The sequence below is a fragment of the Nerophis ophidion genome, linkage group LG22 (genome assembly GCF_033978795.1).
Source record: "Nerophis ophidion isolate RoL-2023_Sa linkage group LG22, RoL_Noph_v1.0, whole genome shotgun sequence".
NCBI lineage: Eukaryota > Metazoa > Chordata > Actinopteri > Syngnathiformes > Syngnathidae > Nerophis > Nerophis ophidion.
The window spans coordinates 18545911-18690089 of NC_084632.1; the positions used below are offsets into that span (position 1 = coordinate 18545911).

Sequence of the window (144179 nt, forward strand, 5' to 3'; positions counted from 1 at the left end):
AGGTACAACACTTTACCTTACTAGCCTATATAAATCAACCATTTATAAATAGTTAAATGTTGTTACCCACATACAAAAAACGAGCAGCACACTTTGAAACAGTATGTGGGCATACTTTTATTTTGAAGTGTCTTGTTTGGTCTATCGACGGATGTAAGGAAGCTACTTCCGGGTATGAGTACACATTTTTTTGATGCAATGAGAAGGGAGAAAGAGAGCGTCTGATCGTAACAAAGACTAAAAAGTGTCACAAGGACTTTAAGCGTTTGGGCTATATGAGCCAGAAGATAACAATTTCTTCCGAAAAGAAGCATGCAAGCCAACGAGGTATTTGTTTGTCATTTGTTGGTATTTTACTTGGTAAAATGTTTGATCCACATGCAGTGCATGTTATTATTTTTACATTTGTAACGTGCTCTATTTATTAGTTTCCACAGTGAATTTGAAGGGAAAGGAAGCCTTCAAATAAATCAGTTCAAGAAAGCCATTGTGTCTGTTTTTTTTAGGAGGGAGTTACACTTTTTAACCTCACTAATACCTTGACTCGTCTATATTTGATATATAACAACGGGCGGGTGGCGGGCGGTTGTGGTTTTGATAAAATGTTGGTCCAGGTGCATGGCGGGTGGAATACGACTTTCGTGATGCGGTTGCGGATGAAATAATTGCCTATCTGCGCATCTCTAGTTACAACTCCCTGACACAACACATTATTCAACACTTATTCTTCTGTCTTTTGGATACATTAGATTTGGCCGGTACGACAAATTTGGGTATCAATCCAATACCAAGTAGTTACAAGAGGCGTATTGGTCATATCATTGCTGATACTTTATGTATTCAAGATCATTTAGTGATTCCATTTTTGACCCCAATTATGATCCGACAAAACACAGGATGGCATAAAAAAATGTAAATCCTACTGCTGGTTTGGATTTAAAGCCTTCAGGTTTTTCCCTAAAGTCCCCCTGTGTCAAACAATTTATTTACTGAGTTTGAAACAATAACAACAAAAAATAATTCTAACCACTAATGTATCGATCATATAATGACACTATACTTGGTATCTTAACTTCTGTTTACATTCATGAGTTCGAGCTTAATGGTTAGCCTATCCTCATATTGTGTGTAGTGTAGTATGTTTAGCTATTCCTCGTCCTGCATTGATAGTGATATTTGTAAAAGTGTAGTTTATTTGCCGCCATGGAGGAGAGGATTGCTGACTTGCTGCTTCGCACTGTGGAGGGACATTAGCCACTAGCGAGAATGCAACCCTGCGTTAAGGATTGCAATTGTTCGCTTGTCACTGTCAAATTCAATATCAATATCAAGCTCTGCTTCTTCCTACTCCTTTTACGAACATGTTGAAAAGACAAACTGGAAATTGTGATTTATCATGTTGTATGCTTGCATGTTGGAAATAAACTCAAACTCAAATTTGTGGGACACAGCAAGTATAAGTCATCAACAAGCATTATCACAATATAACAAAAAGTATAATAACGTCTTTGATCGGCCAAATAAATATAATTTATATCATATATCATCTATATAGTCTTGAGAAGCAGGATGTTATCGGTATCGGCTTGAAAAATATGTATGTATGCATGTATGTATGTATGTATGTATACACATACATTGAGCACTGTATTCCCAAGTATGATGGCAATTTTTAAATAATTATGTAGATTATTTTTCATATTATTGTTGTGTTTAAAATAAAACACATGAAATTAAAAAGCAAAAATAAAGTCAATACCTTCCAGCATCTTTGGAGACAGACACTGCAACTCCCAGTCCAGAGGAAGTCACTCTCTTGCAGACTGATTCCATGTCAATAACAGAGTCAATACAGTCTGGACCCCCCACAATGCAACACTGTGAATCAGGACAGAATCTGCTGTTGTCCAGGCCCTTGTAGCCATGGTTTCGGCCACACTTCTCTAATGTGACAGTGGTGGCCATGCCCGACACTCCAACATGAACAACCAACTAAAAAAAGAGAAAAAGCACAAGAGTACAAGTCAGAATTGTGTAAAATTGACAAATCCAAATGATGCCTTTTACTTAAAATCCAGGACACAGAAGCTCTACCTTCCCAAAATGGCTAGGTAAGCAAAAAATAATGTATAGTTGTTTTTTTAATCTAGGCTTTTAAAAACAATTGCATGAACACACAAGAGACAATGTTGTAGTTTTAAATGGAGCAGACTGTAAACTATACAAGTCACAGCAATGCTCCCAAGAAGCGGCCTTAAGCAGTCAAACAAATGTAATTTCTATCTTATTTTCTTCTGAACGCTGCAGAAGAAGAATGATGTGCTAACTTTTACACTCTAACCTAATTGGACTTAATCTTAAAGCTCTTCAGTGACATGATAGCTGCCCTGAACATGAAGAATGCACTTAAATGTCTGAAAGAGTGAGAAAATGCAGGCGGGATGGTGCCAAGACGCCGTGTACACACTTTTCCTGGATAACAATATCAAGTAGGGCTGGGCAATATATCGATATACTCAATATATCGCAGGTTTGTCTCTGTGCGATATACAAAATGAGTAAATCGTGATATTCGAGTGTACGTTCTCACGCAGTTGCCTTTAGCTGCGGGCATTACACTGCATGCGTCTCCCACTCTTTCTTGTCTCTCCTTCTCACAGACTTAAAACAAATGAAGGAAGAACTAATTCCCAAGAAAAACCCAGCACAGGGTCCAGTGTCTGGCGGTGATTTGGCTTCAAGCGGGAAGATGTTGAACAATTATGCGGCAAAAGCGTTGCTACAAAAAGTAGCAGCACTGCTAATGTAGCATCATTTGATAAGTCACCCGCTAGAGAATAAGGAGTGCTTGAAACTCTGCATGTCAACAACTCTGTTCGGTGCCACACCAACAAAATGCCGAAGCCAATATTTCCAGATCAACACCGTTTGAAAAAAAATAGTCAACAACAGAAGATAACGTCCGCAGGAAGCTACCACATAGCGAAGGAGATTTCCTATTATGGCGCTCATTTTTATTTGACACTTATTGAAATATCTTCTGTGACATCATGCACAAATGATAAATGATAAATGGATTGTACTTGTATAGCGCTTTTCTACCTTCAAGGTACTCAAAGCGCTTTGACACTACTTCCACATTTACCCATTCACACACACATTCACACACTGATGGAGGGAGCTGCCATGCAAGGCGCTAACCACCACCCATCAGGAGCAAGGGTGAAGTGTCTTGCTCAGGACACAACGGACGTGACGAGGTTGGTACTAGGTGGGGATTGAACCAGGGACCCTCGGGTTGCGCACGGCCACTCTATCACCGCGCCAAGCCGTCCCAAACGTGCACTTTATTTGTTTGTAACTATTGTAGTGGTGTTCTGTACAAAAAGTGCACTTTACTTGAGTGTTGTTTTGATATGTCATCTTAGTGACATCATGCACAAAAGTGCACTAATCGCTTGTTTTAAAATGTCTCTGACAATCTTGCACTTTTTGTTTTGGAAATGAGACGAATGTTTGTGCCACTGCTTAATAACTGTTTAATAAATACAGTTTTGGTCAATTGACTTAGTTTCCCTCTCTGCATGAAAGTTTAAAATGAGCATATATTAATGCGGTATGAAGAAGAATGTTTTAATGTAGACACATAGAATCATTATACTTCTGTGATTATATGCATCAAGTGTTCACTCAAGACTAAGGCAAACTATCGAGATACATATCGTGTATCGTAACACGGCCTTAAAATATTGAAATATTATAAAAAAGACCATATCGGTCAGCCCTAATATCAAGTCTAGAATTTGAACCATAGCAGTCAGTGATAATGTAATTCAAAAAAAGGCATGAAAAATTACATTTGAACACAAAGGACTGTCAGACCTAAGTGTATGCATCTTGCAGGCTGGAAGTCATTCCCATGCAAGAAATGCAGAGAGGGGATGACATGGTAAAAATCAGGGAGGCAAAATATTATCGGCGGCTGACAGCTATCGACTGATAATGGCAATTATGAAATGGCATCGGTCCGAAAAGGAAGCTTCAACCAATAAAATGAGCCTGTTATAATAAAGGCTTATTGTCTCCGTGTTTGTCGATTTCCGCTTGGCGCTTCAGCCACTCCCCTCCAATGTGGTCGCATATTTGTGATGTCATGATACTGTATGCGCGGCCTGTTGTGCCCAGAGAAAAGCATCATGCCGCAGCAGTCACCAGTGTGGACTTTCTTTAGCATGTCAGAAGATTTCACTCGTAGTTTGCATAACATGCTCTGCAGAAATTAAAAAGGGAGGGTTAAAGACGAGCTTCAACACAATAAAGTATGATAAGTCACTTTAAAATGCACTAAGATTTATGGAAGCAGTACAGAGCTGCCTGTGCTGCTAGCTAACATTCTTAGCGGCGACCGCAGCAAACGTAAAGCCACAGGACTGATGAGAAAGTGTTTGATTAGAGGCAACAATTTGAAAGAAAAAATCTTAGGTTAAAAAAACTTGAGAAAAAAATTAATAATGTATTATGTTTAACTTGATACGTCACGTGGAGGCACAGGCTTTAGTTAATTATGATTTCTTTGTGGAAAAAATGCACCTTTTCATTTGAACTCTGATTTTTTAATGTTCTATGATTGAATGTTGCCTTTCTAAGGGGCAAGCATGTACACCACTATTTTACGACTTTATTACTGTAAGGGAATATTGTTTATTAGATTTTCGTCAATCAACAAGAGATGTGACTCCACTTGTTTTGTGTTGCTGCAAACAATAATGCGAAATCACAAAGGTTGAGTTCTATTGGCCATGTTTATGTATGTTGTGTTGGGCAGATTGTTTCCTTTTTTTCTCTCATTTTACGAAATCCTATTCAGGATGTTTGAGTTGCTTGCTGTCTCTCAATGAAATAATTGAAACTTTGAAATGTCAATAAATTTTAACTTTTTCTTTGCCCACGCAATGTTTCTAAATGTTTGCATGGGTCAGAATTATAGAAGGAAGTGTATAAAAACTAGGGCTAATTAAGTAAAGAAATATCAGGTGATATTATCCTTATCCCTACAATCGATTTGTATAATTGTTGAAGTGCTTACTTTTCGGGCAAAAGTGTGAAATGTAAAATTATTTTCTTCTCACAAAATCTTGTGTACATATTAGGGATGTTCAATTTATGCTGCCTATTCTAGTACCAATCATCCAGGTGTCAGATCGCCTGATACTAATACCGATCACGTGTATTCACTGTAAATGTTTTGATTTATTTTAGGTGTGTGCTATTGGCAGTTGAAAAAAATCCACACAATATTGAAACTATTTCTTTTTTATTACATACAATTTTTTGAGTAAATAGTACACAATAACTAGACAAAATCAGTGTGGACGGAGGTGTGGCCAGCGCGCCTTGAGGAGCAAAGGTCACCGCCTCTGTCTATGGTGCTGAGGACGAGCACCATCGGATAGGGGCGGGGCATGTGCTGACGGCGAGACACAGCTGGCAGGTGATTAGATTTCACAGGTGGTACGTGTTAATCTAATCATCTGTTGTCTTTAACAGTAAGCGGCCGGGAGCAGGAAGAGGAGAGGCATGACACAGAGGAGGACTGAAAAGCAGAGTGTCAAGTGAATATATTGTGGAAAAATAAAACCTTTTGTCAAACCAGAACAACGGTCTCCAGCTGACATGTGTGATTCACCCAACTGCTAGGAGGAACCTTCCACAATCAGAAACTGCTATTTTGCCTTTTAAGTCTTACTGTGTCCAATGTAATGGGGCTTTTTATTACTAAATTAGGGGAGTGTCACCACACTGTGTATAGACACACACAGTTCGCTGCTAACTAGTCCACCAGGGTACTCAAAATAAATACATTATTAGCCAGAGGGGATCTGCGTTTGTGATCGGCATTGAAAGGCATCAATCGGCAATGGCGATCACATACTGTGCTTTTTCATGAAAATTAAAGGATAATGATTGGTGGCCAATCAAAACGGACATTCCCAGTACATATATGAGAATATACACATCAATATCGGTTGTAATGGGGCGGCATAGCTCGGTTGGTAGAGCGGCCGTGCCAGCAACTTGAGGGTTGCAGGTTCGATTCCCGCTTCCGCCATCCTAGTCACTGCCGTTGTGTCCTTGGGCAAGACACTTTACCCCCCTGCTCCCAGTGCCACCCACACTGGTTTAAATGTAACTTAGATATTGGGTTTCACTATGTAAAGCGCTTTGAGTCACTAGAGAAAAGCGCTATATAAATATAATTCACTTCACTTCACTTGTAAAAGTCTGTAAATGATTGGTTATTATATCGGTTTAAATTTTTCATGACCGTGCATCCCTAATATCCTGTGATGCGGTGGCGACTTGTCCAGGGTGTATCCCGCCTTCCGTCCGAATGCAGCTGAGATAGACTCCAGCACCCCCCGCGACCCCAAAAGGGACAAGCGGTAGAATATGGATGGATGGATGGGCGGGATATTACAGATTTACCATTCATATTGTGAGATACAAACATCGCTCTTACCATTGGGTGATACTTTTTCCATAGTGACGGAACTAAACTCTGCACTGTCTGGTACTCTACAGGAACCTCGTAGACATGCAAGTCCACTTCAGTGCCAAGTCCGAGCTTCTTCAGCTCCTTTGAAGACACAAAAATACATTCAGGTTGAGGTGCTCTGCCCAAAGGCAAATTGTGTCATCAATGCTACTTAGTATAGTTAAATATAGGCTAGACTAATGTTCACATTTTACTCATTCAATCCAAAAAAGATTACACTATAATAAACCAAATCAATATGTGAAAACGACATCACAATCAATGTTTAAAATGAAAAAGCAATCAAGCAAAAATAAGATAAATGCATGTCAAATTCACAGCCAAAGGGCCAACTCCTCCCCCCCGTCTACTTGCAGGACCAACAGCCCTGGACACTGACCCCCACTGTCACTGAAAGAAGCCTTGTTTGACCATGTCTTTGACCCCGACACAAAGCTGCCTTTTGTTTGCCTTTAATATCCTTATCAAGTTTGTCTAGACACCCTGACAACCAACGCGGTCGTCCCTCTGGTAATGTAGTGTCCTGAGCAGCAGCCTGAGACCCCCGCAGCATATTGGGAAGCAGGCAGCGTGCAGGAAAACATTTAACAACTGAATATTACGCTGACAAAAGCCGTGAAGTTTAATGATTAAAAATGAGAAACTGTAAATTTCGGACTATAGGCCGCTACTTTTTTTCCCTACGCTTTGAACCATGCGGCTTATAAAATAGTGCGGCTAAATTTGTCTTCGGTAACGGTCACAATGCAAATGATTTTTCAAAAATACAAGCACAAGATACTGAAAAAGTGGGTTATTGTTTGTGCTATGGGACCATTTTTTGGACGAGATTGCTTACTGCAGGTTCTGCGGGATGAACGCCTGCAGTATTTCCTTCTGTTTAGTCCTTTGAACCGGAAGTACAAATGCTGTTCCGTCTTCGAGTAGTCCATAGCGCTCCTACTCGTTTGGTTCCTTAATTCATCACTTCTAGCAACATTTGTATGTTTTGCAATATAACCAAACAATTCATATTCACTCAACCATCCCATGTGTGATGTCTGTATGACTGTTTTAAAGCATATTTGTATGTGCTATTGCCATATAATCAGGCAAGCGTCGTTAGCATTACCTAACACATTTACGTGTGTGCGTGTGTTAGTATTATTAACTTACAATGGCATTATTTTAGTATTTTCCAAGTTTAACAATTTCCTGGAATTCACCTAAACGTCACTGTGGAGTTATTGAGTCTGTTTAGGTGATTAAGAGCTAGCTTCCGGAGCTAGTGGGTCCATGACGAGGACTTCTGTTTTGTTTGATCATCCATTTTACTGCCGCGCTACAGGCACTGTTTGGAAACAATTAGGTTACTTAAATAAACATTTAAAATGTTTTCTGTGTAACTAACTCATTTCACAACATATACATATATACATATACATATACATATATATATATATATATATATATATATATATATATATATATATATATATATATATATATATATATATATATATATATATATATATATATATATATATGTTTGCGGCTTATAGTCCGGTGTGGCTAATACCGTATTTTCAGGACTCTACAGCGCATCGCAATGTAAGCCAAACCCACAAAATTTTACATTAAAAAATAATTTATCAACACTTTGGACAATAAGGCGCAGATAACTATGTTACATTCTGTAAATGATTATTTAAATACTTTAAAACAGCTGATCAAATAAAACAGGAGTCATTGGCATGGACCCACAAGCTGCAAAAGCTAGCTCTCCAATTAGCTAAACAGACTCAATAACTCCACAGTGACACTTTGGTGACTTTATTGGGGAATTTGTGAGACTGAAATAAAACAAAAGGAATGTGGTTGTAAGTCAATAATACTAACACAGACACTCGTAAACGTGTAAGCGTCCAAACGCTAGCATCAGTGCATCACCATGAATTGATTAACGTGGACCCCGAATTAAACAAGTTGAAAAACTTATTTGAGTGTTACCATTTAGTGGTCAATTGTACGGAATATGTACTGAACTGTGCAATCTACTAATAAAAGTTTCAATCACATACATATAGTCATGAAAACACTCCTACTGACTTGAGACAGTTTAGTAAGAATAAACAGTTTTACTTACAATGTAAAACTTAACAAACGTTGCTTGGAGTGATGAAAGGAGAATCCATACGAGTAAAAACGCTATGGAAGGCTAATAGAGTGAACAGCACTCATGTTAAAAGAAAATTGCACTGCCAAACGTGTCTGAAAGATAGCACCAGAGCACAAACAATACAACACCCTGTCAGTGTTTTTGCTTGGTTATTATTATTTTTTGTTTTATCGTTATCCCTGCCTGGGGAGAAAAATCCATGAACTAGCAGTTTATAGTCTTTAATATAAGGTTAATAGAAAAATGTTTTGTCTTCTAAAATTTAACAGGTTTGGTTTATTTACCCGTGCGCTCTATAGTCCAGATAATTCGATAATTAAGTTATCACCTATGACAGTGGTTCTCAAATGGGGGTACGCGTACCCCTGGGGGTACTTGAAGGTATGCCAAGAGGTACGTGAGATTTTTTCTAAATATTCTAAAAATAGAAACAATTCAAAAATCCTTTATAAATATATTTATTGAACAATACTTCAACAAAATATGAATGTAAGTTCATAAACTGTGAAAAGAAATGCAACAATGCAATATTCAGTGTTGACAGCTAGATTTTTTGTGGACATGTTCCATAAATATTGATGTTAAGGATTTATTTTTTTGTGATGAAATGTTTAGAATTAAGTTCGTAAATCCAGATGGATCTCTATTACAATCCCTAAAGAGGGCACTTTAAGTTGATGATTACTTCTATGTGTAGAAATATTTATTTATAATTGAATCACTTGTTTATTTTTTAACAAGTTTTTAGTTGTCGTTTTTTTTTTATCTTTATTTCCAAATATTTCAAGAAAGACCACTAAAAATAAGCACTATTTTGAACTGTTATACAATTTAATAAATCAGAAACTGATGACATAGTGCTGTATATTACTTCTTTATCTCTTTTTTTCAACCAAAAATGCTTTGATCTGATTAGGGGGTACTTGAATTAAAAAAAATTCACAGGGGGTACATCACTGAAAAAAGGTTGAAAAACACTGACTTTTGAGCTCGTACGAATGTATGCATTACTGTACATTTTATAAGCATGCATCATCATCAACAAATCGGTGGTAAAACTCACCTGAACTGCAACCCAGCTGGCATTGACTGTGTGCTCTCCAAACGGCCCAAAACCTGCAAAACATCATTTCACGTGAATACGCAAACGCAAAATATCTCCTGCCTAAATAGAGTCACAGTTATCGTTTGACTTATTTTGCGTTTCAAGTGGTCTCTTTAAAAAGACCGAATAAGTGTGAATCAACAAAATAGAATCAATTATGAAGACGAAACAATCCCTCCCTGCATTAAATCCATATGACCTGCAAAACTGGCAGCGGAAGCAGACGACAGCTATTCCCTCACACTGCCTTGTTTATATTGGGATCTATAGTCGCGCCCCCTGCGCCATCACTCCAAGGGTCAGTGGGTCCCTGGGGGTTGGGCGGAGGGAGGATCAGTCTGTCTGACAGGCTGCTGAATAGGAGCAGAGTGAGGGGTCGCTAGTTGCCAGCCGGCATGCTATTGTGAGCAAGCCGTTCCCAGGCAGCCTACACATCTACCATCAGCTGGAACTCCTGCACGCCTTTGTGTCTGGAAAAAAAAAACAACCGAGCAGTTTTAGCCTGTGCTACTTCTCTCCACATTTGCTTGGAAATGTAATTCTCTACACAATATCAACTGTACTACCCGGTGGAACAATGCTTTATATGTCCAATAATTGCGATCTAACTATTTCTATAAGAATTGCAAAGAAGTCACTCAGCACTAAAACATGGATCTGGAGCCTAAACCTAATGCAATTGTCATTTACTAACGTATAAACCAAAGACAAGCACTAACTCAAATAAGGGCACCAACTAATACTGATTCACCATCAGTGTTAGTTTTTATTTTTTTAATTTAATTAATTTAAATTTTCCTGAAGGAATCAATAAAGTACTATCTATCTATGTGTCTGTCTGTCTATCTATCTATCTAGTACAGAGGATAGTATTGTGCTGTAATGAGTGTGGGTGACAGTTTTTACCGGGGTAGGGAACCTATGGCTCTAGAGACAGATGTGGCTCTTTTGATGACTGCATCTGGCTCTCAGATAAATCTTTGCTGACATTGCTTAACACGATAAGTGTTAAGCTGGTAATCACAGTGTTAAAAATACATTCAAATGATAAAACATTCTCATGCAATTTTAATCCAACCATCCGTTTTCTATCGCACCTGTTCAAGATGTCACATTAATGGTAAGAAGTATTATATTTATTATTGGTTAACTTTAGAATAACAATGTTATCAAACAGAATAAGAGACGTATTATACTCTAAAAAGGTTGGTCTTACTTAAAAATGCACGCATTTAGTTGTATTCAGTGTTAAAAAATATTATATGGCTCTCATGGTAATATATTTTGAAATATTTGGCTTTCATGGCTCTTTCAGCCAAAACGGTTCTCGACCCTGCCTAGTGGTTAGAATGCCCGCCCTGAGATTGGTAGGTCGTGAGTTCAAATCCCGGCCGAGTCATAACCAAAGACTATAAAAATGGGACCCATTACCTCTCTGCTTGGCACTCAGCATTAAGGGTTGGAATTGGGGGTTAAATCACCATAAACGATTCCCGGGTGTGGCACCGCTGCTGCCCACTGCTCCCCTCACCTCCCAGGGGGGGATAAAGGATGATGGGTCAAATGCAGAGAATAATTTCGCCACATCTAGTATGTGTGACAATCATTGGTACTTTAACTTTAAATGTTGTAAATAGTGAAAGTACCACTGATAGTCACACACACGCTAGGTGTGGTGAAATTAACCTCTGCATTTGACCCTTCCCTGGTTCCACCCCCTGGGAGGTGAGGGGAGCAGTGAGCAGCAGCGGAGGCCGCGCTCGGGAATCATTTTGGTGATTTAACCCCCAATTCCAACCCTTGATGCTGAGTGCCAACAATGCAAGATTAGCCTGCCAGGTCATTAATAAATATAAAGACAACCTTTTGGTTTTCCAAAGACATGCACCGGGGGATAGGTTGATGGGCAACACTAAATTGGCCCTAGTGTGTGAATGTGAGTGTGAATGTTGTCTGTCCATCTGTGTTGGCCCTGCGATGAAGTGGCGACTTTTCCAGGGTGTATCCCGCCTTCCACCCAATTGTAGCTGAGATAGGCACCAGCGTCCCCCGCGACCCCAAAGGGAATAAGCGGTAGTAAAAGGATGGATGGATGGGTTTTGCATGCAGTGGGAAAAGTTGCATCATCCTGAAAACCTAAAAATTAATTACATATAATTAGGTATATTAGCATAACAGTTTGTTGCTGTTTCATACCAATAGGTAATTCCTTCGACCTGCAAACTGACGTTATTATTTGAAAAAAAAAAAAAAAAAAGACCTTTAGTTCCACAATAAGTTGCTGGAAATATAGGTGTTGAGTGGCTAGTTGCCGGAGCTCCAAGGGCCGCCGAGTGGAGCACAAACAAGCTGACGCCATTAGCCTTCGAGCAGCTGTCATCAACACAACTTTTCTACTACTTCAACCCATGCATGGCAGGGAGACTCAACAAAAAGGCAACAAATCAAACACAGACCTGTGACGACCACAGTCCGTTTACTGTTGTCCATTTCCCGTCGCGACACGTCGACTGTTTCGGTGCTTTATTGGGTCTTTGTTGTGCAGGAGGACCATAAAGTCGCCCTGTTGTCCCCTCAGCTGCAGGCGCCCTTCTGCTTAGCTGCAGCCAGGCAGCGAGCGTCCGGACGCCAAACGTCCGCGACGTCATGACGTCACGCGTGACGCAACGGCGTCCCGAGTTGGGAAAACGTAAAGGAAAATATCACAGCGCGGGGAGTATATTTTAAACCTGAAAACGATGATGCTGTGTTCCAAATTTAAGTTATTTACTGAAATTGAGTGGGCCTATGGAGGCCGGGCTCGGGACCTTTCTGTGTGGAGTTTGCATGTTCTCCCTGTGACTGCGTGGGTTCCCTCCGGGTACTCCAGCTTCCTCCCACTTTCAAAGACATGCACCTGGGGATAGGTTGATTGGCAACACTAAATTGGCCCTAGTGTGTGAATGTGAGTGTAAATGTTGTCTCTCTATCTGTGTTGGCCCTGTGATGAGGTGGCGACTTGTCCAGGGTGTACCCTGCCTTCCGCCCGATTGTAGCTGAGATAGGCGCCAGCGCCCCCCGCGACCCCGAAAGGCAATAAGCGGTAGAAAATGGATGGATGGATATATATATATATATATATATATTTTGTATTCTATTTTAGTTACTTTGAATTTACAACCCCCTGGCGCTGTTTTATTTTGTACTGTTTTGTACTGTTTTTGTACTTATTTTGATTATTGTTTCTCGCCTGTTTGTTTGTAAATGTTGAAATTTATAACTAAAAGTTTAGAAAAATAAATCAAATAAAATAAGATATATTTCAAACCAGGGGTGTCAAACTCAAATACAAAGTGGGCCAAATTTTAAAACTGAACAAAGCCGCAGGCCAAGGTTGAACAAATTAACCTTTTAATAGGGACCCAAACACAATTTGCATTGAAAATTGAACAAGCGAGGCTTATATAACTTTATACTGACATGCAAAATCGAGTTTTAAATAATAATAATAAAATTAGAAAATATCAATGGCATATCAAATAAAATTTAAATACAAATTGAATGCCTTTTTTCTATTTGCAGCCTTCCGAGGTAAATCAAAATAAACTTTTTTCCACAGGCTAATAAAAAATGTAAAAATAAAATAATAATCAATGCATCAAACATTCAATCCTTGAAGTAGCAAGAGAAAGTGCATGAATAAAACGTTAATTATTGCTCAGTTTGCTACACTAAGTTACTTTTACACTTAATATGGAAAAAGCAACGCTTATATAACTTAATAGTGCAAAATCAACTTTCAAAAAAGAAACGGAAAAACATCAATGGCATATTAAATCAAATTTAAATAAAAAACTGAATGCCTCTTTTCTATTTGCAACCTTCTGAGGTAAATATCAACATTAACTTTTTTCACATCCATCCATCCATCCATTTTCTACCGCTTGTCCCTTCTGGATCGCGGCCGGTAGGCGCTGGAGCCTATCTCAGCTACAATCGGGCGGAAGGCGGTGTACACCCTGGACAAGTCGCCAACTCATCACAGGGCCAACACAGATAGACAGACAACATTCACACTCACATTCACACACTAGGGCCATTTTAGTGTTGCCAATCAACCTATCCCCAGGTGCATGTCTTTGAAAGTGGGAGGAAGCTGGAGTACCCGCAGGGAACCCACGCAGTCACAGGGAGAACATGCAAACTCCACACAGAAAGGTCCCGAGCCCGGGATTGAACCCAGGACTACTCAGGACCTTCGTATTGTGAATCAGACGCACTAACCCCTCCCGTACCGTGCTGCCCTAAAATAAATAAATAAAATTAAATACAATTAAATAAATTAAATAAATAAAAATTGAAGATATGTATCTATATATATATGTATATATCCACACACATGCATATATCCATACATATGTATATATATACATATACACATATGACATTATTGAATATTATGGTCTGAAAAAAATCAAAAGACATGATACATGAGGACATGACGGACACATTGTGCTCACTCAGGCCTGTGTAATGCTACCATGGCTTTTGGGTAATGCTGCAAAATAATTATTCATTTGATTTTTGGTTTTGTTGCCATATATCAGCTACTGTGTGGAAGTGTGGGAGAACACATACAAGAGTAACATAAAGGCATTGTATCAATTACAGAAAAGAGCTATAAAGGTTTATTCATAAAGTAGATTACTTAGAACACACTAACATATTATTTATTAATTCTGGTTTATTGAAACTACAGGAGCAAGTAAAGCTACAGACATTGTGTGTCATGTTTAAAGCTAAAAGTAAAAGATTACCAGCAAATTTACAAAAAATGTTTGTCATCACTTCTGAGAATACAGAGCATAGAAGAAAAGGTCATTTCAAACATCTTTATTCAAGGACAACTTTAAAACACATGTGTACATCAGTGGTGGGGGTTCAACTATGGAATTCTCTTTACAATGAGATAAAAGAATGTAAAAATATATTTCAATTAAAAATATATATAAAGACAGAACAATAAGATCATATGGACAGCCATAGGTGTTTACATTTTGCTTTTTATTTATTATTTTACTTTTTTTTTGGTTTGGTTTTGTATTTATTTTGTATCATTCCGTGAGGTGTATATTATTACTTTTTTTTTTGGTTTGGTTGTACTTCATGAAGTTATGCAATTGTTGTGTTTTTCTTGTGTGATATTTGTTTGTTTTCATTAGATTTGGATGTATTTGTTGGTTTGTATCAGTGGTTCTCAACCTTTTCTCAGTGATGTGAACATGTTTTTAATTCGAGTACCCCCTAATCAGAGCAAATAATTTTTGGTTGAAAAATAGAGATAAAGAAATAAAATACAGCACTATGTCATCAGTTTCTGATTTATTAAATTGTATAACAGTGCAAAATATTGCTCATTTGTAGTGGTCTTTCTTGAACTATTTAGAAAAAAAGATATACAAATAACTAAAAACTCGTTGACAAATAAACAAGTGATTCAGTTATAAATAATGATTTCTACACATAGAAGTAATCATCAACTTAAAGTGCCCTCTTTGGGGATTGTAAAAGAGATCCATCTGGATTCATTAACTTAATTCCAAACATTTCTTTACAAAAAAATAATTCTTTAACATTAATATTTATGGAACATGTCCACAAAAAATAATATTGCATTGTTGCATTTCTTTTCATAGTTTATGAACTTACATTCATATTTTGTTAAAGTATTATTCAATAAATATATTTATAAAGAATTTTTGAATTGTTGCTATTTTTAGAATATTTAAAAAAAAAAATCTCACGTACCCCTTGGCATACCTTCAAGTACCCCCAGGGGTACGCGTACCCCCATTTGAGAACCACTGGTTTGTATGAAGTAAGACTACGTATTATGTTGAAAGTGACAGGAAAATATAAGATTTTTCTTCATCCTGCTCCTTCTCAGGCATTGGTGTGTAAATTTAAAATTGTAAAATTGAGGTATAATTGTCTATTGATCAAAGATGCACATCAATAAAGGAGATTAAAAAATAAATAAATAAATAAATAAAATTCTCAAGGGTGTTGTTTGATGAAAAAACTAACTTTTCCCTACATTTTAAATTAGGTATGTTTTTATTTTACTTCATTTTCAGCACAATAACTACTTTTAGTCAACTACAATATGTTAGTAGCATTATTTTTCCTCCTCTGTTGACAGCATGCTGGTGTCATACCTATGTTCACCTGTAGAGGGAAGCAGCTAACAACATTCGCCTGAACATTATTGCAAGAAGAAGAAAACGAAGGCAAGGCTTTCTAGCGTGCGCAGCCTCCTCCAAACAACATTGAAACAGTAAATATTATCCGCCAAAAATGGTAAGTAACATATCGTGTGTTTTCTTATTCATACTCTCGCTTTCGTTAAGATAAACATGTTTTTGATTAATACCCATGTTGGGTAGTTAACTGGAACGTGAGCTTTAGTAACAATGAAAACCGCACGGCGGTTAGCTCGGTAAGTTAGCTCTGAAACACAACATTTTGTAAACAAATACTTTTTGGTAGCGAGTTACTGAACTTCTGAACCATGTCTTGCTGTGTGAAAGCATTTAAAGCTATCTAAATACGTAATACTCGCCGTGACGCAATTATTTGACTTGTTTATCTGCACTATTTGTAAATATTCTCGGACAGAATATTGAAAGTTTGTCAATGTATTTCACAGCTTCCTTTGTCACTGCTGAAGACGGCCCAGAACCATCCAATGGTGAGGCGATGTTAATTCTTCTGGACAAGAGCAGTCATTCCCAACAGTTGGCATGACCGTACTAAAGGGGGAAAATCACTTTCTGGCGGAATTTTGCCTATCACTCACTATCCTTATATGAAACAAGAACACATATGTTTTTTTCCTTTTTAATGCATTCTAACTCGTAAATAAACTATAGCAAAAGTCAGCTAAATGAGAGCAGCTCTATTCCGCCTAAAAAGCGCTCTAAAAACCTATATCAACGTTTTATATATATGCTGTTACAAACCCCGTTTACATATGAGTTGGGAAATTGTGTTAGATGTAAATATAAACGGAATACAATGATTTGCGAATCCTTTTCAACCCATATTCAGTTGAATGCACTACAAAGACAAGATATTTGATGTTCAAACTCACAAACTTTATTTTGCAAATAATAATTAACTTAGAATTTCATGGCTGCAACACGTGCCAAAGTAGTTGGGAAAGGGCATGTTCACCACTGTGTTACATCACCTTTCCTTTTAACAACACTCAAATGTTTAGGAACTGAGGAAACTAATTGTTGAAGCTTTGAAAGTAGAATTGTTTCCCATTCTTGTTTTATGTAGAGCTTCAGTCGTTCAACAGTCCGTAGTCTCCGCTGTCGTATTTTACGCTTCATAATGCGCCACACATTTTGGTGGCATGGTGGAACAGGGGTTAGTGCATGTGCCTCATAATAAAAGGTCCTGAGTAGTCCTGACTTCAATCCTGGGCTCGGGATCTTTCTTTGTGGAGTTTGCACGTTCTCCCCGTGACTGCGTGGGTTCCCTCCGCGTACTCCGGCTTCCTCCCACCGCCAAAAACATGCACCTGGGGGATAGGTTGATTGGCAACACTAAATTGGCCCTAGAGTGTGAATGTTGTCTGTCTATTTGTGTTAGCCCTGTGATGAAGCTGCAACTTGTCCAGGGTGTACACCACCTTCCGCCCGAAATTCCCCCCGCAACCCTAAAAGAGACAACCGGAAGAAAATGGATGGATGGAATGGCATCCTAATGTTCGCTTTATCCTTCTTAAACAGTTACTACTAATCATGGCAGGCTTCATGAAAGCCAACGACTACTTCGGTACAAATAATAATCAAGAGCCTTATCTTTTTGAGCCTGAACATAAGGAGGATGAGCTACAAGTTTCCGAAGCGGAGTAATTAGATCCAGCAAGTAGCAGGATTGACGTGTTTTAAACAAGAAATGCGAACTATGAACATAATAAAACTATCACTGTACAATGTGAATTATATATTAAGCAATACTGCTGTCACTGGGATGCTGACTGATGGGATGTTTATATCTTTCCTTTTACGTGAAGAATTCATCATAATCCTCACGCAAGTAAAAATTGGCTGCAATTGAGTGTCTTTTTGTGTCTTTCTCGCCATCTCTGGGTATAAGTTGGATATCTCACGGTTTATGGCGACAACTTCGTACTATACAAGTGAGAGTTAATGATTTATAAGATCAAATTAACTTTTACCAACTCATAGGCGATGCAGCAGCTCAGTATGTCAATACAGTTGCTGCATAAGATAGTTTACCTCTCTGGGATCACGGCACCATAAGAGTATTTAATCTGCGTTAACGCTTATAATAACAATATTGCTAAAACTTTGTTAATATTCATGTCACAAGATGTAGTGGAAACCCTGGTAACACATTTGGAAAATTCCTAGCACAAACACCATCACTGATGAAGTGCAAAACAGCAGCAGGCGGCTCTCCCCTGCGGGCTGGTTTTAATACTAATCAAATATCATCCTGGGGGCCATAGATAATTCATTCACGGGCCAGATCTGGCCCTTGGGCCTTGACTTTGACACCCCTGCTCTCGGACAAAATTGAGTGTGAAAAAAATTATGTTCATCAGTGGGGAAATTGCAGCGATCGGACAAAGTTACCAGGTTACGGCCATTTACGATCATTGGTGGAATTTGCAAAAGTTGATGTGATCGCAACATTGCGGAATCTTGCAGGGTTAGTTTTGGTTAAGTGTGCCGTTTGTCATGTTTGTTGTTTTTTCCCCAACAGCTGGTGGAGCTGAAGAATGGGGAGACGTATAACGGCCACCTGGTCAGCTGCGACAACTGGATGAACATCAACTTGAGAGAAGTCATCTGTACCTCTCGGGTATGACTCAGCTTCTCCTTGAACTCGCCAAGCTCACTTCATTTCCTATCTTAATTAGTACAGAAACTTGTAGTCCTGATAATATGAAAATCTAAGCAATAGTAGCATCGTAGGTGGCTGATTGTGGTCATTCTAAAGCACAAAAAATGGGAGGGGTCATTGCGATCTTAATTTACAATAGATATGTACTGGTCCGTATTGGAAGATTTTTGTTTAAAAGTATGTGATTGGCCATTGCCAATTAATGTCTTTTAATACCAATCTCAAACACCAATCCTTACATTGCCATAATGGGGTACTACTGAGGTAATTTTGAGGTAAAAAATGTAGTTATACCAATTTGGAATGAGGCTGTAACATAAAAAATGTGGAAAAAGTGAAGCGATGTGAATACTTTCCGGATGCACTGTATGAATAAAGTATGGACCTCTTCACCCAAATGGACTCATGCAAAATGGGACGAAACAAGCAATAGGTGTGAATTGGCAGCAATCATTTTATTCATTCCACTTTAAAGAAGGGTTTTGGTCGGAATTTAGATGGGTGGCAAAAAATTGAAAATCAGGAGCACCCTTGAGGGGAGAAAATCTGAGTTAGAATGAGAGAAAAAGAATATACGTATGTCGCTAGTCGTCTATTTTGTGTCCTCTTCTACTGTTTTCCTGAAGATGCTTGAGGTAATGATGAAAACGCATAAGAAAACACAGGCTATTCTGTCTATGGTAGAGCAGGAAAGTGTGAAAATGGTCTTTCTTTTAGATAATTTTTTTGCTTATAATGTTTACCATATCAGTTTTGAAGTAATCATGGAACAGGGCGACAAAAATATGCAATTAAGTGATTAAAATTAGAGATGTCCGATAATGGCTTTTTTGCCGATATTGTCCAACTATTAATTACTGATTCCGATATCAACCTATAGTCGTAGAATTTACACATTATTATGTCTAATTTTGTTGTGATGCCCCGCTGAATGCATTAAACAATGTAACAAGGTTTTCCAAAAATAAATCAACTCAAGTTATGAAAAGAAATGCCAACATGGCACTGCCATATTTATTATTGAAGTCACAAAGTGCATTATTTTATTTAATATGCCTCAAAATAGCAGCTTGGAATTTGAGATGTGCTCTCCCTGAGAAAGCATAAGGAGGTTGAGGTGGGCGGGGTACGGGGTAGCGGGGGGTGTATATTGTAGCGTCCCGGAAGAGTTAGTGCTGCAAGGGGTACTAGGTATTTGTTCTGTTGTGTTACGGTGCGGATGTTCTCCCGAAATGTGTTTGTCCTTCTTGTTTGGTGTGGGTTCACAGTCTGGCGCATATTTGTAACAGTGTTAAAGTTGTTTATATGGCCACCTTTAATGTGACCTGTATGGCTGTTGACCAAGTATGCATGCATTCACTTGTGTGTGTGAAAAGCTGTAGATATTATGTGACTAAGCCGGCAGCACAGACAATTCCTTTAAGGTTTATTGGCGCTCTGTACTTCTCCCTCCGTCCGTAGGGAGAAGTACAAAGTAAAAAGTCATAAATTCTACTTTTTGAAACAGATACCGATATTTTTGAAACCCAAAATTTCCGATATTACATTTTAAAGCATTTACCAGCCGATAATATCGGCAGTCCGATATTATTGGACATCCCTAATTAAAATAATAGTTTTACATGCCTTTATTCACACAGTGTATGTCTAAAGAAGGCTTCAGTTCTGTAGATGACGTCAAACCAAGAAGGGGCGCCATAATGAGGCTGGCAATGGAAAAGGAGGTGTTCCAAATACAGTTAGTTAAAGAACAAATTTATCTTTTGGTAAAAGACTGCTAGAGAAAAAAAGCCATAAAGAGAACTTTTGTTCTAAATCTTGGTCATCTGTAGACTATTTGTCCTGCCCCATAATTGGTCCCAGAAAGGCTTTTTAGTGTTTGCATTGTGCTTGATGCCTCTATTCTCTCCCTTGCAGGATGGTGACAAGTTCTGGAGGATGCCCGAGTGCTACATCAGAGGAAGTACCATTAAGTATCTGCGAATCCCAGACGAGATCATTGACATGGTGAAGGAGGAGGTGGTTTCCAAGGGTCGAGGAAGGGGAGGCGCCCAGCAGAACAAACAGCAGGGCAAAGGAAGAGGAGCAGGAGGCCGTGGTGAGCTTTGCTTCTCATGCTTTTGCGTCAACTAGAATTAAAAACTGTGTTTTCCTTTGTCAACTGTCTCAAAACTAGGGGTGAGCGATTATGGCAAAAATAAGTTACAATTATTTTTGATTGATAGTGTATTATGATTAATTACAAGATTACTCAATAATTTGAAAACATTAATATTTATGTAACTAATAAACCACAAGTTACATATAATTAGCAATGACAATACATTTAAATAATAGCAATAGAAAAAAAACATAAAATACATTTTTTGTTTGAAAAACATTTTATTTGTTTTCTTTTTTTTTTACACTTATTTTACAACATAAGAGAAAATAGATGGATGGAGTGTATCCACGCTTTGTGCCAAATACAATCTTATTAAATATTTGTTAATCAAATGCAAAATCCTCCCATTGTTTGGTGCTAATCGTATTACAATGTGTACCAGTATTTTAGGTCAAAGCATAATAAATATGTAGATGTATAAATAAATGCTTTAAGTACATTATGCTTGTGCAAGGTACTTTTTTGAAACCTTTATTTTGTAAGTGCAGTCAGACTGGATGTGGCGTGCCGGGGTGTTATTGTGAAGGGGGGAAGTATGCTGTGCTGTTGTTCTCAGCTTGATGAGTAAAAAGAGGCTGTTAAAAAAAGAGACGGCCTCTCAAGTTGCGACCACTGTTCTGTTTGATCTTACATGGATGATGTCGTTCACTAAACACAAGCAGATGAGATGTGTTGTGGGTGTTTGGATTGTTCTTGCTCGCTTTAGTGTAATAGTTTATAAATTAGTGCTACCGGACACATTATTTTCCCGAACAAATGTTCCTTTTCCTCACAAAATCAACATTACACTTAAATGTATGTACATTTCCGTAACATTCTGCGTTTAATGCAAATTCTGTTTTATTGGCGAATTACGTGACCTGTTCGTGGCTACGTAAATGCAGAAATTATATGGCCTTCATTTTTTTGGGTGAGATTAGTGACTATTGATCATGCATAACAGCAATCCCAAACTTTTAGTAGACGTGCTCTTTTTTCACTCATTTGCTCCTTTTCTGATTTACTGTCGCAGGCTCCAGAATTTGCAGGCACGTTGCCTGGCCCATTAATTGTTTTCTTTTAAAATATATTTATTATATTTTGATAATCGCGAGAGGCTAAAATCGAAACCAAAATTTGATTAATTATCCAGCCCGAGTCAAGACCTTGATTAGTGTCTTTTTTTCCCTGTACTACTTCAGCCGGTTTATGCATCTAGATTTAGGCACCTGCATAGCCTACGCAAGCTCTCACCTCCTCATCCAAACCTATGCGTAGCATGACCTGGACCTCAAAAAAAATTGTAACCTCAGACAATTGTCAGGCTGCTTTTAGTATATGCTTGCTATATGCTGTGTGGATGACTCATTCAGATGGCGCAGAGCTTATCTTTATAAACTCCTCCGATTTCGGCTCTATATTTACAATAAAAGTGTCTGTTTCTTGCAAGCATTGATTACGGTACTTCCAGTTGCTATAACGACTCTTTCTCTAATCACCATTGTTCACTAGCGACAAAGGACGGCAACAGCTAAATAGTCAGCAAGTGTCATGTTTGCTCAGTTTTTAGTACATTACTTAAGCCTGTGTTATGTTTCTGCATTGAGGCACTTGTGTACCTGTAGCGCCTCCCCGTCAAAACCATTGCGTAGCTTGACGTGCACCTGCAAAAAAAACAAGCCCCGGACTATGAAGGGACGGCTTTTAGTACATGACTTCCGGTGTGCATAAGACTCGTTTAGATGGCGCACATACCTTCATGAAGTCCACCTCCGATTTTGGATTTGCGTTGATTACTTTTAGTTGCTGTGATCGCCATTGTTCACTTGAGATGAGGGACGCTAACGGCTAATAAGTCAATAAGTGTTGTGGTTTCTCGGTTTTTAGTACATTACTCCATTGTGTTTACGACTCATTCAGAAGGCACACTGCCCAATTTCAGTAGTACCTCCTCTGATTTCGGATCAACATTTGCGACAAATTTTGCTGTGATAACATTGTCTTTTAATTGCATTTGTTCTCTAGCAAGAAGGAGGCTTACAAGTAGAGATGTCCGATAATGGCTTTTTTGCCAATATTCGACATTCCGATATTGTCCAACTCTTAATTACCAATTCCAATATCAACCGATACCGATATATACAGTCGTGGTATTAACACATTATTATACATAATATTTTTGTGATGCCCCGCTGGATGCAGTAAACAATGTAACAAGGTTTTCCAAAATAAAAAAACTCAAGTTATGGAAAAAAAATGCCAACATGGCACTGCCATATTTATTATTGAAGTCACAAAGTGCATTATTTTTTTTTAAATGCCTCAAAACAGCAGCTTGGTATGTGGGACATGCTCTCCCTGAGAGAGCATGAGGAGGTTGAGGTGGGCAGGGTTTAGGTGGGGGCGGGGGTTTAGCAAGGGTATATATTGTAGTGTCTCGGAAGAGTTAGTGCTGCAAGGGTTTCTGGGTATTTGTTCTGTTGTGTATATGTTGTGTTACGGTGTGGATGTTCTCCCAAAATGTGTTTGTCATTCTTGTTTGGTGTGGGTTCACAGTGTGGCGCATATTTGTAACAGTGTTAAAGTTGTTTATACGACCACCCTCAGTGAGACCCGTAAGGCTGTTGACTAAGTATGCATTGCATTCCCTTGTGTGTGTGAAAAGCCGTAGGTACTATGTGACTGGGCCGGCACGCAGAGGTAGTGCCTCTAAAGTTTATTGGCGCTCTGTATTTCTCCTTACATCCGTGTACATAGCGGCATTTTAAAAAGTCATAGATTTTACTTTTCATTTCTGATATTACCTTTTAAAGCATTTATCGGCTGATAATATCGCCAGTCCGATATTTTCGGACATCTCTACTTAGAAGCCAAAGAGTCGACCCGTGCCATGGTTACTCATTGGTGGAAAAACGCCCCAGCATGGAATTGCACGGTAGGCACTCATCCCCGACGCAACATTTCAAAGGATGGTTATCAATTCAATTTAAACAACTTTATTAATCCCTTAAGGGTCAATTAATTTTGAGCAGCAGATTGTCTTGGTTCACAAAGCCTACACATGGCCCACAATAAATACATTAAAGGCCTACTGAAATTAGATTTTCTTATTTAAACGGGGAAAGCAAGTTAATTCTATGTGTCATACTTGATCCTTTTGTGATATTGCCATATTTTTGCTGAAAGGATTTAGTAGAGAACATCCACGATAAAGTTCGCAACTTTCGGTGCTAAGAGAAATGCCCTGCCTTTACCGGAAGCCGCAGACGATGACGTCACATGTTTGATGGCTCCTCACATATTCACATTGTTTTTAATGGGAGCATCCAACAAAAAGTGCTATTCGGACCGAGAAAACGACAATTTCCCCATTAATTTGAGCGAGAATGAAAGATTTGTGTTTAAGGATAACGATAGCGACGGACTAGAAAAAAAAAAACAACGCGATTGCATTGGAACGGATTCCGATGTTTTTAGAGACATTTACTAGAATAATTCTGGGAAATCCCTTATATTTCTATTGTGTTGCTAGTGTTTTAGTGAGTTAAATAGTACCTGATAGTCGGAGGTGTACGTCCACGGGTGTCTTGACGCCAATGTCTCAGTGGAGTCGAGGGCAGCTTTATGGACGGCACAAGCTCAGCTTTTCTCCGGTAAGAAGCGACTTTTTACCACAATTTTCTCACCGAAAACTGCTGGTTGACATTCCGTCGTGATTCATGTTTGCTTGACCGCGCTCTGATCCATAGTAAAGTTTCACCTCCAGGAATTTTAAACAAGGAATCACTGTGTGTTTGTGTGGCTAAAGGCTAAAGCTTCCCAACTCCATCTTTCTACTGTGACTTCTCCAATATTAATTGAACAAATTGCAAAAGATTCAGCAACACAGATGTCCAAAAAACTGTATAATTATGCCGTAAAGCAGACGACATTTAGCTGTGTGTGTGCGCAGCGCTCATACTCCCGAAAATCCTGTGACGTCTTGCGTAAACGTCATCATTACACAACGTTTCGAAGACGAAACTCCCGGGAAATTTAAAATTGTAATTTAGTAAACTAAAAAGGCCGTATTGGCGTGTGTTGCAATGTTAATATTTCATCATTGACATATAAACTATCAGACTGCGTGGTGGGTAGTAGTGGGCTTCAGTAGGCCTTTAACAATACAACACTTTGAAAAATGTAAAAGTTTCATAGTCTGAGTGCAAAGGGGACGAATGACTTGGAAAGCGATTTGTTTAACACAATGGAAGGGCATAATGTCGCCCTGAAGGCAACAAAGAGAATTCACCCGCAAGAGCATGGCTCAGAGGCTAAAATGCTTTTTGCTTTTCGGAGGATTTGTTGGCTGCAGGAGAAGTTTAAGTCTCTTAGTTTTACTCCGGTAAATTTTTCAAACTTTACCTGAAAGACAGTGAAACCAACAAATACAAAAAAACTCCACATAAGACTCAATAGATGTTATGATTACGCGTAAGCATCAATTAAGTTAAACCAGAATAGTTTTTTAAGATATTTTTTAAAAAGTGTTTGAACTAGTGTGTGCAGTCTGCGTGGGTATTGATCATCAGTACCCCAACACCTAGCCATTTGAGCTCTGCATTGACGATCAAAATACTTTTACAGTCACCTCAGCACATGAAGGAGTTACCAACTGACTTTCTTCCTGTCCGTAGGTGTGTTTGGGGGCCGCGGTCGAGGAATGAGCGGTGCCGGACGAGGTCAGCAGCAGCAGGAAAAGAAACCTGGCAAAGCACAGGGGATGAAGAACCAGCACTAACATGGTGAAATATTATCAAACCTACAAAGCAAGTTCCTCAGCACTCAAATAAGAACTGACACTCAAGTGGTTGAGGTGAAACATGTTGTGCTGATTTAGGACTGATTGCAGTGTACCATTTCCAGCTTGCAGGCAGACATGAATCAGAAATTTGTGTCGTGCGGTACACAGGAATTGGGTTTTCATTTCTGCATGTTCTCAACTTGTGTCTCTTGAGTGTACTTTTCATGGCACAAAGTCAGTTACATGTGCCCTACCTTAGTTTAATTAATCTTATTTTTCCAACTCTGCTCTTTATTATTCTGATATTTTGTGACATTTTGTGTTTATCATGAACACTTGAGTTAAAGCATTGTACAATTTGTGTATAAAAAAGGTTGTTCTTGTAAGGCTGCAAGCCCAACGTGTGTGTTGTGATCTTTTTTATGACAATAGATGCTGTAATGTATGTACACGAGCACATGGGAATAAAGGTTGTTTTGTTTAAAGTGCTGCATTCGTCTTTATAGTTCGCTCGTAAGATTTCCAAGAGCTGAAGGAATGAATTTGATCCAAAACAATTCTAACAAGATCAGTGGGTGAATGTAGAAATAGTGCAAAAGCGCTTTGAGTTTCTTAAAAAAAGGTAGAAAAGCGCTATGATAGTACAAACCCCTTTTCCATATGAGTTGGGAAGTTGTGTTAGATGTAAATATAAACGGAATACAATGATTTGCAAATCCTTTTCAACCCATATTCAATTGAATGCACTACAAAGACAACATATTTGATGTTCAAACTCATAAACTTTTTTTTTTTTTTGCAAATAATCATTAACTTTAGAATTTGATGCCAGCAACACGTGACAAAGAAGTTGGGAAAGGTGGCAATAAATACTGATACATTTGAGGAATGCTCATCAAACACTTATTTGGAACATCCCATAGGTGTGCAGGCTAATTGGGAACAGGTGGGTGCCATGATTGGGTATAAAAACAGCTTCCCAAAAAATGGTCAGTCTTTTACAAGAAAGGATGGGGCGAGGTACACCCCTTTGTCCACAACTGCGTGAGCAAATAGTCAAACAGTTTAAGAACAACATTTCTCAAAGTGCAATTGCAAGAAATTGAGGGATTTCAACGTCTACGGTCCATATCATCAAAAGGTTCAGAGAATCTGGAGAAATCCCTGTACGTAAGCGGCATGGCCAGAAACCAACATTGAATGACCGTGACCTTCCATCCCTCAGACGGCACTGTATCAAAAACCGACATCAATCTAAAGGTTATCACCACATGGCCTCAGGAACACTTCAGAAAACCACTGTCACTAAATACAGTTAGTCGCTACATCTGTAAGTCCAAGTTAAAGCTCTACTATGCAAAGGAAAAGCCATTTATCAACAAAATCCAGAAACGCCGCCGGCTTCTCTGGACCCGAGATCATCTAAGATGGACTGATGCAAAGTGGAAAAGTGTTCTGTGGTCTGACGAGTCCACATTTCAAGTTGTTTTTGGAAATATTTGATATCGTGTCATCCGGAACAAAAGGGAAGCGAACATCCAGGCTGTTATTGACGTAAAGTTCAAAAGCCAGCATCTGTGATGATATGGGGGTGCATTAGTGGCCAAGGCATGGGTAACTTACACATCTGTGAAGGCACCATTAATGCTGAATGGTACATACACGTTTTGGAACAACATATGCTGCCACCAAGCGCCGTCTTTTTCATGAACGCCCCTGCTTATTTCAGCAAGACAATGCCAAGCCACATTCAGCATGTGTTACAACAGCGTGGCTTTGTAAAAAAAGAGTGCGGGTTCTTTCCTAGCCCGCCTGCAGTCCAGACATGTCTCTCATCGAAAATGTGTGGCACATTATGAAGCGTAAAATACGACAGCGAAGAACCCGGACTGTTGAACAACTGAAGCTTTACATAAAACAAGAATGGGAAAGAATTCCACTTTCAAAGTTTCAACAATTAGTTCCCTCAGTTCCCAAACGTTTATTGAGTGTTGTTAAAAGAAAAGGTGATGTAACACAGTGGTGAACATGCCCTTTCCCAACTACTTTAGCACGTGTTGCAGCCATGAAATTCTAAGTTAATTATTATTTGCAAAAAAAAAAATAAGTTAATGAGTTTGAACATCAAATATGTTGTCTTTGTAGTGCATTCAATTGAATATGGGTTGAAAATGATTTAGAAAATCATTGTATTCTGTTTTTATTTACCTCTAACACAATTTCCCAAGTCATATGGAAACGGTGTTTGTACAACCCATTTACCAATTACCATAACAACACTATATTAACTGAAAAAGGGACGCAATATAGCTCTGCTTGTATGTCATTCTCCATATGTCCACCAGGTATCACTAGAGGGCTGTTTTCTTACTGTATTCATTCCTCAGCAAGAATAACTTTTTTTGTGGACTCTTATTACTGCTGACATTCAGCCTTCAGTTTGACCTTTTAAATGTTTTTTTATTGTAAACTACTTGTGGTACTTACACACACATTAATAATTAAATCAAATTACAGCATTTCATTTAATATAAAATTGTATACTGTACATAAATATGATTATATTTTTTGTTTTAAAATTATTCTTTAAAATTGCACAAATGTCATACCAATAGTCTCCGAAGTGGAGCCCAATTTTTTTTTAAATAAAATGAAAGTCCAAAAAATATAAATGGACGTGCCATCAGGTGGCTTAACCATGAGATGTTACAAAACGAAGTAATAAAATAAAATAAGTTTTAATATTTCTCTTTTGGTTTATGCTTTATATGTGATTTTGGTGTGGTTCCTGTATATTTTGATCATTTTCATGGTCAAAATCGCGGAATTTCCATGTTTCCTGATCAAAACAATGCAGCAGACGAGAAGTGAGGCAGATACAGGCAGTGCCTCCACGGCTACACACAGTGTGTATTGGGTATGTGCGTGCGAGGAGGCGCATGCTTGTTGCCATGTGGAAAAGGCAGGTCTTGAGGCAGCAAGTACCTCTGCCTCAAGGTAGGGGGCGATATATTGTCAACTTGCAGTTCAATGCCTCAGCAGTACTCTGACTCGCCAGACTGGGAGAAGTGGGGGCGCTCAATCTAGCACACACAGGTCTCTCCAGCAGAAGCCAGTCTTTTTTTCTTTTCTTTTTTTTAAAACTGTATTTATAACAAACATGGCATTTTTACTAGAGTAAGTCAGCGTTTGTGGGTGTTTTTTGTCAGATGCAAAAATATTGTTTAATTTCTTGGAATGAAATTGAAGTAAATGAATGTTTCTGCCAATATGGAGGATTATATACTGTATCCAAGATTAAATACTTCTCTTAATGCGATCATTCAAAGTACGTTTTCATGGAGGATAGCTATTGCTGCTTCAGATACAAATACAGAAAGGTAATATACGCTCACAATACATCATTTATTTTGTTAAAAGCAAATGGGACCAAAAAGTATTTAATGACAACTTTATCAAATAGTTTTTGGAACATTTATCATATATCATAATGATAACGTTTTTATGAAAGCGAATAACTCCCTTTTTTTCCTGTAACTAATGTGCAACCTATATCAACAATGACTAGAGCTGCACATATGAATTTAATTTTTTTGTAAAAAGAAGAAAAAAAAGTACGTATGCCTCACCTGGTGTTTAGTTCATCGCACGTCCCTGGTAAGTAAAAACATGTGATTTAAATGTGAAATGTCATCGTAAGAAAGCATGTCTTATGAATGACTTATCAGTGATATATGAAAAAGGGGGTATTGATTAATAAGCTATGCCTCTTCTTACTCCTTTTTGGACGCGTTGAATTTTGCAAATCACGTGATTTTCCTGAATGTAACCTATTCAGCATGTTAAATGATAAATGGGTTGTACTTGTATAGCGCTTTTCTACCTTCAAGGTACTCAAAGCGCTTTGACACTACTTCCACATTTACCCATTCACACACACGTTCAAACACTGATGGAGGGAGCTGCCATGCAAGGCGCCAACCAGCACCCATCAGGAGCAATAGTGAAGTGTCTTGCTCAGGACACAACGGACGTGACGAGGTTGGTACTAGGTGGGATTTGAACCAGGGACCCTCGGGTTGCGCACGGCCACTCTCCCACTGCGCCACAAAGAAGCCATGTTATGATTACAGTTAGGATGCAATGACAGTCACTGAATAGAAAACCAAATAGAATAGAAAGCAAAATGGTTGAACTCCAAGCATGTCAGATGGATGTAATGTGTGCATCTTCCGTCTTTGCCACACACACACACACACACACACACAGTTGAAAAACCAATCACCACCTCCCTGTCTTTCCCCTGCTCTTACCTGCGTCACTCTGCTCATGTTACCATGGTAACCCCTTGATGCCCCCCCCCCTCCTACTCACATTTGTCTCCCATCCTCTTCCAGAATGAGCATGAAGGCGACTAGCTGATACAGGCAGGCGGCACACCCCCTCACTTCCCTGCAGGAAGAAGGCATATTTGGATGCATAAACATATTTATAGAAATGCTTCTATTATCCCTTCCTTCCGGAACAATTCTACACTGCCATCTAATTATCCACGGTTTAAGACAACCTTTTTTGGAAGGTTTAATTTGCTTACTTCTACCCCATCCCTCCATATAAGCTGACTAATATGATTTATTTATTATTCTTTTTATTGTACTGCAAACCATGTTTCATCGCACTAAACCTCCCCAGCAGACTATACACGACACAAATGACGCTAAATTTTATTTCCGCCAGAGTCCAACAGAGACTTGACGTCACAAGCAGCATCATGTGATCCGCCCACACATTGCTCTGCAGTGGGATGGAGCCTACAGGCTGTGACGCACTAAAGTGTTCTGGGAACTCTTTAATGGCTAAAGACATCTTGATGAGTGAACTATTTTCTAAAAATAAAAAAATCCCAGTATTGTTAGTTTTAGCAAAAATAGGTTAGATTCTTTTTGCTCAACTAGAAAACTAGTATGCAATACAGAGGTCCGACATAGAAATAGTGGACTCATTTAAATACCTGGGGTGTGTTCACCTCAACAATAAACTGGACTGGACTCACAATTTGAACGCTGTGTATGCTTAAGGAGACTGAGGTCCTCTCGGGGTGTGTTGGTCACTGCTGCGCACTTTTTACAACACTGGGGTGGCTCATACGGTATTCTATACCGTAGTTTGTTGGGGTGGGGACAGCACGGCACGGTCAGAGACAGGAACAGACTTAATAAACTAATTGAGAGCTGACTCTGTCCTAGGCTGCCCACTAGACAGCATTGAGGAGGTGGTTGACAGAAGAATGCTGACCCAGTTGACATCCATAATGTTCAGTCCCTCTTACTCCACATACAGCATATACAGTGGGGCAAAAAAGTATTTAGTCAGCCACCGATTGTGCAAGTTCTCCCGCTTAAAATTATAGATAGATAGATAGATAGATAGATAGTACTTTATTGATTCCTTCAGGAGAGTTCCTTCAGGAAAATTAAAATTCCAGCAGCAGTGTACAGAGTTGAGATCAATTTAAAGAAAAAAGTAATAAGTAAATAATGGGGGTTTAAAAGGAAACAAAATAGAGAAATATTACAAAAAGAATAAAAACAATGGGAATAACAATATAACAGTAAAATAAGAATATAACAAGACAAAGTAGGCAGTTGTGACCATGTTATGAAAACGTATTGCACTGTTAATGTTTTGCATCCCCTGTCATCCTAATACCCCCCGTCCCCAGTCCCAGAGAGGAGTTGTACAGTCTAATGGTGTGTGGGACAAAGGAGTTCTTGAGTCTATTAGTCCTGCACTTGGGATGAAGCAGTCTAGCACTGAACAGGCTCCTCTGGCTACTGATAACGCTATGCAGAGGGTGACTGGCATCATCCAGGATGCTCACTAGTTTGTCCACAGTCTTCTTCTCTGCCACCGTCACCAGTGAGTCCAGTTTCATTCCGATTGTAGAACCGGCCCGCCTGATCAGTTTCTCAAGTCTGGAGCTGTCCTTCTTAGATGTACTGCCCCCCCAGCACACTACCATGTAGAACAGAACACTGGCAACCACAGACTGGTAGTACATCCACAGGAGTTTTCTACAAATGTTGAAGGAGTGCAGTCTCCTGAGGAAGTACAGCCTGCTCTGTCCTTTCTTGTACTGGTGGTCCGTGTTAACAGTCCAGTCCAGCTTATTGTCCAGATGACAGAGGTCTGTAATTTTCATCATAGGTACACTTCAACTGTGAGAGACAGAATGTGACCAAAAAAATACAGGAATTCACATTGTAGGAATTTTAAAGAATTTATTTGTAAATCATGGTGGAAAATAAGTATTTGGTCAACCATTCAAAGCTCTCACTGATGGAAGGAGGTTTTAGCTCAAAATCTCACGATACATGGCCCCATTCATTCTTTCCTTAACACGGATCAATCGTCCTGTCCCCCTTAGCAGAAAAACAGCCCCAAAGCATGATATTCCCACCCCCATGCTTTACAGTAGGTATGGTGTTCTTGGGATGCAACTCAGTATTCTTCTTCCTCCAAACACGACGAGTTGAGTTTATACCAAAAAGTTCTATTTTGGTTTCATCTGACCACATGACATTCTCCCAATCCTCTGCTGTATCATCCATGTATCCATGTTGGTGTAAACTCAACTCGTCGTGTTTGGAGGAAGAAGAATACTGAGTTGCATCCCAAGAACACCACACCTACTGTGAAGCATGGGGGTGGAAACATCATGCTTTGGGGCAGTTTTTCTGCTAAGGGGACAGGACGATTGATCCGTGTTAAGGAAAGAATGAATGGGGCCATATATCGTGAGATTTTGAGCCAAAACCTCCTTCCATCAGTGAGAACTTTGAATGGTTGACCAAATACTTATTTTCCACCATAATTTACAAATAAATTCTTTAAAATTCCTACAATGTGAATTCCTGGATTTTTTTTTCACATTCTGTTTAAAATATGCCCATAGGCAGAAAGTCGACCTTTCCAACGGTATAACATATGTGGGGGTTCGTTGGCCAGTTTGTCTTGTATTAGACCAAAGCACCGTACATAATCAATTGGCCCATTTTTTTATTTGTTCTTGAATAGCGCTGCTACGGTGACACAAAATGTTCCCAATTTAGATTTTTCCGCCATTGGCGCGAACGATACCTTTCCGACGGTATGACATATGTGGGGGTTCGTTGGCCGGTTCGTCTTGTATTAGACAAAACTGCCGTACATAATCAATTGGCCATTTTTTTGATTTGTTCTTGAATATCGTTGCCACGGTGACACGAAACGTTCCAAATTTAGATTTCCGCCATCGGTGTGAACAAGACCTTTCCGACGGTATTACATATGTGGGGGTTCGTTGGTCGGTTCATCTCGTATTAGACCAAAGGGCCATACATAATCAATTGGCCCATTTTTTGATTTGTTCGTGAATAGCATTGCCACGGTGACACAATATGTTCCCAATTTAGATTTCTGCCATTGGTGCGAACAAGACCTTTCCAACGGTATAACATATGTGTGGGTTCGTTGGCCGGTTCATCTCATTGTGGTGTTAAGAGAAACGTACGGAACAAGAAGTTTGAAGAATAATAATAAAGTTTGAAGTATTTTGAAGTATGAGCAATAATAATAACAATATTTAATTCACTGCTGCTAAGCAGCTGCAAACCACGTATAGAACTGGGTACTACTTGAAAATGAGAAATATAGTTATTTTTATGTTAAAAAAAAGATTAAGAATTTAATAAATTCTGATTTATTGTCTTCAGCAGTTTTCTAATGCTATGTATTTCCCAGCATTATTGTGTGAATGCTCTAAATCAGGGGTCACCAACCTTTTTGAAACCAAGAGCTACTTCTTGGGTACTGATTAATGCGAAGGGCTACCAGTTTGATACACACTTAAATAAATGTCCAGAAATAGCTAATTTGCTCGATTTACCTTTAATAAATAAATCTATATATATCAAAAAATGGGTATTTGTCTGTCATTCCGTCGTACATTTTTTTCCTTATACGGGAGGTTTTTTGTAGAGAATAAATTATCTAAAAAAAAAAAAACTTAATTGAACCGTTTAAAAGAGAAGAAAACAGGAAAAAAAACGAAAATTTAATTTTGAAACATAGTTTATCTTTAATTTCGACTCTTTAAAATTCAAAATTCAACCGAAAAAAAAGAAGAGAAAAACTAGCTAATTCGAATCTTTTTTAAAAAAATGTAAAAAAAGAATTTATGGAACATCATTAGTAATTTTTCCTGATTAATATTAATTTTAGAATTTTGATGACATGTTTTAAATAGGTTAAAATCCAATCTGCACTTTGTTAGAATATATAACAAATTGGACCAAGCTAACAAAGACAAATTCAAAAGACTTTGAAATAAGATTTAAATTTGATTCTAGATTTGCCAGAATATTTTTTGGGAATTTTAATCATAATAAATTTGAAGAAATATTTCACAAATATTCTTCGTCGAAAAAACAGAAGCTAAAATGAAGAATTAAATTCAAATGTATATATTATTCTTTACAAAAAAAACACAAAAAAAACGTAAATTTTCAGGAAAGAAGAGGAAGGAATTTAAAAGGTCAAAAGGTATATGTGTTTAAAAATCCTAAAATCATTTTTAAGGTTGTATTTTTTCTCTAAAATTGTCTTTCTGAAAGTTACAAGAAGCAAAGTAAAAAAATAAATTAATTTATTTAAACAAGTGAAGACTAAGTCTTTAAAATATTTTCTTGGATTTTTAAATTCTATTTGAGTTTTGTCTCTCTTAGAATTAAAAATGTCGAGCAAAGCGAGAACAGCTTGCTAGTAAATAAAAAAAAATAAAAAAAAATAGAAGAAGCTCACTGGTAAGTGCTGCTATTTGGGCTATTTTTAGAACAGGCCAGCGGGCTACTCATTTGGTCCTTACGGTTGGTGATCCCTGCTCTAAAGCATTTCACCAAAATTAATCTGCTGAAATGCAAGCGCACATATTATTATTTCTCATACTTCGACCCCAGCGGGGTAAGCGGTAGGAAATGGATGGATAGATAAACAAATGAATTTAGGAAATGAATAAAAAAGGTCAAATAAACTAATTAAAAAACAAAATACATTTTAAAACATGTATGAAAGAACAAAACAATAATGAAAAAAACAAAACACGGACAATTTATGAATAAATAATCAAAATACAAAATAATATAAAAATAGAAACACAGTAAATAAATACAACAACAAATATTTAACTAACCGGTGGCACAGGGGTTAGTGCAGTGGTTCTCAAACTGTTTTTGTCATCCCCCACTTTGGACAAGGGGGAGTTTTCAAGCCCCATATGCCCCCATCGCCCAAACAGAACCCTAATGCCAAGATTAACATTTTCAAATTTATTGAACATCAAGTAACATCAAGTTGTATACATTCAAACTCAGTAACATAAAATAACATCAAGTTCAATATTAAATTAAATAACTGTGCAGCTGTGGTGTAACTTGCATCAAGTTCAGTAATATATCAAATAACTTGCATCAAGTTCAATAATAAATCAAATAACTTGCATCAAGTTCAATAATAAATTAATTAAAAGTGCCACTTTTCTGTGTTTTGATAAAATTTACCGCGCTCACATTTGTTAAAACCTCATTGAGTTCAGGGCTGAGCTGCCTTGACGCGAGTGCTTCCCGGTGAATGACACAATGTGTCCAATGCGCATTTGGCGCAACCCTCTTCATTAGAGCCTGCAGCCCGTTTCTTGACCCTGCCATGGTCTGTGCGCCATCAGAGCAAAAGCCCGCACAGTTTTCCCATTTAAGGTCGTGTTCTTTGAGGAAAATGTCCATTATCTTGAACAGCTCATCAGCACTGGCTCTATTTTTTTTTTGTATTTGCAAAACAGCAAATCCTCGCACAGTGACTCGCCATTCACAAAGCGGACGTTTCACGTATGCGATGAACAGGCAGTCTTTATTGCCGTCAGTAGTTTCGTCCACTTGTAAAGCAAAACGACTTTCTTTTAATTTGTCTACGAGTTGTTCCTCAAGATCACTTGCAATGTCGCATATACGTCTCGCAGCTGTGTCGTTTGACAGTGATTTACAGTTTGTATAGAAAATGGGGTTGTAAAAAAAAAATCTAAGAATATAATAATAAAAAAATAAAATAAAATAAAAATTAAAGTTAAATTTCCTCCTATTTCTCGCGCCCCACCTGTCATGTCTCTATTCCCCACCAGTGGGGCCCGCCCCACACTTTGAGAAACGCTGGGTTAGTGCGTCTGTCTCACAATACGAAGGTCCTGAGTAGTCCTGAGTTCAATCCCTGGCCCGGGATCTTTCTGTATGGAGTTTGCATGTTCTCCCCGGGACAACGTGGGTTCCCTCCGGGTACTCCGGCTTCCTCCCACCTCCAAAAACATTTACCTGGGGATAGGTTGATTGGCAACACTAAATTAGCCCTAGTGTGTGAATGTGAGTGTGAATGTTGTCTGTCTATCTGTGTTGACCCTGCGATGAGGTGGCGACTTGTCCAGGGTGTACGCCGCCTTCCGCCCGAATGCAGCTGAGATAGGCTCCAGCACCCCCCGCGACCCCGAAAGGGACAAGCGGTAGGAAATGGATGGAAAACTTCAACTTTTATTATGAAACTGCTGCAATGCAAGCACCCCATTCACTGCTATGCAGCAGCTGTTGCTATGTTAAAAAAAGATCCCATGCTGAGCAGCAGTGAATGGGCTGCTTGCATTGCAGCCGTCCAAAAATAAAAGTTGAAGTATTCCATCCATCCATCCATTTTCTACCGCTTATTCCCTTTTGGGGTCACGGGGGACGCTGGCACCTATCTCAGCTACAATCGGGCGGAAGGCGGGGTACACCCTGGACAAGTCGCCACCTCATCGCAGGGCCAATACAGATAGACAACATTCACTGCCACATTCACACACTAGGGCTAATTTAGTGTTGCCAATCAACCTATCCCCAGGTGCATGTCTTTGGAAGTGGGAGGAAGCCGGAGTACCCGGAGGGAACCCACGCATTCACGGGGAGAACATGCAAACTCCACACAGAAAGATCCCGAGCCTGGATTTGAACCCAGGACTGCAGGACCTTCGTATTGTGAGGCAGACGCACTAACCCCTCTGCCACCGTGAAGCCCAAGTTGAAGTATTATCAATAATAATAATATGGGCTGCTTGCATTGCAGCAGATGAATTTTGGTGTGGAAAACCATACGTGTGAATGCTTTGGAGCATTCACACAATAATCCTGGGAAATACAGAGCATTAGAAAACTTCTGAAGACAATAACCCTGAATTTATTGAATTCTTAATCTTTTTTTTAACATAGCAACAATAAGTATATTTCTTATGGTGGTAGATTGATTTTCATGCAGAGCAGAGTGAGTCGTTTTGATTGATTGATTGAAACTTTTATTAGTAGATTGCACAGTTCATATTCCGTACAATTGACCACTAAATGGTAACACCCGAATAAGTTTTTCAACTTGTTTAAGTCGTGGTCCTCCGCCATTCATGTCTCTGTGTTGTCCTCATTGTCAAGTAGTACCTAGTCCAGGGGTATGGATCCTATGGCTCTCGAGCCAGATGTGGCTCTTTTCATGACTGCATCTGGCTCTCAGATAAATATTAGCTGACATTGCTTAACACGATAAGTAATGAATAATTTTGCTGGTAATCACAGTGTTAAAAATAGCGTTTAAAATATCAAACATTCTCATGCATTTTAATCCGTCCATCCATTTCTACCGCACCTGTTCAAGAAGTCGCATTAATGGTGAGAAGTATCTTATTTATTATTACTTAGCTTCAGAAGGACAATGTTATTAAAGGCCTACTGAAACCCACTACTACCGACCACGCAGTCTGATTGTTTATATATCAATGATGAAATGTTAACATTGCAACACATGCCAATACGGCCTTTTTAGTTTACTAAATTACAATTTTAAATTTCCCGCAGAGTTTCCTGTTGAAAACGTTGCGGATGATGATGCGTGTTTGTGACGTTATTGGTTGGAGGGGACATATTAGCCCAGCATCACTTACGGTTAAAAGTCGTCTCTTTTCATCGTGCAATTACACAGTATTTTGGACATCTGTGTTGCTGAATCTTTTGCAATTTGTTCAATAAATAATGGAGAAGTGAAAGTAGAAAGATGGAGGTGGAAAGCTTTTAGCCTTTAGCCACACAAACACGCGGTGTTTCCTTGTTTAAAATTCCCGGAGGTGAAGATTTACTATGGATCAGAGCGGTCAAGCGAACATGGATCCCGACTACATGTCAACCGGCAGGTTTCGGTGAGAAAATTGTGGTCTTACCGGAGACACCAGCGGAGCTTCATCCTTCTGCAGTGCGTGACTTCCCTGAAAGACTCTGGCGTCAACACACCCGTAGCCGGAGGTTTTAAAATAATTAGCGCATGCTTACTTTTACTGCATGCCTTTGGTAAGCGCAGGAGTGAGAAGAGGTTTTAAATTAATTAGCGCCTCTGCGGCAATTCAAGGAAATACGGTATAATATATATGTTATATATTATTATTATTGTCTATTGTGACCGAACTGTAGTGCTGAATTTCCCCCGGGGATCAGTAAAGTACTTTCTATTTTATTTTACTTGGATGGCAGAACCGGGGATCAAACCTGGAACCCTCAAGTTCTACCGGTCGAGCTATACCGTACCCAAAAAGAATAATACTCTAAAAATGTTGGTCTTACTTAAAGGCCTACTGAAACCCACTACTACCGACCACGCAGTCTGATATTTTATATATCAATGATAAAATATAAACGTTGCAACACCTGCCAATACGGCCTTTTTAGTTTACGAAATTGCAATTTTAAATTTTCCGCGAAGTGTCGTGTTGAAAACGTTGCGGTATGATGACGCGTATGATTGTAGCGGACATTATTTTCCAGCCCGATCCAAGCTATAAGTAGTCTGCTTTAATCGCATAATTACACAGTATTCTGGATTTCTGTGTTGCTGAATCTTTTGCAATTTGTTCGATTAATAATGGAGAAGTCAAAGTAGAAAGATGGAGGTGGGAAGCTTTTAGCCTTTAGCCACACAAACACAGCCGGTGCTTTCTTGATTAAAATTCTCGAAGTTGAAGCTTCGCTATGGATCAGAGCGGTCAAGCGAACATGATCCCGACCACATGTCTACCGGCAGGTTTCGGTGAGAAATGTGTCGTAAAAATTTGGCCCTTACCGTAGTTATGAGCGGAGCATGCGTCCTCCTGCAGCTGCTGCGGCGACTATTATCCACTCCCACTGAGACACTGGCGGTCACTGCACCCGTGGCCGCACCCTTCTGACTTTCAGTTACTATATAATCTCACTTAAACACTAGCAACACAATAGGCAGATATGGGATTTTCCAGAATTATCCTAGTAAATGTGACTAATAACATCTGAATCGCTCCCACTGCAATCGCCTTTTTTTTCTTCTTTTTTCTAGTCCTTCCCTCTCAATATCCTCATCCACAAATCTTTCATCCTCGCTCAAATTAATGGGGAAATTTTCGCTTTCTCAGTCCGAATCGCTCTAGCTGATGGTGGCCATGATTGTAAACAATGTGAGGATGTGAGGAACTCTACAACCCGTGACGTCACGCGCACATCGTCTGCAACTTCCGGTGTCAAGCCAAATTTGTGCCCAGCCAAAATAAGTGCTCAGGGGGGGTGTGCGCATGCGCGCACCTGCGCAGTCCAGTGCGCCGGGCAGTTTTTTGGCAGGGCGGCGTCATTGACAAACCAACATGTGAGTATCAAGGGAGAGACCATCCTAGTAGTGATTTAGCGAGACTCTGGTTAGGGTTAGGGTTTCTCCATATTTAATAGCCTAAGACAATATATATCACAGTAACTTTGGTATGATACGTTTTTTCTCCTAGTATGTACTCTCACTGAGGCCACAGGGGCAATTATTTGGCAAGCCGTCCCATACACACTGTATACAATAGGGTGGGCATATATTTCGCTCTTATGGCGCTAAATATATGCCCCGACACGCTCGGGCACTTATTTCGCAGCGAGCACTTAATTCGCTTGACACGGGTAAAGGCAAGGCTTTTTTATTAGCGACCAAAAGTTGCAAACGTTATCGTCGATGTTCTCTACTAAATCATTTCAGCAAAAATATGGCAATATCGCAAAATGATCAAGTATGACACATAGAATGGACCTGCTATTCCCGTTTAAATAAGAAAATCTCATTTCAGTAGGCCTTCAAACCAGTGTGGGTGGTACCCCGAGCAGGTGGGTAAAGTGTCTTGCCCAAGGACACAACGGCAGTGACTGTATAATGTAGAATATATGTAGAATGTATTTATTGTATTCATATATCATATGTATAATATATGTCATATATCATTTATTATTATTATTGTCTATTGTGAGCAAACTGTGGTGCTGAATTTCCCCCAGGGATCAATAAAGTACTTTCTATTCTATTCTACTCGGATGGCGGAAGCGGGGATCGAACCTGGAACCCTCAAGTTGCTGGCACGGCAATAGTCTAAAAATGTTGGTCTTACTTAAAAACGCATGCATTTAGTTGTATTCAGTGTGATGTCGTTGTGGCTTGTGCAGCCCTTTGAGACACTCGTGATTTAGGGCTATATAAATAATGTTTCATTGATTGATTGACCGTGTTAAAAATATTATATGGCTCTCACGGAAATACCTTTTAAAATATTTGGATTTTGTGACTCCTGTTTTAGACCGAAACGTGTTTTGTCGACAATGCGCATGCGCTGCGGTGACATAACAGAAGTGGAGAGGCTAGAAATGCTGGAGGCGCGTCGAGCGCGTGCATTTCTCGCTTAAGCGGAAGGGAAAGTGACGAGCGTAGTTCTCCCCGAAGCTTGTCTGCCAGGTTACGGACAGGACGGGCAATGTGAAGGTTTCTGAAGCAATAATGAAGGATGTTCATTTAAGCTTGGCAGACCCGAGCATGAAGCCGCACCTTCGAGACGCCGACGGGCTGCTGGGCTCCCCGGACCTGGGTCTGCTGAAACTGTCCTCGCCGGACCTGGAGAGGCTTATTATCCAGTCGAACGGCATGGTCACCACGACGCCGACCAGCGCTCACTTTTTGTACCCTAAAACCGCCGCGGACGAGCAGGAGTTCGCGGAGGGCTTCGTCAAAGCGCTGGAGGACCTACACAAGCAGAACCAGCCCACAAGCGGCGGTCTAGATCCGGCCGCCAACCTCGCCATGCAGCTGGAGCGACCGGTGTACACCAACCTGAACAGTTACGACACCGCAGTCGACGACTACCAGACGGACGCGGCGGCCTTCCCTCTCCCGCCGCTGCCTCATCATTTCAGCGGAGCCGCGTCGGCGGAACCGGAGCTCTCCCGGTGCCCGGCGGCCAAGGAGGAGCCTCAGACCGTCCCGGACGTGCAGAGCTTCGGGGAGAGCCCGCCGCTGTCCCCCGTCGACATGGACTCCCAGGAGCGTCTCAAGGCCGACCGGAAGCGGCTCCGGAATCGGATTGCGGCTTCGAAATGTCGGAGGCGCAAGCTGGAGCGGATCTCCAGGTTGGAGGACAAGGTGAAGACGCTGAAGAACAACAACACCGACTTGGCCTCGACGGCCGGCGTCCTCCGGCAGCAGGTGGCCCGGCTGAAGGAGAAAGTCCTGACCCACGTCAGCAACGGATGTCAGCTGCTGCCGCACGAGGTTCCGGTCCACTAGGTACACCCTGGACATAATCAAAAAGCAGCTTTATAGCACACACATGTGGATAAAGATGAACTTAATTGGTTTTTGTTTGAGTATTTACAGCAGGAGTCACCAACATTTTTGAAACCAAGAGCTACTTCTTGGGTACTGATTAATGCAAAGGGCTACCAGTTTGATACACACTTAAATAAATTGCCAGAAATAGCCAATTTACTCAATTTACCTTTAACTCTATGTTATTATTAATAATTAATGATATTTATCTTTGTGGATCATCTCAATGATTTCTCACAATAAATATGTATAGAAGCAGATAGATATTTTTATAAATATATTTTGACTCTTTAAAATTCAAAATTCAACCGAAAGAAAGAAGACAAAAACTAGCTTATTCGAATCTTTTTGAAAAAGTTAAAAACATAATTTATCCAATCCAATCCACTTTATTTATATAGCACATTTAAACAACAATAACGTTTCCAAAGTGCTGCACAGCCATGTTAAAAACAATATTAAAATAACAATATTATGCTCCACCAATGGCTGAATAAAAACACAAAATAAATAAATAAATATAAAACCAATATAAAAAAACAATATAAAAACAAATATGATTAAAAACTATTTTAAAGGGTAAAATCAATTAAAACAGTAAAATAGAAAATTAAAGTGTATAAAAAACACAGAGGACCACACAACTCACGTAGTGTTAAAAGTCAAAGAATAAAAGTGGGTCTTAAGACGAGACTTAAAACACTCCACTGTAGAAGCAGTTTGAACATGGAGGGGCAGAGTTTTCCAGAGCTTAGGGCCGACCACAGAGAAGGCCCTGTCTCCCCTGGTCTTAAGTCTGGTCTTGGGCACCACAAGCTGGAACTGGCTCTCCGACCTCAGAGCGCGCGCAAGAATGTAATTTGAGGTATATTGAGGTGCCAGTCCATGTGAAGATTTAAAAACAAACAGCAATGTTTTAAAATCAATTCTAAAATGGAACATTAGTGATTTTTCCTGATTAAGATTAATTTTAGAATTTTGATGACATGTTTTAAATATGTTAAAATCCAATCTGCACTTTGTTAGAATATATAACACATTGGACCAAGCTGTATTTCTATCCATCCATCCATCCATCCATCCATTTCTTACCACTTATTCGCTTTGGGGTCACGGGGGGCGCTGGAGCCTATCTTAGCTACAATCGGGCGGAAGGCGGCGTACACCCTGGACAAGTCGCCACCTCATCGCAGGCTGTATTTCTAACAAAGACAAATCATTTTTTAAAATCTTAATCATAAATATTTCACAAATATTCTTTGTTGAAAAAACAGAAGCTAAAATTAAGAATTAAATTAAAATTGATTTATTATTCTTAACAATAAAAAAAAATACATTTACTTGAACATTGATTTAAATTGTCAGGAAAGAAGAGGAAGGAATTTAAAAGGTCAAAAGTTATGTGTTTTAAAATCTTAAAATCATTTTTAAGGTTGTATTTTTTCTCTAAAATTGTCTTTCTGAAAGTTATAAGAAGCAAAGTAAAAAAATAAATGATTTTATTTAAACAAGTGAAGACCAAGTCTTTAAAATATTTTCTTGGATTTTCAAATTCTATTTGAGTTTTGTCTCTCTTGGAACTAAAAATGTCCAACAAAGCGAGACCAGCTTGTTAGTAAATAAATAATATTTAAAAAACAGAGGCAGTGCTCTGGTAAGTGCTGCTATTTGAGCTATTTTTGGAACACACCAGCGGGCTACTCATCTGGTCCTTACGGGCTACTTAGTGCCCGGAGGCACCGCGTTGGTGACCCCTGAGGTAGCCCGTAAGGACCAGATGAGTAGCCCGCTGGCCTGTTCTAAAAATAGCTCAAATAGCAGCACTTACCAGTGAGCTGCCTCCATTTTTAAAATTGTATTTATTAACAAAGTGTTGTAAGCATTTCACCAATCTCGCGCACTTTGCAAATTATACGTCATTTATAATAATAATAATAACGGATTAGATTTATATCGCGCTTTTCTATTGTTAGATACTCAAAGCGCTCACAGAAAAGTGGGAACCCATCATTCATTCACACCTGGTGGTGGTAAGCTACATCTGTAGCCACAGCTGCCCTGGGGTAGACTGATGGAATCGTGGCTTCCAGTTTGCGCCTACAGCCCCTCCGACCACCACCAATCATTCATTCATCTTTCATTCACCAGTGTGAGCGGCACCGGGGGCAAGGGTGAAGTGTCCTGCCCAAGGACACAACGGCAGCGAATTGGATGTCAATAGGTGGGAAGCGAACCTGCAACTCTCAGGTTTCTGGCACTGCCGCTCTACCCACTACGCCATGCCCCCCATTGTGCGCAAACAATTTACATATTGCAAGACAATATTTTGTTTGAAAATGGCGCGACCGTGCAAACGGATGTTTTGAGGACGGCTGAAGAAGAATTTACGGAATTGTGCACAGAAAGCTACATCGAACAGAAGAAGAACAGCAAAACAGTCTCCCAACACTGCGTAGATGGCATCAAGGGTTAGGGTTAGTAGCTAGAAGTTCCAACACAATCAATATATGGCGGGAAGCAATTTCTAAAATTGCCAAAAAGATTGTGCATTACACAAATTGCGCCCAATGATTTTCAAAATGTGCACCACACATTATTCAAATATATAGCTGGAAGCAATTTGCAAAAAGATTGCGCATTATACAAATTTGCAAAATGCAGTTGCGCATTTTGCAAATTGCTCACATTGGTATTGTGCCTACAACACTAGACAGCTGGTCTCACTTTGCTCGACATTTTTAATTCTAAGAGAGACAAAACTCAAATAGAATTTTAAAATCCAAGAAAATATTTTAAAGACTTGGTCTTCACTTGTTTAAATGAATTAATTTATTTTTTTTACTTTGCTTCTTATGACTTTCAGAAAGACAATTTTAGAGAAAAAAATACAACTTTAAAAATGATTTTAGGATTTTTAAACACATATACCTTTTTACCTTTTAAATTCCTTCCGTTTCTTTCCTGACAATTTAAATCAATGTTCAAATAAATGTATTTTTTAATTGTAAATAATAATAAAACATGTTTTATTTAATTCTTCATTTTAGCTTCTGTTTTTTCGCCAAAGAATATTTGTAAAATATTTCTTTGAACTTATTGTGATTAAAATTTAAAAAACTTATTCTGGCAAATCTAGTAAATCTGTAGAATCAAATTTAAATCTTATTTGAAAGTCTTTTGAATATCTTTTAAAATGTTTGTTCTGGAAAATCTAGAAGAAATAATTATTTGCCTTTGTTAGAAATATAGCTTGGTCCAATTTGTTGTATATTCTAACAAAATGCAGATTGGATTTTAACCTATTTAAAACATGTCATCAAAATTCTAAAATTAATCTTAATCAGGAAAAATGACTAATGATGTTCCATTAATTTTTTTTTTTTTTCAAAAAGGTTCGAAATTGAAGATAAACTATGTTTCAAAATTAAATTTTCATTTTTTCCCTCTTGTCTCCTCTTTTAAACCGTTCAATTAAGTGTTTTTTTTTCATCATTTATTCTCTACAACAATCTTCCGTAAAGGGAAAAAAATGTACAACGGAATGACAGACAAAAATACCCATTTTTTTATGTATACCGGTAGGTAGATTTATTTATTAAAGGTAAATTCAGCAAATTGGCTATTTCTGGCAATTTATTTAAGTGTGTATCAAACTGGTAGCCCTTCGCATTAATCAGTGCCCAAGAAGTCGCTCTTGGTTTCAAAAAGGTTGGTGACCCCTGATTTACAGGATTTTTTTTTGTAAATGTAGGTCAAGGTGATGCTTGTGTGGCTGAGCCAATCAGTGGCCAGGATCCTGATTGATTCGGTCTCCTCCAGTTACTACAGTATTTATATTTGTACTTTATTTAGTACTAATATATATATATATATATATATATATATATATATATATATATATATATATATATATATATATATATATATATATATATATATATATATGGGGCGGTAAAGCTTGGTTGGTAGAGTTGCCGTGCCAGCAACTTCAGGGTTGCAGGTTCGATCCCCGCTTCCGCCATCCTAGTCACTGCCGTTGTGTCCTTGGGCAAGACACTTTACCCACCTGCTCCCAGTGCCAGCCACACTGGTTTAAATGTAACTTAGATATTGGGTTTCACTATGTAAAGCCCTTTGAATCACTAGAGAAAAAGCACTATACAAATATAATTCACTTCACTATTACCGTATTTCCTTGAATTGCCGCTGGAGCGCTAATTAATTTAAAACCTTTTCTCACTCCTGCGCTTACCAAAGGCATGCGGTAAAAGTAAGCATGCGCTAATTATTTCAAAACCTCTTCTCACTCAGGCACTTACCAAAGGCATGCAGTAAAAATTTGAGTGTGATGTAAGCTTGGATCATAAATCCTGCTGAATAGCTCTTAATCTTCTTCCCTTTATGCGATTTCAAAATACCGGTATTGAATTCAGCCTCCTTCATTTTGAAAATGATGACAGGGGAAGTGTCTCTTGTGACGTCACGAGTTTGACCAGGCGGTAATACTAAGCATGCGCTAATTATTTTGCGAAGCGAGTTTGACCCGGCAGTAATTCAAGGCAGGCACATACTATATGCCCTGCGGCAATTCAAGGAAATACGGTATGCTTAAAAAAATGCAAAATTTAGGACCTAAACATTGTAAATTGAGGATGTATTTTGAAAAAAAAAAATACTGTCAAATTACATTGAAGTTTTAGACTGGAAACTACTTAAACATTGCATGTTGTTGACAAACTGGAATGTAGCCCACAGTCGTGTCACATGGTGATATGAATCCTTTGAATTACAGTTGTGCGTTCTTCCGAGTACTATTTATGTATTTATTCTCCTTTTCAATGTTGCAAGCTGATGGCTAAAACAAACATGTGTCATGTTTACAATAAATGCAGTATATTCAGTGTTTTCATTGTTTTTATTAAGCAGAGGCCACTTTTGCTCAATAAAGGTCAGTAGAGTCGGCCTGCCTCATCTGGTGTTGTAAATTGGTTCCGAAAACGACCATGAGGAATTAATGTCCGCCAAGTAAGAATCGTTTTTTTTAAAAAGCAACTATTTTCATAGCTAGGGCATTAAAAAACTGTTTATAACCTTCTAAAAATATAAGTATACCACAAGTATACTTATATGTATACTTATACAAGTATACAAGTATACTTATACAAGTATACAAGTATACTTATACCACAAGTATACTTATATGGCTGAGCCAATCAGTGGCCACGATACTGAAAAGTGTTTGTTTTGGTCTCCTTTTGTGGCAAATACTATTATTATATTGTTACGCTTTTGAGTTGCAAGCAGATATTAGAGGTACAAGTATTCCCGCCATTTGTTATTTGGCGTAGAAAAATGTCAAAAACGACTTCTCAAAACGACTGGTCATATTTGCCAGCATTAGCTTACAGCTAGCAACCTACTTTGTTTTTCCAACCACGGGAGGAAAGAAAGTGAGTGTGAGGGACAGTGCTGGGAAGATATTCAATGAATTAAAGAAAGAAATCATCAAAAAACATAACCAAGCATGAAGCAATTTAGCGTATCACTGCTCGTCTGCACCGTACTGAAGCAGAATAAGTCTAACGGCAGTATGTGTTGAAATGATATCCAAACAGCGGACATTTATCCATGAAAATATGGAAGCGCTGCTGAGAAGAAGCTGGAAGGAGATTCTTAGGAGTTCACTTTCCAAATAAAATCTTGATCATTATTAACTACTGTAGTTGTGTGTGCATTGTATTGTAATATTTGTATACGGTAGTTGTAATATACATTTTTATTTTTTATTTTTAAAAGGTATGTAACATGTTAAATTTGTGCTGTTTTTCGGGACCTGGCACCTATTAAAGCATCCATCCATCCATCCATCCATTTTCTACCACTGATTCCCTTTTGGGGTCGCGGGGGACGCTGGCGCCTATCTCAGCTACAATCGGGCGGAAGGCGGTGTACACCCTGGACAAGTCGCCATCTCATCGCAGCGATTAAAGTATCCTGAATTATTTCAATGGTTTGAGAAACAAAAGTTTTGAGTTCAAAGCTTTGTTACGTAACCAATTAAGAATGTAAGTTGAGGTACTACTTCACAGTACAAGGCAAGTTTTGATGGCACTACCTGCAGGGGGAAAGGAGTACTGCAACTATCCAGGTTGTTGTTTCACAAGTCAATTCACTCAAGATTTTTCAGCAGGAAGGGGTTCATATAGTACAATTTCTTGGTGGATCTCACGTGAGAGGAAGAGGGAGGGTTAATCATTCTGCATTTCTGCTGAAAATGATGGAAAGCGGCACTCGACATTGCAACTGATGCTGTGGTCAAAGTTGGAATTGCCACAAAAACATCTATCCATCTTCTTCCGCTTATCCGAGGTCGGGTCGCAGGGGTAGCAGCCTAAGCTGGGAAGCCCAGACTTCCCTCTCCCCAGCCACTTCGTCCAGCTCTTCCCGGGGGATCCCGAGGCGTTCCCAGGCCAGCCGGGAGACATAGTCTTCCCAACGTGTCCTGGGTCTTCCCCGTGTCCTCCAACCGGTTGGACGTGCCCTTAACACCTCCCTCGGGAGGCGTTCGGGTGGCATCCTGACCAGATGCCTGAACCACCTCATCTGGCTCCTCTTGATGTGCCACAAAAACATATTTTAAGATATTAAACACTCTACTGCCACCTGGTGGCTGAAAGGGATAGCGAACCCCCACAATTTGTCACGTTTTATGTGTCAGGTAAACTGCGACAAATGCTGCCGTATGAGTCCCTTTCCTAATGTAGAACACTTCTTGTTTTATGTGTAAAACCAGATTTAAAATGTAATTAATACATGTGGGTAAAGGTTCTAAACTACCAGTAATCAAAAAATATTATGCGTGCTTCCGTTATTTGCGTGTTTTCACCATTATATTGGTGTCTTAGAATTGAAAAAGTCTGTATGCAGCTGAGATAGGCTCCAGCATCTCCCCGCAACCCCCAAAGGGACAAGCGGTAGAAAATGGATAGATGGATAGATGACAGAAAGTATGACTGGCTGATCATGTTACTGTCTGGTTCCCTCTACTGGGTGATTTGAAAATAGCAACTCAATGTATTTCTACACAGTATGCAATTATATAATGATATTAGCTTTTTTTTATTTACATATTTTCTCATTTGTAAACCAAATTTGGAAAAATATTTTTGTTCAAGGAGAAATTACCCAAAAACTGAACACTAAGCAATATTTTGTGGCTTTCAGTCTGCGGGAGGAAGCTAAAGCACTCACCTTTGTGAAATTCATTATGGGTTCCATTTAAGGTATTCATATTCTGATGTATCTATATTTGGACCTCCTTAAAGTTCCACCTGTGTAGGGATACAGAATAAAGTCCCAGAAGGATCATGATTATGCAATATTAGAGATTTTTTTTTTTCATCCATTCCCTTATTAATAGAGGTCTTTAGTCTTCAGGGCTATCAGGTCCTTGGTTCCCTCTTTCAAGGGCAGTTTGGTTGGTTGGACTTTCAGCTTATTTGTATCGGTCCTTGGCACCTTCTAAAAATACAATAAAACATGAAAACAGTAATAAAAATGGAAATACTCTGCAGGACATAAGAGGTTTTGCTACTTTTGGGCCGGTTTCCTTTGCAGAAACTGCCTGCCACTTTTGTTTGAGCTGTTACAGCGGCAGATGGTTGCGGTTGTTGGCGTGATCCCAGGACGCAGACAAGGCAGGCGGTGTGAAAGCAGATAGTCCCCTTATTAGGTACCAAGCAGAGTATCAAAAAACAAAGAGCACCGACGTGGGACGAACATTTAAAGGCCTACCGAAATGAGATTTTCTCATTCAAACGGGGATAGCGGGTCCATTCTATGTGTCATACTTGATCATTTTGCAATATTGCCAGATTTTTGCTGAAAGGATTTAGTAGAGAACATCGACGATAAAGTTCGCAATTTTTGGTCGTTAATAAAAAAGCCTTGCCTTTACCGGAAGTATGTGCGCATGACGTCACCGATGTAGGGCTCCTCACATCCTCACATTGTTTATAATGTGAGCCACCAGCAGTAAGAGCAATTCGGACCGAGAAAGCGACAATTTCCCCATTAATTTGAGCGAGGATGAAAGTTTTGTGGATGAGGATATTGATAGTGAAGGACAAGAAAAAAAAATAAAAATGTAATCAAATTAAAAGCGACGGCTCCGGGCGGCGGCAGTGTGAACGTTTCAGATGTAATTAGACACATTTACTAGGATAATTCTGGAAGATACCTTATCTGCTTGTTGTTTTAATAGTGTTTTAGTGAGATTGTAAAGACATACCTCAAAGTCAGATGGCTGCGGTGAACACGCCAGTGTCTCAGAGAGAAGCCAAGCTCACAGCTGCCTTTTTTGACTGCTACTGCAGGAGGACGCATAATCCACTGATGTCTCCGGTAAGATATATATCACAATTTTCCCATCCAAAAACTTGCTGGTTGACGTAGAGAAAACATGTTCGCTTGACCGCTCTGTGTTAAAGCTTCACAACAAAAACGAAGAAACACCGGCTGTGTCTCGGTGCTAAAGACAGCGGCAATACACTGCTTTACAGCAACAGCATTCTTCTTTATAGTCTCCATTATTAATTGAACAAATTGCAAAAGATTCAGCAACACAGATGTCCAAATGACTGTGTAATTGTGCGATGAAAAGAGACGACTTTTAGCTGGTATGTCCCCTCCAAGCAATAACGTCACAAACACGCGTCATCATTCCGCGACGTTTTCAAAAAGAAACTCCGCGTGAAATTTAAAATTGTAATTTAGTAAACTAAAAAGGCCGTATTAGCATGTGTTGCAATGTTAATATTTCATCATTGATATATAAACTATCAGACTGCGTGGTCGGTAGTAGTGGGTTTCAGTAGGCCTTTAACTATGGGGAAAAATGCAAACGGTAGCAAGAGGAGGGGGGAGAAATGCAAAAACATGAACTACAAATCTAAAGCGTGCACACAATAATGCACCACGCAGTGCCTTGCACAATAAAATCACAATGAGCCTTTGACTTCACGGCTTGATTTTAAATGCTTTGTACTGCACTGAAAAAAGTGCAAAGATAATAAAGTTATATTTTATTCTATTTTATTATTGGTCAGCACTCAGGTCAGATGCACAAGCTGGAGCCTCTCCCAGCTTACTGTGGGCGAAAGTCCATCCATCCCTCCATTTTCTACCGCTTATTCCCTTCGGGGTTGCGGGGGGCGCTGGAGCGTATCTTAGCTACAATCGGGCGGAGGGCGGCGTACACCTCGGACAAGTCGCCACCTCATCGCAGGGCCAACACAAATAGACAGACAACATTCTTACTCACATTCACACACTAGGGCCAATTTAGTGTTGCCAATCAACCTATCCCCAGGTGCATGTCTTTGGAAGTGGGAGGAAGCCGGAGTACCCGGAGGGAACCCACGCATTCACGGGGAGAACATGCAAACTCCACACAGGAAGATCCCGAGCCCGGGATTGAACCCAGGACTATTCAGGACCTTCGTATTGTGAGGCACATGCACTAACCCCTTGCCCACCGTGCTGCCCTGGGCAAAAGTCATCATGAGGCGAATAAAGGCATGTGCCTGAGGCCCCGAGATTTCCAACAGCCCCGAAGCATTTCATTAAAAATGAGAAATAGTTTTTTTTATTTTAGTCAACAGAACCCTATACTTTTTATCCTAATTGGTGTGCTTTAAAACAGTGGTCCCCAACCACCGGGCCGCAGAACAATGTTTGATTATTATTTTGATTTTTATTAAATCAGCATAAAAAAACACAAGATACACTTACATTTAGTGCACCAACCCAAAAAACCTCCCTTTTTCATGACAAACAAAAGAAAAACAACCCAGTCCATCCCCAGCCGGGCCGCAGGACAAATTATCAAGCGTTGACCGGTCCGCAGCTACAAAAAGGTTGGGGACCACATGCTTTAAAAGACAATGCAATTAATACGCAATGGACTATTCCAGGGCTTCACGGTGGCAGAGGGGTTAGTGCGTCTGCCTCACAATACGAAGGTCCTGAGTAGTCAGGGTTCAATCCCGGGCTCGAGATCTTTCCGTGTGGAGTTAGCATGTTCTCCCCGTGAATGCATGGGTTCCTTCCGGGTACTCCGGCTTCCTCCCACCTGGGGATAGGTTGATTGCCAACACTAAATTGGAACGTTGTCTGTCTCGTTGACCCTGCAATGAGGTGGTGACTTGTCCAGGGTGTACGCCGCCTTCCGCCCAATTGTAGCTTAGATAGGCACCAGCGCCCCCCGCCACCCCAAAGGGGAATAAGCGGTAGAAAATGGATGGATGGATGGACTATTCCACTCATTCTCAAACTGTGGTAAATAAAGACGGGAAAAAACTCGTACTTGTAAATGGCACGTGCAACAAAAAGGCAACAAACATGGCTGTAGAAGCGAAGTTAAATCATGAAGTGTAACATCACCCGAGCAAAAATTATGCATATTTATCCAGAAGAGTCTTGATACCAATGTCTTTCACCCAGACCAAAGAAGTTGTAGACCTCCATGCTTTTTCCAAGTTTTCCGCATTGAGGATTACTTACCGATTGTCATGATCCGTGGTGTGGATCGTGTTTTGTTTAGTTATGTTCTGTTAGTTTTGGACTCCCTTAGTTCCTGTTTTGTGCACTTTGGGTGTTTGTTTTGGTTACCATGGGTGCTAATTGGTTTCACCTGCCTCTGATTAGTGCTCGGCAAGTTCACCTGCTGTTGAGCACTAATCAGAGAGCTATTTATTCACGTTGCTCGCCACAGGCCCTGCGATGAGGTGGCGACTTGTCCAGGGTGTACTCCGCCTTCCGCCCGATTGTAGCTGAGCTAGGCACCAGCGCCCGCCGCGACCCCAAAGGGAATAAGCGGTAGAAAATGGATGTTTGGATGCTCACAACAGTCGGTGTGGCTTCATTGTTTGCGGTATGCAACTGTTACGTTTTGATGTTCCTGACTAAGGAGACTCGGGGCGTAAGTGAAAATCCTTAAAGAATGTAAGTTGAACTACTACTTCAAAGTACAAGGCAATTTAGATGGTGCTAGTCAGAATCTTCATGAATACAAAGGATTCTGGGTATTTGTTGTGTTGCGTTTATGTTGTGTTACTGGGAGGATGTTCTCCTGAAATGTGTTTGTCAATCTTGTTTGGTGTGGGTTCACAGCGTGGCACATATTACTAAGACTGTTAAAATTGTTTATATCACAACCATTAGTGTACTCTGTGTCACCCAGTATGCCTTGCAGTCGTGTGCGTGTTGCCGTGGAAGCCACACACAACATGTTGCTGGACGGACAAACGGTTCGAACATGTTGAAGGCGACAAAGCCATAGCACGCCCTAATACTTATTAACTGGGTGACTGCCGGCAGTCATTCTAGAGATAATTAGCGTCTCCTATTGTCTTCTTCGCTTTGTGACACAGGTCTTAAATGGCTCTTTGAATGGTAAAGCATTCCGATCCCAGAACCATGTATATCAAATATTTCCGGATGGTTTAATCGCCACCCGCCCGAATTTAATTAAAATCAAATTTTTCGTCATGTCAACCGCCCGACCCGCGGTTTATCGGCAGACTGCGCGGATGAGACTGCAAACCACGCTTCTCTACAAGGCAAGTTTTGATGGTATTACCTATCCAGGTTGTTGTTTCACAACAATTCAATTCACTCAAGATGTTTCAGCAGGAAGGGATTCATATCAAATGATTCATATTGCAGCCAATATTTAAAAATGCGAATGTTGGTGGAATTCTATTGCATAGTTTGTATTTTTTTGCTTGTTTTTAAAGGGGAACATTATCACCAGACCTATGTAAGCGTCAATATATACTTTGATTTTGCAAAAAAAAGACCATATGTTTTTTTAACCGATTTCCGAACTCTAAAAAGGGTGGATTTGGCGATTTAAACGCCTTTCATTTGATAGCCTTTAGGAGCGATGACCATTCACCCGTGACGTCACAACGACAAGCGATCCGCCATTTTCTCAATATTATTACACGCACCAAGTCAAATCAGCTCTGTTATTTTCCGACTGTTTTCCCGTACCTTGGAGACATCATGCCTCCTCGGTGTGTTGTCGGAGGGTGTAACAACACGATCAGTGACGGATTCAAGTTGCACCACTGGCCAAAAGATGCGAAAGTCCCTCGTTTGTTCCACACACGTTACCGACGACAGCTATGCTACCACAGAGATGGCAAGAATGTGTGGATATCCTGCGACACTCAAAGCAGATGCATTTCCAACGATAAAGTCAACGAAATCTGCAATATTGGAAAACATCGACGACAGCTATGCTACGTCAGAGATGGCAAGAATGTCTGGATATCCTGCGACACTCAAAGCAGATGCATTTCCAACGATAAAGTCAACGAAATCTGCAATATTGGAAAATAGACCACAACTGAATCTGCCGGAATGCGTGAGCTATTCAGGGACGACGGCAGTCTCTTCCCGCAGACAAGCGAGGTAAACCCCCTGGATATGTTGGCTAAGATGTGATTTTGTCCACCAAACTTATAAGGTTGTGCATGAATGCACAAAGGTGAGTTTTGTTGATGTTATTGACTTATGTGAAGTGTGCTAATCAGACATATTTGGTCACGGCATGACTGCAAGCTAATCGGTGCTAACATGCTATTTAGGCTAGCTGTATGTACATATTGCATCATTATGCCTCATTTGTAGCTATATTTGCATCCAGCCTTTCCCTGCACCCACATTTAATGCCAAACAAACACATACCAATCGTTGGTTGGAAGGCGATCGCCGAATTCATCCTCGCTTCCTCCCGTGCCGTTGTCTGTCCTGATATGGCTCAATAGCTTCAGTTTCTTCTTCAATTTCGTTTTCGCTACCTGCCTCTACACTCCAACAATCCGTTTCAATACATGCGTAATCTGTTGAATCGCTTACGCCGCTGAAATCCGAGTTACTATCGCTATACCTTTCTGTGCTATCCGCCATGTTTGTTTCTGGTGGTTTCACGCTCTGACGTCACAGGGTAATAGACGGGTGGATATAATGATGGTGAAAATCAGGCACTTAGACGCCGTTTTTCGGTATATTGCGTGATGGGTAAAATTTTGAGAAAAACTTCGAAAAATAAAACAAGTCACTGGGAACTGATTTTTATTGGTTTTAACCCTTCAGAAATTGTGATAATGTTCCCCTTTAAAGGCTGCACACTCCTTTACTGCACAGTAGCCATGTTGGTTTGTTGGCCCACCACTTCGTTCACTTCCGTTCAAAAGTCACTTGTCCGACTACGATCTATTTAAACCGAGTCTCCAATGAACCTAACATGTTTTTTTTAAAGTAGTGTGATGAAACGAGTACCAGGAGTAAACCCACACACAACACACACAAAGTCCTAAACAAAAGCCGGTCTGTTAGCAATGCTTTTATTGTTTTACCACAAAGTACAGATAAAAAGACGCACAGCATATTCTTTCACCTTATCGGCCCAAACATAAAAAGGGTTTGATGATGAGGCAGTGAGACAAAGAGAAAATCAGTTGCATGTTTTTGCACTCTGGTATAAGTCTTGAGTCAGCAACCCCTAGTTCTATTTGTGTAAGTTCTGTATTGCTTTGTCCTATTGTGACACATTCATACAATGCAGGTAAACTGCAACATGGCTTTTTTTTGTTGTTACCAGCATTTTTATTTCACTTAATTGTTCTTGGGGGGTTTTTAAAGCCTGAGTCAATCAAAACTTTTTTTTTTTTTTTACATATGCGGTTCATTTATGGAAGACATTAGCTAGAAGAAGCATTTTAACATTTCAGAAAAGAAACCAAGCATGATCCAAAATCATCTCTCTGATGTTGGAACAACAACTTTAGGGCCCCCGAAATAGAAAAGATGGAGAAATGGAAGCAATGATATTTTAATCAAATCTTTTTTGCGTGCTTTGCTTCACCATCTAGACTAGTCTTGTGAAAAATTGAGTTGTATTTTGCATAAAAAGATCAACTTAAAAAAAGTTTTTAAATATATATATATATATATATATATATATATATATATATATATATATATGTGTGTGTGTGTGTATATATATATATATATATATATATATATATACATGTATATTTGTATGTGTGTATATATATGTATGTATATATATATATATATATATATACATAGACATTCATATATATATATATACATACATACTTATATATATATATACATATATATCATTGACTAGTAAAAGCAAAAGTAATTTGTTGCAAACCATTATTTTAACTCTGAGTTAAACAATACATTAAACATGTTGTGAAATTAAATACATTTATAAAAAAAAAAGTATTGCTTTAGAGTCAGAATATATGGAGCATATTTTCTATATGATTTTGCCTTATTGTCGCACCCACACTAGGTGTGATGAAATTTGTCCTCTGCATTTGACCCATCCCCTTGTTCACCCCCTGGGAGGTGAGGGGAGCAGTGAGCAGCAGCAGCGGTGGCACGCCCGGGAATGATTTTTTGTGATTTAACCCCCAATTCCAACCCTTGATGCTGAGTGTCAAGCAGGGAGGAAATGGGTCCCATCTTTATAGTCTTTGGTATGACTCGGCCGGGGATTGAACTCACGACCTACCGATCTCAGGGCGGACATTCTAACCACTAGGCCACTGATTAGGCTTTGTGGACCCAAAAGAGAAAATCTGTACATAAATAAAGCTGAAATTTACAATTTACAACATTGAAAATGACAAGAAAAAAGAACATTAAAAAGTGACTCGATGATGGTCAGTCAAGTCTGAATAATATGACATTTACACACAGAGTCCAATATCTGATGAATATATTTCTTCATATCTTAATAGTTTTGATGAATATTTATTTTTAAGCAAATGAAAAAAACAATAATCCAGTATGTCATCAAATGTGTGAAATTGTCAAAAAGCAGATTTAATAGCAGCAGAGCTTCTATGGATTTCTTTTTTTTTTTTCTTCAAAACACGGAATCTGTCATTTCTCAGCATCTCAGCAGAACCGACAAGGACACGAGGTGAGGAGTCGCCAAACACTTGCACACAGACCAACCGAACAAACCTCACAACAAAGACCTCATAAATATACAACACATCTATAACACCTCTTCAAAGTTTATTTCCAGAAATGCATACCTGTATAGATCATGTATCGCACAGTATTTATACATACAACTGAAGTGGTATTTTTTTGCATCTGTTTTATCTTGTCCGAAAGGTTTCCACCTTCAATGCAACCAACAGCTGAAAGCCATAACAGATTACAAAAACAAAATTAACACTAAAAAAAGGCTAAATGATATTGAAACTTCAGTATCAATGTGAGATGTGTATTTAGACCTGGTAATATCATTATGGGTTATGCTGGATGGTTCATTCTTGCCATGTATCGATTCAAATATACACTGTATCAGTACCAAGGGGGTGTCCCGATCCAATATCTGATATCAGCAAAAAACACAAGAATCATACTGTTTTGCATTAAAAAGATGCCGTATGATCGCTCTATTACAAGCAGTCCTGCAGAGCTTTTACTTTAAAGTCATTGGTGAACATGGTAGGATATAGGCTGCTAGGAGCTACACAACAGCTAAGCACACAATAGCACACAAGCTAGACATACGTAATACGTGTCCTTAAATGAACAACACTGCAGTCTAAAACAATATGAACAAGAATCAAATAATTATTGTTGCATATTACTTACAGATACGAAGTCTCTAGCGCAGACCTGGGCAAATTACGGCCCGGGGGCCACATCTGGCCCGTTGAGCTTTTCAATCTGGACATTCCCTAATCATTTTTTTAGATCTTTAAAATGGAAAGTTTAGTTGCCATTATGATCTGCAGTCATGTTTTCTACCGACAGTAAGTCTTGAACTATACAAAGCAGGGGTCCCCAACGCGGTGCCCGCAGGCACCAGGTAGCCCGTAAGGACCAGATGAGTAGCGCGCTGCCTCTATTTTTAAAATTGTGTTAATTTACTAGCAAGCTGGTCTCGCTTTGCTCGACATTTTTAATTCTAAGAGAGACAAAACTCAAATAGAATTTAAAAATCCAAGAAAATGTTTTAAAGACTTGGTCTTCACTTGTTTAAATAAATTCATTTATTTTTTTACTTTGCTTCTTATAACTTTCAGAATGACAATTTTAGAGAAAAAACACAACCTTAAAAATGATTTTAGGATTTTTAAAAACATATACCTTTTTACCTTTTAAATTCCTTCCTCTCTTTTCCTGACATTTTAAATCAATGTTCAAGTAAATTAAATTTTTTATTGTAAAGAATAATAAATACATTTTTATTTAAATCTTCATTTTAGCTTCTGTTTTTTCAACAAAGAATATTTGTGAAATATTTATTCATACTTATTATGATTAAAATTCTAAAAAAATATTCAGGCAAATCTAGAAAATCTTTAGAATAAAATTTAAATCTTATTTCAAAGTCTTTTGAATTTCTTTTAAAAATTTTGTTCTGGAAAATCTAGAAGAAATAATGATTTTTCTTTGTTAGAAATATAGCTTGGTCCAATTTGTTATATATTCTAACAAAATGCAGATTGGATTTTAATCTATTTAAGATATGTCATCAAAATTCTAAAATTTATCTTAATCAGGAAAAATTACTAATGATGTTCAGTAAATTCTTTTTTAAATTTTTTCAAAAAGATTCGAATTAGCTAGTTTTTCTATTCATTTTTTTCGTTTGAATTTTGAATTTTAAAGAGTCGAAATTGAAGATAAACTATGTTTCAAAATTTAATTTTCATTTTTTTCGTGTTTTCTCCTCTTTTAAACTGTTCAATTAAGTGTTTTTTTTAATCATGTATTCTCTACAAAAAAACTTCCATAAAAGGAAAAAAAATGTACAACAGAATGACAGACAGAAATACCCATTTTTTAAAATGTATAAATAGATTTATTTATTAAAGGTAAATTGAGCAAATTGGCTATTTCTGGCAATTTATTTAAGTGCGTATCAAACTGGTAGCCCTTCGCATTAATCAGTACCCAAGAAGTAGCTCTTGGTTTCAAAAAGGTTGGTGACCCCTGATACAAAGTATTACAATGCTTGGAATCCGCGCTTATGGGATGATATACTACTTACTAATCTGATTAGTTGATATGGTCATCTAATTAGTTACTATGTTCATCTAACTGGTTATCTAATTGGTTACTATGGTAATCTAACTAGTTACTATGGTAATCTACATCACAGACGCGGAAGGAGATTTTCACAACAAAGTTCTAAAGCTTAGTGATATATAGAATAGAAAATAATAAAATAGAAAGTACTCTATTGATCCCTGGGGGAAATTCAGCAAATATCAGATATATCAGATTGTAGGTGAGTTTATTTTGTACCCTCCGCGTTCATACTTCACTGTTTGTCGCATTTTTGTTGTGTTTCACTTGATTGTAAAATATGTCAATCGAAAGAGGGTGTGACATTCATATGTTGTCAATATTCAGTGTTGTATCCTTCATAGAAAAATGTAAAATTCAATTACGTTTTTTAAGGCGGTCTGTCATAACGTTTTTAGCATTCAATCAGATATTATTGTGGGGTTTTGTATTAGTGTTCCCAAAAATAGATATACCGGCCCCCAGACACATTTTTGTCTCTAAATTTGGCCCCCAAGTCAAAATAATTGCCCAGGCCTGCTCTAGAGCAGAATCGTGTTAAAAATAATCCTGTAACAGCCTTGTCCGCATCTATTTAATTTACCGAATTTAACTTGATCTGTTTCATGTGTGACATTGTTGTCTCTTTGAGTCATTTCACTAAACCAAGCCTTTTCCAACATTCAACACTACAAAACGATACCAGAGTGTATGATTTGTGCTGATATCGCTTGGATTAATATCGGTATTAGCCAAAACCAAAAGGCCCCGATATCGATATTCAATCAATCAATCAATGTTTATTTATATAGGCCTAAATCACAAATGTCTCAAAGGGCTGCACGAACCACAACGACATCCTCGGTACAGAGCCCACATAAGGGCAAGGAAAAACTCACACCCAGTGGGACGTCGGTGACAGTGACAATGATGACTATGACAAACCTTGGAGAGGACCGCATATGTGGGCAACCCTCCCCAGAGGACCGAGAGCAATGGATGTCAAGCGGGTCTAATATGATATTGAGAAAGTCCAATCCATAGTGGATCAAACATAACGGTGAGAGTCCAGTCCAAAGTGGATCCAATATAGTAGATATCGTAACGGAAGTGAAGAAATCGTTCCGGGACACCCCTACTGATGACATTGAATATTTTCACTTCTCTTCTATGCTTGTTTTATGAAAATAGTTTTGCTTTGTTGATGTTTTTGTGACATTTTTAATATTGTTGTATAATTCAAGAAGTATGAATGAGAGCCAAAAGCAGGTTTTGCTTTTGTTGTGTCGTTTTGCTAAAAAAAAAAAAATGCATGCCAGATGGCATATTTGTACTATTTTGTTGATTATTTTCTGATATTATTGGATTTCTATTTTTTCATTGTTCAGAAATAAGTTTGTTAAAAAGATTTTCCGTATTTTATTCTGATCAAAAACAAAAATAAAGGCAAAAACAAAGAGAAAAATTATTTAATGATCTTAAACAATTCCAGGAGAAAGTAACGGTATTAGTATTGGCAATACTGGCTCTGTATCTACTTGGTTTGATTGACTGATTGAAACTTTTATTAGTAGATTGCACAGTTCAGTAGATATTCCGTACAATTGACCACTATATGGTAACACCCGAATACGTTTTTCAACTTGTTTAAGTCGGGGTCCAGGTTAATCAATTTGTGGTAAAAAAAAAAAAAAAAAATTGAGCTAAGAGTTTTAAAGCACTGTTAGGGCTTGTCCGGGAATTGAACCCAGGACCTCTGACACCCAAAGCGAGAATCATACCACTAGACCCGGGGTCGGCAACCCACGGCTCTGGAGCTTTTTCAAAAATATATGAAAAATGGAAAAAGATAAGGGGAAAAAAACATATTTTTTGTTTTAATTTGGTTTCTGTAGGAGGACAAACATGACACAAACCTCCCTAATTGCTATAAAGCACACAGTTGATATTAAACATGCTTCACTGATTCGAGTATTTGGCGAGCGCCGTTTTGTCCTACCAATTTTGGCAGTCCTTGAACTCACCGCAGTTTGTTTACATGTATAATTTTCTCCGACTTTCTAAGACGTGTTTTATGCCACTTCTTTTTCTGTGCCATTTTTCCCACCAAACTTTTAACGTTGTGCATGAATGCACAAAGGTGAGTTTTGTTGATGTTATTGACTTATGTGGAGTGTGCTAATCAAACATATTTGGTCACCGCATGACTGCAAGCTAATCGATGCTAACATGCTATTTAGGCTAGCTGTATGTACATATTGCATAATTATTCCTAATTTTTAGCTATATTTGAGCTCATTTAGTTTCTTTTAAGTCCTCATAATTCAATTTATATCCCATGACACACAATCTGTATGTAATATGGCTTTTAATTTTTTGCGGCTCCAGATGGATTTGTTTTTGTATTTTTGGTCCAATATGGCTCTTTCAACATTTTGGGTTGCCGACCCCTGGACTAGACCAACAAGCCCCGGACCGATACCAAACTACTAAGTAAAAAAAACAAGGTACTGTAAACATTAGGTGGATTGTAATGGCCATCAAATCCTACTTATAAATACACCCATGGAAACAAAAAAAGATGGGATGGGAACCCTCAAGAACCAGAAGTTGCAAAGAGTCTGAAATCAGGAAAACAAGCGCACCTGAAGAGCAGGTCTCGGCAAATTTCAGACTTTTTCACAGGTTGGTTCTTGGGAGAAAGAAGGAAAAGGCGATGGAGAATGTACCCACTTGGAAGGGTGAAGGAGGAGAGCTGGGATCTTTAACATGCACAGTCCTGGTGAGCTGGAGCAGGCTGCTCTGTCAGCTGAGGCCCCTGCTTGGCCCCTGTGACGGCGGGATCGCCAGCATCCAGGCTCTCCGACATCTTTTCGCATATGACGTCGACCAGGCGCTCAAAGGTCTGCTTCACGTTGATGTTGTCTTTGGCGCTGGCTTCGAAGAACTCGAAACCTGGTGTGAGAAAAGTTTGAATAGCGATTCTAAACCGTGGTATACCAAAACAAAATCACCGAATTAAGTATTCAAACACAGTGTCACTATTCAAACTGTAGATACATATTTAATATTTATCCATGCCGTCCATTTTCTACCGCTTGAACCTATTCTTAGAATAAATGTATCTAAGTTATCACAATATTTTGTGTTACATTGAGTTCCCGACGAGAGGACAAAATCTGTCTTTAATCCTACCTGTCAAACATGGACTTGGACTTGGATTGTTTCTTCATTGCAAAAGATAGTTGGGACGAGCCAGACGTGAATGTGAGTACATTTTATTTATATTTTAACACAAACAAACTACATAAAGGCAAACAAAGGGCGCGCACAATGGCGGAGAACAAATACTTGGCTACAAAAAACAAATGGCTAGCACAAAGGTTGCAACCTATAAACGTGAAACACAAAAACTTGCACTGTGGCATAAAGTACTAAACTTACGTGGCGTGGAAAAACGAACAGCATCGGTATGGCATGAAGGAGTTGAGGGATAGGTAGGTGCGTGGAAATGTGGGATGTTGCCAGGCTGACTACCTGGTAAATGTGGCTTAAATAATAACTGTGATCATTGCAAACAGGTGTGAGGGCTGAGGACAGGGGCGTGACTTGAGGGCAAGGTGAAAATCAATGAGTTGGCATGGAGACGAAAACAAACCAGGAAGTGCAAAACAGAACTGAGTGTACAAAAAACAAAACATAACAAGACCAAAACAAAACATGATCCATTGCCGTGACATTACCAATCAAAAGGCTTGTAAAACTCCACTGTGTACAATGGGAAGCAACATGTAGGTGTTCTGTTTCTCTCATGTATTGTAATCAACGGATAGATATTGTCTGACCCAAGAACCACAAAAGCAAACAGGAAGCAGGACCAGACTCCCCTTCAGGCATCTCTTCTTTGAACTGTTTCACAAACTTTTCTGTGAACTGTTTTTGACCTTTTCTTTTGAACTGTTTTATAACCAAAAGCGATGGCTGTTTACGACCCACGCATCTTAGAAACAGCTCTTGCCATGTAATAAGGGAAAGTCCAAACAAAAGAGGTGGCGTACAATCTTTCGCCAGAGCGTGTTGAGACACTGTACAAGGGTACAATGTCCAGGCGTCTCTCCTCAATTTGAGTCAAATTCAATTTTGTCTCTGCTTAATTTTTTGCTTCTTGTCTCATTTAATAGATGTCATCAGTGTTTGAACTTGACACCTATCTCAGCTGCATTCGGGCGGAAGGGGCGTACACCCTGGACAAGTCGCCACCAGAGATAGGCTCCAGCCCCCTCTGCGACACCGAAAGGGACAAGCGGTAGAAAATAGATGGATGTAGGTTAATTTGAGTCTTTATCACATGATCTTTTTTGACACGGAATTTATGTAACTGAGTTTTTGCATTTGAATTTTGTGAACTTAATAAATCAATATATGCTAACAATTTCATACTTTCCTTTAATTTACCGGAAGTAGACCTTGACGTTTGAAGCAAAAAAATATTTCTGCACATTTTTTACACAGATATTTAATACACTGAATTTTAAAACACTGTATTTTGACAAACGAAATTTTTAAACACACACATTTTGCTCACAAATTCAATCAAATTATGCAGACAATTTTACAAAATACAAATTTGTGACCAAAATGTGTGTTTGCTAATATCCAGTGTTTTAAAATCCAGTGTGTAAAAGAGAAGTGCAAGAAAATTCAGTGCTTCAAAACTCAAGACAATAAATGATTTTTTTTTTAAATTATCAGCATAATTTAATGTAAAAAATGTAGTTCACAAAATGTAAACGCAAAAAATTCCTTAATATAAATTCAGTGTCAAAAAAAGTTTCCGTAATGAAGACAAAAAATGTACCTCCAGACAAGGTCTGTACCATTTTTACGCAGACAGTTTTAGTAGATTACACACTGCACACCCACACAATTTTATAGTTTGCACACACTGTTTAGCGAGTGTTATTCGGATCTTAGTAAAAGAAAGTTTTGTTTGTACTTACCGAGGTGTTCAGAAAGCTGCCGTCCTCTGTCTCCACTCACCGTGCGCTCGTCTTCCATGTCACATTTATTTCCTACTAGCAGCACCTGGGCATTGTCCCACGAGTATGTCTTGATCTGTGTGGACCTAAACAAACACAGCCGTGATAGCATATCATTAAGTCACGATTAAAACCAATTAGTTCATTGATTAGTCTTAATGAGGCAGGTAAGCAATGCATGCAACATTGAGTGTAATACTCAACAGCAACCAGCAGGGGCACTGTTCTTTAAGTCTCACTAAATTTTGTATTCTTTTTATCCGTAAGACTCAAGACTCAAAACGTATTTGTGTAAAATATTTTTTTTTTCTATAATTTTTTTGAAATACTGAAATTCTAAAAGATTACTTAGCTGACTGATAATTTTCAAGGAAATGAGAGTCAAACGTCCAAAAAACAAAAAATAGGTAATGTGGAGGGGGGTGTGGCCTGCGACGGGTGAGTAGATGGACCAGGTAGGGCCTTGTTATTTAATCACCTGTCGCCTGTATTAGCAACAGCCGGTCTGAGACACAAAGTTGGAGTTGGAGTGGGAGCCAGAGAGAGAGAGAGAGAGACACGAGCTCAGAAATACATTTTGCTGGAATGCAAAAGCCTCACACATACACATACAACACACACACACACACACACACACACACACACATATACATATATATATATATATATATATATATATATATATATATATATATGTATATGTGTGTATATATATATAAATATATATGTGTATATATATATGTATATGTGTGTATATATATATGTATATGTGTGTATATATATATATATATATTTATATATATGTATGTATATGTGTATATATACGTATGTGTGTGTATATGTGCTTGAATTTTAATGAATTACAGCTATATATATATATATACGGATATATATATATATATAGTTGTAATTTACTGAAATTCTTTATAATTTCTTTATAATATATACATATGTGTATATATATATATATATGTGTATCTGTGCATGTATGTGTGTGTGTATATATATATATGTGTATTCATATATATATGTGTACATATATATGTGTATATATATATGTGTGTGTATATATATATATATATGTGTATATATATATTTGTATATATATATATATATATATATATATATATATATATATATATATATAAAACAGAAATTCAAGCGCACACACACACACATATATATGTATTTATATATATACATTTATATGTGTATATATATATATATATATATATATACATATATATGTGTGTATATATATATATATATATGTGTGTGTGTGTGTGTGTGTGTGTGTGTGTGTATATATATATATATATATATATATATATATATATATTTATGATAAAATAAATACTTGAATTTCAGTGAATTACAGCCTTTTGAATATCTCCCTAATTCTGAGGTCTCAAGGTTGGCAAGTATGGGCCCCCGATCTAAAATGAGTTTGACACACCTGTTCCAGACGATTCAAGTGGGTACTCAACTCCCAAAGTACTTAATGGTTCTTTAAAATGTGACACACTGAGACTGTGCATAGTAAGTGAACTGCAAAGTTGCATTGTTCCATCGGCAACAATATCTTCAAGCATGTCCCTAAAGCAGTGGTTGTTGCTCACATACCAGTCCTGGACGGCGTTGAAGGAGTCCTCGTTGGTGATGTCATACATGAGGATAAAACCCATGGCTCCTCTGTAGTACGCTGTAGTGATGGTGCGATAACGCTCCTGACCCGCCGTGTCCTTGAAAACAAAAGTGAGCACAATAGCGCTTGACTGGTGTCTGCAATGATGTCATCTACTATCACAGACATTCTACAAAGTTGTTTTGATGAGCTGTCCACATTGTCTTGAGGGGTCTGAATAAGTTGACAATACTGACCCCTCCTGCTGTTTCTTCTTATTCTCTGGCAGACCAGGGGCGCATGAGATTACATTCATACCTCCACCTACGGTATGCGGTTGGAACGACAAGCTACAGTCCTATCATAATGTGTTTATGAACAAGGGGCGAACAGGTAGCTCCACACCATTCTGTGGCGGTCCTAATAGATTTTTAAAAAATCAACCTAATCAGAAAATCTAAATAATCTGATTCGGCAATTTTGTCTCCTACTGACAAGGGTATGTAAACATCCATCTGTGGAAGGGGGCGAGGCCTGCGGACCTGCAGCGAAACAGGCTGCAAGATCAGCGACAGGTGCGTAGATGGCCCACCTGGGCCTGCTTATCTATTCACCTGTCGCTCTGTTAAAAGGCAGCAGCCGGGGAAGAGTGGGAGGTGTAGGTGGAGCGCGAACGAGAGAGACAGAGGACGAGACACTTGCTGAAAAGCCCAAACAAAAAGACTCGATTGAAAAATAAAACAGTGTTCTAAACCCTGGAAAGGAGCTGTCATGTCGGTGATTGGTGGTCCAAGGAACCCGGAGGAAAGAAACCTCCACACCATCCATCCATTTTCTACAGCTTGTCCCATAGGGGGTCGCTGGAGCCTATTATTATTCTTAAAGGCCTACTGAAACCCACTACTACCGACCACGCAGTCTATATCAATGATGAAATATTAACATTGCAACACATGCCAATACGGCCTTTTTAGTTTACTAAATTGCAATTTTAAATTTCCCGCGAAGTGTCCTGTTTAAAACGTCGCGGTATGATGACTCGTATGATGACGCATGCGTTTGACGTCTCGGTTTGTAGCGGACATTATCTTCCTGCCCGATCCAGGCTATAATTAGTCTGCTTTAATCGCATAATTACACAGTATTCTGCACCTTTGTGTTGCTGAATCTTTTGCAATTTGTTCAATTAATTATGGAGAAGTCAAAGTAGAAAGATGGAGGTGGGAAGCTTTTAGCCTTTAGCCACAAAAACACAGCCGGTGTTTCCTTGTTTAAAATTCTCAAAGGTGAAGCTTTACTATGGAACAGAGCGGTCAAGCGAACATGGATCCCGGCCACATGTCAACCGGCAGGTTTCGGTGAGAAAATTGCAATAAATCGTCTCTTACAGCAGTGGTCCCCAACCACCGGGCCGTGGCCCGATTGGTACCGGGCCGCAGAATTTTTTTTTTTATAAAAAAAATAAATAAATAAAATAAAAAACTTTTTTTTTTTTTTTTAATTTAATCAACATAAAAAACACAATATACACTTACAAATAGTGCACCAACCACAAAAAACTCCCTTCTTCATGACAAAAACATCCTTTGTTCATGACAAAGAAAAAAAAAGAAAAAAAAGAAAAAAAAGGACCCCCCCCCTGAATTCGGAATTTTAAAGAGTCGAAATTGAAGATAAACTGTTTCAAAATTGTATTTTTATTTTTTTCCTCTTTTCTCCTCTTTTAAACCGTTCAATTAAGTGTTTTTTTCATCATTTATTCTCTACAAAAAACCTTCCGTAAAGGAAAAAAAATGTACGACGGAATGACAGACAAAAATACCCATTTTTTTATATATATACCGGTAGATAGATTTATTTATTAACGGTAAATCGAGCAAATTGGCTACTTCTGGCAATTTATTTAGTGTGTATCAAACTGGTAGCCCTTCGCAATAATCAGTGCCCAAGAAGTAGCTCTTGGTTTCAAAAAGGTTGGTGACCCCTGCTATACATGTTGGACAATTTTTTTGTATATCAGTTTGGAGCGGGCCACTTCCTCTTCCAAACAAGACTGTGCCCCAAAGTCCATAAAGACATGGATGACAAAGTCTGGTGTGGATGAACTTGACTGGCCTGCACAGAGTCCTGACCTGAACCCGAAAGAACACCTTTGGGATGAATTACAACGGAGACTGAGAGCCAGGCCTTCTCCCCCTACATCAGTGTGTGACCTCAATTTTGAAAGAATTGTGGAAAAATCCTAGAAACACACTCCGTAACCTTGTGGACAGCCTTCCCAGAAGAGTTGAAGCTGTAATAGCTGCAAAAGGTGGACCAACATCATATTGAACACTATGGGTTAGGAATGGGATGGCCCTTCAAGTTCATATGTGAGTCAAGGCAGGTGGCCAAATACTTATGGCAATATATTTTATAGTGCTTTTCAAGCACAGCAAATGGACACTGCACTAAAACAACATGAAAACAAAACCATACTGTAGGAATTACATGTAATTTATTGACCTCTTACGTGATGTATCTCAGGACATCTGGAAAGTATTCACAGCGCTTCACTCTTTTCCATATTCTGTTATGATACAGCCTTATGACAGAATCCAGTGAATTCATTTTTTGTCCTAAAAAATTCCACACACAATACACCATATTGACAATGGGAAAAGTTTCCATTTTTTATTTTGCAAATTTTATTACAACAAAATAAAAAAAAATCACCCGTTCATAAGTAATCACAGTCTATGTGTGACGTTTGGTGGGCATAGCGATGCCGGCTTTGTTCTTCCAAGGATGCGTCAGGCAAGAACACAGCGTAAGGAAAGCAACAAAGAATTTATTTCACTAATAAAAAGCTAAGAACAAAAATACTGGTGCTAGGCAGAAAAGGCAAACAAAAGGCGCTAGCATGGAAGCTAGGGAAACTAACGGAAACACTAATACTTGGCACAAAGGCACAAAAAGGGAAAACAAAACAACTAGCATGAGAACTAAGAATAAAATAAAACGTAACGCGAAAGCTAGCTCGTCTCGATTACTGTAACGTATTATTTTCGGGTCTCCCCATGTCTAGCATTAAACGATTACAGTTGGTACAAAATGCGGCTGCTAGACTTTTGACAAGAACAAGAAAGTTTGATCACATTACGCCAAACTGGCTCACCTGCACTGGCTTCCTGTGCACTTAAGATGTGACTTTAAGGTTTTACTACTCACGTATAAAATACTACACGGTCTAGCTCCATCCTATTGTACCATATGTCCCGGCAAGAAATCTGCGTTCGAAGGACTCCGGCTTATTAGTGATTCCTAAAGCCCAAAAAAAGTGTGCGGGCTATAGAGCGTTTTCCGTTCGGGCTCCAGTACTGTGGAATGCCCTCCCGGTAACAGTTCGAGATGTTACCTCAGTAGAAGTATTTAAGTCTCACCTTAAAACTCATTTGTATACTCTAGCCTTTAAATAGACCTCCTTTTTAGACCAGTTGATCTGCCGTTTCTTTTCTTTTTCTCCTCTGTCCCTCCATCCCTTGTGGAGGGGGTCTTGTCCGATGACCATGGATGAAGTACTGGCTGTCCAGAGTCGGAACCCTACGATGCTGATCCGACTCCGCTTGGGATGGTTTCCTGTGGACGGGACTCTCGCTGCTGTCTTGGATCCGCTTTGAACTGAACTCTCGCGGCTGTGTTGGATCCACTATGGATTGAACTTTCACAGTATCATGTTAGACCCGCTTGACATCCATTGCTTTCGGTTGCCCATTGTCCACATATGAGGTCCTCTCCAAGGTTCTGATAGTCATCATTGTCACTGGCGTCCCACTGGGTGTGAATTCTCCTTGCCCACTGGGTGCGAGTTTTCCTCGCCCTTATGTGGGTTCTTCCGAGGATGTCGTAGTCGTAGTGGTTAGTACAGTCCTTTGAGACATTTGTGATTTAGGGCTATATAAATAAACATTGATTGGATGATTAATAGAGCATGGAAAGCAGTCGTCACTTGTTGCATAAGAGCAAATTAGGAACCGAGGACGAAATAACAAAAGGGGCAGGCTTAAATAAGGCAGTAATCACGAACAGGTGTGCGTCGAAAACAAGGAGCAGGTGAAAACTAATGAGCAACCATGGTAACAGACTAAACAAGGAACTAAGGCAAACATTGGCAGACTATAATACAAAAATTGAACAAACACGAATATGGAATGATCCGAGCAGCGGTTCATAAAACTATGCTCAACACTTTGTTGATGCCCCTTTGGCAGCAAGTACAGCCTTGAGTATTTTTGAATACGATACCCCAAACTTGGCACACCTATCTTTGAGCAGTTTCGCCCATTCCTCTTTGCAGCACCTCTCAAGCTTCCAGAAGGACAACCATCTCTGAAGAAAACCACCAATCAGGCCTGTATGGTAGAGTGCCAAAATGCACTCGAAAGACTTATAGACCATGACAAACACAATTCTCTGGTCTGGTGAGACAAAAATTAAACCCTTTGGCGAGAATGCCAGGCGTCATGTTTGGAGGAAACCAGGCACCCCTCATCAGCAGGTCAATACCATCCCTACAATGAAGCATGGTCGCGGCAGCATCATGCTGTGGGGTTGTTTTTCAGCGGCAGGAACTGGGAGACTAGAGGGAAAGATGAATGTAGCAATGTACAGGGACATCCTGGGTGAAAACCTGCTCCAGAGTGATCTCAGGCTGGACAACTACTCTAAGCACAAAGTATTGGCTTTAGAACAACTCTTCAAATGTCGTTGAGTGGCCCAGACTTGAATCCAATTGAACATCTCTGGATAGATCTGAAAAAGTCCGTGCACCGACGCTTCCCATCCAACCTGATGGAGCTTGAGAGGTGCTGCAAATAGGAACGGGCGAAACGGCCCAAAGATAGGTGTACCAAGCTTGTGGTATTGTGGTCAAAAAGACTTGAGGCTGTTATTTCTGCCTAAGGTGCATCAACAAAGTATTGAGCGAAGGCTGTGAATACTTATGTACATGTGATTTCTTATTTTTAATACAAACCCCGTTTCCATATGAGTTGGGAAATTGTGTTAGATGTAAATACAAACGGAATACAATGATTTGCGAATAATTTTCAACACATATTCAGTTGAATATGCTACAAAGACAACATATTTGATGTTCAAACTGATAAACTTGTTTTTTTTTGCAAATAATCATAAACTTTAGAATTTGATGACAGCAACACGGGACAAAGAAGTTGGGAAAGGTGGCAATAAATGCTGATAAAGTTGAGAAATGCTCATCAAACACTTATTTGGAACATCCCACAGGTGTGCAGCCTAATTGGGAACAGGTGGGTGCCATGATTGGGTAAAAAAACAGCTTCCCAAAAAATGCTCAAGAAAGGATGGCGTGAGGTACATCCCTTTTATCCACAAATGCGTGAGCAAATAGTCAAACAGTTTAAAAACAACGTTTCTCAAAGTGCAACAGCAAGACATTTAGGGATTTCAACCTCTACGGTCCATAATATCATCAAAAGGTTCAGAGAATCTGGAGAAATCACTCCACGTAAGTGGCATGGCCGGAAACCAACATCGAATGACCGTGACCTTCGATCCCTCAGACGGCACTGTATCAAAAACCGACATCAATCTCTAAAGGATATCACCACATGGGCTCAGGAACACTTCACAAAACCACTGTCACTAAATACAGTTTGTCGCTACATCTGTAAGTGCAAGTTAAAGCTCTACTATGCAAAGCGAAAGCCATTTATCAACAACATCCAGAAATGCCGCCGGCTTCTCTGGGCCCGAGATCATCTAAGATGTACTGATGCAAGGTGGAAAAGTATTCTGTGGTCTGACGAGTCCATATTTCAAATAGTTTTTGGAAATATTTGACATCGTGTCATCCGGACCAAAGGGGAAGCGAACCATCCAGACTGTTAACACAATTTCCCAACTCATGGAAACGGGGTTTGTATATAGGCATTTAAAAAAAAAAAAACTTTTTACTTTGTCATTATGGGCATTGTGTGTAGAATTTTGAGGACAAAAATGAATGTATTCCATTTTGGAAAAAGGCTGTAACATAACCAAATGTGAAAGAAGTGAAGTGCTGTAAATGCTTTCTGGATGCATTATAGATGGGAAAACAGCCCTCATCTTTGAACGTTAACACACTAAATACTCAAAACATTTTCATCAACTCAACTGAGAGGCTTGCTGAAATGGGGGATGGGGATTTTGCATGTGCGTGCATTTATGTGTGTGTGTGTGGATATGTGAAGCTATTTTCTCAGAGATGTCTCGTAATGGGGGGAAGGGAAGACCGGCACCGCTGTCTTTTTTCTGATTGGCTGATTGTGCCTTATTTCCTGGAGGCAAGACCTGGAAAAGGCTGACAACAGGGAAAAACACCCACACCCACACACTGGTTATCATTTAGAATGGGGACCAATTTTTTGATCATCACTTGTGGGGACCACCCTTTTTACAGGTTGTGGAGGCTTAGAAGATTTGGGGTAAAATGGCCACTGCCCAGTTTGCTCATACACGTCTTTAAATCTCTGGATTGATGAAGTAATGTGCTGATCATACTTACTGGGGACCCTGGGGAAAAAAGAGTTAATTTGGTTCACGGGGACCAAATTTCAATAATTTTGCATAATTCACACAAATTTGTACGTGACTACTGAGGACCATTTAAAAAAAAAAAGAAGTTCAAATTAAATATGACATGATCCTCAGAATACAGCACTACAGCTCTCCTCTTATAGGAAGTTTCACCACTTAAATGTTAAAGCAAATCCGGCATCTTCTGTGACATTACTGAAAACTGCCATTTAGCAGTAATGAAGTTGTCTGCAACTCCATCTACCATATATAAAAGGATGGAAAATTCTGAATGTGAATCATACTTTAAGGTAATGATGTTTTATAACCATGCTGTATTAAAATGTCATCCTAAGGAACTCTAACCCTTTGGGGAACCTGTTTTTTTGTCCCCATACCATCAGAGGTCCCCTAAAGGTGACTATGTAAACAGAGCGATGTCCCCATTAAGAAAGCATTGCCAGAACACACACACACACACACACACACGCAAACATGTACTGTATACCTATCTTCAAGATAACATGAGAGTATACATATAACCCCCAGCACTTTAAACAACCTATTTGTACAACGAAGTTTTAACATTGAAACCTTGGTAGCTGTCATGTTTTGTGGTCACGTTCTGTTTGGTTTTGGACTCAATGTGCACTATTGGTTTTTGTCACCATGACGACTCATTAGTTTTCACCTGTCATGTCACGCAGCTGATTCACTTGAACTCATGCAGCTGTTAATCACCACAGCCCTATTTAAGCCTGTAGTCGCCAGACAGTCACCCTTGTTATCCATGCTGATGATCCATGCTCTTTTCTTGTTCCAAGTAAGTTTTCTTAATTCATGCCATAGTTTGCAAGTTTTGTTTTATGTCCATAGCTTTGCCTTAGAGCTTGTTTTTTTTTCTTAGCCAAGTTTTGTACCTCCGCTGCGAGCGCCTTTCGTTTGTTCCTTTTTATCGAGTTAAGATTAAAAGATGTCGTTACCTTCACTTCGTGTCTGATCCAGTCGCTTTGCACCACGGGAAAACAAGCCGCACCATAGTCCAAGTCATGACAGTAGCTCCATTTCCACATGTAAATAAGTGACGCTATACAAGTACAACCCATGTATTTATTTAAAAAAACTGAAATTCTAAATACACAAACCCAACAATGCAATAGTCTCCTGCACATCCAACAATCTCACAACAACCAGCATCATTCTGAAACACCAGTTGGAAGCATTTCTTTTCAGCTTTGAATCATCCTACTCAACTATCAGGACATTTCATACTCTTGACTGAAGTAAACCCACACAACTTTTATTCAAACACTATATTGTGTTGACGACCCCGGACATCCTCCCTCAGAACCTGCATCCTCCGCAGTAGTCGTGTTGTCAACTTTACACATTTCGGGACAAAATAGCCCAGTTATGCAGAAGACACTAGACCATCATTTTTTTTTTTAAGAACACGTTGTCAGGTTCAAACACTGATGACATCTATTAAACAGACAAAGAAGCAAGGAATTAAACAGAGACAGAAATAAATCTGGCTCAATTGACGAGAAAAGTCTGGGCTGTACTCTTGTACAGTGTCCCACCACGCTCTGCCGAAAGATTGTACGCCTCCTCTTTTATATGGACTTTCCCTCATTACATGGCAACAGCTGTTTCTAAAGGGACAGGGGTCGTAAACAGCCATCGCCTTTGGTTACAAAACAGTTCAAAGAAAAGGTCGACCTGACACACGTTTTTAAATATTTTCCGCTCAATAACAACTGCTAGATTGCAGTAAAACAGCAGTGCAGTGGAAATGTGAGCCACTTTGGCTTTAATTATCGGCTTGTTCCAACTTAACGCAAGCTAAGCTACAAGTTACTCTCGATTAAATGTAGCTAAGCTACAGGAGAAGCTATCCCCGGAAAATTATAGCAAGCTACACTACAAGCTATACGGCAAAAGTAGCTTACTACATCAAAGCTACATTTAACAGCATTTATATCTATTGGCCCACATGTATAATATCAAAGTTAATGTAACTGAGAGTGTACAAGCAAGGGTCCATTACTAATAACTATCTGGTGACACCTTACAACTACCTCTAGGGGTCCCCGCACTCCACTGTACGTATTCATTTTAGTTTACTTTGTCTTTGGCCCACCCCTAAAATGTTATTCATTTTCTCTACAGTTTGTCACCTATAACACAAATGGGACGCTAAATGTTCTCTTTAAATATATCTTTAATATATAGAGATGACCGATATTAGCGGCCGATAAATGCTTTAAAATGTAATATCGGAAATTATCGGTATTGGTTTCAAATTGATCGGAATCGGTTTCAAAAAGTAAAATAAATGACTTTTCAAAACGCCACTGTGTACACGGGCGTAGGATGAAATGAAGAGCGCCAATAAACGTTGAAGGCACTGCCTTTGCGTGCTCGGCCCAGTCACATAATAGATACTGCTTGTCACTCACACAAGTGAATGCAAGGCATACTTGGTCAACAGCCATACAGGTCACAATGAGGGTGGCCGTACAAACAACTTTAACACTGTTACAAATATGCGCCACACTGTGAACCCACACCAAACAAGAAGGACAAACACATTTCGGGAGAACATCCGCACTGTAACACAACAAAAACACAACAGAACAAATACCCAGAAGCCCTTGCAGCACTAACTCTTCCGGGACCCTATGATATACATACCCTTCTACCCACTATAAACCCACCCACCTCAACCGCCTAATGCTCTCTCATGAAGAGCATGTCCCAAATTCCAAGCTGTTTTGAGGCATGTTAAACAAAAATAATGCACTTTGTGACTTCAATAATAAATATGGCAATGCCATGTTGGCATTTTTTTCAATAACCTGAGTTGATTCATTTTGGAAAATGTTGTTAAATTTTTTAATACATCCAGCGTGGCATCACAACAAAATTAGGCATAATAATGTGTTAATTCCACGACTGTATGTATCGGTTGATATCGGTACAGTAATTAAGAGTTGGACAATATCGGAATATCGGATATCAGCAAAAAAGCCATTATCGCACATCCCTAGTAATATACACAAAATGTCAAAATGGCCCCTGCATATTTTGACTTTTTAGTATGCAAATCTTGTTGGGTGGTATAGCTCGGTTGGTAGACTGGCCGTGCCAGCAACTTGAGGGTTCCAGGTTCAATCCCCGCTTCCGCCATCCTAGTCACTGCCGTCGTGTCCTTGGGCAAGACACTTTACCCACTTGACCCCAGTGCCACCCACACTGGTTTTAATGTAACTTAGATATTGGGTTTCGCTATGTAAAAGCACTTTGAGTCACTGGAAAAAAGCGCTATATAAATAAAATTTATTTCACTTGTTGGAAAAAGTTGGGACATCCCTGTCATTAACTTATATTTCAAACATTTTTGTTACAAATAATGCCTGTCCCCCTGACTTATGATTTCAAAAGCAAGTACTGTATGTTATCCATCAATTTGTACGTGAAAAAAAATCTAACGTATGGGGAATTGTGTATTTGTCATGTTTTGTGATCATGTTTTGTTTAGTTATGTTCTGTTTGGTTAAAACTCCATTAGCTCCTGTTTTTCCACATCCTTGTTTGTTTTGTCACCATGACGACCGTTATTTTCACCTGTCTGACGTGTTGGACTCATGCACCTGTTTTCAATCATCACATGACTATTTAAGCCTGTAGTTGCCAGGTAGTCGGTGGCGTCATCACTCTGTTTATGCCCACTCCATGCCATAGTTCCATGCTCGGCCAAGTAAGCTTTTCTTTATTCGTGTCACAGTAAGTGTTGATTTGTTTCATGACCATAGTTTATGTCTTAGTGTTAGTTTTGTCCCTCAGCCAAGTTTTTGTCTACACCTTGTGCTTGCCTTTTGTTTGCACCTTTTTATTGTAAGAATTAAATCATGTATTTAGCTTCACACCATCTTCGGTCCTATTCTTTTGCATCTCGGGAAAACAATCCATGCAGTAAACTGCCTCATAGTCCACAGTTTGACAGTATTAATATAATGAGGAGATTATACATTATATTTCATATTTGTTCACTGTAACAAGCCATAACTGCGATGTGGCCCTCACTGAAAATGATTTTGACAGTATCACCTCAAGTTCATCCGCCCTAAAGTCTTACCCAGATCTGCAGTTTGATCCTTTTATCGTTCCTGTAGATGGTCTTCACCTTGAAGTCGATGCCCACCGTGCTTACGAAGGCTGGTGTGTAGGAGTCGTCAGCGTAACGGAACAAGAAGGACGTTTTACCCACGCTGCTGTTGCCAATGATGAGGATCTTAAACATATAGTCAAAGTTCTGGTCTGAGGACTCCTTCTGTCCATAGGTTGCTGTTGCTGAGGCCATCTGTGGACACCAATGGAAAAAGGGTAAGGTCTTTAATTGAACCCATGTCATAAGTGTGATCAAAAAAGTCAACCGTGCTTAATCAATAACATATATATTTACAAAACCTGTTTCCATTTGAGTTGGGAAATTGTGTTAGAGGTAAATAAAAACAGAATATAATGATTTGCAAATCCTTTTCAAGCCATATTAAATTTAATGCACTAAAAAGACAAGATATTTGATGTTCCAACTCATAAACTTTATATTTTTTTTGCCAATAATAATTAACTTAGAATTTCATGGCTGCAACACGTGCCAAAGTAGTTGGGAAAGGGCATGTTCACCACTGTGTTACATCACCTTTTCTTTTAACAACACTCAATAAACATTTGGGAACTGAGGAAACTAATTGTTGAAGCTTTGAAAGTGGATTTCTTTCCCATTCTTGTTTTATGTAGAGCTTCAGTCGTTCAACAGTTCGGGGTTTCTGCTGTCGTATTTTACGCTTCATAATGCGCCACACATTTTTGATGGGAGACAGGTCTGGAATGCAAGCGGGCCAGGAAAGTACCCGCACTCTTCTTTTATGAAGCCCCGCTGTTGTAACACGTGCTGAATGTGGCTTGGCATTGTCTTTCTGAAATAAGCAGGGGCGTCCATGAAAAAGACGGCGCTTAGATGGTAGCATATGTTGTTCCAAAACCTGTATGTACCTTTCAGCATTAATGGGGCCTTCACAGATGTGTAAGTTACCCATGCCTTGGGCACTAATGCACCTCTAGACCATCATAGATACTGGCTTTTGAACTTTGCGTCGCTTCCCCTTTGGTCCGGATGACACAATGTCGAATATTTCCAAAAACAATTTGAAATGTGGACTCGTCACACCACAGAACACTATTCCACTTTACATCAGTCCATCTTAGATAATCTCGGGTCCAGAGAAGCTGGCGGCGTTTCTGGATGTTGTTGATAAATGGCTTTCGTTTTGCATAGTAGAGCTTTAACTTGCACTTACAGATGTAGCGACGAACTGTATTTAGTGACTGTGGTTTTCTGAAGTGTTCCTGAGCCCATGTGGTGATATCCTTTAGAGATTGATGTCGGTTTTTGATACAGTGCCGTCTGAGGGATGGAAGGTCACGGTCATTCGATGTTGGTTTCCGGCCATGCTGCTTACGTGGAGTGATTTCTCTAGATTCTCTGAACATTTTGATGATATTATGGACCGTAGATGTTGAAATCCATAAATTTCTTGCAATTGCACATTGAGAAACGTTGTTCTTAATCTGTTTGACTATTTGCTCACGTAGTTGTGGACAAAGGGGTGTACCTCGCCCCATCTTTTTTTTTTTTGAAAGACCGAGCATTTTTTAAGAAGCTGTTTTTATACCCAATCATGGCACCCAGATGTTCCCAAATAGCTTGCACACCTGTGGGATGTTCCAAATAAGTGTTTGATGAGCATTCCTCAACTTTATCAGTATTTATTGCCACCTTTCCCAACTTCTTTGTCACGTGTTGCTGGCATCAAATTCTAAGGTTAATGATTATTTGCAAAAAAAAAATGTTTATCAGTTTGAACATCAAATATGTTGTCTTTGTAGCATATTCAACTAAATATGGGTTGAAAATGATTTGCAAATAATTGTATTACGTTTATATTTACATCTAACACAATTTCCCAACTCATATGGAAACGGGGTTTGTATATTTATATCTTAGCTTTGTATAAAGCGAAGATACAGTGTATTGACCGTTTGAGCACCTTTAATGTACCACAAGTATCAAAGTAGAACCCCACGTCCCTTTTGTTTGTCAGTAAGCGCTTTCTCTGCATCCTTTCTCATCTTCCTTCTAATTTCCCTGAATTGTTGGAATAATCAAAGCGACTGTCTCATAACCGCATGACGCAGAGCACCGCAAGGACAAAACCGAGGAAACTGGGAGACCTTGAGAAGATGTTGACTCCCGTCAGAGTACAAGTGGCTTGCTCTATACTTAGCGTGTTATCTTGACTCGCTGCAGTGGAACACTAGATTGTTGAGAGACCAAACAACTGCACCCTCCTATCAGTTTACATGAAGCAACACAGAGATGCTCCATAAATAATGAAGAAGCACAAACCAAAAAGGAAAAAATGAGGCTTCCGAAAAGAAACTTCAATATACTTTAGAGTACAGCTTGTATGGGGGTTTTGATTTACAATGCACTGTAAATTCCCCAAGAGCCAACATTAAATAAATGTGTTTTTCATGCAGATAATTTGTATAAACTCGATCATCCAATATACAAACAAATAGTAAAAATTAAATAAAAGCAGTAATTTCTGCATTTATTAAAACTTGTAGCTAATTATTGTTGTTGTAGTTTGTGAAACTAATCATGTCCTGGATGATGATGACATCATAAGGTGCTCCCTTAAAGGGGAACATTATCACAATTTCAGAAGGGTTAAAACCAATAAAAATCAGTTCTCAGTGGCTTATTTTATTTTTAAAAGTTTTTTTCAAAATTTTACCCATCATGCAATATCCCGAAAAACTGCTTCAAAGTGCCTGATTTTCAACATCGCTATATCCACCCGTCCATTTTCCTGTGACGTCACTGCGTGATGCCAATACAAACAAAAATGGCGGATAGAACAGAAAGATATAGCGACATTAGCTCGGATTCAGACTCTGATTTCAGTGGCTTAAGCGATTCAACAGATTACGCATGTATTGAAACGGATGGTTGGAGTGTGGAGGCAGATAGCGAAAACGAAATTGAAGAAAAAACTGAAGCTATTGAGCGAATAGCTATTGAAGCTATTCGGCGATCGCCTTCTAACCAACGATTGCATCTTTTGACCACTGGTGCAACTTGAATCCGTCGATTGGTATGTGTTTGTTTGGCATTAAATGTGGGTGGAGGGCAAGGCTGGATGCAAATATAGCTACAAATGAGGCATAATGATGCAATATGTACATAAAGCTAGCTTAAATAACATGTTAGCGTCGATTAGCATGCCTTGACCATTGATATGTCTGATTAGCGCACTCCACGTAAGTCAACTTGAATCTGTCGATTGGTATGTGTTTGTTTGGCATTAAATGTGGGTGGAGGGAAAGGCTGGATGCAAATATAGCTACAAATGAGGCATAATGATGCAATATGTACATAACGTTAGCCTAAATAGCATGTTAGCATCGATTAGCATGCCTTGACCATTGATATGTCTGATTAGCGCACTCCACGTAAGTCAACTTGAATCCGTCCCTGATCGTGTTGTTACACCCTCTGACAACACACCGACGAAGCATAATATCTCCAAGGTACGTAAAACAGTCAAAAAAACGGAAAATAACATAGCTGATTTGACTTGGTGTGTGTAATGTGTTTGAGAAAATGGCGGATTGCTTCCTGTTGTGATGTCACGGGTGTAACGTCATTGCTCCGATAGCGAACAATTGAAAGGCGTTTCAATCGCCAAATTCACCCTTATAGAGTTCGGAAATCGGTTAAAAAAACATGTGGCCTTTTTTCTGCAACATCAAGGTATATATTGACGCTTACATAGGTCTGGTGATAATGTTCCCCTTTAAAGCTGACACCTAAAAAGGATTGACGAGCTGGGTTGATCAGGACTTAAGTGCCGCTGCCAGCGAGTAGGGTTCAATCTATTAATCAGTGCCTTTCTCGTCTTCCTGCTTGAGAAAACTGCTTAGAACTCCCATCTTTCTTAGGGTCAATTGGGCCCATAGGCAACAATGTCAACAGCATAGTTTTGATTAAAGTAGACCCCCACAACACTTTTTCTCAGCCATAAATAGCTAATATTTTTTTCTATTAGTAACTTGAATTGAAAGTGGTTTGATGGCGCTATCTGCAGGGGAAATGTAGTTCTAAATCCAGCAGAGGGTGCTGTTGTACATGTCAATTTACTCAACATTTCCCAGGAGGAAGATGCATTGACCTGAAATGATAGTGATAGTGCAGCAGGGAAGTGCACAAGAAGCATGAACACAAGAAAAAGCAAGGATTTACCCTCGATTCAGATGTGAGGCTGGCACAAAACCCCTCTGATTAGTGATCTAACCTACTCAGTGGCCTAGTGGCTAGAGTGTCCGCCCTGAGATCGGTAGGTTGTGAGTTCAAACCTCGGCCGAGTCATATCAAAGACTATAAAAATGGGACCCATTACCTCCCTGCTTGGCACTCAGCATCAAGGGTTGGAATTGGGGGTTAAATCACCAAAATGATTCCCGGGTGCGGCCACCGCTGCTGCCCACTGCTCCCCTCACCTCCCAGGGGGTGAGCAAGGAGATGGGTCAAATGGAGAGGACAAATTTCACCACATCTAGTGTGTATGTGTGAGACAATCATTGGTACTTTAACTTAACTTTAACTTAACTGAGGCAGGTGAGTCTCCTGATAACCAATCAGAGGCAGGCGAGTACAATTAGCGCTTAATGGCAGAACAGGAAGGGAAAACTAAAAATAAGAGTGCTGGACAGGAACTAAACATCAACATAGAAAAAAACAATACATATTGTCAGACCTGACAATGGCAGGTGAGGACAGTGGTGTTTTAAATTTTAATTGAGGGCCACATTGCAATTGTGGCCGGTTGTATCAGTACAAATAAAAACATATAGTTGCCTCATTACACATTTTGCATAGGCAACTGTTTTACAGATGAATGCATACTTGTTATAAAATCCTAGCTCAAGGTGACACAGATATTTAAAGTGGAGCTGCAATTTTGGGGGAGTTTTGCCTATCCTTCACGATCATTTATGAAAGACATGACGACGGATGGATATTTTAAAATTGTATGCTCTCTAAATATTAAACGTGAGTAAAAGTCTGCTTTCAGCGGAGCTAATGGGAGCGCCACTATTTCGCCCATGAAATCCAATATATAACCATTCAAAAAAGTGTCAATAATATTCCATTTACATTTCGTGACTTGAATATTAACCAAGTATTAGTGATATTGTTATTTTAAGCGCAAACACGGATAAACAATTTCCTCCCTGCTTGTGGGAGTTTATTGTAGATTATAAATCATTCCTCTCACCTGGACTGAATAAGTCTGAGTAGGTATTCCAACAAGTTGGTACACTTTGACTGCTATTTAGTGTCATAACGGCGGGGGGGGTTGCAGCACGCTGCGAGGTTTGTTCTCCCAGGATACAAACGGACTATTCCGGACAGGACTTGAAGGTAGGAACATATTTATTAATTAATTAATCCTACACATCACAAAAGACAGGAACGAGAACAAAAGAAAAGCGCGCCGTTCACACGAGAGACTAAAGAACAAAAAAACTTAACGCAGGCATGAACTATGAACACAACATGAAACTGGGGCATGAAACCGATAATGACGCCAGCACGACTGACTGGCAAAGGTGGGCTTAAATCATGTCTCTTGATTGGAAACAGGTGCGCGTCCCGAACACCAGAAGCAGGTGAAAATCATAAGTCGCCATGGTAACTAAAACAAACAAGGGTGCACAAAAAACGGAACAAACGGAGTCTAAAACTAACAGAACATAACAAAAACATGATACGGACCACGGATCATGACATTTAGGACCCTCGCGAGAAAGACACGAAAGTGGGCTTGATCCCCACCCCCACCCCCCACCCTTTTTCTTCTTGAGGATTATGAGACATTTGTCATCTAAATGGGAATATATGAACATCCTAGCAGCCCTCATGCATAATGTAGATGACCATATAAAATGATGTGGCCTGCCACATAAATAATGTAATGGGCCACGTAAATGATGTGGCGTGCCACTTAAATAATGTCGCGGCCCTCATGTATAATGTAGAGGGCCATGTGAAATGACGTGGCCTGCCACCTAAATAATGTAATGGGCCACGTAAATGATGTGGCATGCAACTTAAATAATGTGGCCGGCCACATAAATATTGTGCGGCCCTCATATATAATGTAATGGGCCACATAAATGATGTGGACTGCCACTTAAATAATGTAATGGGCCACTTAATGATGTGGCGTGCCACTAAAATAATGTGGCAGGCCACGTAAATATTGTTGCTGCCCTCAAATATAATGTAATGGGCCATGTAAATGTTTTGGCCTGCCACTTAAATAATGAAATGGGCCACGTAAATGACGTGGCGTGCCACTTAATTAATGTGGCCGGCCACATAATTAAGGTGGCGGCCTTCATAAACAAACCCCGTTTCCATATGAGTTGGGAAATTGTGTTAGATGCAAATATAAATGGAATACAATGATTTGCAAATCCTTTTCAACCCATATTCAGTTGAATGCACTACAAAGACAAGATATTTGATGTTCAAAATCATAAACTTTATTTTTTTTTGCAAATAATAATTAACTTATAATACATGCCAAAGCAGTTGGGAATCCATCTGCCGGGGAGTCAGTCACAGCAAGAGCCTCCGCCCAGTGAAGAGCCCCGCATTCATCAGAGCTGGGGAGAAGTCAACACCGGCTGCCTGGAACACCTCTTCTGGTCTGTTGGCAACAGCAGACGACTGGGAGCTGTCAGTTGATCTGGGAAAGTAGTTGAAGTTCCCTGACGTGGTTGCCAAAACAACACTAAGGCCAGATATTGTGCTCAACTCAGTGGCCTCCAAGCAAGTAATCCTCCTGGAGCTCACAGTGCCTTGAGAGGACCGTATGGAGGAGGCCAATGATAGAAGAGCGCAAAGTACTTTCAGCTTGTGGAGGAGTGTCAGAGTAATGGGTGGCGAGCGATGCTCCGGTCCGTTGAAGTGGGATGTTGAGGGTTTGTGGGCAAATCTCTCTGCAGGGCCTACAGAATGCTTGGCATCACAGGGTCCAGCCAGCATCACCTTTTCTTTTAACAACACTCAATAAACGTTTGGGAACTGAGGAAACTAATTGTTGAAGTTTTTAAAGTGGAATTCTTTCCCATTCTTGTTTTAGGTAGAGCTTCAGTCGTTCAACAGTCCGGGGTCTCCGTTGTCGTATTTTACGTTTCATAATGCGCCACACATTTTCGATGGGAGACAGGTCTGGAATGCAGGCGGGCCAGGAAAGTACCCGCACTCTTTTTTTATGAAGCCATGCTGTTGTAACTTGTGCTGAATGTGGCTTGGCATTGTCTTGCTGAAATAAGCAGGGGCGTCCATGAAAAAGACAGCGCTTAGATGGCAGCATATGTTGTTCCAAAACCTGTATGCACCTTTCAGCATTAATGGTGCCTTCACAGATGTGTAAGTTACCCATGCCTTGGGCACTAATGCACCCCCATACCATCACAGATGCTGGCTTTTGAACTTTGCGTCGATAACAGTCTGGATGGTTCGCTTACCCTTTGGTCCCGAAGACACGATGTCGAATATTTCCAATCACAATTTGAAATGGGGACTTGTCAGACCACAGAACACTTTTCCACTTTGCATCAGTCCATCTTAGATGATCTTGTTCCCAGAGAAGCCAACGCCGTTTCTGGATGTTGTTGATAAATGGCTTTCACTTTGCATAGTAGAGCTTTACCTTGCACTTACAAATGTAGCGACGAACTGTATTTAGTGACAGTGGTTTTCTGAAGTGTTCCTGAGCCCATGTGGTGATATCCTTTAGAGATTGATGTCGTTTTTTGATACAGTGCCGTCTGAGGGATGGAAGGTCACGGTCATTCCATGGTGGTTTCCGGCCATGCCGCTTATGTGGAGTGATTTCTCCAGTTTCTCTGAACCTTTTGATGATATTATGGACCGTAGATGTTAAAATCCCTCAATTTCTTGCAATTGCACTTTGAGAAACGTTGTTCTTAAACTGTTGAAATATTTGCTCATGCAGTTGTGGACAAAGGGGTGTACCTCGCCCCATCCTTTCTTGTGAAAGACTGAGCATTTTTTGGGAAGCTGTTTTTATACCCAATCATGGCACCCACCTGTTCCCAATTAGCCTGCACACCTGTGGGGTGTTCCAAATAAGTGTTTGATGAGCATTCCTCAACTTTATCAGTATTTATTGCCACCTTTCCCAACTTCTTTGTCACGTGTTGCTGGCATCATATTCTAAAGTTAATTATTGTTTGCAAAAAAAAAGTATGTTTATCAGTTTGAACGTCAAATACGTTGTCTTTGTAGCATATTCAACTGAATATGGGTTGAAAATGATTTGCAAATCATTGTATTCCGTTTATATTTACATCTAACACAATTTCCCAACTCATATGGAAACGGGGTCTGTATAATGTAGAGGACCACATAAAATAATGTGGCAACAGAACTTCCCCTACAGTTCATCCATAAGCGGTAGTATCAATACCATGTTTTTGAAATTTGGACGGAATGTCACAGGTCAAAGGTCAGCCCGGAGGGGAAATGAAGAAAGTGCAGCTTGCATCCTTCAAGTGATGTCAATAGCACACATCAATCACGTCAGAGCGAGTAATGCAGATGCTGCGTCCTTTCAGGTTGTCTGAGATGGCGGAGCGCCCCCTCCCCCTTTTCCCCCAATCATGTGCCTCCTCTTCGAGGAAGCGTGTGGATGCAGATGACAGGAGGGGCAGCTAAAAATAGTACAGCGTCATCTTTTTCTCTCCTCTGCACAGCACACAGAGAAGCAGGGAGAGGCAAAGGGGAGCTGTGTGTGCGTGCGTGTGTGTATTTGTTTTTTTATGAGAGGTGCAGGTTGTTGAAAAGAGGAGAGAGAGAGAGAAAAAAAGAATGGCCCAGCGTGAACCTGAAAATACTTTTCAACATACAGTGGGGCGAAAAAGGCATTTAGTCAGCCACCGATTGTGCAATTTCTCCCACTTGAAATGATGACGGAGGTCTGTAATTTTCATCATAGGTACACTTCAACTGTGAGAGACAGAATGTGAAAAAAAAATCCAGGAAGTCACATTGTAGGAATTTTTAAGAATTTATTTGTAAATTATGGTGGAAAAGAAGTATTTGGTCAACCATTCAAAGCGCTCACTGATGGAGGGAGGTTTTGGTTCAAAATCTCACGATACATGGACCCATTCATTCTTTCCTTAACACGGATCAATCGTCCTGTCCCCTTAGCAGAAAAACAGCCCCAAAGCATGATGTTTCCACCCCCATTCTTTACAGTAGGTGTGGTGTTCTTGGGATGCGACTCAGTATTTTTCTTCCTCCAAACACGGCGAGTTGAGTTTATACCAAAATGGATACATGGATGATACAGCAGAGGATTGGGAGAATGTCATGTGGTCAGATGAAACCAAAATAGAACTTTTTGGTATAAACTCAACTCGTCGTGTTTGGAGGAAGAAGAATACTGAGTTGCATCCCAAGAACACCATACCTACTGTGAAGCATGGGGGTGGAAATATCATGCTTTGGGGCTGTTTTTCTGCTAAGGGGACAGGACGATTGATCCATGTTAAGGAAAGAATGAATGGGGCCATGTATCGTGAGATTTTGAGCCAAAACCTCCTTCCATCAGTGAGAGCTTTGAATGGTTGACCAAATACTTATTTTCCACCATCATTTACAAATACATTCTTTAAAATTCTTACAATGTGAATTTCTGGATTTTTTTTGTCACATTCTGTCTCTCACAGTTGAAGTGTACCTATGATGAAAATTACAGACCTCTGTCATCATTTTAAGTGGGAGAACTTGCACAATCGGTGGCTGACTAAATACTTTTTTGCCCCACTTATAATGGCATATTTCACATTTTCAAAACATTGGTAATATGAGTTGAATTGCTCATACTTGTACTTTTTAAATGAACTTCCAGACCATCCATCCATCTATTTTCTACCGCTTGTCCCTTTTGGAGTCGCGGGGGGTGCTAGAGCCTATCTCAGCTGCATTCGGGCGGAAGGTGGCGTACACCCTGGACAAGTGTTAAGTGTTGCCAATCAACCTATCCCCAGGTGCATGTTTTTGGAGGTGGGAGGAAGCCGGAGTACCCGGAGGGAACCCACGCATTCACGGTGAGAACATGCAAACTCCACACAGAAAGATCCCGAGCCCGGGATTGAACCCAGGACTACTCAGGACCTTCATGTTGTCAGGCACATGCACTAAGCACTGTAGCACCGTGCTGCCCAGGTCAACTTCCAGACCAATTTTTCGTTATTTATTCTAAAAGTATAATATAAATACATGCATTATGTTTGATACTGCCTATCTTTCCAGGCTGCGTGTGACACAAGCTTATAGTTCTGTTTTTACAGTCAGATTAAAAAGGACTAGCTTTGTTTTTAAAACTATGCTAAAATACTGTATGTCAAATGGCTCATATTTGTACAATCTTGACGGAATTCCATAATTGTGTGATTAACTGTAGGTTTTTACATTGGAATTTCAGATTTGAAAAACTAATTTTATTTTCAAGACATCTCAATACATGTGAAATTGTTCATATTTTCACAATGTTGTTTGAATCTCATATTTTGCAGGTCTTTGCAGTCTGATTTATACATTTCAAAATAGCTAGTTTTGTTTTCAAAACACTGGTAGTTAATATAAGACAAATTGTTCATATTTGTACAATCTCCAAATAACTTTTAGACTTTTCTTTATTCCAGTTAAGTTATTATAAAATAAAAATACACACGTTATGTTTGATACTATCTTTTCAGACTTTGTGTGACAGAGTCTCACAATTCTGTTCTCACTGAATTTAGTTAGATTTTTGACTTTGAAAACTAGCTTAGTTTTTAATGGTTCATACTTGTACAATCTTGTTAGAATGTCATAATTTGTTTACTGACAGCAGGTTTTTGCATGTATTTTCTTTTTAAGACATTTCAAGATATGTCAAATCGCTCATATTTGCTTGATATCTTGATTGAATCTCATCATTTTGTTGCAGGTCTTCGATTTCCAAAAAACATTTTTGTTTTCAAAACAATGGTAATTAAAATAAGACGAATTGCTCATATTTCTACAATCTTGATGGAACTTCAAGATTGTTCTTTATTTCAGTCAAGCTTTTTTTTAAAATAAAAACAACCAGTATTTTTGATACGGACTCTCTGTGTGTGTGTGTGATGCAATCAATTTCACAATTTTGTTTTCAAAGTCAGATTTTTTTTTTTTTTAACTAGCTGTTTTCAACACAATAGTCAATACTGTTTGTCAAAGTGCTCCGACTTGTACAATCTTGAATTATGATTTTGACTGCAGGTTTTTTCAATCAAATTTTTGATTCCAAAAAACAAATTTCTTCTTTAAAGACATTTTATTATACGTCAAAATACTTATTTTAATAATTATGCTTCAACACCTTTTTAATGTATTCTCCATTCTTGTTATACTACTACAACATATAAATACAAGCGTTATGTTTCATACCGACTCTCTTTCCAGACTGAGTGGGATGCAATCGCACAATTCTGTTTTCGCAATTGGATTTTTCACTTCGAAAACTAGTTTTGCACGCCGAATTGATTGATTGATTGATTGATTAAAACTATTATTATTAATATGCACAGTACAGTACATATTCCGTACAATTGACCACTAAATGGTAACACCCGAATAAGTTTTTCAACTTGTTTAAGTCGGGGTCCACGTAAATCAATTCATGGTACAAATATATACTATCAGCATAATACAGTCATCATACAAGTTAATCATCGGAGTATATACATTGAATTATTTACATTATTTACAATCCGAGGGGTGGGGTTAGGTTTAGTTGATATAAGCACTTCAGTCATCATAATCGCTCATATTTGTGAAATCTTCATTACATCTCGTAATTACGTTGCAGGTCTGATTTCGACTAATACGTTTTATGATAGTACCGTGTGTCTATTGACATGAAAGCATGAACATACAGTATTATCAGGCAATAAAATAGGTTTTCTTCCATTAACTGGATGTTGCAAATGGACAATTCAAACCTTACTATGAACTGTTTTTTTTTTATTATTATTATTCCCGAAGAATCAATCATTTCAGTAATAATATTATTTGCTTTATTCTACAATGGTATAATAATGTAATGTAATGAACTTCAATATTTGTCTATGGTTATGTCCTTAAAGGCCTACTGAAACCCACTACTACCGACCACGCAGTCTGATAGTTTATACATCAATGATGAAATATTAACATTGCAACACATGCCAATACTGCCGGTTTAGTTTACTAAATTACAATTTTAAATTTCCCGCGGAGTTTCTTGTTAAAAACGTCACGGAATGATGACGCGTGCGCGTTACGTCTCGGGTTGGAGGGGAAATTTTAGCCCAGCACCACACACGGTTAAAAGTCGTCTCTTTTCATCGCATAATTACACAGTAATTTGGACATCTGTGTTGCTGAATCTTTTGCAATTTGTTCAATTAATAATGGAGACTATAAATAAGAATGCTGTTGGTGGAAAGCGGTGGATTGCAGTTGCCTTTAGCATCGAAACACAGCCGGTGTTTCTTTGTTTTTTTGTGAAGCTTTAACACAGAGCGGTCAAGCGAACATGTTTCTCTACGTCAACCAGCAAGTTTTTGGATGGGAAAATTGTGATATTATTGTGATACTATTACCGGAGACTTCAGTGGATTATGGGACTTCTTCCTGCAGCTCAAAAAGGCAGCTGTGATCTTGGCTCCTCCGTTGGTTTTTCTGAGAGACACTGGCGTTCACCGCAGCCAGCAATCCGATTTCCAGGTATGACTTTACAATCTCACTAAAACACTATTAAAACAATAAGCAGATAAGGGATCTCCCATAATTATCCTAGTAAATGTGTCTAATTACATCTGAAACGGTCCCACTGCCGCCTGGAGCCGTCGCTTTTTTTTTTGTGCTTCACTCTAAATTTCCTCATCCACGAACCTTTCATCCTTGCTCAAATTAATGGGGAAATTGTCGCTTTCTCGATCCGGATAGCTCTTGCTGCTGGAGGCTCACATTATAAACAATGTGAGGATGTGAGGAGCCCTACAACCCGTGACGTTACGCGCACATCGTCTGCTACTTCCGGTAAAGGCAAGGCTTTTTTATTAGCGACCAAAAGTTGCGAACTTTATCGTCGATGTTCTCTACTGAATTCTTTTAGCAAAAATATGGCAATATAGCAAAATGATCAAGTATGACACATAGAATGGACCTACTATCCCTGTTTGAATAAGAAAATCTAATTTCAGTAGGCCTTTAATAAAATGAATGGTATTGGTGAGTATTTCAATTTATATTCACACTAAGTGAAGCATTGACAGTATATTTGGAGTATTTTTTTTCTATGTATTTATTATGCAGTACTCTTATATGAACATACATTTGCAGTATTGCCTGTAGCATCAGCTATGAAATACAGTCGTTCTCTAAGGAGTAATAGTTCTTTCTGTGCAAGCTTCAGGGCAATTAGGATGCATTATCCCGATTAGTATTGTGTAACGCCCCTTCTTGCAGAAATGCACAGTTTTTCTTGAAAAAAGCACATAAAACCCTCAGCACTTGTCTTGGACATCCAGTCCACGAATACATTGATGTGCATGCATGGTTTTTTTCCTTACAAAACAGCTGTTCTAACAGCAACATTTCCTGTGCATGGACGGTCCGAATTGTGCGCAGGCGATTTTTTGATGAATCACACCATATATTAATTCATTTACAGATCGGTTAATTTGATGTAAAATGATTACAATATGAAAAAGGTCTTAACCTCACCTTGGTAGATTTCTATCCGGCTGCTGTCCACCGCGTCCTGCATCCGCAGACACCACCACTATCCAAATAGGAAAAATAAATGTAACTAGATCCGGTAAAGACTTTCAAAATAAGGCAGGATGACTTCAACTCGGAATAAAAACGACGTTTAAACGTGATAAGTTTATTTATTATACCTCATGTGGCTCACTTTGTTGGTCCCAATGTTTTAATTTATAAGGTGGTGTCGTTTTTAAGAATAACCACTGCTCTTTCAACTAAAACTTTTACTTTGAAGGATATGCCATGTTTCCGTTATTTATTCGGCTGTACTAACGGTTTGTTTACATGTTTGGTGGACAGTGTACCTGACCAATCAAGGAGTGTACTGGAAATACACCCATGACATATTTTATTAATGAGAGCTGCTAGCGGGGCAGAATTACTGACGAGTATGTCAGTAACCACAGCTTGCAGATGTGATCTTTACTTGTATTCATTTCATAAACTGAGATTGCAAAAGCATCAAAGAAGAAAAGAGGATTATTCTCCCTTTTTTTGCTCAACTAAATACACCCTCCACTAATTAATTCAGGATGAATTATATTATAAAATTTGGTGGTCATTTAATTAGATCCATCCATTTCCTACCGTTTATTCCCTCAGGGGTCGCGGGGGCGCTGGTGCCTATCTCAGCTACAATCGGGCGGAAGGCGCGTACACCCTGGACAAGTCGCCACCTCATCGCAATTAGATGTGAAGTTAATATAGCATATTAACTGATAATAAAATTGTCTCATATCAACTTATATTTATATCAATATGATATTAATGCATATATTAATAAATATAAAAATACAAAGCTGAGATAGGCGCCAGCGCCCCCCGCGACCCCGAAAGGGAATAAGCGGTAGAAAATGGATGGATGGATGGATGGAAAACTGATGTACAAATAAATAAATAATTTGTATAAATAAACGCGCATTTGTAAATATATTTTTGAGATTTGAAAATATTTACAAATACAATTTATAAATATTAAAATGGGACATACGAAGGTCCTGCAGTCCTGGGTTCAAATCCAGGCTCGGGATCTTTCTGTGTGGAGTTTGCATGTTCTCCCCGTGAATGCGTGGGTTCCCTCCGGGTACTCCGGCTTCCTCCCACTTCCAAAGACATGCACCTGGGGATAGGTTGATTGGCAACACTAAATTGGCCCTAGTGTGTGAATGTGAGTGTGAATGTTGTCTGTCTATCTGTGTTGGCCCTGCGATGAGGTGGCGACTTGTCCAGGGTGTACCCCGCCTTCCGCCCGATTGTAGCTGAGATAGGCGCCAGCGCCCCCCGCGACCCCGAAAGGGAATAAGCGGTAGGAAATGGATGGATGGAGGGGGACATACAAATAAGTCAAGAATTTGTATAAAAAAAACGTGTATTTGTAAATATATTTTTGAGATTTGAATATAAATATGCTTGATTTTGTATTTGTATTTGTATTGAATTTGCATCTGTGGATCGTTTTTTTTTTTTGTGATTTTGTGTCGATGAGACATTCCTCCCACAAACCAGATGCACAAATAAATACACTCCCCTGAACAACCAGCAGAGGGCACCGCAGCCAGAGCGGTCTGGGTCACAGACATGGTCAGATATTGGTGAGCCAATCAGAGGCAAACTAGGGAGGGTTATATTACGTCATGATTTTGGGATGATTTGACACAAATTGCACTGATAAGAGATCAGTAACAACATCGGGACAAGGTCATTAAATGGAATTGATAAAATAAAATAAGCAGCTAGCACGGCCTTTCAGATTAATTGGATGAAATAGCATTAGCTAAAACAACATTAACGTTAGCTAGCTCAGGCCCGTTGAGCGTTATCTCTGTAAAGACCTGGATGTTTTTTGTGCAGAGAACTCTAGGAATTTTGCATATTATGCATGTAATGCTCTGTGACCCAGACAGCTCTGGCTGCAGTGCCCTCTGCTTGTTGTTCAGGGGAGTGTGTAGGTCACATTTATTTGTGCATCTGGTTTGCGGTAGGAATGTCTCATCGACACAAAAGCAAAAACGCGATCCACATATGCAAATTCAATACAAATAGAAATACAAAATCAAGCATATTTGATTTATTTGTACGTCACATTTTCATATTTATACATTTTATCTGTATATGTTTTAAAATCTCTAAAATATATTTACAAATATGCATTTAATTGGAAAAAAATATTTATTTAGTTGCATATCACATTTGTATTTGTCCGGCTCTTCCTGGGGGATCCCGAGGTGTTCCCAGGTCAGCCGGGAGACATAGTCTTCCCAACGTGTCCTGAGTCTTCCCCGTGGCCTCCTACCGGTCAGATGTGCCCTAAACACCTCCCTAGGGAGGCGTTTGGGTGGCATCCTGACCAGATGCCCGAACCACCTCATCTGGCCCCTCTTGATGTGGAGGAGCAGCGGCTTTATTTTGAGCTCCTCCCGGATGACAGAGCTTCTCACCCTATCTCTAAGCGAGAGCCCCGCCACCCGGCGGAGGAAACTCATTTCCGCCGCTTGTACCTGTGATCTTGTCCTTTTGGTCATGAACCAAAGCTCGTGACCGAAGTGGCTGGGGAGAGGAGAGTCTGGGCTTCCCTGCTTAGGCTGCTGCCCCCGCGACCCGACCTCGGATAAGCGGAAGAAGATGGATGCATATTTGTATTTGTATATTAAATAATATATGCATATGTATTGTCCGCTCCCTGTACGATCAGTGTCAGAGCTTGGTCCGCATTGTCGACAGTAAGTCAGACACATTTCCTGTGAGGCTCCCTCTTTGTCACCGACTCTGTTCATAACTTTTATGGACTGAATTTCTAGGCGCAGTCAAGGCGATGAGGGGATCCGGGTTGGTGGCTGCAGGATTAGGTCTCTGCTATTTGCAGATGATGTGGTCCTGATGGCTTCATCTGGCCAGGATCTTCAGCTCTCACTGGATCGGTTCGCAGCCGAGTGTGAAGCGACCAGGATGAGAATCAGCACCTCTAAGTCCTAGTCCATGGTTCTCGCCCGGAAAAGGGTGGAGTGCCATCTCCGGGTTGGGTAGGAGAACCTGCCCCAAGTGGAGGAGTTCAAGTATTTCGGAATCTTGTTCACGAGTGAGGGAAGAGAGGATCGTTAGATCGACAGGCGGAACGGTGCAGCGTCTTCAGTAATGCAGACGCTGTATCGATCTGTTGTGGTGAAGAAGGAGCTGAGCCGGAAGGCAAAGCTCTCAATTTACCGGTCGATCTACGTTCCCATCCTCACCTATGGTCATGAGCTCTGGGTTATGACCGAAAGGATAAGATCACGGGTACAAGCGGCCGAAATGAGTGGCGGGGCTCTCCCTTAGAGATAGGGTGAGAAGCTCTGCCATCCGGAGGGAGCTCAAAGTAAAGCCGCTGCTCGTCCACATTGAGAGGAACCAGATGAGATGGTTCAGGCATCTGGTCAGGATGCCACCCAAACGCCCCCCTAGGGAGGTGTTTAGGGCATGTCCAACCGGTAGGAGGCCACGGGAAAAATCCAGGACACGCTGGGAAGACTATGTCTCCCGGCTGGCCTGGGAACGCCTCGGGATCCCCCAGGAAGAGCTGGACAAAGTGGCTGGGGAGAGGAAAGTTTGGGCTTCCCTGCTTAGGCTGCTACCCCCGCAACCCAACCTCAGATAAGCGGAAGAAGATGGATGGATGCATATGTATTAATATCATATATATATATATATATATATATATATATATATATACACACACACATATTTATAAGTTGATGTGAGACGATTCTACTTGTATACTAAACAAGGTTAAATGACTAAATATAGTGTAGAATGTCTCAGTATACCTTTTTGCTATGCATCTGTTGTGTAGTCTGTCTCAAAGTGTTATCATGTGCTCAATGTTTACCTTACCATTATTGCAAAGTTGTCTATTACCATTGTTGGTATATTCATTACTCCTACATTACTGATACACATTATTGTTACAGTGTAATAATTATTGTTACCTGTGGTATTATAATCCTTGAACAAAGTAACAGTGAAACTCAAGTAAATAATCACTGAACGGAGAACTGGGGGTGTGATTAAATAAACTATCTTCTTCCCACTCCAATTCAGGCAAAACTGGACAATCATGTATTACAGTGGTTCTCAACCTTTTTTCAGTGATGTACCCCCTTTGAACATTTTTTTAATTCAAGTACCCCCTAATCAAAGCAAAGCATTTTTTGGTTGAAAAAAAGAGATAAAGAAGTAAAATACAGCACTATGTCATCAGTTTCTGATTTATTAAATTGCATAACAGTGCAAAATATTGCTCATTTGCAGTGGTCTTTCTTGAACTATTTGGAAGAAAGATATAAAAAAAAATAAAAACTTGTTGAAAAATAAACAAGTAATTCATTTATAAATAAAGATTTCTACACATAGAAGTAATCATCAACTTAAAGTGCCCTCTTTGGGGATTGTAATAGAGATCCATCTGGATTCATCAACTTAATTCTAAACATTTCTTCACAAAAAAAGACATCTTTAACGTCAATATTTATGGAACATGTCCACAACAAAATCTAGCTGTCAACACTGAATATTGCATTGTTGCATTTCTTTTCACAGTTTATGAACTTACATTCATATTTTTTTGAAGTATTATTCAATAAATATATTTATAAAGGATTTTTGAATTGTTGCTATTTTTAGAATATTTTTGTAAAAATCTCACATACCCCTTGGCATACCTTCAAGTACCCCCAGGGGTATGCATAGCTCCATTTGAGAACCACTGGTATATTTATTATTCCTACATTATTGATACAAATTATTGTTACAGTGTAATGATTTTTGTTACCAATGTTAATGCCACTATGATACAACATTTATATTATAATCCTTAAACGAAGTAACGGTGAAACTCAAGTGAATAATCACTGAATGGAGAACTGGGGGTGGGATTAAATAAATTATCTCCTTCCCACTCCAATTCAGGCAAAACTGGACAATCATGTATTACATACTATACATTTCCTTTTTTCACTATATTATTTTATATTAATTTATATTATTATGTGTTGTCAACTTTGTACTTTTTTGTGTGTATTATTATTATTTGTGTGTATTATATATATATTTTTTGGGCTTCACGGTGGAGGAGGGGTTAGTGCGTCTGCCTCACAATACGAAGGTCCTGAGTAGTCCTGGGTTCAATCCCGGACTCTGTGTGGAGTTTGCATGTCCTCCCTGTGAATGCGTGGGTTCCCTCCGGGTACTCCGGCTTCCTCCCACTTCCAAAGACATGCACCTGGGGATAGGTTGATTGGCAACACTAAATTGGCCCTAGTGTGTGAATGGGAGTGTGAATGTTGTCTGTCTATCTGTGTTGGCCCTGTGGTGAGGTAGCGACTTGTCCAGGGTGTATGCCGCCTTCCGCCCGATTGTAGCTGAGATAGGCACCAGCGCCCCCCGCGACCCCAAAGGGAATAAGCGGTAGAAAAAGGATTGATGGATTATTATTTTTATGTCATTGCTTTAAATAAATAAATGAAATGGGAAGAAAAAAAAGAAAACCCCGTATTACTCCACGCCAGGAGGAGGCGCACTGACATTTAGTTGCCTTCATGGACGGGGATAAAATTCTCTTGGTGGCTTTCCTCTGTTTGTTGCGACTTCCTTCAGCAACAATGCGTCACTAGTCATTAAGAAGGTTCCACATTAATAACTTTACTCCGACCTCTGTCCAACTCGCCCTTAAGAGACTTTACAGCCGATACGACATGCTTCCCCGGGTGGGGAAGGAGTTTGTAGTCCGCATTCGGTTCTCGTGGCGGCAGCTCTTCCAAGGTCGGTATCTGCTCCTCACCAACACTGTGAGCGGCGGAGGCATGCTGGCGCTGGGGGACTTCCTGCAACAGAGCCGGGAGAGGTATAAAAACCCGGCCAAAGTCCGAGACTGGAATAGGACAGGTGAGCGAACTAGAAGGAGCCCCTGACAAAGTTTATCACTTTTTAACAAATAAACGTAACCCCCTTCTAATTTTAGTCCTGTCGCAAAATGTGTGAAGTGAATTTTATTTACATAGCACTTTTCTCTAGTGACTCAAAGCGCTTTACATACTGAAAACCCAATATCTAAGTTACATTTAAACGCCTACTGAAATGAGATTTTCTTATTTAAACGGGGAAAGCAGGTCCATTCTATGTGTCATACTTGATCATTTCGCGATATTGCCATATTTTTGCTGAAAGGATTTAGTAGAGAACATCGACAATAAAGTTCGCAACTTTTGGTCGCTAATAAAAAAGCCTTGCCTGTACCGGAAGTAGCAGACGATGTGCGCGTGACGTCACGGGTTGTGGAGCTCCTCACATCCTCACTTTGTTTACAATCATGGCCACCAGCAGCTAGAGCGATTTGGACCGAGAAAGGGACGATTTTCCCATTAATTTGAGCGAGGATGAAAGATTTGTGGATGAGGGTAGTGAGAGTGAAGGACAAGAAAACAGAAGGCGAGGGCAGTGGGAGCGATTCAGATAGATAGCTAGATAGATAGTACTTTATTGATTCCTTCAGGAGAGTTCCTTCAAGATGTTATTAGACTTAAACTTAGACTTCCTTTTTATCGCCATTTAAATTTTAACTTTACAGTACAAATAAGAATGAAGTTTTGTTGTATTAGCTCTTGGTAGTGCAGGATTAAAAAAAAAAACGCAATAAGTTGCAGGTATAAATAAATAGATTACTGCAGTGGTTCTCAACCTTTTTTCAGTGTTGTACCCCCTGTGAACATTTTTTTAATTCAAGTACCCCCTAATCAGAGCAAAGCATGTTTGGTTGAAAAAACGAGATAAAGAAGTAAAATACAGCACTATGTCATCAGTTTCTGATTTATTCAATTGTATAAGAGTGCAAAATATTACTCATTGGTCGTAGTCTTTCTTGAACTAAAAACTTGTTGAAAAATAAACAAGTGATTCAATTATAAATAAATATTTCTACACATAGAAGTAATCATCAACTTAAAGTGCCCTCTTTGGGGATTGTAATAGAGATCCATCTGGATTCATGAACTTAATTCTAAACATTTCTTCACAAAAAAAGACATCTTTAACATCAATATTTATGGAACATGTCCACAAAAAATCTAGATGTCAACACTGAATATTGCATTGTTGCAGTTCTTTTCACAGTTTATGAACTTACTTTCATATTTTGTTGACGTATTATTCAATAAATATATTTAAAATTGATTTTTTAATTGTTGCTATTTTTATAATATTTTTGAAAAATCTCACGTACCCCTTGGCATACCTTCAAGTACCCCCAGGGGTACGCGTACCCCCATTTGAGAACCACTGGATTACTGTACAAATAAATACATTGCAATTTTTCACATGCGTCCATGTTTATGGATGTATGTTTTATTGTCTTTTTTATTCCAGCGAGTTAATCCATTTTGGGGGGAGTTGAGGGGATAATTTAATTATGATGCTTTCTAGTGTCTTACGGCCTGAGGGAAGAAGCTGTTACAGAACCTGGAGGTTCTGCTACGGAGGCTGCAGAACCTCTTACTAGAGTCCAGCAGTGAAAACAGTCCTTGGTGGGGGTGGGAGGAGTCTTTGCAGATTTTCTGAGCCCTGGTCAGGCAGCGGCTTTTTTCGATCTCCTGGATAGGAGGAAGAGGAGTCCTGATAATCTTTTCCACCGTCCTCACCACTCTCTGTAGAGACTTCCAGTCTAAAGCAGTGCAGGCTCCATTCCAGACATTAGACACATTTACTAGGATAATTCTAGACAATCCCTTATCTGCCTTTTGGGTTACTAGTGTTTTAGTGAAATTATATGGTACCTACAAGACGGAGGGGTGTGGCCACGGGTGTGGTGACCGCCAGTGTCTCCGGTGGGAAGAGGCAAGAGAGTCCGCAGCTGCAGGAGTACGCAAGCTCCGCTCATGTCTACGTTAAGAGCCGACATATAACCATAATTTTCTCACCGAAACCTGCCGGTTGACATGTGGTCAGGAACCATGTTCGCTTGACTGCTCTGTTCCATAGTAAAGCTTCACCTTCAGGAATGTAAACAAGGAAACACCAGCTGTGTTTGTGTTGCTAAAGGCAGCTGCAATACACCGCTTCCCACCTACATCTTTCTTCTTTGACTTCTCCATTATTAATTGAAGAAATTGCAAAAGATTCAGCAACACAGATGTCCAGAATACTGTGTAATTATGCAATTAAAGCAGACTACTTATAGCTTGGATCAGGCTGGAAAAAAATGTCTGCTACAACCCGAGACGTCACGCGCACACGTCATCATACGAGTCATCATACCGCCACGTTTTCAACACGACACTTCGCGGGAAATTTAAAATTGCAATTTACAGGACTGTCTCAGAAAATTTGAATATTGTGATAAAGTCCTTTATTTTCTGTAATGCAACTAAAAACATGAACATTTCATACATTCTGGATTCATTACACATCAACTGGAATATTGCAAGCCTTTTATTATTTTAATATTGCTGATTATGGCATACAGCTTAAGAAAACTCAAAAATCCTATCTCAAAAAATTAGAATATTTCCTCAGACCAAGTAAAAAAACAAGATTTATAACAGCAAAACAAAATCAAACATTTGAAAATGTCAATTAATGCACTCAGTACTTGGTTGGGAATCCTTTTGCACGGATTACTGCATCAATGCGGCGTGGCATGGAAGCAATTGGCCCGTGGCATTGCTGAGGTGTTATGGATGCCCAGGATGCTTCAATAGCGGCCTTCAGCTAATTTGCATTATTGGGTCTGGTGTCTTTCAGCTTCTTCTTCACAATAACCCACAAATTCTCTATGAGGTTCAGGTCAGGAGAGTTGGCAGGCCAATGGAGGACAGTAATGCCATGGTCAGTACACCAGTTACTGCTGGTTTTGGCACTGTGGACTGGTGCCAGATGATGCTGGAAAATGAAATCATCATCTCCACAGAGCTTTACAACAGATGGAAGCATGTACACAGCTGCATTGACTCTGGACTTGATGAAACACAGTGGACCAAAACCAACAGCTGACATGGCTCCCTAAACCATTGCTGACTGGGGGAACTTCCGTTGTCTAGAGTTCAGGAGTGGCTTGACCATGGGAGTACGGCTATTGAAGCTGTATCTGTTGAAAAGCTCTATGGAGATGATTATTTCATTTTCCAGCATGATCTGGCACCTGTCCACAGTGCCAAAACCACCAGTAACTGGTGTACTGACCATGGCATTACTGTCCTCCATTGGCCTGCCAACTCCCCTGACCTGAACCTCATATAGAATTTGTGGGTTATTGTGAAGAAGAAGCTGAAAAACACCAGGCCCAATAATGCAAATGAGCTGATGGCCGCTATTGAAGCATCCTGGGCATCCATAACACCTCAGCAATGCCACAGGCCGATTGCCTCCATGCCACGCCGCATTGATGCAGTAATCCGTGCAAAATGATTACTGCAGTGCATTAATTGACATTTTCAAATGTTTGATTTTGTTTTGCTGTTATAGATCTTTTTTTTTTACTTGGTCTGAGGAAATATTCTAATTTTTTGAGATAGGATTTATGAGTTTTCTTAAGCTGTATGCCATAATCAGCAATTTTAAAATAATAAAAGGTTTGCAATATTTCAGTTGATGTGTAATGAATCCAGAATGTATGACATTTGCATGTTTTTAGTTGCATTACAGAAAATAAAGGACTTTATCACAATATTCTAATTTTCTGAGACAGTCCTGTAGTAAACTAAACCGGCCGTATTGGCATGTGTTGCAATGTTAAGATTTCATCATTGATATATAAACTATCAGACTGCGTGGTCGGTAGTAGTGGGTTTCAGTAGGCCTTTAAACCAGTGTGGATGGCACTGGGAGCAGGTGGGTAAAGTGTCTTGCTCGAGGACACAACGGCAGTGACTAGGATGGTTGAAGCGGGGCTCGAACCTGGAACCCTCAAGTTGCTGGCACGGCCAGTCTACCAACCGAGGTATACCGCCCCAAATGGTAACGTTGTGAGTCCTTGTGGTTGTCTGGTCTGTAGCCAAGGACGTAGCACCAAATTTAGGGTTTGTACGGGTGCTTAAAAACCTTGAAAATGCTTGGATTTTAATATTGTGTTTAAGGTTTGAAAAATGCTTGAATTTTGGTTGAAGTTAAAGGTAAAGTCAATTAATCAATCAATCAATATTTATTTCTATAGCCTTAAATCCAAAGTGTCTCAAAAGGCTGGAAAAGCCACAACGACCTCCTCCTCCATCCTCGGTTCAGAGCCCACATCAGGGCAAGGAAAAACTCAGAACCCATTGGGATGTCAATGTGAATGACTATGAGAAACCTTGGAGAGGACCGCAAATGTGGGTGACAAATTACAGTTGTCTGTTCGACATATTCCCACTTGAAGCCAAACCACCGCCAGACGATGGACCCACTGCTGTTTTTCTTGGGAATTACTTCTTCCTTCATGTCAGGTTCAAACACGGATGACCTCTATTAAAAAAAAAAAAAAAAAAAGCGCTATATAAATATAATTCACTAAACAAGACAAAAAGGCAAAGAATCAAACAGAGACAGAATTAAATTTATACTCTGATCCGAGGAGAGGCATGGCCACTGTACACCCTGTACAGTTCCTGCACCATGCTGTAACCCAAGATCATTCTTGTAGTTCTTCAGTTGATTTTCACCCCCCTCCTTCCCACAGCTGCTTCCTCAAGGAAGTGGGCCGTGACCAGCATTGCCTTCGGTTCCCGAACAGATCAAAGGAAGTCCCATAAAATAGATCACAGAGAGTCCCATAAAATAGATCAAAGAGGGTTCGTAAAAACACTTAAAAGTGTTCCTCTGGAAGTTGGGCAGATTCTGCCATCTGTCCGCCTGGAAGTCCAGCATTCTTCTTGGAAAGTTCCAGCCTTTTTTCTTTTCGTCAGGAACACAATGTAATACAAGGTTTTATTTGATAATTTACACAGAATTTTTCTGACACTTCATTCGCACATTCTTTCTCTCGTATTACCACTCGCACGGCTCTGCTAGCACCACAGCTAACGTTACCCATGCTGCTACCTCTGCTCCACGAGGGCGTATGACGTATGTGACGTGTGTAAGAATTTGCGCTTGTTTGTGAGAAGGAGAGACAGGAAAAAGCAAGAAGAGCCTGTAATGTAATGCCCGCAGCTGAAAGCAACTGTGTGAGAATGTATACTTGAATATACTGATATAGTCATTTTCTATATCGCACACAGACAAACCCGCAATATATCATTAATACTGTTTATTGTTACATTCCTACTACACAGTTAGCGTGATCATTTGCATCAGTCTACTATGGACTATAAAACTATAAATGAGTTACCTTATCTGTGAATAGTTGATTCATTGCTACTATCAAAGGCAATAAATGCTACCCAATAAATTGTTTACAGGACTCAATAATTCTTATAAAGTGCCGCTGTCTATGACAGAAAATTTCAGATCACAGAAATCTAAACAGTGGCAGAGGGGTTAGTGCGTCTGCCTCACAATACGAAGGTCCTGCAGTCTTGGGTTAAATCCCAGGCTCGGGATCCTTCCGTGTGGAGTTTGCATGTTCTCCCCGTGAATGCGCAGGTTCCCTTTGGGTACTCCGGCTTCCTCCCACTTCCAAAGACATGCACCTGGGGATAGGTTGATTGTCAACACTAAATTGGCCCTAGTGTGTGAATGTGAGTGTGAATGCTGTCTGTCTATCTGTGTTGGCCCTGCAATGAGGTTGTGACTTGTCCAGGGTGTACACAGCCTTCCGCCCGATTGTATTTGAGATAGGCGCCAGTGCCCCCTGCGACCCCAAAAGGAAAAAAGCGGTAGAAACTGGATGGATGGATGGAAATCTAAATAAATGCGAGCCTCAAATATGCGCAAATAGTGAGCTCATTTTTAATAGCCGCCATGTCCCAGTTAAATGCTGGATGCGTTGTCATCTTGAATAAAGAAGAGCCGCACATCAAATATTGTAGACCCTCTTCCCAAAATGTTGATGCTGCTCGGTGACTGTGTAACAATAGTTGTCATTGCTACAACACATACACTGCAACGTTTGTGCAGTTTATTTGTTAAATATGTTGTCTTAATCCACTCTTGGTAACATTTGCTAGCCGTTGGGGATGTTCTTATAGTTTTGTATGGTTTAAGAATTCATGTGTTTTCTTGTTCCCAAAAGGTCGTATGTTTGCGGTGGGCTGCTCCATGGGTCCAGTGCTGCACTTTTGGTACCAATGGCTCGACAGAAGGTTTGTGGGATACGCTCTGAACACAGTGGTCAAGAAGGTTCTAGTGGACCAGATGATTGCATCGCCAACACTCGGCTTGTGGTACTTTTTAGGTAAGGAAATACATTTTTTGTTGTCTGTTGTAGCCTAGCAGCCTTTTTGCAGCATTCTAAGTAGGGCTGCAACGATTAATTGACGTACCGCATTTTTCAGAGTATAAGGCGCACTTGTCGAAAATGCATAATAAAGAAGGAAAAAATCATATATAAGTCGCACTGGAGTACAAGTCGCATTTTTTGGGGAAATTTATTTGATGAAACCCAACACCAAGAATAGACATTTGAAAGGCAATTTAAAATAAATAAAGAATAGTGAACAGGCTGAATAAGTGTACATTATATGACAAATAACCAACTGAGAAGGTGCCTGGAATGTTAACCTAACATATTATGGTAAGAGTCATTCAAATAACTATAACATATAGAACATGCTCCAAGTTTACCAAACAATCTGTCACTCCTAATCGCTAAATCCCATGAAATCTTATACGTCTAGTCTTTTACGTGAATGAGCTAAATAATATTATTTGATATTTTACGGTAATGTGTTAATAATTTCACACATATGTCGCTCATGTGTATGAGTCGCACCCCCAAACTATGGAAAAAACTGCGACTTATAGTCTGAAAAATACGGTAATCAAAAATGTAAAAAAAAAAAAAAAATTCGACTAAGATATTTTTTTATCCACTCTTAGCTAATCACTCCTCTATTGCAGTGGCCGTGCAGAAACCTGTGTGTTCAAAGTATTGGGTTCTTCACGCGGCCCGGATTTGATCAAATTTGATTATTATTGGTTCTCAAACATTTTTCACAAAGTACCACCTCAGAAAACACTTGGCTCTCCAAGTACCACCATAAATACCAACATTAAAATACAGTAGCGTAGTAGGCCTAAGTATTCATTTAAAACATGGCAGAGGTTTTATTTAACAAGACTATTTAATATTGTTCGCCACTGTAACATTACATGCAGTTTGAACAGTAACACTGTGATTGAATTTAGGGAAATAAAACACAATATTGAATTCAGTGATTCTGTGGCGTACCAACAGTACCACAGTTTGAAAATCACTGCTTTAGGTAAATAATAGTACATGAATAACCCTAACAGTACTGGATAAAATACTTTTTGCATTGAATGTCATGTTTACAGGATATCTTGCACTTTAAAGTCGATTGATGCATATTTCACTGTGGTTAGTTATTTTGTACGATAAAGTAAAACCGTTAGTTTCTCAGTAATTTTTGTTTATTTTGTTACTATACTACAACCGTAGCTCTGTCATCCGGGAGGAACTCAAAGTAAAGCCGCTGCTCCTCCACATCGAGAGGAGCCAGATGAAGTGGTTCGGGCATCTGGTCAGGATGCCACCCGAACGCCTCCCGAGGGAGGTGTTTAGGGCACGTCCAACCGGTAGGAGGCAACGGGGAAGACCCAGGACACGTTGGGAAGACTATGTCTCCCGGCTGGCCTGGGAACGCCTCGGGATCCCCCGGGAAGAGCTAGACGAAGTGGCTGGGGAGAGGGAAGTCTGGGCTTCCTTGCTTAGGCTGCTGCCCCCGCGACCCGACCTCGGATAAGCGGAAGAAGATGGATGGATGGATGGACTACAACCGGTTTTAAAAATGAGTTTAAATCAATTCACAGACTCATGGTCAAACTCAAAACGTGTCTAGCAGATCATTAGCAATAATGGTTGGACTTGTCGTTCAATTGTAAAAATTCTTGAAATAATCGTTATTTGCAGCCCTAATTCAAAGTGGTGTTTGCTCCTTCCATCTATCCGTTTTCTACCGCTTGCCCCTCTCTGTATCGCGACACTGGAGCCTATCCCAGCTACATTCGGGCGGAAGACGCCACCTTATTGCATGCCAACACAGAAAGACACTCCCGTTTCTCACATACATTTTCACACCTAAGGTGAACAGGGTCAAAGGTTGAGGTGTTGGAAGTTGTAGGTGAGGTAAAACAAAAGATGACGTGTGTTCGATTCAGGAAGGGTTCAGAGGTCGTGTGTGATACATTTTACTGATGCTTTGTTTGTGGCCGCCGATCACCTTCAAGTGTGTGACTTATCTCAAGTGTGTCTTGATGAAGCACATTGGTGACGCACGTCCGACTTACAACAGCGCTCATTGCAGGTATGGGTGTCATGGAGGGACGCTCTTTATCTCAAGGATGGGAGGAGTTTAGAGACAAATTCTGGGAATTTTATAAGGTAAGTGTATGTGGACGGCGTTGTAGACAATGGACAGGCATCAATGAATTCTCTAATTGTATGTGTATTCCTGTACCTGAGACATAAGCACTCGGTTTTCTAAATGAAAATGATTGCAGTTGTCTTGTATCCCACATTATCAAACACAATAATCATAAATGTTGTTACTAAAAAATGGACAATTAAAGATAATTGTGATCTCAATTCACAGTAATTTCTAAATTTTTTTTTGTGTCAATTTTACTGAACAAGCTACACCACAAACACATTTCCATGCACTAAATTCCATGCAAGACGAGTTGTCCTTGCTCCCCTGGCTCCAGCCACTGGCACTTATCGGATGAGTAATCACATTAATTAACTGACCTATAGAAATATTAATGTAGGGAAATTATTTGCAAATGCATATATCCATCCGTGCGTCTGTAATCTAATTCACGTGTTTGTGTACTAATGTGTGTGTATGTATCTCAATGTGTGTGTATGTAAACAGAGAAGCATGTGCCTGTTTTAAAGGCCCACTGAAACCCACAACTACCGACCACGCAGTCTGATGGTTTGTATATCAATGATAAAATATAAACGTTGCAACACATGCCAATACGGCCTTTTTAGTTTACTAAATTGCAATTTTAAATTTCCCGCGAAGTGTCCTGTTGAAAATGTCGCGGTATGATGACTCGTATGATGACGCGTGCGTTTGACGTCTCGGGTTGTAGCGCACATTATTTTCCAGCCCGATCCAAGTTATAAGTAGTCTGCTTTAATCGCATAATTAAACAGTATTCTGGACATCTGTGTTGCTGAATCTTTTGCAATTTGTTCAATTAATAATGGAGAAGTCAAAGTAGAAAGATGGAGGTGGGAAGCTTTTAGCCTTTAGCCACACAAACACAGTCTTTGTTTCCTTGTTTAAAATTCCCGAAGATGAAGCTTTACTATTGATCAGAGCGGTCAAATGAACATGGATCTCGACCAATTGTCAACCGGCAGTTTTCGGTGAGAAAATTGTGGTAATAAGTCAGCTCTTACCGGAGACATCAGCGGAGCTTCCGTCTTGCTGCTGCTGCTGCGTGACTTCCCTCAGAGACTCTGGCGTCAACACACCGTGGCCACACCCCTTCGACTTTCAGGTACTTTATATTCTCACTAAAAGACTAGTAACACAATAGGCAGATAAGAGATTTTCCAGAATTATCCTACTATCTGAATCGCTCTCACAGCTCTTGCCTTTTTTTTTTTCTTTTTTTTTTTTCTAGTCCTTCACTCTAAATTCCCTCATCCACGAATCTTTCATCCTCGCTCAAATTAATGGGGAAATTGTCGCTTTTTCTCGGTCCGAATAGCTCTAGCTGCTGCTGGCTCTGATTGTAAACAATGTGAGGATGTGAGGAGCTCCACAACCCGTGACGTCACGCGCACATCGTCTGCTACTTTCGGTACAGGCAAGGCTTTTTTATTAGCGACCAAAAGTTGCGAACTTTATCGTCGATGTTCTCTACTAAATCCTTTCAGCAAAAATATCTCAATATCGCGAAATGATCAAGTATGACACATAGAATGGACCGGCTATCCCCGTTTAAATAAGAAAATCTCATTTCAGTAGGCCTTTAAGTTGTCTGTCTGTGTAATGATTTGCCTGTGGGTAAAAAAAAAATCTGTTTCCTTTTTGCTACGTTTCTGCGATGAAAGAATTGCGTTTGCGTAATCATATTTGTGTGTGCGTACTCAGATGCGTGAATTTGTAATGCAATCTGTGTCTAAGAGTTGTGTGCGTAAAAAATGTGTAATTAGATTGGCGTGAGGGCAGCACGGTGAAAGAGGGGTTAGTGCATCCGCCTCACAATACGAAGGTCCTGATTAGTCCTGGGTTCAATCCCAGGCTCAGGATCTTTCTGTGTGGAGTTTGCATGTTCTCCCCGTGACTGCGTGGGTTCCCTCCGGGTACTCCGGCTTCCTCCAAAAACATGCACCTGGGGATAGGTTGATTGGCAACACTAAATTGGCCCTAGTGTGTGAATGTGAGTGTGAATGTTGTTTGTCTATCTGTGTTGGCCCTGCGATGAGGTGGCGACTTGTCCAGGGTGTACTCCGCCTACCGCCCGAATGCAGCTGAGATAGGCTCCAGCGACCCAAAAATGGACAAGCGGCAAAAAATGAATGGATGGATAGATTGGCGTGAAGCAGGAACCCTGGTTGGCTGTGTCTTTAGCCTTGTGGCATGTCAGAGTTGTCTATAATCTATATGCACAAGCTTTGTGCCTGACAACTCAGCGTGCTGTCACTTTAGCGCCGGCATTCAATTCAATGAGATGATAAAACATTTCAGATAGTGTTGACATTATTGGGAATACTTACAACGTTAGCAATTAAATAATGGACAAGTGACCATCCCAGAAAACAAACAGCAAGATGTTATGAACAAGTTGTGGCAACTATCCCTACACATTGGCAACATCAAATCCCTGTATACTTTTTGGGTGGGACAAATGTGTCCGTCTCCAATATTGTCCACACCTCTAATAACAGCAGTGCGGTTCTATAAGCAATGCCGAGAATCGACAGAAGTGAAGCGAGTGAAATGAAGTGAAACGAAGCGATATGCTGTTGTAAAAGGTTTGCTCTTTGCTACAATTTGTCTATAAAATTGTTGTAACTAGGGCTGGGCGATATGGCATTTTATTAATATCTCGATATTTTTAGGCCATATCGCGATACACGATATATATATCTCGATATTTTGGCTTAGCCTTGAATGAAGACTTGTTGCATATAATCACAGCAGTATGATGATTCTGTGTGTCTACATTAAAACTTTCTTGTTCCTACTGCATTAATATATGCTCATTTTAAACTTTCATGCAGAGAGGGAAATCACGACTAAGTTAATTGACCAAAACTGTATTTATTAAACAGTTATTGAGCAGTGGCACAAACATTCATGTCATTTCCAAAACAGAAAGTGCAAGATTGTCAGAGACATTTTAAAACAAGCTAAGTGCACTTTAGTTCATGATTTCACTAAGATGATACATCAAAACAACACTAAAGTAAAGTGAATTTTTTGTCCAGAACGCAACTACAATAGTTTAAAACAAATAAAAGTGCACTTGTACGCATGATGTAACACAAGATATTTCAATAACTGTCAAATAAAAATGAGCTGCATAATAGGAAATCAAATGGTTTATGTCCTTCGCTATGTGGTAGGTTCCTGCAGACGTTATCTCCTGTTGTTGACAAATGTTTTCATATGGTGTTAATCTGAAAATGGTTGCTTTGGCATTTTGTTGGTGTGGCACCAAACGGAGATGTTGACATGCGGAGTTTCAAGCACTCTTCATTCTCTAGCGGGTGACTTTTCAAATAATGCTACAATTTAGCAGTAGGTGCTACTTTTTGTAGCAACGCTTTTGCCGCATACTTGTTCGACATCTTCCCGCTTGAAGCCAAACCACCGCCAGACGATGGACCCCGTGCTGTTTTTCTTAGGATCTAATCTTGTTACCAGATTCACACCTTCTTTCTCTGGTATTACCACTCGCACCACTGTGGTAGCATCACAGCTAATGTTACCATGCCCCTACTTCTCCGCTCAGCGAGGGCGTATGATGCGACAGTATGTGACGTATGTAAGAAGGTGCGTTTGTTTTAAGTCTCTGTGAGAAGGAGAGACAAGAAAGCGTAAATAAAGCCTGTAGTGTAATGCCCATAGCTAAAAGCAACTGTGTGACAACGTATACTCTAATGTCACGATATAGTCATTTTCTATATCACATAGAGACAAACTCGAGTATATCGATATATTGCCCATCCCTTGTTATAAGTACAAACCCCGTTTCCATATGAGTTGGGAAATTGTGTTAGATGTAAATATAAAAGGAATACAATGATTTGCAAATAATTTTCAACCCTTATTAAACTGAATATGCTACAAAGACAACATATTTGATATTGAAACTGATAAACATTTTTTTTGTTGTTGCAAAAAATCATTAACTTTAGAATTTGATGCCAGCAACACGTGACAAAGAAGTTGGGAAAGGTGGCAATAAATACTGATAAAGTTGAGGAATGCTCATCAAACACATCACACAGGTGTGCAGGCTAATTGGGAAAAGGTGGGTGCCATGATTGGCTATAAAAACAGCTTCCCAAATAAATGCTCAGTCTTTCACAGGAAAGGATTGGGCGAGGTTCACCCCTTTGTCCACAACTGCGTGAGCAAATAGTCAAACGGTTTAAGAACAACGTTTTTCAAAGTGCAATTGCAAGAAATTTAGAGACATAATATAATCAAAGGTTCAGAGAATCTGGAGAAATCACTCCACGTAAGCGGTATGGCCGGAAACCAACATTGAATGACCGTGACCTTCGATCCCTCAGACGGCACTGTATCAAAAACCGACATCAATCTCTAAAGGATATCACCACATGGGCTCAGGAACACTTCAGAAAAACCACTGTCACTAAATACAGTTCGTCGCTGCATCTGTAAGTGCAAGTTAAAGCTCTACTATGTATAGCGAAAGCTATTTATCAACAACATCCAGAAACGCCGCCGGCTTCTCTGGGCCCGAGATCATCCAAGATGGACTGATGCAAAGTGGTCTGTGGTCTGACGAGTCCACATTTCAAATTATTTTTGGAAATATTTGACATTGTGTCATCCGGACCAAAGGGGAAGCGAACCATCCAGACTGTTATCCATGCAAAGTTCAAAAGCCAGCATCTGTGATGGTATGGGGGTGCATTAGTATGCAAGGCATGGGTAACTTGCACATCTGTGAAGGCACCATTAATGCTGAAAGGTACATACAGGTTTTGGAACAACTTATGCTGCCATCTAAGCGCCTTCTTTTTCATGGACGCCCCTGCTTATTTCAGCAAGACAATGCCAAGCCACATTCAGCACGTGTTACAATAGTGTGGCTTTGTAAAGAGTGCGGGTACTTTCCTGGCCAGCCTGCAGTCCAGACCTGTCTCCCATCGAAAATGTGTGGCGCATTATGAAGCGTAAAATACGACAGTGGAGACCCCCGATTGTTGAACGACTGAAGCTCTACATAAAACAAGAATGGGAAAGAATTCCACTTTCAAAGTTTCAACAATTAGTTTCCTCAGTTCCCAAACTTTTATTGAGTGTTGTTAAAAGAAAAGGTGATGTAACACAGTGGTTAACATGCTCTTTCCCAACTACTTTGGCACGTGTTGCAGCCATGAAGTTCTAAGTTAATTATTATTTGCATAAAAAAAATAAGGTTTATGAGTTTGAACATCAAATATCTTGTCTTTGTAGTGGATTCAATTGAATATGGGTTGAAAAGGATCTGCAAATCATTGTATTCCGTGTATACTTACATCTAACACAATTTCCCAACTCATATGGAAATGGGGTTTGTTTACATCTGCATAACATTGTAAGCTTATTAACATTAAAGTAAACAACACACCGGTCTTTCCTTGTCTCATGCCGTGTTTACAGTGAAGCCAACTGCTACATACGATTCATTATATTCTTGTATGGCAAAAAAAGCCACCGAGCTCACATGTGACATCGCACCGTGCCCCTCCAGGGGGGCCCGCCCCACTATTTGAGAAGGATCAGCTTACAGTGAGCTCAGGGGAAGTTAAGAACAGGAGCAGCAGGTAACAACACAAGCAGGAGAAAAGGAGCGCTTGATTTTGATGTTATCAAATTTATCGGCTTGATGTCCTATGCCAGATAATTATCTGTCTGATATTAATCGTGCTCAAGTGCAAGAAGTAGTGAGAACTCAAATGATTGTCTTTGTATGAATAATATCTCTTTATGACATCTAATGCCAAACGACTCAGTCCAAATACTGCTGCTATAACAATGTTTGCACTGCCTGTAATCATCTCAGGTTTGTTTATTCTCATTTGTGTTACTCCTGCTGTGACAGGCTGACTGGTGCGTTTGGCCCGCGGCTCAGATGATCAACTTTTATTATCTTTCACCCAAATACCGTGTGGTGTACGTCAACACCATTACCTTGGGGTGGGACACCTACCTCTCCTATCTCAAACACAGAGTAAGTTGGCTTTAAAAATTATTTCCTTTGGACATTTGCTTGATATTTATTGTATGTATCTGTGTATATTGCTTGTGTTGGCAGGATGACAGTAAGCCCTCTGAGCTGCTATCAGACAACAGTGTGTCCGATGTGCAGCAGGAAGCTCTGCCACCATCCGAACCTCTGGAGGAGAAAAGTGGATGGTGATTTTGTGAAAGACAAACTCTTTGTTCCAGATGACGGTACCTGCTGCAAAAAGCTTAAAGGTGGCACCTGTGGCTTTTTATTGGTATGGCGGTCGTTTTGTCTGTTTATTCAGGCAGTGTGATGCGTTTGTGAAACTGTTCAGGGATTCAAAACAAACAGAAGAGCTGTTTCACTGCCTGCAGAAAAACAGCAGGACTGCTTAACGTGTTAGGAAGGAAGAATTCCTAAACTTGATGCTGGTTACTGTGAGTAATATTTAAACATTGTAAAACTAAACTGGCTTCTTATTTAAGTACATATTGTTTTTTTACATTGATGATGATTGTAATGTGAAAATAGTATTTAACATTATTTTGAAAGTACAGACATTTCACGCCAAAATCTAGGACCCTGTTTTCAAGAGATTCAATCCGATAACCATTACTAGAGTGATGATTCGATTGACGATTCAACACCGTTCTCGATTCAAACCAATTCATCCATCCATTGTCTGCCGCTTATCCAAGGTCGGGTCGCGGGGGCAGCAGCCTAAGCAGTGAATTTCAGACTTCCCTCCCCCCTGCCATTTTGTCAAGCTCCTCCCGGGAGATCCCGAGGCGTTTCCAGGCCAGCCGGAAGACCTACCGTATTTTTCGGAATATAAGTCGCTCCGGAGTATAAGTCGCACCCGCCGAAAATGAATAATAAAGAAGGAAAAAGACTTATATAAGTCGCACTGGAGTATAAGTCGCATTTTTGGGGGAAATTTATTTGATAAAACCCAACACCAAGAATGGACATTTGAAAGGTAATTTAAAATAAATAAAGAATAGTGAACCACAGGCTGAATAAGTGTACGTAATGTGACGCATAAATAACCAACTGAGAACATGCCTGGTATGTTAAGGTAACATATTATGGTAAGAGTCATTCAAATAAATATAACATATAGAAAATGCTATACGTTTACCAAACAATCTGTCACTCCTACGGTAATGTGTTTATAATTTCACACATACTGTATTTCCTCGAATTGCCGCCGGGGCGCTAAGTATTTTAAAACTTCTTCTCACTCCAGCACTTACCAAAGGCATGCAGTAAAAATTTGAGTGGACCTTAAATCCTACTGAATAGCTTTTAATCTTCTTCTTGCGATTTCAAACTACCGGTATTGAAAGCAGCCTCCTCCATTTTGAAAATGATGACAGGAGAAGTGTCACTCATGACATCACAAGTTTGACCAACCAAGCATGCGCTAATTATTTTGGGAAGCGAGTTTGACCCGGCAGTAGTTATAGGCAGGCGCATACTATATGCCCTGCGGCAATTCAAGGAAATGCGGTAAGTCGTTTATGAGTACAAGTAGCACCCCCAAACTATGAAAAAAACTGCGACTTGTAGTCCGAAAAATACGGTAATTATTGCAAGTTAATGAAAAATTACAAATAATTGATTCTTATATTTACCAAACACTTTTTTTATTATTTTTTTTTAATCAATTTTGTGAAATCATGAATTGATCCGGAATCGGAATGAATAAGAATTACGATTCGGATGCGAATCAATGTTGGTGCACCCATAATAATCAGTATAAACAGGTTTTTATGTTCAAATGTTCACTTTTAATGAAATAATAGAGTACAACCTATCAATTCCATCTTGTTCCTAATTATATTTTAAGTTATATTACGTTTTTTTCAAGTCCTCTGCATTTTTGAGTGATTTTGTGTTCGACTATATCTCACCGTGCCTTCCTTGTGTGACGTACTGAACTGGTTTTTTTTCTGTGATGATGGACCATGGCGCTACATGCCGTACCTGTATCACCTCACATGTTGTGGAGAACTCTCACTCTCAACAAATTAAAAATGCCACATCAACAACTGTGCTGACTTGCCACAACACTTTTGTTCTTTTAACCGCTGCACATGATCCAGCACGACCTGCGTTATTTACAATCTGTTAAAAACAACAGGATGGCAGGCCATGTTTGAGTTTGACAGCTGGGCAATAAAGTATTTAAGAATAAAATGAATATGCAACATGATGTGCTGGAAGCTGAGAGTATTCCTCGGTCAATGATGCATGTGAGATTCTCTTCAAACATTGACCCAACCAGCTTCAAGGAGATTACTGGCATTGGCCAAATGTTGACAGCATCCTGCTGTCAAGGATGTGTGTGCGTGTTGTGTGTTTCTAGTCTTTCCCTTTCTCAACATGCCAGCAGCGATGTACCTGACTGTCCTCGTCTCAATGGTGGCTGTGACCATCAGTCGGGGTAAGTCAGCCTTTTACATTTCTACTGCCTAAAGTAATATTAAATAGGCATATAGGTGTGTTTGTGTGGTTTTAATAATGAGCTTTAAAGCAGAGATTTTTGACACTGGATAATTTCCCTATATTTTCAAATGGGAATAGCCTAAAATCTATATCAGGGGTCGGGAACCTTTTTGGCTGAGAGAGCCATGAAAGCCATATATTTTAAAATGTATTTTCGTGAAAGCCATATAATATTTTGTAACACTGAATACAACTAATTGCATGCATTTTTAAGTAAGACAAACATTTTTAGAGTATAATGCTTCTCTTATTATTTTTAATAAATAACATTGTTATTCTGAAGCCAACCAATAATAAATAAAATACTTCTTACCATTAATGGGACTTCTTGAACAGGTGCGGTATAAAACGGAAGGATGGATTAAAATGCATGAGAATGTATTATATTTTGAATCTGATTTTTAACACAGTGTATACCAGCGGAATTATTAATTATCGTGTTAAGCAATGTCAGCTAAGATTTAACAGAGCCAGATGCAGTCATCAAAAGAGCCACATCTGGCTCGAGAGCCATAGGTTCCCTACCCCTGATCTCTATCTTTAAATATGCTGCATCCTGCGAGAAAGATATATATCAGTATATAATTTTGGTTTGTGAATGATAACAAAAAAACATTTCAAAAGAGTCCGAATTGGACTGATGTCTTATGCGGTAACAATTCAACAATTTCCGGTTGTAATATTTTCTAAAGAATGTTATTACTCTATCTGATAATTTACTGTTAATATCAGGTTACTTTCTGTTGTTACTTGTTGTTCTGGCTAAACTTCTGTTATAATGTAATAAGCACTTATTCCTCTGTTTGGATTAGTTTCGGGCAAAACTACGCATTTTGGTATCGATCCAATACCAAGTAGTTACAGGGGCAGTATTTGTCATTCCACTGCGATGTTTAAAGTTATCAAGATAATTGAATGATTCAATTTTAGATCACACTTATAACTAGAGAGGTTCGACAATGGCTTTTTTGCCGATATTCCGATATTGTCCAACTCTTAATTATCGATTCTGATATACACATTTGTGGAATTAACACATTATTATGCCTAATTTTGTTGTGATTTCCCGCTGGATGCATTAAACAATGTAACAAAGTTTTCCAAAATAAATCAACTCAAGTTATGGAAAAAAAAAGCCAACATGGCACTGCCATATTTATTATTGAAGTCACAAAGTGCATTATTTTTTTTAACATGCCTCAAAACAGCAGCTTGGAATTTGGGACATGCTCTCCCTGAGAGAACGCGGGGTTGAGGTGGGGGTTAGGGGGTAGTGGGGGTGTATATTGTAGCGTCCCAGAAGAGTTACTGCTGCAAGGGGTTCTGGGTATTTTTCTGTTGTGTTTATATTATGTTACGGTGCGGATGTTCTCCCGAAATGTGTTTGTCATTCTTGTTTGGTGTGGATTCACAGTGTGGCACATATTTGTAACAGTGTTAAAGTTGTTTATACGGCCACCATCAGTGTGACCTGTACGGCTGTTGACCAAGTATGCGTTGCATTCACTTGTGTGTGTGAAAAGCCGTAGATGTTATGTGACTCGGCCGGCATACAAAGGAAGCGTCTTTAATGTTTATTTGTGCTCTGTACTTCACCCTACATCCGTGTACACAGCAGCAATTTAAAAAGTCATAAATTTTACTTTTTGAAACCAATACCGATCATTTAAAGCATTTATCGGCCGCTAATATCGGCAGTCCAATATTATCGGACATCCCTACTTATAACCAAACAAAAACAATCAATTAAATATTAAAATGATTTCTTACTATTTGCTCTAAATGATTTTTTTCTTTTTTTTTTCTTCCATTTTTACTGTTTTCTTTCTAGATAAAAATGTTTTTTAAAGGCCTACTGAAACCCACTACTACCGACCACGCAGTCTGATAGTTTATATATCAATGATGAAATATTAACATTGCAACACATGCCAATACGGCCTTTTTAGTTTACTAAATTACAATTTTAAATTTCCCGGCGAGTTTCTTTTTGAAAACGTCGCGGAATGATGACGCGTATGATGACGTGTGTTTGTGACGTTATTGGTTGGAGGAGACATATTAGCCCAGCACCACTTACGGCTAAAAGTCGTCTCTTTTCATCGCATAATTACACAGTATTTTGGACATCTGTGTTGCTGAATCTTTTGCAATTTGTTCAATTAATAATGGAGACTTTTAAGAACAATGCTGTTGGTGGAAAGCGGTGGATTGCAGCTGTCTTTGTTTGTTGTGAAGCTTTAACACAGAGCGGTCAAGCGAACATGTTTCTCTACGTCAACCAGCATGTTTTTGGATGGGAAAATTGTGATATATATCTTACCGTAGACATCAGTGGATTATGCATCCTCCTGCAGTGGCTGTCAGAAAAGGCAGCTATGAGCTTGGCTCCTCGGCTTCTCTCTCAGACACTGGCGTGTTCACCGCAGTCATCCGACTTTGAGGTATGTCTTTAGAATCTCATTAAAACACTACTAAAACAACAAGCAGATAAGGGATCTTCCAGAATTATCCTAGTAAATGTATCTAATTACATCTTAAACGCTCACATTAATGGGGAAATTGTCGCTTTCTCTGTCCGAATTGCTCTTACTGCTGGTGGCTCACATTATAAACAATGTGAGGAGCCCTCACACCGGCTGACATCACGAGCACATCCTCTGCTACTTCCAGTACAGGCAAGGCTTTTTTATTAGTGACCAAAAGTTGCGAACTGTATCGTCGATGTTCTCTACTAAATCCTTTCAGCAAAAATATGGCAATATCGCAAAATGATCAAGTAGGACACAGAATGGACCTGCTATCCCCGTTTAAATAAGAACATCTCATTTCAGTAGGCCTTTAATTGAAAATAAACAACTTTTAACATTTTAGAAGACATGTTTGCTATATTTGCCCAAAGTATCGGTACCGGACGGGTATCCCCCAATATAGTGTTACCAATCATCAAAACAAAGTATTAAAAAAAATAAATATAAATTATGGCCTTCTAGCGGAAGAAGAGCCTTTCATTGTTCTGTCTGTCACCATGCGTCGATGGCATAGATCACAGGTGTCAAACTCCCTTTCATCATAACAAAATACACAAAATGGAAAATTCCTATTTGGAGTTTTATTGTACATCTATAAACGAGCTTATTGGTGTGTCTCGTGGCACAGGTGAAAGTTAAGTCGGAGAAAATGCATCCGTTATTTAATTTGTCTCTGCGGCCCGGTACCGGTCCCTGGACCGGTGGTTGGGGACCACTGTTTTATGCGATATTTGATTAACCCAACAAACTAATTCCTCGATTACTAAAATAATCGTTAACTGCACCCCTACTATATCTGGGTTTTTGCTACTTACGCACCAGTTGTTCTGGGTTTGATAGTGTCAAGGTCTGAAAGTCATCAGCCTTGAGGGATGTGTTTTATTCAATGCGTTTGTTCAGTTCCAGACACCACCTCCTCGTCAACAACAGAACAGAGGACAGCGATATCGCTTACCTCTTTGTCAACAAAGACAAATGAGGGTTGGAGCGGTGGCAGCACACAGCAGCGATCAGTCACTTCTGCACAGGAGTCAGTGTGGCCTTCGCCAACAAACAACGGGACGCAGGACACCCAGACTCCATTTGCTAGGCTGACGTCCGACAAGACCACACCCCTTCTATCAACATTCTCAGCAACTTTGCCTGACAACACACCTCACCACGACACAAGCAGCCAAGGTCAGCTTGCTGCATCAAAATTGTTTGTTTTCTTCAAACCTTATCGATGCAACAACCCCACTCAGCAGCTAATTTACAGTGCATCTTGAAAGTATTCACAGCGCTTCACTTTTTTCACATTTAGTTATATTACAGCCTTATTCCTTAATGGAATACATTCATTTCTGTCCTCAAAAATCTACACACAATACCCCATTAGGAAAATGTTATGGTTTAAAAAAAATAATGTTCGCTCAACACTTTGTTGATGCACCTTTGGCAGCAATTACAGCCTTTTGAATATGATGCCACAAGCTTGGCACACCTATCTTTGGGACGCTCCGCCCATTCCTCTTTACGCCACCTCTCAAGCTCCATCAGGTTGAATGGGAAGCGTTATTACGCTGCCATTTTCATATCTGTCCAGAGATGTTCAATGGGATTCCGGTCTGGGCTCTGGCTCAGCCACCTAACCTCTGAAGGCCTTAGTGGCCACATGCGTGGACAGCACCTTTTAGCTCTTATTTCCACAATCAATCAATCCATCATCCATCCATTTTCTACTGCTTATTCCTTTTGGGGTCCCGGGGGGCGCTGGTGCCTATCTCAGTTACAATCGGGTGGAAGGCGGGTTACACCCTGGACAAGTCACCACCTCACCGCAGGGCCAACACAGATAGACAGACAACATTCACACTCACATTGACAGACTAGGGCCAATTTTGTGTTACCAATCAACCTAGGGGTGCGCATTACGTCGACCACGAACTACCAGTACATCTCGGAGGGTGTGTCAGTCGATCGCAAGCCAGGCATTAAAAAAATAGACATAAAAATGAGCAATCATCAAGCTTCACCAAGACTTCACTTTCGTCAGTTATTTGAGATTCTCGGCACCCGCGGATCTTGTGAGATGGCGCTGGCTGCAGCGAGCTCAAAAATAACTGACAGGACGGAGAGAAACACTTTTTATTTCAACAGACTCTTGGGCCGTACTTGCTGTCAAAACTGTAAAGACCGACTGCACAGTTCCTGTCTTCACCATAAAAGACCTGCTTCATCCTGCCTGTGCTAACAAAATAAGAGTCTCAGAAAACTCCATCGGGTTGGATGGGAAGTGTCATTGCGTAGCCATTTTCACATCTGTCCAGAGATGTTCAATGGGATTCCGGTCTGGGCTCTGGCTCGGCCACTTAACCTAACATCAATCAATCAATCAATCAATCAATGTTTACTTATATAGCCCTAAATCACTAGTGTCTCAAAGGGCTGCACAAACCACTACGACATCCTCGGTAGGCCCACATAAGGGCAAGGAAAACTCACAGCCAGTGGGACATCGGTGACAATGATGACTATGAGAACCTTGGAGAGGAGGAAAGCAATGGATGTCGAGCGGGTCTAACATGATACTGTGAAAGTTCAATCCATAATGGATCCAACACAGTCGCGAGAGTCCAGTCCAAAGCGGATCCAACACAGCAGCGAGAGTCCCGTTCACAGCAGAGCCAGCAGGAAACCATCCCAAGCGGAGGCGGATCAGCAGCGCAGAGATGTCCCCAGCCGATACACAGGCAAGCAGTACATGGCCACCGTATCGGACCGGACCCCCTCCACAAGGGAGAGTGGGACATAGGAGAAAAAGAAAAGAAACGGCAGATCAACTGGTCTAAAAAGGGAGTCTATTTAAAGGCTAGAGTATACAAATGAGTTTTAAGGTGAGACTTAAATGCTTCTACTGTGGTGGCATCTCGAACTGTTACCGGGAGGGCATTCCAGAGTACTGGAGCCCGAAATGAAAAAGCTCTATAGCCCGCAGACTTTTTTTGGGCTTTGGGAATCACCAATAAGCCGGAGTCCTTTGAACGCAGATTTCTTGCCGGGACATATGGTACAATACAATCGGCAAGATAGGATGGAGCTAGACCGTGTAGTATTTTATACGTAAGTAGTAAAACCTTAAAGTCACATCTTAAGTGCACAGGAAGCCAGTGCAGGTGAGCCAGTACAGGCGTAATGTGATCAAACTTTCTTGTTCTTGTCAAAAGTCTAGCAGCCGCATTTTGTACCAACTGTAATCTTTTAATGCTAGACATGGGGAGACCCGAAAATAATACGTTACAGTAGTCGAGGCGAGACGTAACAAACGCATGGATAATGATCTCAGCGTCTTTAGTGGACAGAATGGAGCGAATTTTAGCTATATTACGGAGATGAAAGAAGGCCGTTTTAGTAACGCTTTTAATGTGTGCCTCAAAGGAGAGAGTTGGGTCGAAGATAATACCCAGATTCTTTACCGTGTCACCTTGTTTAATTGTTTGGTTGTCAAATGTTAGAGTTGTATTATTAAATAGAGGTCGGTGTCTAGCAGGACCGATAATCAGCATTTCCGTTTTTTTGGCGTTGAGTTGCAAAAAGTTAGCGGACATCCATTGTTTAATTTCATTAAGACACGCCTCCAGCTGACTACAATCCGGCGTGTTGGTCAGCTTTAGGGGCATGTAGAGTTGGGTGTCATCAGCATAACAGTGAAAGCTAACACCGTATTTGCGTATGATGTCACCTAGCAGCAGCATGTAGATGCTGAAGAGTGCAGGGCCAAGGACCAAACCCTGGGGAACTCCACACGTTACCTTAACGTAGTCCGAGGTCACATTGTTATGGGAGACACACTGCATCCTATCAGTAAGATAAGAGTTAAACCAAGACAGGGCTAAGTCTGACATACCAATTCGTGTTTTGATACGTTCTAATAAAATATTATGATCGACAGTATCGAAAGCAGCGCTAAGATCGAGGAGCAGCAACATAGACGACGCATCAGAATCCATCGTTAGCAATAGATCATTAATCATTTTTGCGAGGGCTGTCTCCGTGGAGTGATTTGCCCTGAAACCGGATTGAAAGGTTTCACATAGATTGTTAGACGCTAAGTGTTCATTTAACTGCTCCGCAACAATTTTTTCGAGGATTTTTGAAATAAAGGGAAGGTGAGACACCGGTCGGTAGTTTACCATGAGGTCAGGATCGAGGTTAGGTCTTTTAAGAAGAGGATGAATAACCGCTTTTTTGAATGCTAGGGGAACAGTGCCCGAGGAAAGTGATAAGTTTATAATATTTAGCACTGATGGACCTAATAATACAAAGAGCTCCTTGATCAGTTTCCCAGGAAGAGGGTCAAGTAAACATGTTGTTTGTTTTATTCCATTTACACTTTGTAACAATTCCTCTAATGTTATTTCCTCAAAACGATAGAAACTATTTTCGAGGGCAGTATCCACCGTATATACAATCGTATCAGTGTTAATAGAACCCCGTTGTAGCTGGGACGCATTGTCTTTAATCTCCTTTCTACTGACTTCAATTTTCTTACTAAAGAATTGCATAAAGTCATCAGCTGAGTGGGTGGAGCTACTGGAAGGAGTCCCTTGTTGGGTTAGCGATGCTACCGTACTAAACAAAAATTTAGGATCGTTTTTATTACGGTGGATGAGATTTGAGTAATATTTAGCTTTAGCTAAGGTAAGCATGCGTTTATAAGTTATTAAACCATCACTCCATGCTTGATGGTGCACCTCAAGTTTAGTCGTGCGCCATTTGCGTTCCAGCTTTTTACATAATAATTTCTGAGCTCTAGTTTCTTCTGTAAACCACGGGGTACGCTTTTTTGGAGCCTTTTTTAACTTTAGCGGTGCTATGTTATCAATGGTTTCGCGCAGGGCGTCGTTAAAGTTGTTAGTGAGGTTATCAATAGAGCCCACATATTTTGGGAATGGTGCCATTACCAAGGGCAGTAGGTCAGCAAGAGTTGTCGTTGTGGCCGTATTAATGTTGCGGCTGCTATAGCAGTTATTATTTTTATTAGTTTGACGAACATGCATCTGAACCTCGAATTTTATAAGGTAATGATCGGACAATACTTTAGTATACGGGAGTATCGTAACTTTGGAAACTGTGATACCCCTGACAAGCACTAGGTCTATCGTATTACCGTTGCGATGCATGGGTTCATTTATTATTTGTGTGAGACCACAGCTATCAATTATAGTCTGGAGCGCTACGCACGGTGGGTCCGATGGGGTATTCATATGGATATTAAAGTCCCCCATTATGATTATATTATCGGCGTGTGTCACTAGATCAGCAACGAACTCTGAGAATTCATTGATAAAGTCCGAATAGGGCCCTGGGGGGCGGTAGATAACAGCCAGGTGTAGAGGCAGCGGTGTGACAGACCTCATAGTAAGCACCTCAAACGATTTATATTTATTATTTATGTTAGGACTAAGGTTAAAGTTTTCGTTGTATATTAGTGCGACCCCCCCCCCCCCCCCCCCCACCCCTTTTAAGAGGACGGGCAATATGCGCATGTGTAAAGTTAGGAGGACATGCCTCATTTAGCGCAAAAAATTTGTTTGGTTTAAGCCAGGTTTCGCTGAGACCGATGACATTAAGATTGATGTCTCTGATGATATCATTAACTAACAACGTTTTGGGAGACAATGATCTTATGTTTAAAAAACCTATATTATAGGTAGTGGGCTGTTTTAGGGAATTTTTGATCAAATTATCCGTAGTAGCAATATTAATAATGTTGTGTTTATTATGCCCAGTGCATTTAGTATAATTACGACCATATCTAGGAATTGATACGACGGGAATTTTCCGATTGTTTGATTGTTGCTTTGATAAACTGCACGCATCATGGTTAGCCAACTCAGTAGAACGCATGTTCCGATTGTTTGTTTGTTGCTTTGATAAACTGCACGCATCATAGTTAGCCACCTCGGTAGAACACATGTCCAACTCTGAAACAATCAAAGCAGAAAAAACTTGTTCTAATTTAACTGACTCCTTACCCAGACCAGTAGTCTCGCATCTTCCATTTAAATCCGGCTTCAGGATGGAGGGAAGTGGTGTTCTGTGGGGATTAGCCTTCTGCTTTGTTTTTAGCCCCGCTCGACATCCGCGTTTCCGATCACACCGCTGGCGTCTGCTCCGTAGACGGCCCCCGCTGCTACTAGACTCCCCTGCTTCACAGGCCGCTGGATGTAGCCGCCGAAGTATTCCCATGCTAGTTAGCACGTCGAGCAAGCACGCGTCTATCAGTCCAAAACGGCCCGATATGTCCACATCCAGAAGTGTCTGGCGGTCGTACGTGATCACGGAGTGACCACGATGTGAGCCAGCCATGAAGTTTGCAGAATTGTCCGGTATTTCTGCCAAATGTTCCATCTTTAGCAAGAGCTCCGCGATGTTGCAGCCCGTCCGGGCGCCGCCATCTTGGAACCCATGCACAAGCTAGCAAGCTACGGAGTTTGATGCCAATGTATTTCTCCCCCGCCGTCAGCGACCGCTCCCTCTCCCTCTCCTCTCTCGCCCACACACTCACTGATGTCACTCACCTGCTGCTACACATTAAAGGGCCACTCACAAATGTTACTCATAACCAAGTGATTAAAAAGGAGTATGCAAGTTGGACAAATGAGATGCCAAATGCCAATACCACTTTCATGTTGTATTGGACAGAAAGGAGGACTTTTTTTCTCCTCCATTTGAAAATGCGGACGTTATCAGCACCACTGTCTGATTCCAATCAATGCAAGTCATCAGAATCTGGTAATACACCAACTTATATTCTTGTCTTCATGAAAGAAAGGAATCTATATGTGTTAAACATGCCTGTATTATCATTAAAGACCATTAACTTCTTAACAAAAATGTCTCTTTCATAAATAAATAAATATAAATATGAATGAGGTAGATCTCCTCGACTTGGTCAATTGAAAAGTAGCTCGCCTGCAGAAAAATTGTGAGCACCCCTGAATCAACCTATCCCCAGGTGCATGTCTTTGGAGGTGGGAGAAAGCCGGAGTACCCGGAGGGAACCCACGCAGTTACGGGGAGAACATGCAAACTCCACACAGAAAGATCCCAAGCCTGGGATTGAACCCTGACTAATCCGGACCTTCGTATTGTGAGGCAGACGCACTAACCCCTTTCCCACCCCAATCAATCATTCATCCCATCCATCAATTTTCTACCACTTATTTCCTTTGGGGTCGCGGGGGGCGCTGGTGCCTATCTCAGCTACAATCGTGCAATCAATCAATGTGTATTTATATAGCCCTACATCACAAGTGTCTCAAAGGGCTGCACAAGCCACAACGATATCCGCGGATCAGCGGCCACATAAGGGGAAGGAAAAACTCACAACCCAGTGGGACGTCTATGAGAAACCCCCCCCCCCTCCTCTCTCTCTAGGGGAGACGGGTGAAATGTACCTCGAGTGGGTCTGACATACTATTGTGGAAGTCCAGTCCATAGTGGCTCTAACATAATAGTGAGAGTCCAGTCCATAGTGGATCTAACATAATAGTGGGAGTCCAGTCCATAGTGGGACCATCCCGAGCGGAGACGAGTCAGCAGCGCAGAGAAGTCCCCAACCGATGCACAGGTGAGCGGTCCACCCCGGGTCCTGACTCTGGACAGCCAGCACTACCAACCTCGTCACGTCCGTTGTGTCCTGAGCAAGACACTTCACCCTTGCTCCTGATGGGTGCTGGTTAGCGCTTTGCATGGCAGCTCCCTCCATCAGTGTGTGAATGTGTGTGTGAATGGGTGAATGTGGAAGTAGTGTCAAAGCGCTTTAAGTACCTTGAAGGTAGAAAAGCGCTATACAAGTACAACCCATCCATCCATCATCTTCCGCTTATCCGAGGTCGGGTCGCGGGGGCAACAGCCTAAGCAGGGAAACCCAGACTTCCCTCTCCCCAGCCACTTCGTCTAGCTCTTCCCGGGGGATCCCGAGGCGTTCCCAGGCCAGCCGGGAGACATAGTCTTCCCAACGTGTCTTGGGTCTTCCCCGTGGCCTCCTACCGGTTGGACGTGCCCTAAACACCTTCCTAGGGAGGCGTTCGGATGGCAAGTACAACCCATTTATTTATTTATTTATTTAAATTGTGTATACTCCTGAATTGGGGTCTTATGCCGACATACGGACACTTATACTGTTATCTGGTGGTGTCAGTAGAGTATAACATTGAATGTAATTTGGGGGGAAAAAAAGTGTAAAAATAAAATTTTGCCTGTCACTACAAGTGGAAGTACACGTTTGTGTACTTATGGACTAAGTACATCATATAAAAAGATGATTTTTAGTTATTTAACCCCCAATTCCAACCCTTAATGCTGAGTGCCAAGCAGGAAGCTAATGGGTCCCATTTTTATAGTCTTTGGTATGACTCGGCTGGGGTTTTAACTCACGACCTACCGATCTCAGGGCAGACACTCTAACTCCAAGGCCACTGAGCAGGTCGTGCTTGGGGTTGTTGTCCTGCTGAAGGAGGAACCTTCACCCCAGTTTGAGTTCAAGATCACCTGGAGCGGGATTTCATCCAGGATGTCTCTACTGCATTAATCTTTCTCTCTATCTGGACTAGTCTCCCAGTTCCTGCCACAAAAAAACATCCCCAAAGCCTGATGCTGCACTGTAGGGATGGTATTGGGCTGGTGATGAGCGGTGCCTGGTTTCCTGCAAACATGACGCCTGGCATTCATAGCAAGTATTTCAATCTTTGTCTCTTCAGACAAGAGAATTGTGCTCTAGTTCTTGTCTGAGAGTCCCTCTACCTATACCATGCAGGCCTGATTGGTGGATTGCTACAGAAATCTTTCTATCTGGAAAGTTCTCCTCTCTCCACAGAGGAATGCTGTAGCTTTGACAGAGTGATCATAAGGTTCTTGGTCACTTCCCTGGCTAGGGTCCTTCTTCTCCGATCGCTTAGTTTAGACAGCTGCCAGCTCCAGGAAGATAGGAAGAGTCCTGGGGGTTCTTCACCCCTTTCCATTTACGGATGATGGAGGCTACTGTGCTCATTGCAAGGCAGCAGATATTTTTCTGTACCCTTTCCCAGATTTGTGATTCGAGACAACCCTGTCTCAGAGATTTACAGACGATTACTTCGACTTTGTTCTTGGTTTGTGCTCTGACATCCACTGTCAAGTGGAGGACCTTATATGTTTGGACTGGTGTGTCATGTCCAACCAACTGCATTTCCCAAATGTGGACTTCAACTAAGGTGTCGGAACATCTCAAGGAGGATCAGTTGAAACAGGATGCACACGAGCTCACTTTTGAGCTTCATAGCAAAGGCTGTGAATACTTTCAGTTCATGTCAATTTTAATTTTTTTATTTTTCAATACATTTGCAAGCATTTCTAAAAAGAAAAAACATTTTCATTGTCACTATAGACTTACACTTCCTTTTATTGTCATTCAAATTTGAACTTTACACTACAGATAAAAACAACATTTTGTTGCATTAGCTCATGGTAGTGCAGGATAAAAAAACAATAAGGTGCAGATATAAATATTTTACTGTACAGATAAATATATTGCACTTTTGCATATGCATCCCACGTTTATACATCTATGTTATATTGTCTTTATATTCCAGCGAGTTAATCCATTTTTGGGGGGAATTGAGGGGATTGTTATGATGCGTTCAAGAGTCTTACGGCCTGAGGGAAGAAGCTGTTACAGAACCTGGAGGTTCGGCTACGGAGGCTATGGAACCTCTTTCTAGAGTCCAGCAGTGAAATCAGTCCTTAGTGGGGGTGGGAGGACTCTCTGCAGATTTTCCGTGCCCTGGTCAGGCAGCGGATTTTTTGCGATCTCCTGGATTGGAGGAAGAGGAGATTTGGAGCATGGGGTATTGCGTGTAGAATTTTGGGTAGGAAAATAAATTTTGGAATAAAGCTGTAGCTGTTGTGTACTAGGCAAAGGGAAGGAGGCAAAACCAGGACTAAACTGCGGTTTAGAATATTTATTCAAACCTTTGATGAATGTGGGGTGTGTATGCTACCACTAGTGAATGAATGCGGACGATGTGTGGAATGAACAAAGTGGAATTTACCAGAGGGTGTTGTCTGTGCGTGTTGGATGTATCTTTCGTCGAGTCCAAGGGGGAAGGCAAAGAGGCAGTCAGCAGGGAGGCAAGCAGTCGGGGGCTGGAGAGAGGCAACGATGTCCGGGTCCAAGCAGTGGTCGAGGATTGGGGAGGCAAGCAAAAATCCGGGAGGAGTTCGTGAGGCAAGACACGATCACAGGAGACACTGTGGAAAACACAAAGGACATCAAGTCGGGATCGAGGGAGAGCACAAGAAGGCGAGCAAGGAACAAGGAAGGGGTGCCAGACGTGATGCTTACTTAGGGGAGATTGGCTACATCCTGGCAAAGGTATCCTGGCTTCGCTGGTCTTTTATGCCGCTCCCTCTCGTCAGGGTCAGGTGCGCTGATGCATGATTGTCTGCAGCCTTGTCGTTGTGTGGGTGTGCTGCGCCCAGCACGAGCAGGGGCGTGTCCGGGCAAGCAGCCAGAGGAGGAATCTTGACACTCAGTTGCAGGATCTACACGGGTTCGAATCCGCGCCGTGACAGTTGAATAACAAAAGGTGGACATTATTTTTCTTATATTGGTCCATTTTTTAGTGCACTTTAAGAGGACTCAGTCCAGTTAGTTGAACACTCTACAACAAACAATATACACTCTTTTCATTCTATTGTGTATAGTTTTATCAGTCATAACCTTTCTATGAAAACACACTGGGACAGACCACAAGGGTCTTCTTCGCAATGCAAAACCAGCGTTTTTTTTTACCTGATGACACCTGTTCTTGTGTATTTGGTATGCCTGTAACTCTCGAATATTTGAATCCAAACCAGTTGTAGGTGTTAATAAAACAATCGGTAACACTTTAGTATGGAGAACCTATTCACCATTAATTAGTTGCTTATTAACATTTTGAGTTATTTGGACACTATTAACATTTGTGGTTTTGTGTTTCGTTATGTAAGAACAGACAATATTCATTAAGTGCTATTAAAAGGAGAATCTTATGCAACAACTTTCTTACTTGGTACTAATAAGCAATAATTCTAAGGTTGTTGAGGGAAGACTAAGTTAATGGCTTACTGGTTGTATAATAAGGCCATGCAGAATAAGGCATTAATAAGTACCTAACAATGACTATGTACGAGCCAATATGTTACTAATTTGCATGTTAATAAGCAACTAATTAGTGCTGAATATGTTCCCCATACTAAAGTGTTACCAAACAACCTTAGCTATTTCCAAACGAGACAGCGATGTATTTTATTCATAGTTATATCGATTGATATCTCCATACATTGGAGCAGTTTACCCGGAGAGCTTTGCACGACTACCATTGTTTTTTTAGTTGCAGTCAATGACTAGTATTCAATAAGTTACTTATTTTTCTCAATCCTCTGCCTTTTCTAACAAAACGTTGCGTATAGTTCTAACTTATATTTGTCAGTAGTCTCCATGTGGAAGTACTAAAAACTACAAAAATGCTGACGGGGAGGAGAGAGGAGTGCTCCAGCACGTAAATAAGACCGCCCACAAAACGAAACTATGGTCTGTAAAACATAATTATGTAAAGCACCACCATTACATGCCCTGTAATGTCGACCATAAGGACGAGTTTTAAATGTAGAAAAAAAATCATATTATGACCCCTTTCAGTTACTAAATATGATTGATTCTTTTTCTATATCAAGTCCTACTTTTTAGGTGACGCAACGTTAAGTTCTTCATGCATTTGTTTGACTCCCTGGCAGCTCCCCCACTGGTCTTTGATAGCAACAACTTGGGTGCAAACCCCGGACTCGTAGCCATCGTCTCCGTCTTTGGCATCATCCTGACCCTCGTGCTGATTGTGGCCATGGTGAAATGTATCCAGTCACCGAGGTACGACTTTGAGAGGATCGAAGATGTGCCCATGGTGAGTTTGAAAACATACAAATTGTTGTTGAATTTGAAGCTCTATCCATTTCATTTTATTAGCAGAATAACCAAACTGTACACAATCCTACTTCTCCACCCACCAAATTAGTCATCATAATTCCTCCTAAGGCCAGTACTATATTTATTACCGGTATATTTTGGAAAGCTGTATATATTTCAGACTAGAGATGTCCGATAATAACGGACTGCCAATATTATCGGCCAATAAATGCTTTAAAATGTAATATCGAAAATTATTAGTATAGGTTTCAAAAAGTAAAATTTCTGACTTTTTAAAATGCCTTTGCGTGCCGGCCGAATCTCATATCTACGGCTTTTCACACACACAAGTGAATGCAAAGCATACTTGGTCAAATGCCATACAGGTCACACTGAGGGTGGCCGTATAAACAACTTTAACACTGTTACAAATATGCGCCATACTGTGAACCCACACCAAACAAGAATGACAAACACATTTCGGAGTTACATCCGCGCCGTAACACAACATAAACACAACAGAACAAATACCCAGAACCCCTTGCAGCACTAACTCTTACGGGACGTTACAATATAAACCCCCTGATACCCTAGCCCCTACCCGCACCTCAACCCCGCCCATCTCAACCTCCTCATGCTCTCTCAGGGAGAGCATGTCCCAAATTCCAAGCTGCTGTTTTGAGGCATGTTAAAAAAAATAATGCACTTTGTGACTTCAATAATAAATATGGCAGTGCCATGTTAGCATTTTTTTCCATTACTGGAGTTGATTTATTTTGGAAAACTTTGTTACATTGTTTAATGCATCCAGCGGGGCATCACAACAAAATTAGGCATAATAATGTGTTAATTCCTCGACTGTATGTATCTGTATCTGTTGATATCGGAATCAGTAATTAATAGTTGGACAATATCGGAATATCGGATATCGGCAAAAAAGCCGTTATCAGACATCTCTATTCAAGACCATAAAATATATTTTTTTATGTACCTTTGTTACGTTTTATCTTGTCTGCGCCTGACAGGAGAAGGACAGGCTCTTTGGATCATCCCCGCTCCTTGCTTGTTTACGGAGGCTTCTTTGATGGCGCACTGTGACGGGCATCAAACTTTTTTTTTTTTTTTTTAAATATGGCGGCGCGGTGAATATCTTAACTTTCTTGAAAAAATCTGCAGCACAGCAAGGACAATGCAGGCAACCCACACCCTTCCAGTCTGCTCTGTAACACGAGGAAAGGCCATCATTCCCCTTATTTTTGCACAAAATGTCCCTTGTTTTCGGACTGTTGGAGAAAAAGTGTGTCATTGTGTGATCACTTGGTCATGGTGGTCTACTACGGTGTTTTCAACCACTGTGCCGTGGCACACTAGTGTACCGTGAGATACAGTCTGATGTGCCGTGGGAGATGATGTCATTTCACCTAATTGGGTTAAAAATATTTTTTGCAAACCGGTAGATATAATCCACAAATAATGTGCCGTTTTGTATCAGTAGGTGGCAGCAGGTAGCTAATTGCTTTGTGGGTGTCGGGAACATGATTTGTCGTGATAACAATTTGCAGACGACAGTGGGAGGCAGCATGCAGGTAAAAAGGTATCTGATGCTTAAACCAAAAATAAACAAAAGGCGAGCGCCCTTATAAAAAGTCATTGAAGCTTAGGATGTCACAAGGTGTAGGTGACAAACCCCAACATGCAGAGATGGCAATCTTGGTGCAGGAAAACATAATTTATTGTCCAAAAATCAAGAAAAAACACAAACCAGGGACAGGCAACAGGAAAATGGGCCCAGCAAACAGGAAACGAAAAACAAAACGACGGCAAGCTGAAAAACATATTCAAGGATACAGGTTACAGCTTTGCCGATCGTAGCTTACAGCGACAATGACAGTACTCCAGCACTGACTGGAGGGAAAAGCCGATTTAAACAGCAGCTGGCTGATTGACACCAGGTGTGGCCAGGTGCCAATCAGCCGCATTTGAGGGGAAACATCGCTCATGGAGAAAAGCAGGAAACAACCAAAATAAATGGTAAATGGGTTGTACTTGTATAGCGCTTTTCTACCTTCAAGGTACTCAAAGCGCTTTGACACTACTTCCACATTTACCCATTCACACACACATTCACACACTGATGGAGGGAGCTGCCATGCAAGGCGCTAATCAGCACCCATTAGGAGCAAGGGTGAAGTGTCTTGCTCAAGGACACAACGGACGTGACGAGGTTGGTACTAGGTGGGGATTGAACCAGGGACCCTCGGGTTGCTGGCACAGCCACTCTCCCAACTGCTCCACGCTGTCCCAAAATAAGAGCGCTGACAGGAAATAAAGACAAACAGAGGAAAAAACAAAACATAACTAAACTGTCAGTGATAAACCTGACATAGGGAAGGCTATGCAAAACAAAACTAAAACTGAACTGGCTGCAAAGTAAACAAAAACAGAATGCTGGACGACAGCAAAGACTTACAGCGATTGGAGCAGCAGACAGCGTCCACAAAGTACATCCGTACATGACATGACATGACAATCAACAACAAAATAGGAGCGCAAGACAAGAGGTAAAAGACTACACACATGAAAACACCCAAAAAACTCAATAAGTCTCAGCGTGATGTGACAGGTTGTGACATCACACCTACTTTGAGACGACTTTTTTACCGTCAATATCGGCTGCTGTGTTCCATTTTTTTATGTTTTCTGCTAGTGGTGTGCCTCGAGATTTTTTCAATGACTCAAAAAAGGTTGAAAAACGCTCGTCTACTAAATGTGAACGACAGGTGTGGGTTGTAAAAGAGAAACGCTCCACAGGGGAATCGAACAGTCCGCACTGTTCAGAATGAAGGCTGCCATTGAAAACATTGCCTCCGTCACCTCTTCCTCCCTCTGTGGGTTTTTTTTTTTTTTTTGCTTACTCTTTTACGTCAACAGGAAAGCTGACCGGCTAGTCGTGTCTGAAAAAATTCAAAGGGACGTGTGCTGCGGCTAAGTTGTTTTTCCTCATGAGTAAACGTTTTTAGTATGAGGGTGCGATTGTACGCCGCTCTGCAAACACTATCATAAACACATTGGCAAATGTCACCAGCCCTGACCAGTGGCCAGGCGACACATTACAACACAGACAGCAAGGACTGTGGACTTATTTTGTGGGTAAAATGAACACATACATTTTTAATCATGTTTTCTTTGCAGAACAGTGCATGATAAGTCAATTTCCGTGCATTAAAGATAACTGGGGGAAGAAAAACAACTACAGTATTGCTACTGCACAACACTTGTGTAGCTTGTTACTTGTAGTAGTGTTGTAACGATACCAATATATTGGTACCAGTACTAGAATTATTTCGGTACTTTTTCAGGTCCTTTTCTAAATGAAGGGGACCACAAAAAAAATGGCATTATTGGCTTTATTTTAAACAAAAAATCTTAGTTTAGATTAAACATATGTTTCTTATTTCAGTTAAGTCCTTAAATAAAATAGTGAACATACAGTGGGGCAAAAAAGTATTTAGATTGTGCAAGTTCTCCCACTTAAAATGATGACAGAGGTCTGTAAGTTTCATCACAGGTACACTTCAACTGTGAGAGACAAAATGTGAAAAAAAAATCCAGGAATTCACATTGTATGAATTTTAAAGAATTTATTTGTAAATTATGGTGGAAAATAAGTATTTGGTCAACCATTCAAAGCTCTCACTGATGGAAGGAGGTTTTGGCTCAAAATCTCACGATACATGGCCCCATTCATTCTTTCCTTAACACGGATCAGTCGTCCTGTCCCCTTAGCAGAAAAACAGCCCCAAAGCATGATGTTTCCACCCCCGTGCTTCACAGTAGGTATTGTGTTCTTGGGATGCAACTCAGTATTCTTCTTCCTCCAAACACGACGAGTTGAGTTCATACCAAAATGGATACATGGATGATACAGCAGAGGATTGGGAGAATGTCATGTGGTCAGATGAAACCAAAATAGAACTTTTTGGTATAAACTCAACTCGTCGTGTTTGGAGGAAGAAGAATACTGAGTTGCATCCCAAGAACACCACACCTACTGTGAAGCATGGGGGTGGAAACATCATGCTTTGGGGCTGTTTTTCTGCTAAGGGGACAGGACGATTGATCCGTGTTAAGGAAAGAATGATTGGGGCCATGTATCGTGAGATTTTGAGCCAAAACCTCCTTCCATCAGTGAGAGGTTTGAAAGGTTGATCAAATACTTATTTTCCACCATAATTTGCAAATAAATTATTTAAATTTCCTACAATGTGAATTCCTGGATTTTTTTTTCACATTTTGTCTCTCACAGTTGAAGTGTACCTATGATGAAAATTACAGACCTCTGTCATCATTTTAAGTGGGAGAACTTGCACAATCGGTGGCTGAAAAATACTTTTTTGCCCCACTGTACTAGACAACTTGTCTTGTAAGTAAACAAACAATTAGTCTGATGACGTTTGCAGTAACATATTGTGTCATTTATCACCATATTATTTTGTCAACATTATTTAGGACAAGCGGTAGAAATTTAATTATTAATCTTATTAATATCTGCTTACTTGCTCTTTTAACATCTACACTTCAGTTAAAATGTAATAATCACTTATTCTTCTGTTGTTTGATACTTTACATTAGTTTTGGATGATACCACAAATTTGTGTCCAACGACATATTTCCAGAGTTTATAAACATAAAGTACATTTTAAAAAAACGAAATAATATGTTGTGATGCCCAAAAAAAAAAATCGACTAAATCATAGTAGTATCGACTCTATACGCGCTTGTACTTGATATCATTACAGTGGATATTAGGTGTAGATCCACCAATGGCGTTTGTTTACATTTTGACGCCAGTGAGTTACGGTGCGTAGTGAAACATGTTTAGCTATTCCTCGTCCTGGAGGAATAATACTTGTAAGAAACTCACTTTATTTGTCGCCATGGATACCAGGATTAGTGATTTAGAAGTAGCTAAAACACTGCCGACGGCGGATGGACGTTAGCCATGTCTTAAAGCACCTCTTCCTGAGGGCGTTTCAGTGTTATAACTTCACCTTTATTGTTAATTTTTAAGCCAAAATGCGTCCGTTCTCCCTTTGCTGTCTACACACAGTGTCTGCTTGTAAGTACTCTGTGATGGTGTGCCGCCGAACATGCTCGTCTGCTCGTAAACCCAGCTGGCACGGGTGCAGGACCGGTACTTTTTAGAGACAGTACAGTACCGAAAATGATTCATTAGTATCGCGGTACTGTAGTAATACCGGTATACAGTGCAACCCTAACTTTTAGGTTTCAAAATTTTAAATCCTTTAAAAAACAGTACTGTGAATATACTTCCAATTACTAGAGTTTTTCAAATGAATTTACCTTTGCCCATGAACACCTTATAAAGGGACTGTCTGTGAATATACTGTAGCTTGTCGTTACAACTTCGCATTTCAACACACCGAATATGCACCTGGTCTCCATCTAAAAGCTCTGCTTTGTCTTGTTTGGGACATAAAATAGAAAACTGTTGGACAATTTGCTCACACATTTGTTAACAAAGCGGTGACCGTCGCCCCATCCTTTAAGTGAACGACTGAGCATTTCATGGAAGCTGCTGCTATACCCAATCATGGCCCCCACCTGTTCCCAATTAGCCTGTTCACCTGTGGGAGTGTTTGATGAGCAATCCTCAACTTTCTCAGTCTTTTTTGCCACGTGTGCCAGCTTTTTTGAAAAGTGTTGCAAGCATCAAATTCCAAATGAGCTGCATTTAGTTTTGATAATAATAAATCATATATTGAAATATGGGATCCTTTATTTAAATTTGTTTTAACTATTAAACAAACCAAAAATATGACTTATTTTTGTCTTTGTGAAAACATTGGACACAGTGTGTTGTCAAGCTTATGAGATGTGATGCAAGTGTAAGCCACTGTGACACTATTGTTCTTTTTTTTTTTTTCTAAATGTCTAATGATAATGTCAATAAGGGATTTTTAATCACTGCTATGCTGAAATTATAACTAATATTGATACTGTTGTTGATAATATTCATTTTTGTTTCACTACTTTTGGTTTGTTCTGTGTCGTGTTTGTGTCTCCTCTCAATTGCTCTGTTTATTGCAGTTCTGAGTGTTGCTGGGTCGGGTTTGGTTTTGTAATTGGATTGCATTGTTATGGTGTTGTTGTGTTTTGTTTTGTTGGATTGAATAAATAAAAAAATAAAAATAAAAAAAATTCCAAATTTGCTAATATTTGCAAAAAATAACAACGTTTACCAGTTCAAATGTTAAGTATCTTGTCTTTGGAGTCTATTCAATGGAATATAGTAGGGGTGTGGGGAAAAATCGATTCAAATACGTTGTGCGATTCAGAATTGATTCTCATTTTAAAAAAAATCGATTTGATTTATTTATCTATTTATTTATTTATTTATTTTTTAATCAATCCAACAAACCACTACACAGCAATACCATAACAATGCAATCCAATTCCAAATTTAAACCCGACCCAGCAACACTCAGAACTGCAATAAACAGAGCAATTGAGAGGAGACACAAACACGACACAGAACAAACCAAAAGTAGTGAAACAAAAATGAATATTATCAACAGTATCAATATTAGTTATAATTTCAGCATAGCAGTGATTAAAAATCCCTCATTGACATTATCATTAGACATTTATAAAAAAACCAAAAAAAAAACAATAGTGTCACAGTAACTTGCATTGCATCTCAAGGGCGGCATGACGTAGTGGGTAGAGCGGCTGTGCCAGAAACCTGAGGGTTGCAGGTTTGCTTCCCACCTATTGACATCCAAAAAAGCGCTGCCGTTGTGTCCTTGGGCAGGACACTTCACCCTTGCCCCCGGTGCCGCTCACACTGGTGAATGAAATGAATGAATGATAAGTTGTGGTCGGAGGGGCCGTAGGCGCAAACTGGCAGCCTCGCTTCCGTCAGTCTACCCCAGGGCAGCTGTGGCTACAGATGTAGCTTACCACCACCAGGTGTGAATGAATGATGGGTTCCCACTTCAATGTGAGCGCTTTGAGTATCTAACAATAGAAAAGCGCGATATAAATCTAATCCATCATCATCATCATCATAAGCTTGACAACACACTGTGTCCAATATTTTCACAAAGATAAAATAAGTCATGTTTTTGGTTCGTTTAATAGTTAAAACAAATGTACATTATTGCAATCAGTTGATAAAACATTGTCTTTTACAATTATGTATATATATATATTTTTTTAATCTACTACTCTGCTAGCATGTCAGCAGACTGGGGTAGATCCTGCTGAAATCCTATGTATTGAATGAATACAGAATCGTTTTGAATCGGAAAAATATTGTTTTTGACTCGAGATTCGAATCGAAAAAAACGATATATTATCGAATCGTGACCCCAAGAATCGATATTGAATCGAATCGTGGGAAAACAAAAGATTTGCAGCCCCAGAATAGAGGTTGAAAAGGATTGGCAAATCACTGTATTCTGTTTTTATATACCATTTTACCATTTACACAACGTGCCAACTTCACTGCTTTTGTGTTTTGTACCATAATCTCTACAGTGCACCAGGGGTTAATTATTACACTAGAATTAAGAATCGAGCCAGCATAATTTAATTTTACGACTCAGGCAGTAATTTCTTCCCCTGCTGGTATGCCGCAGTCATTTTTTAGCTTTATCTCTTTTAATAATTGGCAAAAAAAAAACATAGGGCTGGATGAATCAGAAGCAAGGGGGATATCCGGCTCCAGGGCCCGCTACTTTCCCGTGTCTGTCATACGGGCAACAAACACTGACTTAGCAAGGTGAGTACAGCAGGTGATGATTAGCAGATAAGAGGCAGGTTTAATAAATGACAGCACAGGTTTTAGTGTCAAAGTGCTAATTTGTTCAAATCACATGATTTCTATATTGCAACAATGGTGAATTAGTGTCAAATGAATGGTGGTTTTCAGCTGGACATGGCTTTAAACAAAAAATAATAAATATATTCCTGCTTTATATGTACATTGTATGTTCAGAACGTTCTTTGAATGGGCTTTTTAAACAAACATACATCTTTCCAGGACAAACTGAGTGAAGGATCTCCATTTGCTCACTACTCAAAATAAGACTTCAAGGGACACGCGTGAGGACAGCAGCAGTGACGTCAACAACTCCGCTCAAGTCTCCCTGCACAGCACTTTTCTTATCACGTAATAAAACTTCTACTTTTTCCTCTTTTAAAAAACAGCAATACTTGGTCACATTGTGAATCGCAAGAAATTGCACTTATTATATAAATGTAGGGTCCAATTTTAGGAGACAGATTGGTCAACAACAATGCAAAAAAAGGATGTCATTAGTTAAATCAGGGGTGTCCAAAGTGCGACCCGGGGGCCATTTGCGGCCCACAGCTAATCGTTTACCGGCCCGCCCCACATTCTGCAAAAATTGTGAAATTGATAGTATTGCTAAAAAAAAAAACAACAACATTTTAAATAGTGAAATAAGGTGAAATTTAATGAGGAAAAGCGGCAATGTTGATACAAAGCTGCCATGCAGGCAGTTTATTTGTTCCTTTTGTCTTTATCTTCTTTTTTTTCCATTGCTCAAAAAAAAGGACAAAAAAATCTAAGTTATAATGAATTATTTCTTAAAAATGATCACTTCAAAATGTTTTATGTGGAAAAAATATTGCATATGTTGCGTGGTTGCCATATAAAAACATCACAGTTTTGACAAAAGAGCATAAAACAAACAAAATAATAGTTCAAACTTAAAATCGACAGATATATCGGAAGTTGATCTTCAAATTTAAGTGTTAAAAGTAAAAAAAAAAGACTAATAAAAATGTATCACTTTAGGAATGGGGAACCTTTCGGATCTCAAATATATTTAGTAGGATTTTATTTAACTTTTCACTGTGATTACTCAAAAATATTAAATAATTAAAATCAGTGGTGTCCTGCATTATTGATCTTTGAGGGCTTTAATCGCTAAATAAAGGAACTCTCCTGAAGGGATCAATAAAGTACTATCTATCTATATAAATACTGCATATTTCAGTTTTACTATAAAAAACAAAGTTGTCTTTGACAGAAAAGGCATAAAACCTTATTTGTTTTACTTTAAATCAACCTCAAGTTAATATAGAGATTTACTGTAAGCATTAAATGAAAAATGATAATAATAATTTGACCTTTTTTTTAACATTTTAGTGACTGAGACCCTCTATGCTCCCTAGGAGCCCTAAGGATTAAAAACAAAAATCCATATATTTTGTTATGGTTTGAAAATGAAAAATATCGAAATGGCCCCCGCGTGCTTAAATTTTTCCGTGTGCGGCCCTCTGTCGAAAAAGTTTGGACACCCCTGAGTTAAATGCACTGCAAAAAATGAACAAGAACAGTAAAACACCGTAAAATCTAAATTAGTTTCACAGTCGTGAATGCAGTGGACTCCTGCAAACTAAGAAACATTAGATAACCTAAATGACTATGTTTGTAATCTGTAGACAACACATGACTTTACTATGAAAAAATGACAAATTGTAAAATGCATTTGTAAATACTGCATTGTCACAAGCATGCTAAACACTCTAAAATATACGGTGTTGTTCTGTCTAAATTAAACATTTTGCTGATAGTACATTTACCATGAATTGATTAACATGGACCCCGACTTAAACAAGTTGAAAAACATATTCGGGTGTTACCATTTAGTGGTCAATTGTACGGAATATGTACTGTACTGTGCAATCTACTAATAAAAGTTTCATTCAATCAGCATACCTTAATTGTTTTAGGGGCATGTGTTATGCATTAGCCTCGTTAACTTTTGGCTAACAACATGTTTTTCTTGTATTTTTGTGGCAAGTTGGTTTATTTATTTTTTGTCCTGTCCAGCTTCTCCGGGCAAATCATATAGTTGATGTACAAACCCCGTTTCTATATGAGTTGGGAAATTGTGTTGGATGCAAATATAAACGGAATACAATGATTTCCTAATCCTTTTCAACCCATATTCAGTTGAATGCACTACAAAGACAAGATATTTGATGTTCAAACTCATAAACTTTTTTTTTTTTTTTTGCAAATAATAATTAACTTACAATTTCTTGGCTGCAACACGTGCCAAAGTAGTTGGGAAAGGGCATGTTCACCACTGTGTTACATCACCTTTTCTTTTAAAAACACTCAATAAACGTTTTGGGAACTGAGGAAACTAATTGTTGAAGCTTTGAAAGTGGAATTCTTTACCATTCTTGTTTACTGTAGAGCTTCAGTCGTTCAACAGTATTTTACGCTTCAAAATGCGCCACACATTTTCAATGGGAGACATGTCTGGACAGCAGGTGGGCCAGGAAAGTACCCGCACTCTTTCCCTACGAAACTACGCTGTTGTTACATGTGGCTTGGCATTGTCTTGCTGAAATAAGCAGGGGCGTCAACATATGTTGCTCCAAAACCTGTATGGACCTTTCAGCATTAATGGTGCCTTCACAGATGTGTAAGTTACCCATGCCTTGGGCACTAAAGCACCCCCATACCATCACAGATGCTGGCTTTTGAACTTTGCCCCTGTAACAATCCAGATGGTTATTTTCGTCTTTGTTCCGGAGGACACCACGTCCACAGTTTCCAAATATAATTTGAAATGTGGACTCGTCAGACCACAGAACCCCTTTACACTTTGCATCAGTCCATCTTAGATGAGCTCAGGCCCAGCGAAGCCAGCGGCGTTCCTTGGTGTTGTTGACAAATGGGTTTTGCTTTGCATAGTAGAGTTTTAACTTGCACTTACAGATGTAGCGACCAACTGTAGTTACTGACAGTGGTTTCATGAAGTCTTCCTGAGCCCATGTGGTGATATCCTTCACACACTGATGTCGGTTTTTGATGCAGTACCGCCTGAGGAATCAAAGGGCCGTAATATCATCGCTTACGTGCAGTGATTTCTCCATATTGTCTGAACCTTTTGATCATTTTACGGAACGTAGATGGTAAAATCCCTAAATTCCTTGCAATAGCTCGTTGAGAAATGTTCTAAAACTGTTCGACAATTTGTTTACAAATTGGTGACCCTCGCCCCATCCTTGTTTGTGAATTACTTAGCATTTCATGGAAGCTGCTTTTATACCCAATCATGGCACCCACCTGTTCCCAATTAGCCTGCACACCTGTGGGATGTTCCAAATAAGTGTTTGATGAGTATTTCTCAACTTTATCAGTATTTATTGCCACATTTCCCAACTTCTTTGTCACGTGTTGCTGGCATCAAATTCTTAAGTGAATGGTTATTTGCAAAAAAAAAAAAAAAAAGTTTATCAGTTTGAACATCGAATATGTTGTCTTTGTAGCATATTCAACTGAATATGGGTTGAAAAGGATTTGCAAATCATTGTATTCTGTTTATATTTACATCTAACACAATTTCCCAACTCATATGGAAACGGGTTTTGTAGATGCCCATATCGGCTCTACTAATTTACTTTACAAATGAGAAGTGTGGGATACTTCCCTTGTTGCATTCTTTGTATTTCCATCAATCCATTCATTTTCTACTGCTTATTCCCTTTGGGGCGGCGGGGGGTGCTGGAGCCTATCTCCGCTGCATTCGGGCGGAAGGCGGGTACACCCTTGACAAGTCGCTACCTCCTCACAGGGCCAACACAGATAGACAACAGTCACGCTTGAATTTCAGTGTTCATTTATTTACACATTACACACACACATAACACTCCTCTACTCATTGTTGTATTTGAAAGTGCAGTAGCACAGCCTTTGAAGAAGTGAAGTGAATTATATTTATATAGCACTTTTTCTCTAGTGACTCAAAGCGCTTTACATAGTGAAACCCAATATCTAAATTACATTCAAACCAGTGTGGGTGGCACTGGAAGCAGGTGGGTAAAGTGTCTTGCCCAAGGACACAACGGCAGTGACTAGGATGGCGGAAGCGGGAATCGAACCTGCAACCCTCAAGTTGCTGGCACGGCCACTCTACCAACAGAGCTAAACCGCCCCACAAGAAGCATGGGTTATGGGCAGCATCTGTGAAATTTAATTTGCAGGAAAGGAGTGAGTTTAGGGTTGAATTGTCCATCCTCTTTCTATTGTCTGTCACTATCTTTCGGAAATAGTTCCGTGCGTGCCTACTTTATGGGTTATAGATAAACCTATGGATAACGGAGAGCTATATAATAGTCTCCTTGTTGTGTGTGCAGTTGCACACTGAGCTCCAAAAGCCGTAGATGTTTTAACGTGAGTGGGCCGGCATGCTGTTTATAAGGAGGAAAAGTGGATGTGACGACAGGCTGTCCTCACTCAGGCCAGGCTGGAAATCGGGAGAATTTTGGGAGAATGGTTGTCACGGGAGATTTTCGGGAGAGGCACTAAAATTCGTGAGTCTCCCGGGAAATTCGGGAGGTTTGGCAAGTATGGTGGGAGGAAGCTGGAGTACCGAGTGCAGGATCGAACCCAGGACCTTCGTATTGTGAGGCAGACTCATAACCCCTGTTTCACCGTGCTGCCCCCAAGTTACAACACTGAAACGCCCTCAGAAAGAGGTGCTTTAAAACATGGCTAGCTAGCTAGCGGCTATCATCCATCCGCCTTCGGCAGTGTTTTAGTTACTACTAAATCACTAATCCTGGTCTCCATGGCGACAAATAAAGTATGTTTTTTTTTACAAGTGAATCTAACATAATAGTGTGAGAGTCCAGTCCATAGTGGATCTAGCATAATAGTGTGGGACTCCAGTCCATAGTGGATCTAGCATAATAGTGTGGGACTCCAGTCCATAGTGGATCTAACATAATAGTAAGTGTCCAGTCCATGGTGGATCTAACATAATAGTGAGAGTCCAGTCCATAGTGGATCCAACATAATAGTGAGAGTCCAGTCCATAGTGGACCAACTTAATAGTGAGAGTCCAGTCCATAGTGGATCTAACATAATAGTGAGAGTCCAGTCCATAGTGGATCTAACATAATAGTGAGAGTCCAGTCCATAGTGGATCTAACATAATAGTGTGAGTCCAGTCCATAGTGGATCTAACATCATAGTGAGAGTCCAGTCCATAGTCGACCTAACATAACAGTGAGAGTCCAGTTCATAGTGGATATAAAATAATAGTGAGAGTCCAGTCCATAGTGGATTAGTGGATCTAGCATAATAGGGTGATAGTCCAGTCCATAGTGGATCCAACATAATAGTGAGAGTCCAGTCCATAGTGGATCTAACATAATAGTGACAGTCCAGTTCATGGTGGATCTAACATAATAGTGTGAAAGTCCAGTCCATAGTGGATCTAAAATTATAGTGTGAAAGTCCAGTCCATAGTGGATCTAACATAATAGTGTGAAAGTCCAGTCAATAGTGAATCTAACATAATAGTGAGAGTCCAGTCCATAGTGGATCCAACTTAATAGTGAGAGTCCAGTCCATCAATCAATCAATCAATCAATCAATGTTTACTTATGTAGCCCTAAATCACTAGTGTCTCAAAGGGCTGCACAAACCACAACACAAACCACTACGACATCCTCGGTAGGCCCACAAAAGGGCAAGGAAAACTCACACCCAGTGGGACATCGGTGACAATGATGACTAAGAACCTTGGAGAGGACGAAAGCAATGGATGTCGAGCGGGTCTAACATGATACTGTGAAAGTTCAATCCATACTGGATCCAACACAGTCGCGAGAGTCCAGTCCAAAGCGGATCCAACACAGCAGCGAGAGTCCCGTTCACAGCGGAGCCAGCAGGAAAACATCCCAAGCGGAGGCGATCTAACATATTAGTGAGAGTCCAGTCCATAGTGGATCAGTGGATCTAGCATAATAGTGTGAGAGTCCAGCCCATAGTGGGTCTAACATAATAGTGAGAATCCAGTCCATTGTGAATCTAACACAATAGTGAGAGTCCAGTCCATAGTGGATCTAACATAGTAGTGAGAGTCCAGTCCATAGTGGATCTTACATAATAGTGTGAGAGTCCTGTCCATAGTGGATCTAACATAATAGTGTGAGAGTCCAGTCCATAGTGGATCAGTGGATCTAGCATAATAGTGTGAGAGTCCAGCCCATAGTGGGTCTAACATAATAGTGAGAATCCAGTCCATTGTGAATCTAACACAATAGTGAGAGTCCAGTCCATAGTGGATCTAACATAGTAGTGAGAGTCCAGTCCATAGTGGATCTTACATAATAGTGTGAGAGTCCTGTCCATAGTGGATCTAACATAATAGTGTGAGAGTCCAGTCCATAGTGGATCTAATATAATAGTGTGAGAGTCCAGTCCATAGTGGATCTAATATAATAGTGTGAGAGTCCAGTCCATAGTGGATCTAATATAATAGTGTGAGAGTCCAGTCCATAGTGGATCTAATATAATAGTGTGAGAGTCCAGTCCATAGTGGATCTAATATAATAGTGTGAGAGTCCAGTCCATAGTGGATCTAATATAATAGTGTGAGAGTCCAGTCCATAGTGGGGCCAGCAGGAGATCATCTTGAGTGGAGACAGGTCAGAAGCGCAGAGACGTCCCCAACTGATGCACAGATGAGTGGTCCACCCTGGGTCCCGACTTTGGACAGCTAGCGTGTCATCTGTGGTCACCCTCTCCATGAAGAAAAGAAACGGCAGATCAACTGCTCTAAAAGGGGGGTCTATTTAAAGGCTAGAGTATACAAATGTTTTTATTATTACGGTCCTTGTTTATTTATATTTCTCAATAATAAAGTTACATTAGATAAATTAGCAGAACTAAAGAAGGGTCTAATGTGAAAATATATTTTGAAAATGTTAATTTAGAAGTGTGAATAGCTTTCCCTCTAAATATAAAGATGTTTGTATTCCCTTGCACACAGGAAAAATGGATTCTCCTCAGTAAAACAGCGGAGAGTGTATTACTTATTAATGTTTCTGTCCTGCAGCCTTTAGGGCTGGAGCCAATGTGCATAACTAATGGAATACGGGTTTCTATTTCAACATTTGCTAGCCCTGCTGACTCATGCTTACGTTATGCCACCTGACGCTGTTGTTGACCCTTCACCCACGTCAACTTTCCTGTGCAAGATGACTCAAAGCGGAGACACGCCACATGCACGCATGCCTGGACGGCGAGCGGCAAAAAGGTCAGTCTGGCTACGCGACGTGACCCACATGAATTTAATGACATTTCCTACTTAATGTAGCCTTGAAAACAAAAAACACATGACACGAGGGCAACATAATAGGCCATGTTGTCAGCAAAAACATTTTGAAGTAAGTCTTCAAAACCGTTATTTCTTTAGTTCTGCAGCAAACTTAATTAAATATATCAAATGTATCAAAGTAATGTTATTAACTAGATTTAAAATCTGCTGGCATCATAAAAAGAATATTTTTTTTATTTTTTAATCGTTTTGATTTGTCTAGTCGGGGAAAAAAACAGACACTAGACAGTCCTTGCAAAGCTGGAATACTTGATTACATTTCCAAGTATTCGTACATTCCAGATATCATAAAGTTGGAAACACTGTCAGTGAAAGGTCTAGCTTCAATGGCACCCTGTGCAAGACACCCTCTTTGAGAGCTGTTAGTGGGGCGCCCCTCTCCCGCCGGTAGTGGATGCCCCTCCGGCACGCATATCATAACCCAGGGGTCGGTGTCAGGTTAAAACACTGACATCTATTAAACAAGACAAGAAGCAAGGAATTAAACAGAGACAGAATTAGATTTGGCTCAATTGAGAAGAGACATCTGGACTGTACTGTTTGTACAGTCTCACCATGTTCTGGTGATGGATTGTACGCCTCCTCTTTTATTTGGACTTTCCCTGATTACATGGCAACAGCTGTTTCTAAGGGACGCGGGAGTCATAAACAGTCATTGCCTTTGATTAAAACAGTTCAAAGAAAAGGTCCCTGGAGGGGAGTCAGGTCCTACTTCCTCTTCGCTTTGTAGATCTCGGGTCAAGATAATATCTTTCTGTTGATTACGATACATGAAAGAATATATATATACAGTGGGGCAAAATAGTATTTAGTCAGCCACCGATTGTGCAAGTTCTCCCACTTAAAATGATGACAGAGGTCTGTAATTTTCATCATAGGTGCACTTCAACTGTGAGAGAAAGAATGTTGAAAAAAATCCAGGAATTCACATTGTAGGAATTTTAAATAATTTATTTGTAAATTATGGTGGAACATAAGTATTTGGTCACTTCAAACAAGGAAGATCTCTGGCTCTCACAGACCTGTAACTTCTTATTTAAGAAACACTTCTGTCCTCCACTCGTTATCTGTATTAATGGCACTTGTTTGAACTCATTATCTGTATAAAAGACACCTGTCCACAGCCTCAAACAGTCAGACTCCAAACTCCACTATGGCCAAGACCAAAGAGCTGTCGAAGGACACCAGGAAAAGAATTGTAGACCTGCACCAGACTGGGAAGAGTGAATCTACAATAGGCAAGCAGCTTGGTGGGAAAAATTATCACAAAATTTAAGACATACAAGACCACTTATAATCTCCCTCGATCTGGGGCTCCACGCAAGAGCTCATCCCGTGGGGTCAAAATGATCATGAGAACGGTGAGCAAAAATCCCACAACCACACGGGGGGACCTGGTGAATGACCTGCAGAGAGCTGGGACCAAAGTGACAAAGGTTACCATCAGCAAAACACTACGCCGACAGGGAATGAAATCCTGCAGTGCCAGACGTGTCCCCCTGCTTAAGCCAGTATATGTCCAGGCCCGTCTGAAGTTTGCCAGAGAGCACATGGATGATACAGCAAAAGATTGGGAGAATGTCATGTGGTCAGATGAAA

At 39.9% G+C, this 144179-nt stretch overlaps 5 protein-coding genes across 5 annotated transcripts in view; 3 read left to right on the top strand and 2 right to left on the bottom strand.

Moving 5' to 3' along the window:
• The window catches only part of LOC133540625 (pyroglutamyl-peptidase 1-like), a 16963-nt gene extending 4530 nt beyond the window's left edge, over nucleotides 1-12433 (bottom strand). The window contains exons 1-4 of the mRNA XM_061883396.1: nucleotides 12276-12433; nucleotides 9778-9830; nucleotides 6521-6637; nucleotides 1760-1992 (exon numbers count right to left, since the gene is read on the bottom strand). Of these exons, the coding sequence (XP_061739380.1) occupies nucleotides 1760-1992; nucleotides 6521-6637; nucleotides 9778-9830; nucleotides 12276-12309 (437 nt within the window). The 5' untranslated portion in view covers nucleotides 12310-12433. The remainder of the gene's footprint in view (nucleotides 1-1759; nucleotides 1993-6520; nucleotides 6638-9777; nucleotides 9831-12275) is intronic.
• A 3604-nt stretch (nucleotides 12434-16037) lies between these two features.
• lsm4 (LSM4 homolog, U6 small nuclear RNA and mRNA degradation associated) lies at nucleotides 16038-26155 on the top strand. Its single transcript, XM_061883398.1, has 5 exons — nucleotides 16038-16158; nucleotides 16508-16549; nucleotides 18604-18702; nucleotides 20662-20842; nucleotides 25564-26155. Exons 1-5 carry the CDS (start codon nucleotides 16156-16158, stop codon nucleotides 25665-25667), a joined length of 429 nt encoding a protein of 142 aa, XP_061739382.1. The 5' UTR covers nucleotides 16038-16155; the 3' UTR covers nucleotides 25668-26155.
• Nucleotides 26156-40440: 14285 nt separating this feature from the next.
• LOC133540626 (transcription factor JunD-like) lies at nucleotides 40441-46314 on the top strand. The gene has a single exon (XM_061883397.1). It carries the CDS (start codon nucleotides 40587-40589, stop codon nucleotides 41367-41369), a length of 783 nt encoding a protein of 260 aa, XP_061739381.1. The 5' UTR covers nucleotides 40441-40586; the 3' UTR covers nucleotides 41370-46314.
• Nucleotides 46315-56370: 10056 nt separating this feature from the next.
• Nucleotides 56371-89840, bottom strand: rab3ab (RAB3A, member RAS oncogene family, b). Its single transcript, XM_061883399.1, has 5 exons — nucleotides 89773-89840; nucleotides 75937-76161; nucleotides 65219-65337; nucleotides 63557-63681; nucleotides 56371-61511 (listed from the first exon to the last, which is right to left on the bottom strand). Exons 2-5 carry the CDS (start codon nucleotides 76159-76161, stop codon nucleotides 61321-61323), a joined length of 660 nt encoding a protein of 219 aa, XP_061739383.1. The 5' UTR covers nucleotides 89773-89840; the 3' UTR covers nucleotides 56371-61320.
• Nucleotides 89841-95407: 5567 nt separating this feature from the next.
• Nucleotides 95408-112421, top strand: mpv17l2 (MPV17 mitochondrial inner membrane protein like 2). The gene is made up of 5 exons (XM_061883400.1): nucleotides 95408-95730; nucleotides 101984-102145; nucleotides 104238-104314; nucleotides 110242-110370; nucleotides 110455-112421. The coding sequence occupies exons 1-5, from the start codon at nucleotides 95541-95543 to the stop codon at nucleotides 110557-110559; spliced, it is 663 nt and encodes a 220-aa protein (XP_061739384.1). The 5' UTR covers nucleotides 95408-95540; the 3' UTR covers nucleotides 110560-112421.
• Nucleotides 112422-144179: the final 31758 nt, after the last annotated feature.

Excerpts from the sequence above, each read along its gene's own strand:
- LOC133540626 (XM_061883397.1), top strand. The coding sequence starts at position 40,587 with ATGAAGGATGTTCATTTAAGCTTGGCAGACCCGAGCATGAAGCCGCAC.
- rab3ab (XM_061883399.1), bottom strand. The coding sequence starts at position 76,161 with ATGGCCTCAGCAACAGCAACCTATGGACAGAAGGAGTCCTCAGACCAG. Across the intron at positions 63,682-65,218 it reads TTCAACGCCGTCCAGGACTG|GTCCACACAGATCAAGACAT; the intron begins GTATGTGAGCAA and ends GTGTTTGTTTAG. Across the intron at positions 61,512-63,556 it reads GCAGCTTTCTGAACACCTCG|GTTTCGAGTTCTTCGAAGCC; the intron begins GTAAGTACAAAC and ends TTCTCACACCAG.
- lsm4 (XM_061883398.1), top strand. Across the intron at positions 18,703-20,661 it reads AAGTCATCTGTACCTCTCGG|GATGGTGACAAGTTCTGGAG; the intron begins GTATGACTCAGC and ends TCTCCCTTGCAG. Across the intron at positions 20,843-25,563 it reads AAGAGGAGCAGGAGGCCGTG|GTGTGTTTGGGGGCCGCGGT; the intron begins GTGAGCTTTGCT and ends TCCTGTCCGTAG.
- mpv17l2 (XM_061883400.1), top strand. The coding sequence starts at position 95,541 with ATGCTTCCCCGGGTGGGGAAGGAGTTTGTAGTCCGCATTCGGTTCTCG. Across the intron at positions 95,731-101,983 it reads CCGAGACTGGAATAGGACAG|GTCGTATGTTTGCGGTGGGC; the intron begins GTGAGCGAACTA and ends TGTTCCCAAAAG. Across the intron at positions 102,146-104,237 it reads CGGCTTGTGGTACTTTTTAG|GTATGGGTGTCATGGAGGGA; the intron begins GTAAGGAAATAC and ends CGCTCATTGCAG.